Source organism: Phalacrocorax carbo, chromosome 3 (assembly GCF_963921805.1).
Source record: "Phalacrocorax carbo chromosome 3, bPhaCar2.1, whole genome shotgun sequence".
NCBI lineage: Eukaryota > Metazoa > Chordata > Aves > Suliformes > Phalacrocoracidae > Phalacrocorax > Phalacrocorax carbo.
Genome location: NC_087515.1, coordinates 36,671,783 through 36,812,521, shown reverse-complemented (window position 1 = coordinate 36,812,521; position 140,739 = coordinate 36,671,783). Strand labels below are relative to the sequence as shown.

Genomic DNA, 140,739 nt, shown 5'->3' with positions numbered 1-140,739 from the left:
GCGGGGGGCCCCGCGCCGCTGCCGCTCGGCGGGTACGGGGTGTGGCAGGAGTGGGCGACCCGCGACCCCGCCGGTTTCTGGGCGGAGGTGGCGCGGGGGGCGCTGCGGTGGGACAGCCCCTTCCACACGGCCTGCCGGGCCGGCCCGGCCGCCGGCGCCGCCCGCTGGTTCCTCGGCGGCCGCCTCAACGTCTCGGGTAAGGCGTCCCCTGGCCAGCTCCCGCCCTCGGGCCGAGGCTTCCAGCGGGGCAATTTGCGCCAGAGCCCCTCTTTGCGGGGAAAAACCCGGGGATTTCGGCGTTTTCTCGGAGGAAATCTGCCGGGCGTTGCGAAATGTTGGGAAGTGGGAGAAGATCCAAAGCCCGGGATAACTCGGGCTGAGCCTCTTGCCCTGGTGCCGCTTCGCTAGCGGCCGCCCGTCACTTCTGCGGAATCCCTGCCACAGCCCCGACATCTTTGGGTCCGCGTGCATGGGGTGAAGGGCAAGTGAAGGACCTCCGAAGGGCTGGGATGCGGCGTGCTTTGGATACGCTCCAGCAAAATTTGTTAAGAAAAATGCCTTGGCTGAAAGCTATCAAGCATTGGAACAGGCTGCCCAGGGAGGTGGTTGACTCACCATCCCTGGAGGTATTTAAAAGATGTATAAATGCAGGCCTTTGGGACGTGGTTTAGAGTTGGCAGTGTTAGGTTAACAGTTGGGTTTGATGATTTTAAAGGCCTCTTCCAACCTAAATGATTCTATGATTCTGTGAACCCTGGCACCATGCCGGCAGGGATGCCTTGACCTCGGCTGTGCTGCCATCAACCCGGCCGCCAGCTGCAAGGTGCTGCTTGGTCCATGATGGGCTCTGCAGTGCCGAGGCAAAGATGAACCAAAGGTGGGGGCAGTGTGAATCCCAGCCTTTTATGGGGAAGCTGCAGTCTCTTTTAGAGTCATAGAATTCTTAAGGTTGGAAAAGGCCTCTAGGATCATCAAGCCCAGCCACCAACCCAACACCACCATGTCTCCTAAACCATGCCCTGAAGTGCTGTGTCTATACTTTTTTTGAACACCTCCAGGATTTTCTCTCTTAAACAAGGAGCTGGGTCTTTTCCTCCAACTTCACTGCTTACAAGAAGGACGAGAAAAATTTACCATGATAGTCCTACCTACCTCTGAGTTTCTTCCTGCCCATATCTGCCTTGAAAGCTCTTCAGTGCTTTGGCCCTGCTTCATTTAGTGGGAGTAAACCCCAGCCCCATCTAGGGTACAACTTAGTGGTGAAGTCTGTTAACAGGGCCATTTGTTTCATAGCTTCATTTCCCAATCCTGAGAGAGTGCTCGAATCACCATACTGAGGTTCATTAGTGCAGGAACTGTAGCGTTTCTGGCCACCTTTTTTCACAGCAGAAGAGCAAACCCTCCTCCGGTCTTGCAGAGAACACAGGGATGTATCTCCTCACAAGAGATGATTCCCAGCAGTGGATCCCAGGTTGATGGAGGTGTGTGTACAGACCTGCTTCTAGCACCCAGCAGTCAGAGGGATTTTAGCCAGACCTCTGTTTTCATTGACTGCTGTTGAAATGAAGGTCTTGGCTGACCACAGAGACTTTCAGGGATCCGTTTCTTTCCTCCGTAGAGTGGGATCCACACCTTCTGGATCCCACGTGGGTCGGGTGTCTGAAATCCAGGTATTGCTGGGCTTGATTTTAGATCATGTCTTGGGTCTGGTTCTTCTCCAGACACTAAATGCTGCTTAGTTTTCTTTGCATAGATGAAAAAAAAAAAATCATAGACCATTGAAACAGTTGCACAGAATTAAACAGTTATGCTATTGCTGGTTTTCTTCTTTTAAAGCACAGTGAAGATGGTACGTGGCCAGAGCTGAGCAGCTGGTTTTCTGCTAGGAGGCTCTGGTTTTGTCCCTTGATCTCTTGATTTGAACTGGTTGCAGAAATATGGCAACAGTTCAGGTCCCGGATCCAGAGTATTCTGTGTGCTTGTCTCCCAACACAGCTGGATCGTGGGCAACTGAGTCATCTGCTGCTTTTTGTTTGGGGAGACCTTGTGATAGAATTTGGGGGACCTGTGAGCTTCAGTACTTCTGTGTTTATTGCACTATAACTCCTGGCTAGAAAAATACCCCGACAAACTACTGCATTTCCAAGGCACCCGTTCTCAGGAACATGTCTTACCGAAATGAATTGTTTCCAAGCGTTGTTGAGGAGGCAAGGAAACATATGGAGAAACCATTAGGGTATAGCAGTAAGGGGAAGGTCACTAAATTCTATTTTGTAAATGAGCAAAAGGCTCTTGTAGGATTAAGATAAAGGAAGGAAATAATAAGCATTTTGCCTGGGTTCACCTGCCGGTTCTTACTGAGCAAAGAACTAAAGCTCTCACTTGACTCAGCTGGGGCTTGCTGCAACAGAAATTCCCTCTGAAGTCTAGTACAGCTGCTCACGAGTAAGAAATGCTGCTGGGGCAATGAATCGCTGTTAATGTGATTTACTGGTAGTGTGGTGCTATTGTACGTGAGGGTGTTGCTGCGATGGGCTTGGAGGTGCGAGTTGCTAAGGGTCGCGGACTAAGCCACAGCAGATTCAATTACCTGTGGACAGACAGAGGAAACCAGTGTATAACTGCTTAAAGCATTCTCCATTAGCGTTTTTGTCCTCCCCTATTGTATTAGGGTGACCTCAGAAATGGCTTTATCTCTTTTATTTTTATAGTATTGTTTTAGGAATTTGCATTAAAAATTAAAAGCCTTTAAATGGTTGAAGAGTGCATTTTCATATTTTTGAGATTGGCAGTTTTTCTTGTAATGAAATATGCTGAATTTTGAGGGATTTCTCTCTCTGTGCACCTTTAGGGGTACATTCCCACCATCTGTGTGGTGGTGTAAATCTGCTGTGATCATAGAACAGCAGAAGCCAACTCCTGGGCTGCAGGTTACTTAAACTTCACAAATTGTGACAGCAATAGGCAGCTTTCATTGCACTTAATTTATCTGGAAAAATTAAATCCTTCCCCACCAGTATTAATGTTTCCAGGAAATATGATCTGAAACTCAGTATTTTTTTACAGCTTTTCTCTGGGTTATACAGCAGTGTGCCTGACTGGGTTTTAATAATAGTGAAATAAAGTATCTTCCTTTGGAAGATTATAATGAAATAAATAAGCGTAGTTTAGGATTGGAATTCATACCTTGCAAGGTTAATCTCTAACCATCAGGCAAGATGCTGCTGAACATGGAGGCAGGTTTCTGGGGTGGATTCTGTCTAAGCTTCTTTTGGGGAGGTGCTCTCCCTAAGTCCACTTGAGCATCTCATGTAGTTGTTGGGGTTTCCTCTACCTCTAGTTGCTGGGGGGAGAGATGAACCTTCAGAAAGTATTTTTATACCTTCAAGTTTTAGGAGGTATAGCACACAGCTTGTGACTTGTTAATCTTTCCCAGATGTCTGGTAATGTGTAGATGTCTGTACTCTGTGAGTGTACCCTATATACTAAAGTTTCAGATATTTTCAGTTAGCTGAGATTCAGCTTTTCCATTATACCCTGGAATAAAAATGTTTCACATGAGCTTTAATTAGAAAATTCAAACGATGCAGTGCTAAAAATGCAAGCTGGGGAAGACAGTCTGTCAGATCTATGTAGTGAAATCCTGCCCCGGGGAGCAAAAACATCAAAAGAGTGTCTTGTCTTTGTGCTACTGGGAGCATGGGAGAGATTTGGGCTGGTTTAACCTTAGCCGGTGGAGCTAAGCTGAGCTGAATCACCCGAGGCCTCTCATGGGGACGCCATTCTTAAGAGAGCTGTAGCAATTAAGTATAGTATTTGCAGTATTTGCATACTGCAGATATGGCAAACAGCAGCTTTACCAGTGCTACACTGCTATCACTGTAAAGGACATCTTCCCAGTGTTACAAATGAGTGTGTGGCTAGCTGGCTAATAAATGATGTTTCATCCTATGCTTGCTTGCTGTTATACTTGACCAAGCTAGGTTTCCAGAGCACGTTGCTCTCAGGCTTTGGTTTTTTACCCCTGTTTTTTTCACCTCTGTTTTTGTTTTGTGTTTTTTTTGGTTTTTTTTTTTTTTTTACAGTAAATTGCTTGGATAAACATGTTGAAAAGTCTCCGAACAGAGTGGCTTTGATTTGGGAGAGAGATGAGCCTGGCACTGCAGTGCATGTCACATACAGGTATGGCACCTTCTCACAATGCTTTGTGATGCCTGGCAATGTGGTGGGGCAGGGAGAAGAGCTGCTGCTCTGAAATCAGACCTCTGTGAAACTGCTTTCTTCCAAGGTACTCCAGCGCGTAAGACATGCAGCTGCAGAACTGTGCCTAGGTTGTGGTGTCATCATGAGATAGCTCCTGAAAAACAGAGGCATGTTTCTGCCGAAAAATTATATTTTTCCCTTGGCTTCTACATGGAGAGGGCTCCCTGATCTCAGACACCTGTATAATAAACATATTACAGGGTGAGAGGTACAGTGGATGTAAGTTAGTGACAGCTACAGAAAATTTCAGATTCAGATCTGGCATCATCTTCTGGTTATGGCATTAATCAAGCCTGCCTGTACACTCCCTCTCTCTAAGTAGGGGCTTTCAGAAGAGAAAAGCTTGTTTTTTCTCCCTGGCTTATGTTCCCATCTGCCAGTTTTCTTTTTGCTCTTTAGAGTGTTCATGGGAAAATTTCTGTGAGCAGCTTTTGGTTTCAGTACAGCAGCGAAAGTCCTGGTGTAAACAACATCTTGTGTTGATGGTCAATAGCCAGATACCGAGTCCTGGCTGGAAGGGATTTGAAGCCTCCTCTGTTCCTCTTCCCCATCCTCAGTGCAGTTTAGAGCAACCTTGGGGTGCTCTGAGTGATGCCAACTTGTAATTGCTGCTATAGATTGCCATATTCTAACAAACCCTACAGTTTTCGAGCATATTTCTCTTCTCCCTGCTCTGTGCCCTCATTTAGGAGATAGGGCTGCCTGCAAAAATGCCTTTTACATTGTCTGTCTCTCTAGTAAGAGTTAAAGGTTTCCCAGACTTGTATATTCCTCAGTATGTATTTTAGGGAGCCAGATGTTTTATCTACTGGATCAGAAGGCAGAGGAGACGTAGGAAGTCCTGGCATCTGACTCTTTTATAAAATGTTTTCTTTAGCTTGTTAATAGTTGGGATTCCTGGAGCTTCTTGAGCCTGAATAGGTTCTGGTGGTCGGGTTCTCACCTCCAGCACTTATCAAAGCTCCTGAAAATAATATTCATTGGAGTGAAGAAGCTGGTCAGCAGGGAGGAGTGGGTGTACTAATAGTTTTGAGATGTTAGTGCTCCGTGGAACAGAAGTAGTCTGATATAAAGCTGTGGAAGGAGTGGATTGGTTTTAATCTTGGTATCATTATTTGATGGGCTGTGTAGGTGTGTTATGATGTAAATGTGTTGTAACCAACTGGGTAGCTTGGCTAAATGCTTTGAGTTTTGCTTTCGCCACTCTGGTGGTAGAAAAGGAGAAGGTATCAAAAGTTTCTCCCAGAGTTTGGGGTGGTGTATGTACTTCTACTAGTCTCTTCATGCCCCAACTGTGAAAAGGGGGGTAGGTCAGAGGTGAGAATTGTCCTCTGAATAACCCGAGGAGGAGATCACCCATCAGATAGTGCAGCTTTATTCAAGGCAACTCTAGCCTCCCCCTTAGGCTGTGCTACTTGAAATGTACTGAGCTGCTCCAGACCCTAAACAATCTTCTTGGGATCTCTGGAGAAATAAGGAGGCCTTTCTGAATAGCAGCAGAACTGCTTTTTTTTTTCTTTTCCATGACAAAATGTGTTTGGAGGAAAGTGTATTTTCAGCCTGTGGATTTGCTGTGGCTTGAAGTAAGTAACCCACATCTGAAAACTGAATCTGTATTTGTGCAGCCTTGCAAAGATACAGCAGCTAGCAACCAGGAAGAAGACCATCCAAGTGAAAGACTAGTTGGCAACCTCTATTTTCAAACTTCTGCTTGTATTTGAGAGCCATGTTCCTGTTTCTGCTTGTTACTCTTGGTGAGATGTGACTGCGTTCGAGTGACAGTTTGTCAAGAGGCCTTTGGTCCTACGATGTGGTAAAACTGGTCACTTGGTTCTCTGCTTATATCATTAAGTCAGGAATAGCTTTGTTGAAAACTAATATTATATGGGTGTGTACTCAAGGACAGAATCAAAAGTTTTGCCTTTTCTGTGATCTTTGGACACCATTTTTAAAGGTTTTAAATGGGGCAGTAAGGTTTTCCAAGGGGTGTTGGCACTGACCTCCCTTTGAGGCTGAGTTTAGTTGAAAACTTTCTGCAGTAGTGTCTTGTTTTAGCTAGAAGTTTTGTGACAGAAAGCATATCAGAAAAAGAAGTGGCTCAGAAGCTGTATGCTGGTTGGTTAATCTGCCGAGAGCCTTCTGTAGCAGGGTGATCTCTGCATGCCAGCCTCAGTGTGAAGAGGGAATGAGAGGGACGCTGGATATCAGGAGGACACAAACTCTGCTGTCTGTGGCAGAGGAGATGTGCCTATTTCCTTAGCATCTGAATTTGCTGTTAATGGCACAGCAGTCTTGAAGTCATGCGCTAGGAAGGTAAAGACTTTAATTTGGCCATTGCCTCATGGACCAGCTTTGGGGAAGGTCCTGGAATCTCATCTGGGAGGTGTCCAGGGCTTATGTGCAGAGAAGTACAAGGCGCCCGTTTGTTGCAGAGCTTGCTGCTATGAACTTCTTATAGACAAGCCCTGGATGGCACAAGGAAAGACGGCTGCTGGTGTGGGTGCTCTCCCATCTCCTCTGGAGAGCTGTCAGGGGCAAGAAAGCAGCTGAGTGCTGGCCCTGTTCCCATCACATCCTGCAAAGGAAGCAGGAGGCTGTGCAGGAAAAGGGCTGGAACAGGCTTCCTCCTTCCCAAGGAAGGGGAAAACCTCGGTCAGTGGGGACTCCTCCATGCATTAGCAACAAAATGCAGCTGCATTGGAAAGTGCTGTCCCAGCTTGCTCATCCTTGGGAGAAATAAGAACCTCTGTTTGCCTCTTCTGCCCTGCTACCTGCCTAACTTGCAGCTATGCAAAGAGCTGATGGGGCTGTGCCAGAAGTCAGTCTACATCCCTATGTATGCTTGTCAGCAAGGTGGGTTGTGTTTATGCAACTAAGTTCAAGTGCTCTGTGCTAGGAGGGGAAATCAAACATCACGCTGGCAAAGACACACAAAGCCATGGGTGAAACATTTTAGTTTTGCTTGAACGATGGTTGCTGCCCTTACAAACTCATTTGTGATGATCTTTTTCACTGCTGAGTTTTGTACTGTGTCTCCAGCTGGTGCAATTCAGCCTTTTGGGAAAAAAAGTCCCCTGGCCCCTCTTGTGCTTTTTTATCCCTCTGGGTTTCATTTTTATCAGCTAGAAATTAAAAATATCTCCACTTTTGAATGAGAAGGCAGGAGACTTGTTTTTTTACTGCTTTGTGACAGCAGGGCACACAACCCTCCTGAGATTTGGTGGCTGCAGTCAGAAAAGCAGGGACAGATCATGCCAATCTATTGTCAAGAGGTTTGGCTCTCTGGAGGCTGAACCACCATAAAACCATTGATAGGGCACTGGCGAAGTAGCAGTTAACGGTTAACAGTCAACCATTGGAATAATTACAGTCAACCATTGGAATAATCTCCCCAGGGAAGTGGTTGACTTGGTCACGTTGGACACCTTTAAGAGTCGTCTGGACAGGGTGCTGGGCCATCTTGTTTAGACTCTGCTCTTCCCAGAAAGGTTGGACTAGATGACCCCTGAGGTCCCTTCCAGCCTGTGATTCTGTGATTCTGTGAGTGTGCTGCTGTGAGCAGCCAGCTGAATTTATAGGCTGAAGGGTCTAACCCGCTGGGGATGTTTTGTCCTGCTCTGTGGATGTTGTCAGGGTCCCAGAGCTTTGAAACCTTGCAAAGGACTTCCCCAACATGTTGCTGAGCATGGGTTTTAAAAGGCACTGTATTATCAACTGCCTTATATAAGCAGGCAGAGTTGGCTGGGTTGTAGCCTCTATAAGCTCAGCAACAGGGAATGTTAAAGACAGCAGCTAAAGCTATGTCAGACCTCCCCCTGTCCGACATTGGGTTATTTATTCTCTCTGGCATTCCCTTGTTTACCACTGCCTCTACAATTTCGCCACTTGTGAGCCAGTGTTTCTTAGCACTGCAAAATTCTGTGAATGTTGCCAAAGGGAGCTGTGTGAAGAACTGGGCAGCAGTACATGTTAGCTAACCTGTTTTTGCAATGGGTTGCAGGCTGGGTCTCAGCGAAAGGGTTTTAATTTACAAAGGAACTCGCTCCAGTGCAGAAAATGATGTGGGCAGAGGGAAAGTTCAAAATGCAAAATACAAAGTAGGGAGAGGAAGGCTGAAGCTGAGGGGCCAGAAATAGGGCCCTAGGTAGCTTTTCGTAAGGTCCTAGGTAGGTGGGAGAGAAGTGGTTGGACATCTTCGTTAGCCACATCACAGTTATGCTTTTAACAAGCCAACAGATAGTGGTTCCTCAGTCTGAGCTGAAATGGCTGAAATTGTATTAGAGATCACAGTGAAGACTGCAGCTGGAAGCCATGGGGACACTTATCAGGCTGTGCAATGTGGAAGGTGTTCCTCATTGACAGCAAACTCTTTTCCTTCTTTCTAGTGTTGAAGTTGCCAGTAAATCTTGTCCAGGCTTTCCCCATCCAAGGCAGCTCAGGCACTTTTCACTTTCTCACCTGAAAAAGGTCACATGGGGTTTTCCTTGCCTTGGGCTCAGGATGTCTGCAGACAAGTCCAGAAGACTGGACAATACTGCTCAGCTTAGCAATTAAACCTACAGCCAAAAAGCCCCATGTTGAGCTTTGTATTTTTCAGTTATTCTCACTAAAGTGAGGGAAATAGAGGGTTAAACTGAGGCACTGCCATGGAAGCTGCAGTGAGGGGTGAAGAGGTTTGTGCTTTATGTTTGTGGCCAGAACATTGACCCAGGAAGAAGGGGTAGGTGTAGAGGCATACTGTGTGCCAGGTGACTTGAACCGACATCTCAAACAACAGTGCCCATGGCGCTGTTATCGTAAGATAGAGGCAGGCTTTGAACTCTGCTGCTCCACGGTAATTAATGTAGAGCAATGGCTAGGAGGTGAGATATGAGGGTGTGGGCTGAGAGGTGCCCAGACCTGTGGGTTTTGGTTTTTTTTTTTTCCACTAACTTGTTTGGGGTGTTTGACCTTAATTTTCAAGTAGTTTCAGCCTGATCCAAACTACAGTTCCCAGGAAATAAACTGGTCACTGCAAGAAATACTCAACACAGCTATAGTGCTTGAGACAACACAGAACATGGCTTGTGCCGAGCCTCCTAAACAGGCATTGTCAAAGCCCATATAGGGCACTGAATATATCAGGAAAATGTGTAGAAATGCTTTGCAAAAGGTTGTTTCCCAAAGAGCGCTTTGATGCGATTTTTTTGGATGTAAAAAGAACTGGCTTCATTTGGAAAGCTGCAGGCTGTCTTGCTGCGGCAAAATATAGCATCAGACTTCTTGGAAGAATGTTTCCCTGAAATGTGCCAGAGAAATGCCATGTGTTGATGCTGGGTTTTACAGGAGTCGTTGTTCCAGACACTGGGCAATGGGCTTTTGAAACACAGGCACCACTGTATCTGGGGAGGGATCTGGGAGAAATACGGTCTGGTAGTTTCTGAACAGTGATGTTGTAAAGATGGGGAGAGACGTGCTGCATCTGTTAGATTAAACAGAAGTACTGGCCTGAACAGTGCCAGCATATGCTCCAGCTCTTGTCGCCCCATGCCTGTTCTCGTCACACCACGTCCTGTGCCTTCACTTCTCAAGGCCTCTTATCACACCAGGCCTGTATTTCTTTATACTACCTCATTATGTTAAGGTTGTAAACCATGATGGTAGCATAAAAAGATAAAGAAGCATAAAAAGATATTAGCTGTGGTTACCTGGTCAATTAGAAGAATTGCTTTTGCAGCTAAACCAGGTGTAACAAGGCTTGCAGGTAGGTCAGGAAGAACTCAGACAGAGCAAATACCACAAGCTGCGTTCCCAAGACCTTGCAAACTTGGTACAAAGCCTGTGGCATGTTGCTTGCCACAGCGGTACTGTGCTACAGGGCTGCAGGGAGACAACAGGAGCAGACTGCTCTGTCTCTGAAAGGAGATGACAGAAATCAGCAGGCTGTGGGTCAGGAGAGCAAAACCAAGAGCAGCTCTGCGACAGGGTGGTCATTACGAATGTGGAGGGGGGGGATTTTTGTGCAACCCAGCCTCTCCCTGCTCACCTTTCTACTGGCACAGGCAGAGAGCTGGCTCTCCACAGGGGTCTTGTGTATGGTATTTAAAGCCTGTCAGTGTGTGACCTGCACCCTGAGCAGGCATGTCAATGGGGTAAGATGGTGCTTCCCTCTGGTTTTGCAGGTGCAGGGTTGGGATGGGTAAATTCATGTGAAATCCGTGTTCACCAGCTATCTACCCACACACCTGCAGTACAATGAATGGGTTGGACTTGTCTGCATTTTCAGTTGAAAGATAACATTTTCTGAAAGCAAGTCCAGAATCTCCTCCGTGTGTCATAGTTTTTCACCTTCCCTGCCTATGTTCATTAATACACCTACCATCTCCCTGGCTTGCTTTGTTTTAAAAGAACATACTATATATACTCTTCTTTCTCCTGTGCAAATGGCCTCCCCTCCTGGGTCTAACTGGTTGCTGCTTCCCCATTTCTCAGCTCCACCCTGATACTTTACCCACCAGAATGGCATTCTGCTGCCTGGTTTCCTCTCAGTTCTTAGGATCTGCTTTTGCAGATGATCTGCAGACTGTTGCACCATGAACTGACTTAGCAGTTTCTCAGCTGTCTCTGTGCAGCGGTGCTGGACGCTTCCTTTTGTTGAGGCACATTTCCTCCTGCAGTGGCTCTGCTGAGATCCTCTTGTTTGCCTGGCTTGCACGCAGGGAGCCAGGTGCCCTGGGACCCTCTGTGTGCCCTGTGGCTTTGTCCGTCTCTGGTGGTTGTCCTGCCTGCCTCTGCTGAGCGTACTGCCCGGCTCCGCGCTGTCTGCTTGGGCAGCTGCACTGAAATCCTTTGGAGTGCAGACAGGTGGCAATGCTGCGAGGATCACTTCGAGTTTTGCCTTTCTCTGTCTTCCTGTGGCTTGCAGAAGCAGTGCACATCTGCTCCGAGCCTCTGGCTGCCCTCTGTCCTTCACTGCCAATGGCGGAGCCCTTTCAGGATAGATGTTTTCACTCTAAGCCTTTGCTTCCTCTACCCTTCCTCTGCAACTCCTGTTTCAGTGCAGGCAGAAGCTAAGTGAAGATGCCTTCTTTTGTGCTGTCTCACCAGCTCCAGGGTGACAGAATCTAGCTCTGTTCAGCATCTGATGTAGGTTTTCAGGAAATGTGCTTTGCTACCAACACACCTCCTGGGTGTGGAGGGGAGGCAGATCCTCCCCTGTGCGCAGCCCACTGGCGTTTGATGGCATTGCCTCTGTGCCGAGGGTGGGGCAGTGCTGGGCTTGAGGCCAGGATTGCTCTTGCCTCTCCTGACCTTGTGTGGTGGAGGGACCTCAACGCCAAGCTTGGCAGCAGTAGCAGGTGGGGAGGGTAATGGCCATGGTTTCCTCCTGTTCAGTTCAGTTAGGTCTGTCCCACCCAGTTCTGTCTGTCAGAGACCCTGCAGGGTGCTCGTTCCACCCTGAGACTTAACCCCTAGGCTAAGTACTGAAAATGTGCAACTTGCTGGCATGTACTAATTGCTTGCCTGTTAGACAGCAAAATGTGTGTGAAGGAGTGAGGGAGTCAATGGAAGGATTCCTGACACAGTATTTCTGCTAACTCCCTTTCTTGAGCTGGAGGGGAAGCCTAAGTTGCTGCTACAGGAGCCAGAAGACACACCTGATGCACAGGGATTTGTGGGTTTCTTTGCTGGAGTTCTTGGATTCACTTCCTCTTTGCCTTTGTGTCTGTTCCCCCATGTGCTGCTCTGCCAAGGGACCTCCAAGGCTCTCCTATCTTGGGCTTTCAGAGCACAAAGGAGACTGCAAAGTGAATAGATCCAGGGTAAAGACTCCGTCCTTATTGTCTGTCAGCTTGTTTACATGCTGTCATGAAGGAAATGTTAAACTGGAGTTAATCATAAAAGACCAATGAGAGCGTCTGCCATCAGGGTCATTGAGTCCTGAAAAAGAAAGCGAACCACAGAGTTGCTCAGAAAGGATGCCCTGGCCAGAGCTCTCCTGGTGTTTCTGTTCAGGAGAAAGAGGCTGCAGCTGTGAAAGCACTTGGGTATTTTCCATCGCATATAAGTGTTTTTTTATTTTGTTTCCTCACAACTGCCTGCCTGGGGCTTGTTTCACTTCCTGTGCTCTGCAGTTGAGCAGCTTAGTTTTGTTTTGTCTCTTTAATCTTTATTCACATTGAGATTTTTCTCTAATACAGCATCAGATGAATTCTGGACCAGGGAATGTGACGCTGGACAAGGCACAAAAACAAACATTGGGTGGGAATTCATTACAGCACAGAGTCGCTCTATTCATGAACTTAGTAAAAGTAAGGAAAATAGTACATCTAACAGGCTGTGCACTGCTGTAGGTAGCAGGAACATGCATGGTCATGAAGTCCTTGGGAAGAGGTGTTGAAGTTGTGCTTTAGAGTTTACGCTGATCTCGGGCTGTAAGGGATTAGGAGGAAATTCAGTCTGGGGTAAAGCTGCTACGTATCTGCTTTCTGCAGGGTTGTGGTCTCTCTGCAGTGGCAGCCATTGCCAGCTGCTGCCAGAGAGCAGGCACTGAGCATGTCTGGCCACCTCTCTGAGTCCCTGTGCTTCAGGAGTGGTCTGTTTACTTAATGTTGCAGGAATAGTCTTAAAATAAATAACACAAAGTGCTGTGGCTGGGATTCGAGGCTTATTTCCTTATCTTCAAAAACATAGCAAGGAAGTGGTATCCCTCCAGCCGTCACTGTATCTGTCTTTATACTTTCTCTATGGCTGTGTTGCTTCACTGCCCTCACAGTGCAGATGGAGTTTTATCTTAAAGAAGTACGATGCAAAGTTATTCTCAGCCCATGGTTTTGTTATGACGTTTCCAAAGTGGAGCACTTGGGCTTTGCCTGTTTCCAACTTGCTTTGGTTTAACAAAAGAAACAACATTTTTTGACAGATCAGAAACAACGTTTCATTTTATTTTCAGCTTAGCCAGCAGCTGAAAACTGATTTTGTTTTGTTTGTCACAGCTATGGCCAGTTCTGTGAGATAAGGATATGTTGGTAGATTCTTGCTTTACAACTTATTATGGTATGCAGACCCCCAAAATTCATTTGTTTGTTAGCAGTTTTTGGAATCCCTGGTGGTGTAGCTTATAGACCACTAAGCATTCACAGAGGACAGGCTGAAGATGAGTGTGCTAGGGAGTAGAAGACACTTCTCCCCTCTGGGCCTCAGTACTCAGCGAGTTCCTGAACCCAGAAGACAATTTTCATTCCTGGTGGAGTCTGCGAGTCTTCTCTAAGCTGATGGTTGGCACCAGTAAAGCAGAAGGCTCTGCTGCCCCCCATGAGGGTCACCTCCTCATTTGGCGTGAGACCACTCCTCACCTGACACAGTTACCTGTCTTCTTGGAGCCCTTTCACTGTAGGCACACAGAGCTGTTCAATTCATGACACCATCTTGGTCCCAGGCATGCCTGCAATTGTGTTATCCCCCATGTGGGCATCAGAAAAAGTGAATGTGCAAGTCCTTGCCCACAAACTGCTTTTTTGTTCCTTAGAGGAATGTTTTTGCTATTAAGTCAGCACGTTTCAAGGGCAGGCCCTGTGAAAAGAGCCTTTGTTCCTGTTCTCAGTGTTCCCATGTTTCTCTGTGTGAGAGCGGCTGCAGTTTTACTCCGGTGAGAGCCGTGTGTCCATTCTGTGAGGCTGTTGCACTCTGCCGTGCGACAAGGTGAAGTGACAGTAGAGGAATTTGGGCTGAAGGTGATCTGGCTTTGATCTGAGTCTTGTAAAATCTGCCACTCACACAAGTATCTGGGGACTTAATTTCGATTCTCCTTTTCTTCCTTATGCATGCAAATATGTTGTTTACCCTTGCAATTTAAAGAGAAACTACTAGTTGTGAAGCACTTCCAGCAGTTCCTGAACAGAAACACTGCTGGGAGTCTTTAGACAACGGCTTCCATTTTGTCTTGTGTTTATCCCACGCATGTTCCCAGTAGCTTCTGACTGAGCCTTGTCAGTATAAAAGACATCAAGGATGGCTAAAATGGGCACCAGCTTCTGGATGTAGAGGACAGCCACTGGCTTGCTGGCTGCTCTACCCAAGCCAGAGCCCAGCAGCTCTGGGCAGCGCCTGCAGCTCTCACTTGCTTGTCCTTCTGCAGTGAGCATGGCTCTCTGCCCCCCTTTTCTTCTCTTCCCAGTGGCAGGAGCATTCTGGCTCTCACCACACCCCAAGCCACTCTTCTTTAAGATGCAAGAGCTGGCGTGCCCTATAATGCTGAGAGGATAAGGTCCAGAGGTGATCGTGATGCCTCGCTCAGTTCAAGTTCATCCTTTTTTTGCTCCCCCATGTAAAACAGGTTGCGCAGTCACATGACAATGTTGCTTCTGTGCCACAGGGAACTTCTGGATCTGACTTGCCGTCTTGCCAACACCCTGAAGAAATATGGGATACAGAAAGGGGACAAGGTGGCCATCTATATGTCCGTGTCTCCCTTGTCTGTGGCAGCCATGCTGGCTTGCACCAGGATTGGTGCTGTTCACACTGTGGTCTTCGCTGGATTCAGTGCAGAGTCCTTAGCTGGGAGGATCATGGACTGTAAGTAGATGCAGACCAGGGAACAAACACCTCTGGACAGTGCTCCAAGACAGATCCCAATTCTGTGTTTTCTTGGCAGAAAGAGAAATGGTTCATTCTCAGCTGGCGGGACAGTTCACTCTCCTTTGCAAAGTACTGTGAAGAGCCTTTTCCCAAGTGGCAGACGCAGTATCCTCTGGCTTTAAAATATTTTATAAATTGCTTAACATTCAGTCTGCACTGGGTTACTGCCAGACAGCAGTCAGGCTGGAGGCAAAACTAGAGCTTAGGAACGGGGCCTGATTTGTTCTTTCACAGTATAATTGCAGTGTTTCTTTGATACTCCTGCACAGTGCTAATTCTGCAATCTCAATCGTGATACTGTGATTTATGTATAGCACTGGAGGTATTGGCAGCCTGCCCCCGCTTTGTTAGCCATTTTACCAACAGATAGAGCTGATCTTAGCCCAGAGCACTTGTAGTATGATTAGGTAAAAAGTAATGCTAAAAATACCAGCAGAAGAACAAAATAGCAAGTGGCTCATGTCCTAGCAGTCACATCAGTTTCTTTATGGCTAGTGTGAGGGAGTAAGTCTTACAGCAATTTTCATGCTTATTTTCTGTTTTTGTAGAGTTAATCTATGGAGTGCAAGTACACATTATAGTTAACCTTCAGTTTTGGCCACTTGTGTGTAGGTGATGGGCTAAAGAGCCATTTCGCTGCAGCCACAGCTCTGTAATAACATAATATGGTACCATTTGAAGTGCTCTGCCAGAGTCCTGCTGTGCGCTGTGGCTTCCAGGAGGTTTCCCTTCAAGCTATGGATGAGTTTCAGAAGGCTGCAGGTGTCTCAGAGCAGGGTAACGCCTCTGAGAGGCTGCTGAGTTTGGTGCCATTCACTTCAGTTTGCAATGGACACTTATATGCAACCCCAGGGAGACGATGAGAGGGGCAAAGGTGCTTGTTCACTAGAGTTGCAGGAAGTCTTGCACTGGTTTCAGTGTGTAAGCTGTTAGGCTAAAGCAGCAGTATTCACTATAACACAGGTGACTGGGAAGAAACTGTTCTGCATGTCAGCTTTGCTAGGCAGGAATGGAGGCATTTAAATTGCAGTGAGTGATACTTAGGCTAGATGTTGGGAAAGACTTTCTCATGCTCATGATAGGCATTGGAGTCGACTGGTGGGGAGAGGGTAAAATAGCTACCATTGGAGTGTTTTATGAAGATTGGACTGACAGCTGTCAGAAATGGTTTAGCTGGAGTGGACCCTGCCTTGGGGTGGGGAAGAGGGACTAGGTAACCTATGGAAGTTCCAGCTACCCCTAGTCTCTGTGGGTCTCAGGTTTTAAAGTGTTTTCATCAGTGACACTGACTGATTTTGATTGATAGAAATTCTGAGTATTTGTCACACGTGTTGTCCTATACCTCATCCCCAAATGTAATGAAAGCAAGGTGCACATACTAGCCTGGGAGACAGGCTGGTATGTCTGCTAATTCTTTCTCTTTTTAGCTGGATGCAAAGCAGTTATCACCTACAACCAGGGAGTCAGGGGAGGCCGAATCATACAGCTGAAGGCAACTGTGGATGAAGCTGTTAAGAACTGTCCAAGCATCGAACACGTCTTTGTGGCTCAGAGGACAGATAACAACGTCCAGATGGGTGACCGTGATATTCCCCTTGAGGAGGTATGTTGGTATTCGTAAACCTTGCCTGTTTCCCCTGATGTTTCTTGAAGTATGTGATGTTTACTGTGCTGGGGGACAGAAATATGGTGCACTAATTTAGGGACCAGCTAACACAGCCATTTCTGAGAGACCCAATGCAAGGCTGTTCAGAACACGTGCCTGAGAGTCTTGCTGAATGTGTACATCATCCACACTCTGGTATTTGGTTTTGGGCTTTGACCTGCTGTAGCCTACACTGGGAATCAGCAGCCAAGGAAGATCAGGCAGTCTCCGTACTTCCCTTGCGTATGTGTGCTGAGCTAAAAGCCTACAAAGCAGCTGCTGCACTGCAGCTTGGCGCTCTAGTTTAGCTGCACCAGACCTACCAGCTATGACTGGCTTTTATGCTGCCTCTGGAGCAGGTTTTCCATGTGTGCTGCTCTTCCTGTGCTGCCACAGTACCCTGGTGGGCTAATGGATACAGCTTTGTTGCAGTGACAGCATCTGTGTAGGTCCCTGCAGTCACCTAGCTCTGCAGATGCCCACTGGCACGCTGGATAACTCCTTTTAGGTCTGAGTGTTGGCTAGATCATCTTTCTCTCCATCTGTGCTTTTGGACTTGAGTAGTGCAGATGAAAAGGAGATGCCTCTTACGGCATCTGGATCTTCATCCACAAATGGATTGCCTGTATTTACAGTCTGCTAGGATTGTGAGTGGAAGCAGCTCAATCTATGTCTGATTCATCTCAGCATGCTGCTCTTTTTTAGTAGTCTTGCAAACAGTGCTGAGATTTAAGGAATGAATGTTTCCTGAGACCCAGTGTGCACTGATAACCATGGCTGTCGCTGTTGTACTGTGTTCAGACACTCTCTTATAGTTTGTCATATGCACTCTTAGACTGGACAGTGTTGAAAGGCAGTGCAGAAATAATCAAGTTCCTGGAGAGGCTTAAATAGCCTATGGACAGGTCATGGTTACCCCATGATGGGAGGGACAGTGATGGCTTGGGAATATTTAGGACCTGTGCTTCCAGGGGAAAAAAACAGCTGTCATTTTAATGTGTTTAACTCGTACACAGGGGACTGCAGCCTAATGCAGAAGTAGTTTTATCAGTTTGCTGGCAGCAGTAAACAAACTACTCATTGTAATAATGCCTGGAAATCACCCCTCTGCAGCCAAGATAATTACTCTGTAGTCCTGTGCTGGTCACATGAGATAGGAGCAACTACTAGAGTAAGTTAAAAAGAGAAGGCAGGTCTTGGTCCTTCTTACTCCACAAAGTGCGTTCTGACTGTTTTCCTTAGTCTGCAAACAGCCTGAGGTGCTTTGGTGGTCCAAGAGATGAGCTCAGCCCATTGTTAGTCTGAAACATAACAAGAAGTAAACCATTAACTCTGTTAACTCTATCATGACTGATCTTTACAGCAGTTGTGCTTTCCAGCTCTTGCACCATGGCTTTCTGCAAAATTTAAGCTCATGTTGTAATGGAGGACTCCATCTTAGTTTGAAAAACTGGCAAGTCAGGCTGAATTGGCAGTGCTGAAATATTACTATAAATACCTGAGATGAGCCGGAGTGCTGTAACTCTGAGGCTGAGAATTACATCCGACCCTGTCAACTCTACATATTTTATTAAGCTTGTTTGTCAGACAGTTTAAAACAACTTGGACCTGCCATCGGTAGCGTTCACTTGTAAGAACAGTGTGTTTTCAGTGTATACTTGGCAGTACCTAGAAATTCCTTCAAAGAGCCACGTAATAACCCTTGCAGGAATCATTATTCATCTAGGACAGTAGAGAGCTTGAGAGAAGCAGGCCAGTGGTGCTTTTTTTTACAGCCATATGTTGAGCATCTGGAACACACAGTGATTATTGTGAGTTTGTACATGGATAAGAAAAATTTTTAACCTTGTCCTGAAAAATCTCAGTCTGGGCAGACAAGCCCTCTGATGTTACAAGTTTTAGTGACCACAAGCATCTCTTTCAAAGAACATTATTTCCCCTTCCCCTGCTGTCTGGGCACACAAGCTGGACCAAAAGTTTGCTCTGACCTAGCAGGGCATTGCATCCTTCCCTGCCATGGTTCTGACCGTAGGGGTGAGGAGAGGCTCTCACCCACCTGGCGAAACAGTAGAGTATGAGGAAAGTGATGGAGGCAGGAGAGTAAAGCACTCTCCTTCTCATGGGTAGAAGCAATTAGAATTTCAGGATCAAATGGACAGGACAGTAACCCACTGATGGGGCCAGGGAAGGGAGATGAATGCCCAGTTTAACTGTAGCATTGCAGTTTTAAAAGGAGAAGGAAGGTCCCACACAGTATCTAGTCAGCCTTGCTGCTGCTGTCAAGCGTGGTTCATGTTTGCAGTCACACTTTGGTTTTCTACCAGCAGCTTGCAAAGCCTTGAAATGTAAGCCATGAGCTACCATTTTTCTGCTGAAATGTTATTTTATCTGGACAACTCCCCTTGACTTCTGCGCCTAGCAGAGGTATTGGTGGAAAGGCTAGGTGCTATGCATCCACAGGAACCTTTCCGCTAGGTAAGCACATATAACTATGATACATTCGTGGACGTTTGTGAGGGGGCAACACCAACGGCGGTTCTTGTCTCTGGATGCTGCTGACAGGCTTACAGATGGAGTACTGGTTAGCTCCATATAGCCAAAGTCTTTTTGTCGTTACCGCTTTTTTTTTTTTCCTTAGGAGATGGCCAAGGCAGCTTCCATATGCACTCCAGAGAGCATGGACAGCGAAGACATGCTTTTCATTCTGTATACCTCGGGCAGCACTGGGAAACCGAAAGGAATTGTTCACACCCAGGCTGGATACCTGCTGTACTCTGCTCTCACACACAAGGTAACTCGGCTGCATCTGCTGGAAAGGGTTCACTTACCTTCTGACAGTACTAATGAGAGGGACTTGGACTGGTGAGGGGAGCTGTATTCTGCGTTCGCTGCCCAATTGGCATATTGGGTGTATACAAACTGAAAAATCTCTGAGAACATGTAATTGATCTTGAGAATTTGTTCCTCGGTTACATAGTGCTATGCAAACCAGAGCCTAGAGTTACGAAAGGAAGGAAACTGCGGTGCTGCTACTTTTGCATTTAAAATGTGATAGTGTTGCAGGCCAGAATTTGTGGACATTAAAGTGATGCAGCTGAGGAGATTCTGGTAAGTATCTTACTGGCATTGGTAATGTGGGTATTGCTGTAGTATTTTGCAGTGGGATGCTGGCCTTTTTTATTTCAGAGAGGATCTGGACTCTTAACCTCTTTGCATACCACTTGTTGTCTGAAGATGAAAAATTATGTTCATGTTCTGCTGTTGCTCCTTTGTGCTGCTTTTCTGTGTGATCTAGGCTAAATGTTTTAACCTCCTTTCTCATGAAAAAAAAAAAAGTCAAGGCACTGCTCCTTGAAGCTTCTGGTCTGAGCTCTGCATATGGAAAGGTAACAGTGAAATGTGGAGAGGACTGTGCTGAAAGATCTCCATCTGGCTTTCATGGTATCACCCTGTTTGTAATCACACACAGTTCAGGCAGAGGTTTTCTTTCTTTAGGCTGACACAGTTGAATTTTTAGAAGATTTGAATGTGCAAGTGTCAGACTTTTCTGCATGAAGGGTATTCGTTACGTCAGCTTTTCTAAGTGACAGCATAATCTCCAAGGCATCTTTTTCTTTCTTAGTGCAGAAGGTAGATTCTGCACCCTGGTACAGACATGCAGGCGGGCACTGTGTGCAGCTGCAGTCCCTTTAGAGGTACTTCAGAGCCTGAAAGGTAAAGGCACTTGCAAAACTAAGGTGAGAATTGGCTCTCCTAGGCAGAGGGATCAGCTGACCTGTGTGGCCTCTGTGGTCTTTGCACATTCATACGTGACACTCTAGTCACACACTCATGGGGTTTTCTTTTAGTTCTGATCCACTTTCTTTCATTTAAGACATAAAGCTGACTCAGCCTTATAAGTCAGGACTTCTTCACTGTATGGTAGAGGAGTTAGGTTTACAGTGGGAAGCATTTTCCATAACTAAGATGAGAGGATGATTTCTCCAAGATTTTTATCTTGAATTTGATGAGGGAGAGGCGGGCATCTGGAAAGCAATACACTGAGAGAGAAGCTGCGCAGCTAAGAACATTTCTCAGGAAATGTTTCATGGGCATATATCAGTTTCTTCTGATTTCTCATGGAAACCTATTTATATTTGTGAGGGGTCTGAGCCTCTGAGGCCCCTGAAGTTCACGGTAAACTCTCCCACGTGAACTGCCTGGAGTAGGCAACCTTAGGCATCCAGGACTCTGGGCTTTGATTGTAAGCTTTGTTGCTCCAGTCTTAGCAGTGGCTGGTACCCATGCTCCCTGTGTTTGCAAAAGCAGTCAGGAGCCCGGAAGCCTTGGTATTGGTGCCTCTGACTTGCTTCCTCACCCTGGACTTGCCTTTGTGTTGCTGTTTCCTACGTGCCTGGCTCCACTCGCACTGTGCGCTCTCTTGCTCCCACTTGGATGTCCAGTCCAGCACCTTACCTTTCAGCTCTTTGCACCTGCAAACAGAAAGTCAGCTGGCCTTACATTTATCTTTGCAGTATGTATTTGACTACCAGCAAGGGGATGTTTTTGGCTGTGTGGCTGACATTGGCTGGATCACGGGACATAGCTATGTTGTGTATGGACCACTCTGCAATGGAGCCACCTCAGTTCTGTTTGAAAGCACTCCAGTGTACCCTGACCCAGGTGAGGAAGTGGTGGGCAAAGGTTTGCCTAGACATGGCAGTCTCACAAAGGAGATTTAGAAACTTGTCCGGTGTGACATGCCTGCTCAGGGTAGGTAAGCTCCATTTCTTTGGAACACGTGTCTGCAACATTCAGGAACATTTGTGCATCCAGGGTGAAAAAAAAAAAAAGTTGCCATTGGTCTTGCTTTGTACTCAAAGTAGTCACAGCTTTAGGTTTGGGTGTTAACCTTCCTGCTGAGCGTTTGCGGTGGTACGTCAGTGCTAGACAGATAAAAAGCCTGTTTGTGATCTTGCAGGTCGTTACTGGGAAGTGGTACAACGGTTGAAAATTAATCAGTTTTATGGAGCACCTACGGCCATACGCTTGCTGCTGAATTATGGAGAAGAGTGGGTGAAGAAATATGACAGATCTTCCTTGAAGACCTTGGGATCAGGTAAGGGGCATGTAATCTTTTGAAAAAGACAGGGGGTTCTAGCTGGTGAAATGAAGGTACCAGAGGAGCTCGGCTAACCAGATGGGATGTGGTTAAAAGTAGATTATAAAGCAGGCTCCCTGTCTGGCTTTTCAGATATTTTCTCAGCAGAAGGAGAAACAAACTGAAGTTGGGGTTGTTGAACCTTAGTGTGATTGCCTGTTTCCTAGCTTATTTTGCAGGGTTGCATTCTGTCCTAAAAAGATTTATCCAGTGGTAAATGACATAACTTTGAATTTTACTGGCTTAGGAGACCCAAGCAGCATTTTCCTGCATTATTTAGGATTCTAGAGGTTCTTATACATGACCTGCACTGATGAGTTACTTTCAGTGATATTTATTGCTTGCCATTTGGTCTTTCTGGAAAAGTCAGTCCTCAGTTACATGAGTGCATCAGAGTCCTTTGCACATCCCAGCAAAAACGCTGTAAGCGTTCTGCTCGAAGATCATGCACTCAGCATGTTGTGCACTAAAAGGAAGAATGAACTGTCTGCAACCCCCTGAGTCACAGGCTGCTTCCTTTCTTATTTTGGTCTAGTGGGAGAGCCCATCAACCATGAAGCTTGGCAGTGGTTCTACCACGTGGTGGGAGAAGGGCGCTGCACCCTTGTGGACACGTGGTGGCAGACAGGTAAAAGGCATCCTTTGGGGAGCGTGGAGGGTCCTGACCCTTGACAGGTTGCTGGTGGGTAGAGAATGAATGCATTTCAATTCGATCCAATGAGTCTGTCAAAAAACCCTCCTGGTGTTTTGATCAGCTTTTGAAAGTCACTGGGGAGTCTCAGCACATAATAGCAGTGTAATAGTGTACAAAAGCAATGTTGTGGTTTTTTTTCCTTTCTTCCTTTTCCCCTCTAAATGTTCTTTCATATTTTGAATGCTGGAAAATCTCAATTGGTTCTAGAAACAGGAGGCAGAGATTGAATTTCTGGGCAAAGCTGGGAGCAGGCGGCTTGAATTGGAAACTTAATTTTCAATTCTTTATCCAACTGTACTTAACCTTGATACGGTCTTATCATAAAAAGGCCTTTATAGCACCGTACAGCCACAATCTGCACTTAAGTATGCTGTGTTTCCGTTCCTGGGAATGATCAGGAGGGGAGGATGAAAAACTGAGCTGTGCAGTCAAAGGCACCTAGTGCAACTGCTCTGGCCGATCAGAAGGGAGTGAGTAGAGGCTCACTGGCTGTGCCTCAGGTGGGTAGGGGGCAGTGGCTGTCACCCAGTAGGGCTGCCTGGGAGCAGCTTCTCCCAGAAGTAGTATGCTGTAGTTGTCTTCGCCCTGGACCTTTGAAGCTTCAAAAAGGAGTGCGTTTCTGTTTTGGCAACATGCTTGGCCCAGCTGTGTGTATCAGTTAAGGCATGTTTTACATTTACAACCTGCTGGACAGAGTGACTGGCTTTCATAGATCCCTGTCCAGTTGGAGCAGAGCTGGTCCCTGCCTCCTGCCCTCCCTGGCCAGCAGCAGGGGCAGGCCACAGCATTGCACTCTGGCTGGGGCTGTGGTGCCTGGTGGGGCCCTGTGCTTGAAGGAGTCCTGCAGCTCCTTCCCAGCCACCTCAGCATCTGGTCCACTCTTTTGAACATTCAAGAGTTGCTAGAGGCATCTTGCAGTATGTCCTTAAGATGTGAACCACACAGTTTGCCATGGAGCTATGGACTTAAAGGACACGGTACAGCTGCTGGCATTCTGCCTCTTCTGAAAAAAACCTGTCCCTACTCTTAAATTTCTAGCGGCCATTGGGCAGAATATTCATTCCTTTTCCAGTCAAGCTGCTCCTGATTTCATCCTTATTCCTGCTAGCAGGCTCTCTCTTCAGGATCCCTGTGGCCCATCTCAATGTGATGAACTAGGTTCTGGCACACAACCAAGTTCAATTTAATCCAGACCAGACTTGCAGACTCTTTTTATTTTCAGATTTGAAATAAAACAACCTCAGAATTCAGAGCAACAATGTTAACTACTGTCTACTTCAATCACTGATCTCTTGAACTGTCTGGGTTCTCACATGCTGAGCAGAAGGAAGGCTGACTGGCTAAGTGCTATATGCTTTCCTTGTCACTGCTCTGAAATAAAACACCATGGAGAAGCAGTTGATTACTGTACAGTGATGGAGCTGAGAAGAATCTTTTTTTGCTCTAACACTTTTTTTTGTTTTCGTCTGTCTGCAGTTAGCTGGTGCATGCAGTGCACATACAGTGTCTCCTGTTTCGTCTGAAGTATAGGGTTAGATCTTATATTAAACCGTATTTCTCCTGGGTTTTTGGAGCAACAACTGTCAGGTTAAAGAACATTTGCTGGACAGTTTGTAAGTGCAGAGTGCTTGATCTGACCTTGAACTAGGCAGACGTTTGCAGGTAAACAGTTACCAGCTCCTAGAAGCATAATATAATGATAAATATTCATGAAATTGGTTTTGTTAGAAAGGAGATTCAATCTTTCTCCACACTGGATGCTTCCAATAAGGAGGAAGCCAAATTAATCTTGGAAACATTATATAGGGCATTTGAATTTAAAGGGAGTGTGGAAAGAGATCATAGAAACAGTTTGATGGATGCTGGTTGTGGTCCTGCAGTGTCACCTCTCGTAGACAATTTCAACATAGCTTGTTAATTGTAGTGTTGTATGCAGTGTTCTCTACGGTATGTTGCTCTGCAAAGCAGAAATGCGTTGCCAGCTAATAAAGCCTGGTAGGTATAAAGTTCAGCAAATGGTGATTTAAGAATCCACTTGAAAGTCTTTGGATGAGCAAATGAGTGAGATAGCAATTACAAGAAGCAATTTAAGTAGTGTGGTATGTGCAGATGAGAGAGATGGAAAGTTCCTGTGGCTTGTACTGTTAAAATATTAGGTACTGCTGTGCTGTGATTGACACTAATAGCATCAAAGCTGTGTTTGAGTTTCAGGTGTAGTTCACAGTGCAGAAGAGACAGTAGGTATTTTTACTTTTTTCATTGGTTTTATAAAAAAGTACAGCTGTTATATGCAGCTGTGAACAAAAGCCGGTTTGAAAGACATCTCTGGATAGGCCCTGGAAGCTTTTGTTGTTGGCATCATCTTACAGAAATTTAGACTGGGCTGGTGTTTCTGAGATGGATTCCCCCTGAAGTAGTCAGTCCAATCTATCTGTGGTGGTGAAGGCAACGGTGGCAGAGTACATGCTCCACCCTGCTGCCAGAGGTGATTTACCTATGGCAGAGGGGAGCTGGTTGCGATGCATCACCCTCCCTGCTCAGACTCTGCTGTCTTTACTTAAAGTCTGGGTGGATTTGCACAATGGTGACGGCATGGGCACAGATAACGTGGAAGTAAGCTTTTATTCTGCCAGCTCTGCCTCTAAAGAGACAGACTTCATAAGGGCAGGGTAGAGCCTAGAAGCCTTGCTAGCTGTCATCTGGCAGTGGCTAAAATAGGTACTTTTAAACTAGTTTAAAACAGGTCTTTACCATGCAAATAACTTTTAAAGCACCCTTGCCACCATGCAGCTCCTTCTGGAATGTGACTTTGCTGCCTTATTTGTAGCTGGCTGCAGTATGTGTAGGATGTGGCAAAACCCATGTTGAAACATAGCTTCCAGTGCTGTATTCAAAACGAGTACTGGCTTAGGAAGAGCAACCATCAGTTTAATCAAGCTCCCTGCTCTGATGCAGATTTTGTCTGTGCATATAGAGAACAGTAGGTGTCTGGGGTGCTTTGTTATTTTTCTGAAAAAATTCAACACGACCCTTTCAAAATAAACAGAAACACGTGAAGTAGATGCGTGCCCATCAATGAAATGTGGAATAATTTTATGTGTAAGCCACGTGTGAAACTATTTTCTGCAGGTCTGAAGCTTAGGGTTCCTCAAAAAGACCCTTCCTCATAGCTATGTCAGGGCAGCTGGATGCAAATTCAGGGTCAAATTCAGCCTTTCCAACCCCTGGTTTCAGTTTTCACAACCTCAGCAAAGCTGTTAGAGGAATGCACTCTCAAGGTGGCAGAACATACCTTTATTCATAAAGTGTATTTCTAAAAGCCTAATACCCCTTTGTTTTTGTTGCTCTGTTGTGTTTCTGAATTAGTTTTAGATTAGAAAAGATCTGATTAAGGTTGGAATCTGATTTAATGTTCCTCCCAGCAGGAATGAAAAAGGATGATTAAAAGGTTCAATTTTGAAGAGAAGATAAGCTCAACCTGCCTGTAAGGGGTGGGCTAACCTCATACTCTGTAATAATAGTAATTCAGAATCATGAAGTGCTTTTCATGCTAACCTTAGACAGCTGTAGAAACAGCACCGGGAGATAAATCTCCTGATGTGCTTATACTTTCCCTGGAAAATCACTTCTAAGGTAGGAAATGGGGCTGGTGAGTACTGTCCCTGCCACCAGGCAGCCCTGTTAGTGTGAGAAGGGCCTGCAAGGGTGTAAGTGCACGTTAGAGTTGTATTTGTTGCTGGTTGGTAGCTGGAGGAATGTTTTTTTCTGTGAGCTGACTTAGGGAAACTGTAAGGGTTATTCATGTGTGTGTACTCATGTGTATGTATTTGTGGGCTGAATCATTGGGGTCTTTACTGTTCCAAATTGAATTGCCATGGATGGGACTGTGGGAAGGCTCTTGAATGCACAGATCGTGGCTGCAGGGTCCATGGGCTGTCTGTCCGGTGCCAAGCCAGCCGAGGTAGCCCATGTACTGCTCTCCTCTGAGCCTCTGAAGAGCTAAGCCTGACATCACTGATCCTGATGCTCTGGGGCATGGGGAGCTGCTCTTACCCTGAGGTGGCTGCTTGGTCACACTCTGTGGTTTGTCACTGATGTACACAGGGGACAGCAATCTTTGCAGCTAGCACTGAATGATGCATCATGCAAAAAGGGAGTAGGAGCAGCTCTTGATCCAAGCTCACCAAGGCGGGGACCTGCCTGCAGCTCCCTCTTCTCTACCTGCTGCAGTGTCCCCTGTAGATAGAACAGGCCTTAGTGGTGTCATCCTGCCTACCAGACATTTTTCTATGTTTAGGCGTTTCTTATATTCACAAAGAGCTCTTGGTTTATCAGGTCTGTGCTGCTTTCAGATAGCTGTGCTACTTGGTGTTGTGTAGTTCCTTCCTAGTGGCGTTTTATTGCAAGGTGGCTTGGCTATTATCTTCTTTAACTAAGAAGAGCTGGCATTTGCTTTCATCCAGCATTGGATGGACCCCAAAGATTTTGTTTTTCATTATTCTTCCAGAAACTGGTGGCATCTGCATTGCCCCACGGCCTTCAGAGGAGAAAGCTGAGATCGTTCCGGCTATGGCTATGAGACCTTTCTTTGGGATTGTGCCTGTGCTGATGGATGAGAATGTGAGTTGAGGCTGTGCTGGGTGCCCGACAGAGAAGCTGCTGTGTGTTTCTGCCTTAACCACCTTTCTGATGGCAGAGGAACAGGATCTGGAAGGATGTTTGTTTCTCCGCTAAAATGGTAGAATAGATGAGCAATTTATGTATTGAACATATCTCAAATGTCCATAGAGATTGCCAACGAGGCATTGCAAGCTGTCTGCAAATCTCTAGAGTGTGTGCATTTTCAGCACCACTTTTATAGCCTTTTACCACTTCTGATTAAGAGCTGCTGCCTCCATTTATGAGAGTAGTCAGAAGTCACACAGCTCCTGGGAACCCAGGGCTGAACAGTTGGAGCAGTGCATGGAACATCCAGTCACATGGCAAGACTGGAGCAGCCAACCGGACTGGTGGAGTTTTCCAAGGGAAATGAAAGGCATGAGGCCCTGTGACTGTGCATTTCTGTGAGAAGACTGGTGCTGATGTGTGAAGCTGTGCCAGGTGCTCCCCACCTGCACTCTAGTACCCTGTTGAACAGTAAAGCGTGTAATCTCCTCCATATGCAGTTTGGTAAGGGAATGTTGCAGTTAACAAAAGTGAAAGTGGAAGGCAGGGGTCCAGGCATTTCCCTGTCAGCCTCACCCCAGACATCCTCTGGCTGCTCGGCACATCTTTGCTGTCATCTTTGCTGTCATTGCCCTCCGGAGAATCACAGCACTCACTTTTCTTTTAGTCTTACAACTATGTTCTCTGCTGTGCTGCTGGCCTTAAGGGGTGAGGAAGGCATGATATAGACAGTGCGTAGTAGCTCCATGAGTGAATTAATTTCTCCACCTGTGGCCCTCTGCTGGCAGGCTGCAGTGAGCAACAGGGTGACTCTTGTCAGATCAATGACACAGAAGCACTTACTTATTCCTATTTTGCTCACCTGATCATTCTTCCTGTGCTTGACCCTGCAGGGAAAGGTTATAGAGGGCAATGATGTGTCTGGTGCACTCTGCATTGCCCAGCCATGGCCTGGCATGGCAAGAACAATCTATGGAGATGACCAGCGATTTGTTGATGCCTATTTCAAAACCTACCCAGGTAAGGAAAGTGCCAAGGGAAGGCAGTTTGCACTGCAGTATAAGCACACTGAATATTTCCAGCAGCACTTTGTGATATTTCTGTACTAGCCAGATCTTGATTCCTTGGGGTCGTGTGTCACGTGTTGCAAGAGTGCACTAATGGTCTTAGATAGTGTTGACCTTTCTAGCTGTCAAAAGGGAACGTGTTTTTTAGAAAATTTTAATGCCCAAATTTTAAAATCCAAATATGTTTTCTCTTGGGCCATGTTGGGTGATGAAGTACCTGCTCCACCACTTGAATTGCACCACTATCACAGGCTGAGTTACATGCTTCACTTTTAAAAACATGGTCAAGTTGTGTCTGGCAAGTAATTAGAAGTGGCAGGGAAACATTTTTTGTAGGATATTAGACAATTGGGAGCAACTGAAAGGTATTTGAAAGCTACAAGGTAGACAAGAATTAGAGACAATCCTGTAAGTTGTACAAAAAGTGTTGGTAAATAAGAATGGGAAACTGGTAGAAGAAATTGAATGAGCCCACAGTCCCTTATTACTCACTACATGTTCGCATCTGAAATCTTGCTGGTATTTAGTTGATAGTTGTTTAAGTGATTTGGAAGGGCAGGAGGCGTGACTGAAAGTCCATGAATTGACCAATAATGGGTCCTGGCAAGAACCATCTCAGATTTCGCAGCACTAGCTGCCTGCTGCTGCTCAGAAGTGCCAGAGGAACAATTCAGATGCAGAATCTGTGGCATCAGATGTGACCTCAGTGACACTGGAGTTTCCTGGGACCACTGGGTCTTTTTCAGTTTCCATCATAAGTTTTAGACTCTCCAAACACCATGCTTATCATGGGTGTTTGCTTTTTTCTAGCTAATCTGATAGCAGTGTTTCTGCCATGCTCATATGCTACAGAGGGACTGTTATCTGGGATCTGAATCTTTGTTATCCAGAGAGAAAATGACTTTTCATCAGTCCCAGTGTAAGTGATTAAAAAAACTGGCAGTGTTCCCATGTACAGAACATAATAGAACTGCTCCCTTTCGGCTGAACAGTTTTAGTTTTCCATGAGCACTGAGGTGTAGCTAGCAGCAGACTGAAGTTTGACCAATAGCCTATGGCATGATGGCAGGTGGCATTTGAAGTGGTTTTGTCTTAGAACTGCATGCACCAGGCCTGAGCATGTAGTTGCAGTGCAGCTGTAGGCATGTAAAGCCTAGCGAGATCAGAGAGCCCCTCTTGGTTTTGTAAATCCCAGAAAGTATCACAGTGTTGTGTTGCCAGACTTGTTTTTACTACAGGGGACATCAGCCACTGTTTGCTGCTAATTGCCTACAGTAATTTTGCCCATCTTGGAAAAGATCTGACCTCCACTGTCTTGGTGCTGCTCAGGGACTTACTAGGAGCCAGCACAGCCCAGGTAGAGCAGGAGGGTTGGGGATGGCAGAAGCAAGTGGGAAATGGTGTGTGTGGCAGGTCATGCAGCTGTAAGCTTAGGAGTCCCTGTGAGCTGCCTGATCTATGCTACCCTACTCACCATCCTAGAGTAGTCTGTTCTGCATGAGACCCCAAAGCATAGGGTGGCATGCTTCCTGCTGCTGACCACCCACGTGTCTTTGCTGTAGGTTACTACTTCACAGGGGATGGTGCTTACAGGACTAAGGAAGGCTATTACCAGATTACAGGACGCATAGATGACGTCATTAACATCAGCGGACACAGGCTCGGGACGGCAGAGATAGAAGATGCAATGGTAAGTTCTGAGCAGGTAGAGGTCCTTTGACAGGGTGTATCTGTGGGGCAGAGTGGCCCCTTAAAAGAAGCTTTATGAATTTCAACAAGCACAGGGTCTGTTGCCTTCAAACCACTGCCCCTGCATACACACAGCAGCTTGACACATAATGAATAGCAAATGTGCAAAAGGAAACAGCACCCTTATTAAGGAGATGATGAATGGGCAAGTGAGAGAGCAGTCACACCTTGGGCAGTCAAACTGTCAGAGATGTGTTTCTTGTCAGTGATGTTGTACTGTTGCAGTTGTAATTTTTGATGCTGGTGGAGTCTCCATAAGGGGTTGTCTCTCCTGTTTGCTCTTTTCCTCTGCTAACGCCTAACCTCTCCTTCCCAAATCTGTGGTTCTTGCTCGTCTGAACTAGCTGTGTACGCCTGAGAATTCAGCAGTGTTAAATATGAAGCAACATTGATTCATGTCAGCTGCAAAGCTAGCCTGTCATTTTGAGAGAAAATAATATTTGCTCAGGGAATTGAAAAAAAGATGTCCTCAGAGCATTTATCTTCAAAGCTTGACCTGAATATTTATTTCTATATTATGTGCCTTGCCTGCAAATGGCGCTTAAATGTAACATTTGATAAACCTGCGCTGTGTTCAGAAGGCACACAACATCCTACTGTCTCCTCTGTGAGTAAATTTTTTGTCTGTGTGGGTTTCTGATCATAGATACAGGATCCAGTTCCTCTCCTACTCTGTGTATGTGTATGCATGTGTATACGCAAATATATTTATATGCTTAGATTGCTTTGTGAGGTTTTCTTTCATATTTTAATCTAATTTAAGAAAGCATAATCCAGATTTTGGTGTGGGATTCAGATATGCGATTTCCTCTGGTCTGTACACAAAATGTCTTTGTACTGCAGAAGAATGTTAAATTAAACTCTGAAGTGTGACACAATAAATCACTGTTGTGTAGCATAATAATAAAAATATGCATTCAGCAAAACAACCCTTCTCCCCTTCTGGGAAGACGAAAAGGCCTGATTCTTTCTGCCTTCTGGTGTGCTTTGGGCACTTATAAACACCAGTCAAATGTGGACTGTGATGTTGGCAGCTTCACATTTGCTCTGCTGGTGACAGTTCCCTGTGGCACAGAGCGATGCAGGACTGGTTTTGCTTGTGATTTGGCCACGGCCAGTCACCACTTGGGACCGTTGCCATGCACACACAAGAGCCCAAAGAAAGAGAAAGCAGGTTTTGAGCTGGTGCAAATTTGGCTTAGTGTGCAGTGGGCGTAGCAGTGTATGTAAGAGTACTTATTTTTGTATTTAAAAGCATGGTCAATCCAGTGAATAAATGCTGCTCCCAGAGATGGGGCCATGGCTGTGGCCACCAGCTGACTGTGTGGTAGGAAGGCAGCATCCAGTTTTCCTGTTGCGCTTTCAGCAGGATCTGCGAAGGGGAGGGTGAGATATGGCAAGGTGTTTTGTTCCTAAAGCAACAGGCGCAAACTCTGCAGGGCTTGAAGCAGTTGTTACGCTCTGTGTGTTTTTGTTTCATATTTTGTGAAGGCTGATCATCCTGAGGTCCCTGAGACAGCTGTGATTGGATATCCACACAAGATCAAAGGAGAAGGTATGTGAAAAGCACTGTCCTGGTATGATACCTACATACACTTTCCTTAATTTCTAACCTGGGCTCCATGTTAGGAGGTGTCTAGGGAACTGGAGGGCAGTTATCCTTAGGTTGACTTGTGTTGCAGCCCCAAGAGGCAGAGGCAGCCATGAAAATAACTGCATGTTCCTAAGCTGGGTGCAGGTATTACTCCCCTAAACTGTTTTCACACATAGTGTTTACATATATGGTAGAGCTTCCTTAAAAAGGATTGTGCTCAGACCCGTCCTTCGAACAGACTGGGAATAGCTGATTTGCATTGGCCAGCTTTTGATCCCACTGTCACTTTGGTAATTTATGTTGAGTTGTCATTGTCACTGAGATCAGTCTGGTCCACAGATGCCAAGACAAGGCTCGGCCATCATTTCAGGGATGGAGTCTGACTCTCTTTTGTAAACAAGATCTATGGTTTTCTTGGCAGTCCCTAGATTGCTCGTAGGAATGATTTGAAACCTGCTTTGGCATTTGAATGAGCATCCCTGGTCTTGCCCGCCAGGATGTAATAGGAGGTATGTGGCTTCTGCTCATTTGTCTTCCAGGTGCCTTTGCTTTCATAGTGCTAAATGAGCGGACAGCTCATATAGACCGTGTCAAAGAAGAGCTCAAAACCATAGTGGCTTCCAAGATAGCAAAATATGCTGTGCCTGACCACATTCTGGTAAGTGGGAGACTGTAACTGGGACCAGGAGCAGGAGTGGTCACATTGAGCAAGCCTCACCTTCCTGCCTGCAGTGCTGCTGTTGTCCCTGTCTGGCAGGACGAAGAAGCAGAAAAGCAGAACTAGCTGGGGAGGGTAGGGGAGGGCATGTGCTCATTCTCCGTGCCTGAGGATCAGCAGTGACCCAAGAGTGGCTCGGATATTACAGCTGGTTCAACCTGCAGAGCAGCTTCTTGGTGGGGCATGTTTTAGAGCTACCCTTGAGGCTGCTCCATTTGGGCCAAGTGCTGAACAGTACTTTAAATGGGAAGCACAGAGAGTGTTGAGAGCACCAGGCTTGGCAAGAGCTCTGGCAAAGGGGAACTCTAGGCCCACTCTGTTCCTCAAGAAGCACTTGATGTCCCTCTTCACTGTGCAGCATCATCACTGCTCTTGCCCTCAGCTAGCCCCTTGCTGAAGCAACATAGCGCTGCTCTCTGTGGCCCTGTGCAATGGATCAGATAAACACCCACTGAACTGTAGAGAAACACCACAACCTTCAGTGTCACTGTGGGGCAGAGTGACACTTTCCACTGCCCAGCTATTTTGCATTGATAATTAGCATCAGCTCCAGATCCCAGAGCACTGGCTGTCTCTATTGCGTTACTCGGACAGCTGTTCAGCCTGTCCCTGGGAGTACTGATGAACTCCAGGTGCTGCTTCAAACCTGCTCACCTTTCAGCAGCTCCCTTTGTGTGTTTTGGGAGAGTGCACAAAGCTGCCCCATAGCTGCTCCCCAGGGCCTGTCTGCATCCATTTCACTCTCTGCTTGGAGACAGTGACCAGACCACCTCTTTGAGGGGCTCTGCTTTAGGCACATGCAGGGAAGGGGGACACAAAGACGCAGGTTACAGAATACAACAGGAGCAGGCAAGGGTGGCTTATTCAACCTGGAACAGCCCAAGACATCCTCAGTGGATTGGAGTTGCTCCAGAGCTTCCAGGTTTGCAAGGAAACACCTCTGTTTCCCTGCGTTCTGGGGTAGTCCTGTGGAGAAGTGCTACAACTCTTTCCTTCTGTATTAGTTAATGCTTTGGAGTTTCATAGCCTATTGGCCTGATCATGCAGCAAAATGCGAGACCTGCTAGCATCTCTGGTGCCCGAGAACTCTTTACCAGGCTCAAAGCCTGGTAGTCTGCTGCTGAGTCCTTTGCAGGAAGCATAGCCAAGACATTTAACATACTTATGGTTATGAAGGAAGGTGTGTAAGCTGACAGATATAATCAGGCAGAGAGAAGCATCAGCAGACAGAAGTTATTCCTTGAGGAGGCCCCTGTAGTTGGTGTGCAGTATTGCATACTTTATATTCCTGTCCTGTAAAGGGGAATATGAATGTCTGTTCTGGTAATGTGTTGATCTGTGTCATCATCCTGCCTGAGTTTTCAAGTGTAACTAACTTTATAGTTCAATAGTTAACAGCTTATTCAGGACCTGATTCTCCAAAGTGCTGTGTGTCCTGTAGCACCCAGCCTGAAGATACACAGCAATGAGTAAATGGGGAACAAAGTCCACTTAGGTAAGAATAAGATTTATAGCACAAGGAATTGATGCTAGTGACACTCCTTTCCTTGGGTGTAAACCAATGTGCTCAATGGTTTAGTATTTCCCAGGAGCCTCAGAGCAGCTGTGGCCATGAGACAGTGTGCTGGGCTTAGGACAGTTCAGCCAATTTTCCTTGTGGTTCCCAGCAGGACAGGTTCAAATATGGGTGTGCCTTTCCTTTCTTTGCAGGTGGTGAAACGTCTTCCTAAAACCCGATCTGGGAAGATCATGAGAAGGCTGCTGAGGAAAGTAGTCACTGAACAATCAAACATGGGAGACGTCACCACGCTTGATGATCCAAGTGTCGTCAAGGAGATACTGGATGCTTACCAGAAATACAAGAAGACTTCCTCATAGCGGGCAGCTCTGGAACCATTCTCTGGAACTGCAGAAGGTCTCAAATAAGCAGGCAAATGACATAGTTCTCTCTTGGTGTTTTGTTTAAAAACTCTGTTTCCCCTGTAGGGAAACAAGATTTTCCACTCCACAACATATTTTGAGATGCACAGAGCTAGGAGCAATCTGCAGTTTTGCACAGTCAGTGAGCTCCCTTTCATTGCTTTTAGGGCTGATGTAGAGCAGCCATTGGTGGTTTGAAATGTCATCAGCTATGATGAAGTTTAATACTAGCTGAAGCAAGATGCAGATGTTAATGTTTTTCATTTTAATGCTTCTGTACAGGGAAATGTTTTTATACAATACTTTTGCTGTTTTGAAAGAAACCCTGGTATACACTTCGTAAATTTTTTGTTCAGCTTGGATGTCCAAGTTCAAGTAGCTGTATTTCACTGCAACTGTGGTGCCTTTTCAGCAATGCTGGGTATTCTTGTAGATGATTCACATGTATTATTAGGGAAATAAGAAGGACATTGCTAGTCTGATAATTCTTTCTTGTGTTTACCCAGTCATTACCCTTCAACTTTCCTCATAAGGATTTGTTCCTACCACTATATGTCCTGGGAGTTGCCAGAGATGGTGAGCCTGTCACCCTTCATGTCCCACCCAGGCAACCCAGCACTAAGCACTTCCACATGCACAACTGAGCCGCAAAGCCTGCTGCTGGGCTCCCTACATGTCCTCAATGCATTGCCAGTTGCATAGGAGGGGTCTGGTCCCATGTGTTTTTATTCTGCCTTGAGAAACTGAGATTACCAACAGGGTTTTTAAAGTAACTGTCCTCTTCCTCATTGGTGATGACAGCTGATCAGTGTTGTCCATGGTGGTTCACTTCTGCATAGTAGGAGTGGTGGTCTACAACTGGTAGATCTTTGTTGCCAGTTGGTGATTTGTGTAGGTGCCTTTGTTTCTTGAAGTCACTACGAAAGGGATGATGTTTGCTTGCCATCTGTTGGCAGAGCATTGGGAAACAAAATCCTGAAGTGCTCAAGAGAGGTTTGAAGCTGAGAGATGTGCTGGAGGGTTCATTGTGACTTGCTGGGCTGTGTGATTTCTGGCCAAGGAATGGTTATTTTAGCCCACTCCCAAATGGCCTCTAATCTTGTTTGCTCCAACAAAGACAGGCACCTACCTGGAGGTAGGTTGGTTCTCCTGTCAGAAGTTATGACTTAATGCTTATCGTTTCAAGTTGGGCCCTACCACATCTGCCCCTTCCGCATGCTGCCGTGCTGATTTTCCAAAGAGTTAAATGACAAGTGGGTAACTGCAAATTGCTTAATTCGCCAAGAAGAAGGAAGTGCCTCTTAGATGCCTTCTGGAAAATGATGCTAGCATTCCAGACCAGCAACCTCAGAATAGCAGGGAACAATAGCCTTTGTCTTTCATCTGCTTTCAAAATTGCAGCTAATACATTCAGTGTTTTATTTCTGGACTCGTTTTATGATGAACACATTTTGATTGAAGGACTCTTTATATTTGGGCTGTTCAGAAGAATTTGCTAGTAGATCTCCTGTCCTGTACTGTGCCACTGAAGGTCATGGAAAAGCCTGTAGGTGTCGAATGCCTTTGAGACTTCTGCCACTGCTAAATTTGCTTGAAGCTGGCTGCGGGGTTCAGAGTGGTTGGATGGGCCACGAGCATGCCAGGAAGGCACAGTAGGGGACTCCCTCCCCTTTCCCTTGGTGCAAAAGCTCAAGGTATACGCCAGTGTAGCATGGTCAGTGCTGCTTCTGGGAGCATGTACCACAAGGGCTCAGGCATAGCTGCTTCATCTTAACCTGCCTAAGCCAAGTGACTGCTAACCAGCGTTCCAGTGCTGTGGCTGGGGTCATTCCACCAAACCTTGCAGTTCTGCATCTGGCTTTCTCAGATGACAGTCTGCTTAGTTTCATGGAGCTGTGTGCTTTGGCCCACCAAGCCCCTGAGTAACTGGCAGAATTGCCATTTTTTTTGCCGTAGTTTTACAGGGGTTACTTATTGCTGAATTTAACTGGAGCAGCACTGGCTTTTCCAGTAGGAATATGTACTAGAAAGACAGTCTGTGCACCTAACTGGAGGCAGGAAAGGCAGGGAGGAAATGGCTAGATGATCCTGCAGGACTGGGAGAGGAGTGGTGAGTTTTTTGGCCAGCAGAGATTCTGGTACCAAATGGGGAAGCAGGCTGCTTGCAGTATGGTGTGTTCTCAAAAGACAGGCATGTTGTCTTAGATCCCAGAGTTCCTCTGAGGACACTAGCTTGATTTGCTGGTTTTTTGGTTTTTTTTTTTAGTTTGTTTGTTTTATTAAAATTTATTTTAAACCTCTCTAGGGACTGGGTAATACAGTGGGGAATATCAGACTGCAATCCATTTTTACTTAAGGTAAGTAGACACCCTGTGGACTTTGTGGGAAGGTTTGATAGAGTTGACAGGATATTAGTATTTTAGGAGACAGCCACTACATATATCCTCTGATGCCATTGCAAAAAAAACCCCAAACAAACAAACAAAAACCCCAAAAAATAAACCAAGCCCCCCCCCCCAAACCCAACAACCTTTCCTTAACTGATTTTCAGGTGGGAAGCAGCCAGGAGTTAATGCTTTTGACAGAAAAAGTAGACTCCCTTGTTCAAACTACTTGTCTCCACGCAGTCTGAAATACACCGTGGAGGAAGAAAAATTACTTGAACAGTATTACACACTTTCCCTTTAGTCAAGAAAGCATTTCCTATATTAGGGATATAGAATTTCCTTGTCCTGTTGACCTGAAATTTCCATGCTAAGGTGTGACCCAGTGGTCACAGACACATGGTCCAATTAATCTGAACTGTCTCACGAAGACTAGCTATGTGAGGAGCAGTGTGCTTTTGTGCATTGAGACCTTCGTCATACTCTTCTCAGGGAAAATGGGAGATAGGCACACTCCCTCACCTGCATCCCTGTTGTCTCAACCTGCATGGGCTTAGGGACCACAGCTGCCAGGGAGGTTACAGAATGACCAGGTAGCTGCAGCACCCCAAAAAATTCACAGCCATGCCAGCTATGATGTGGACAGACTAGTTACAAACAAGCCTCACACTGTGAACTTCTGAAGCCTTACAAGCACCTTTGCTAAAATCGTGTCACCAGCATGTGCAAGACAGAGTGCTACATGCCTGCCATCCAGTACCATGATAGCCACTCTGCTTCTTCCTTGCACGTTTCCACAGCTGAGCTGTGGTCCTTGGTATGTCCATTTGCTCAGAGGCCCCCTCAGGATATTCAAAGAGATCACGTGGTGCTGTTGTGCTGCCCACATGGAGTTCTGCAGTGGGCACAGCTCCTGCTGGGCAGCCTCAGCCCCCACCTCTCCTGGTGTACCAGCATCAGCTCTTGGAGCTAATATCCCATGCACAGTTCATCTAATAGCATCCTGAGGCTGGTAGAAACAGCTCGGCAGGGCTTGGAACTGATGCTTCTTACAAAAAGAATACTGTGCTTCACTGGGTAGGCTACTCATAGAAAGCTTTGCCAAACATGACATTTTCCAGCCAGAGAAGTCCCCCTTTCTTCTTTTTCCCCATGATCTCTGCTAACTGCAAGTAGTTGCATCTTCAGTGATGAGCTGCGTTTTCCATTTTCGTTATTCCCTGGACACCACGAACAACCACACTGGTGCGTGGCGACAGAGCTTTCTGCACTGCCTCGCATGCAGCATTCTTACCCCCCCACCCAGCCTGTGGTTCAGGGAGGGGCTCAGCCTGCAGAACTGGCACTCATGTCCTCAGTTCCTGAGACGCTGGGAAGGAGGTTGCTTGTGAAAAACCGTGGCCCTGCAGTCTTAAGAGCTGATCTTCACTAAGTAGTGAAAGTGGTAATGATATATGGAATACTTTACAGTGGGGTCATGGGGCAAACTTGGGGGTTATTGCTTCATTTAGAAAAGTGGAACTGTTGAATTCTAAATGTTTGTGTGTCCTTGAGTAACATGTGGGTAATTTGCCAGATTGCCTTTACAGCTTCATTAAAAAAGATCCAGAGTACTTTTACCTGCTGCAATTTGTTGCAAAGGGCAAACGTGCTTGCTTTTTTTCCCCACTTGGTTTTGCCAGTGAGACCTGGTCATGGTCCCTTTTGCCCCACTGGAGACACAGGCCATGATTTTCTTAATTTTAGGAAGGGAAAGTCTGTTTTTCTAGAGATGAGGTGTGTGTGTAAAGTCTAATGTTAAGCCTTTAATGTCATTTTGTTTTCTTGTAATCATGCTTTAGACACATTTATTGTCCTTGACTGAAACCAGCTTCTTCAATGATCTCTGCATTCATATTTTCATTAAAGAAAATACATTTCTATGTGTGATGGGTTGGCTTTGCTTTATAGTTGTCTGGCCCTCTGTCCCCTAAAGGGTCCCAGACTTTTTCAGTTCTTTGGACTTAGCTTCTGCCTGTCCTGATTACTTTAGTTTGCCTGTATAGGACAAAGAAGGGCAAAGGAGTTTGAGATCAGGATGAGTCATCCTGTGGCCCAAATTGCTGATTTGCTTTGCTGCTTTTCTCTATAAGGAGTAGCTCATAGGAAATGAGTTGCTGCTAGAAAACTGCCGCAGAAAAACAACTCAAAAAGTTGAAGAACTAGCATTTGTATGTCAGTAAGCTGCATGTCTCCTGTAAATCACAAGGTCCCACAGCTCTACACTCATTTTCCCTGTGTGATGCAAACAGAACAATTAGTGGGAACAATTACTTACCATTAGTTGATATGGACGGTTCAGCTACTCGTGTTGTGCATAGCGTGCACAAGTAGAAAAGGAGTAAAAATGGGATGTGTGTGGGGAACATGAGAGAGCATTGTGTAGAAAGTGGGTGTGTAGCCATCCTAGAGCCAAGCAGATGAGAAGAAAAGTCCTAGAGCCAAGCAGATGAGAAGAAATTTGTTTCCGGGTGCCATGGATCGTTTGTAAGTGTCAGGAACACATTCTCTGCAGGGTGCCTTGGCTATTAAGAAGTGAGGAAGATTATGTTTCACCCTTTACATACCACGTGGATGACACTATAGTTGTAATGCAGGGGTGGACAGCAAATACCCTCATTAGCCACTCCAGCAGCTGCTTCTGGAAAGGTTCCAAAGCCACTTTCACTCTGGCAACCTTCTGGCAAGTGTCTCTGACAAGTCACGGAAAGGGCTAGAGAGAACGGCAGGTGCCCATCTCCTCACTTTGTGTTTTGCTACTGCAGCTTCCCTGATTTATTTACAGAGAATTTATTGGTAAAATGGAGATGCTTTTCCAGCCTAGCACAGTTATATTCAGGGGCTGTCTCTGTGGCCAGTTAAAGTCACAGAAACTTATTTCAGCAGCAAGTTTCTGTTTTTAAACTGAGGAGGAACAGATGATTCTTTTTCAGCTTGAAAACAGACAATTCTGGACAGGGACTTGTCTGCTGGCTGAGTCTAGAGGTGCAGTGTGTTTTTCATGGCAGTGAGCCTAGCCCTGCTTTGTCCTGGGTAGAAGGATTTGGGGATGTAACTGCCTTTTGGGGTGGAAATGGCTATGCAAAATTACCAGCCTACAACCATTGGTAATGAATGATCTGCCACAGCAGCTTTTCCAGTCTTGCTTCTATTCTTCTGTAGCTGGTATGTATCTGCCTGGACTCCCTGTGTCTGCAGTGACAAAGCTCACTTTGGCTTTTGGGTGTGTTGAAGCCGGGAGGGTGGAAACCTAGCATTTTTTAGTGCTCATCCGGCACTGCAGAAGACTCAATTAAGTGTTGTTTTCTACCTGTTGGACCTTGGGGATGCTGTTTTAGTCTTCTGTGCCTCAGCCCTCTACACCCCCAGGAATGACAGCAGCCTCACAGCAGAGCTGGGAGAATTTGTGGAATACTACTCAAAAGGCCCTGGGGTGAGATGGTTGTTCAGGAAAGCGGGTGACTTTAGGGAACAGTGCTGCTAAGCTCTCTTGCAGCTGCTGGGCCTGTTGCCTGAATTCAACCCAAACAGAAAAAAGGCCTACCCCCCACCTCCCTTTACTGGCCACAGCTCCTCCCTGTGGAAAACCCACACGTTTTGTTACATGATGCCAAACAGCCTTTCCCATTCCTTCGGAATTCTTTGTTCCAGCCCTTGCCTATTGAGCTGCACTTGCTAAATGCTATTTTTTGGTCTGATCTTGGCCCTGGCACCCAGTGTCCTTCCTGTAATGCCGCTGCCCCTGAGCAAGGCAAAGAAGCCAGGAAGAAATCTCAGCACGTTGTGTTACCCAAAAGGCCAAGACAGGAGCAAAAGGTGATGTTCTGGGAGCCTGTACGCTGACAAAGACAGGGGAGCAGGTGTCACCCCTTGCATCTGGATTAAGCCATACCCTGGGTACCAAAGTCGTTGAGGGGGACAGGCAGCTCTGCCAGCTCCAACCCCCGTCACTGGCTCCCGGAGCCGGGGAGGGATTAGCCCTCCGCGCCCCAGAGTCCCCCGGTGGCCCTCTGCCTCCCCGCCGTCCCACAGGAGACCATTACCCCCTCCCTCCCTCCGTTCCCCCCTCGCGGTTTCCTGGCGCCATCTTGCGGGCGCTGGGACTCGGGCTCGCCGCGCCCGGGGGAGGGACGCCTGCAGCCCCGGCCCTGCCCACAGAGGTCCCCGGCCGCCCGGGAGGCAGCGGTGGAGCTCGCTGAGATCCCCGTGGCGGCAGGGTAGCTGTTATTCCGCCCTGCCCGCCGGCGGGGCCGGACCCAGCAGCGGCGAACGTACAGGAACGGCCGCCTACTCTGGCCCGCCGCGGCGCGGGGACGACTGCCGCCTGACGAGGGTGGGGGCGGGGCCGCGGGGGTGTGTGAGAGGGCGGGGCGGGCGGCGGGAGCGCCGGTGGCACTGGTACCGGCAGCATGAATGAGGCGGAGGGTCTGCGGCAGCGCCGGTCCGTCCGTTCGCAGGTCATCACCGAGGACAGCCCGGCGCAGGAGGCCAAGGAGGGCAGGTGGGGACCTCCTCGGCCCCACGGGGGAGGGGGGCCTTCCGTGACCGTGGGGGCGGGGCAGGCCTAGGCTGAGGGGAGAGGAGGGCCGGGACGTGACAGGGGAAGCTGAGGGCCCGGGTCCGGCCGGTGCGTGGTGGTGCTCGGCCGGACTCGGGGAAAGGGCTGGGTCTGGCCGGGGAGCCCAGGCGGAGGGTTCGCGGTGGGCGGGCTGGGGGGCCCGGCCTGACCCGGGGCTGTAAGGCGGTGATTAGGCCCGGCCTGCGGGAAATGTGCTGGGCGCGGAGAGGCTCCGTTCGGCCTGACCTGACCCGGCTCCGCAGCGGGTGCTTCTCTCCCCAGTGCTCCTGCTTCTGCTGGAGGTGGCTGACGGAGGGAGGAGGGTTTTGGGCAGGGCCTGCACACCTGCTTCTGCCAAACTGCAGGAAGAGTTCTTAACCAAAAAAAAAAAGGTTAAATTCGTGGCTATTTTTTAAAATGGGTCTGTTTGAGCACTTTTGCTGGTCAAGAAATAACAATTATCCCATTGCAGCTTGCGCAGATTTATTGTGAGCGTGATTAAGTCCTGTATAACTCTGGTTAGTCTGCTTATATTTGGCAATAGTTTACAGAGTAATCCTCGGTTCAAAGACTAGTCTATACGTGTCTGAGATACAATAACCTTATAAACAGTCCATTTGTTTGTGGCTAAGTTAAAGAAGGTTCCATTTACAATTTTCTGTTTAGGAATTTTATAAAAAATTGGCTTCAGTGTAACTAAAGGCAATAGCTGCAATAAGAAAGTGGTGGTGTTTGCTTTGCCTTCCGCTGAATGAAGTAGTTGATCACTTATAATACTTCGGTTCACCATCTGTTGTGTCTCTTCCAGTTTGAGTACCTTGCAGATTCTTATCTCTGCCCTTCAGGGTCATCAGAATGAAAGACTGTATATGGTGGCTTGCATGCGTAGCCCCTGTTTTTGAAGGAGAGCATCGGCATCTCTCAGCTTGAGAGGCTGCTCTTCCTGGCTTCAGCCGCTCTTGGTAACTTTGCTCAAATGAGTTTAATTTCTAGGGCTCCAGCAACGATCCAGAGTATCCACAGGTCCTGTTTTCATGAGGCTGTCCTGCATGAAACCAGTTGAAGAAATTCTGGAGTCTGCCCTTTTTCTGGCTGGGAGCCATGGCAGAAACTCTTGATTGCAGTTACTTTTCCCTCTGGCCACCCAACAGCTCTTTTGCCAAGAGGATGAGGCAGCCTCGACTCCTGGCTATGGTGGCCTACAGTATCGTCTTGCCAGCCCACTGTCTGTCTTCAAGAGTTTGTGCAATGGCTTCTCTTTTTAGTTCTTAGTGGCAACTAAATTGTTGTTATTACAGCTGGAGTCCTGGTAAGTTGAATTACTGAGATTTGTGGCTGGTGTCCATGTAGGATTAGTTATGAGAGACACAATTAGCTAAGGATTTCTGTTTTGCTTATCAGTGTTGGTGAACCTGAACCATTACTTCAGTGGTTCTTTCCAGTAACCAGTCAGTAACTTACAGTTGTTGGTATTCTATATTGGATGAGTTTTATTTGTTTATTTTTATAAGGATGCTGAGCAGCTGATGTTTTAATTTTTTTTTTTAAAAGTTTTGGGGTTTTATTTAAATTCTTGTGGTTTCAGCAGTGTCTAAAGTAGTTCTTGCAGTTTGCAGGCTTGAAGTGTGAGTTTGTCACCTCAATATTCCTGCCTTTTTCCTTCATTGGCAGTTCCTTGCAAGTTTGAATGAGGATCAGAAATATGACCTTTACTTAAATCATGCTTTCAGGAGCTTTAATTAAGTTGGCTTTGGCAGATGCGTTCCCATCCATCTTTAGCTGCTTCCTTTTGTGTGAGCTGTTCTCGGATGTCACAAAGATGCTTGGGTGTCTGCTGATAGTACTTTTAATCTTAAAGTATTGAGCCTTCATCTTCTGAAGGACAGTGGAAGGAGAAGGCTGACAGCTGAAGTCTTTGTCTTTGTGTGAACTTGGGGATTGCCTTGTATCTCTACCACCTACTCTCAATTCCAAATCCAAGGGGAAACAGATTGGGAGGTTGTTGCTTCCTCGAGACATCTACTGTTAGAGCAGGAAGTGCTGAGTTCTTATAATTAATTACAAGGGCAGTCTGGCTCTTGGAAAGTATGAAGAGGTGTAAGTGCAGATGAGAAAGCTTGTTCTGAAGCATTTTCACAGCCTGGTCCAGCTCAGATGGAGACAAGCTTAGTGCTGTAACACTGCTGAAGTTCATGATGGGAATGCTGTGCTCTTGAGTGCAAGCGACAAAATTTATTTTTCACTATATCTGAGAGCAGGAGTAATTGGGCATGCTGGTGGAAAGGAGTTAGGCTGAGGTGGTGAGTGCCTGGGGGGAGCTGGGGAAAGTTTGATGACCAACAGCAGCAATGCTAACGCTTCTTGGAGTGGGCTGAACTGACTTTGAGCTAGCAGCAGCAGCAGCTCTTGTGGCAGGCTGTCAGCGTTGTTGTAGCAGTCACCTTGGCACAGCCTGGTGATTTGCACAGTGGCTTGTGATGGCCTGTTGGGTACTGTGCAGAGCTGGGGAAACTGGGGCAGGCCTGCATCCTAACCGTCTACACCTGTTGCCAGAAGAGAGGGGCTGGGAGCAGTTGTACCATCAGGAAAGAGCTGTGATGGATTATGAATATTCTGACTTCTGTACATTGTGCATGCAAGCGGTGAGCAAATCCATGCCTAGTTTTGTACTTGCTGTTCCAGCTGATAATCCCAGAGGTTACCTTGATGCTGATACCAGTACTGCAAGTACATGTCTCTTGGTTGTGCTTTGGCTTGAGTTTCAAACCAATGTTCACGAAGTTACACAAGCTTTTATTTAACTCCCTCTAACGTTTGTTGTTTTAGTTGAACTTTTCATACAGAATTTGTGCTGGGATGAAAACCATTGCCAAAACTGAAGATCAAGTTAAAGAAACCCCAATGAAACAACATCACCTTCCCTCCATTTCTTGTGGGTTTTTTGTTGGTTGTTTGTTTGTGTTTTTTCTTGTTGTGTTTTTTGGTGTTTTTTTTTTTTGTCAGCTGTAACCTGTAGCATGCATGAAATCTGTACATGAAAGTACTTTGCCTCAAATGATGCTAGTATGCTGAGACTGGATAAATATCCCTTTCTATTATCCTAAAGGGTTCAAAATGGACCTTAAAGGTCATTCAGGATGGTGGTTGGGCAAAAGTATTTCTGGTTCCTTTTGTGAAGAAAATAGACCGTGAAAGAATTTTTAAAGACTATTGTATCTTAAAACAGCTTAACATGTTAATCCTATTTCCTGTCTGGTTTTGGCAGTACTTACAGCAGCAAGGTGTTCCGTGTTACCTTCTTGACTTTGGCTGCATCTCTAACTGTGCCCCTGCTTGGAGTAACTGTTCTACTGGATTGTCCTATAGACCCTCAGCCTATAAGGTAAATTGTTGCTTTTTTTTTTTTGAAAGAAACATTATTGAAGCATAACTTCTAGTATGTGTTGTGTTGTTTTTTGGGGGGATTTTTTTAGCAAACAAGAGTCAACCGTGTAAAGTGGTTCTAACTGGATTAAGAAACTGGGGAGTGATTATCCATTCCCACAGCTTACTTTGCATACTCAGTCTGTTTCTGAGCCGTCTTGTGCAGTTGTGTGTCACTACTGATCATTGAAGAAGCTGAATTACTTTCTTTGATCATTAATCTAGAAAGTGACTTTCTGCTGTCCAAGCTGTCAGTGGAGCTTGTGATTACTTAGGTGCACTCTTGCCTTCTGTGAAACAAGAACTGCATTTTCACTAAGGACCAAGCTGTACCTCTGCTATTATAGTTCTGTCAAAGAGAGACTGTTTATCTGAGGATGGAAATTGAAATGAATAACCTGACTGGGTTGATTTGGTGCTTTGTACAAGTGGAACCATATGGGGATGTTATATTTAAATACAGATCTCAGAAAGCTATGCAGCTAGGTGACTTCTGCCCTGTCTGAATTTATAAACAACTGAATCGAGGTCTGCATCAAATGTGTAGTTTGAGAAGACGTGACCTGTGTTGGGAGAAGTGCGCGAAACACACTGACTGGTAGCATAGGGTGGAGTCATGCTGTTTAGTGCTCCTGGCATTTTGAAGTAAGTGAAAATGCTCAGTCTGCTAAATATTTATGATCAACTTGATAATTCATTAACAAAAAGGAACAATACTGTAAATATCTCTAGAGGCGAAAGAAACAATGTGGTAGGGTAGTACTTACAAGTCTTGCCAATGGGCTATTAGACATAAGCTGCCTCATTGCAAAGCATAATGAAATGCTTTCTGCTGTGGTTGGGTTTAATAAAACCCAGTTCCCTGAAGTACATTGCAACTGAACAGTAATTCTGAAAGCCAACAGAATATGTCTGTAATGCTTTTCCTATTATATAGTCCTGGTCTAATTCTAGTCCAGTGTAACAGTATTCTGCATGCTTACATTTCTTACTTAAAATCCCTTTTGCAAGACTATTCGTCCTGCCCAAATCACTGGCTTATATTGCTATATGTTCTTAATTAGCTTCTTAGCTTCATTGCCAGAAGTGGTTCCAGTTGTACAATAGATAGGATGATTCTGTGTGATGTTTATGAAATGTTTTGAAAAAGCCCAAGGAGGTAGGTGCTGCCTGATTCAATCCCTTCAGTAAAAGAACATGTAGAAATTGCATTTGCTAATAGTGATATTATCCCTGTAAGCCACTGGAAATGATGAGGAATAAGAGGGGGGGTGAAAAAGCCAGGTGTGATCTGTGAAACACCATGTCAAATTCCTGCAACTCTGGTTTATTTCAAGTTCTTTCCCTGTGAGCCTGTCTTGGATAACAGTGATCCCAGGGAGGATTTTCTGCTTGCAAACACAACTGTCCAAAGCTCCCAGCAAATTAATTCCTTATCTGAAGCCTGTTATCCTCATCTGAAACTCTCTAATGCTTGGAAGAAGGGACAGAAAACAAATTTATTTTAGCACTGTGAAGACATGTCTGCTGTAAATCTTCTGTGGACAGGAGCTAGTAATTCAGTTGGCTTTGCTACTGCAGTAATACATACTTAAAGAAAAGTTTGCTGCCTGTTAGCAGACAGATAAAAGTATGTATTTTTCTCTCCTTTTGAATTATTTGTGTTCTGAACCTGTTTTTGTCAATTTTCATACCTTTTATAGTTTGCAATTTCAGTTGACATTTTCCCCCCAGTCACTGAAGCTCTAGAAATTGTAATGATTTTCACCATATGAGTAGCAGAGTTGCAATGTGGTTGATGACAAATAGGTTCTGGATCCTGTGAAACTGGGCAAGTTTTGGAGTCAAACCTCATTTTTTTAAGATTCTACAGGTGGAAGGTGTTTGCTTATGGCCATATAAGGAGTTATTTAAAAAAAAAAATTTTGAAAAATTATTTCAAAACCTGGCCTAGGGAGCTTTAGCATATTCATGTGAATGAACACCTAATAGGCTTACCACCCTGGGCATGTATGCAGCTTTCAGTAATAACTTGAAATCCTTAACTCATTGAGACTGAGGTGGCTTATGTGTGTGGTTTTTAAGAACCTAAGAAGCTGAAACATGTTTGTCAGCACAGTTAAGGCTGGTTTTGAAGCACAGTGCTTTGGGGCCTGGTATTTAAGTTGAAGCTGTGTAGGCATCTTACTGCTTCCCTCCTCCACGTTTCTGTAAATGGTTAGAACTCCAGTTGGCTTGAACCTGGCTATTTAAGTGAATAAGGGCTTGCAAGACTGGATCTTATTTTGTCATTTTGACGTTCAGTTCAATACCCTTTAAGTTTATGTGCAACTTAATCCTCTGGGTTGGTCTTTCTCTGTGGGAATGCATTCAAGTCATGAACAAGAATCTGTGTTTCAATATGGTATGAAAGCATGTGTGCTGTAGTGCTCAATCTACCAGCACACTTTTTTCCCTAGCTGTATGCTAATTAGTAATGAATCCCCCCTGCCCCGTGAAAATGCAATACAGTGTCAGATCTCGCTGTATTGGAGTGTTGGAGGACAGCAAGTTGACCATGAACCAGCACCGTGCCCTTGTGGCCAATAAGGCCAATGGTATCCTGGGTGCATAAAAAGGAGTGTGGCCAGCAGGTTGTCGGAGGTTATCCTCCCCCTCTACTCTGCTCTAGTGAGACCATATTTGGATTACGGCGTCCAGTTTCGGTCCACCCAGATTAAGAAGGACAGGGAACTGCTTGAGCAAGTCCAGCAGAGCGAGAGCTACCAAGATGATCAGGGGACTGGAGCATCTCTCTTATGAGGAAAGGCTGAGAGATTTGGGTTTGTTCAGCCTGGAGAAGAGAAGACTGAGGTGGGATCTTATCAATACCTATAAATATCTAAAGGGTAGGTGTCAAGAGGATGGGACTGGCCTCTTTTCAGTGGTGCCCAACGACAGGGCAAGGGGCAATGGGAACAAGTTGGAACACAGGAAGTTCCAGCTAAGCATGAGAAAAAACTTCTTTCCTGTGAGGGTGACAGAGCAGTGGAACAGGCTGCCCAGGGAGGCTGTGGAGTCTCCTTCCCTGGAGACATTCAAAACCCACCTGGACACGTTCCTGTGCCCCCTGCTCTGGGTGTGCCTGCTCAAGCAGGGGGGTTGGACAAGATGATCTCCAGAGGTCCCTTCCAACCCCTGCCATTCTGTGATTCTGTAAAATGCCAGGCTTTTAAATTGAAAAATCTTTTTGCTTAGGTATTTGCATATATCTGCTTAGGAAAAATTCTGGTACAAACGACTCATTCAGCTGAGTAAGAAAGCAGTTATTCTTTTCTGTTGTGGCAATGCAGAAATGCTTTGCCTTTGTGTAAGATAGATGAATTGGAAACGTGTTGTTGGACTTGAAGCTGTATAGATTTCCAGATACGTCTTAGGAATACATAAATGCAACTTTTCTTATCATCAGAACCAGAAAATTATGGTCCTTGATGAACAAGAGTCAGTTTTTCAGCTTGTCGGCTGTGTTTTCTTTTTTGAAATATGCTGTATGTAAAGCATAGGACAGGTTTGCAGGAGTTGGTGAACTAGAAAAACAATGATCCAATACGTCAATAAACAGCGTTTGCAGATTTGTACAAAGGACCATAAGGCTGTGTTCTGTTTTGCAGTTTGAAGGAACCTCCACTCCTGACAGGTGCGCTAGAGCCCAATATCAAGTTACGCAAAGCTGAGCGGTTATGGGAAAATCAGCTGGTCGGACCAGAGTCCATTGTCAATATTGGGGGTAAGCACTGACAGTATATGTTTTTAAAGAAGGGTCTTTGAATGTTGCTGTATTGATAAGGGTTTGTTCAGCCATATAGTTCTTAGATAACAAACTCTGGAAGTTATTTTGAATATCCAGGTATTTATTTTTTTTTAATAAAAAAATGTGTTATGCAGCAAAACCTGGCGGCTATATACTGTTTTTCTCCTCTTTCCCCAGTATAAATTAAGTTTTGTTGCCAGATTAAAAATCCCTGTCTTCCAGGATTGAAAGTCAGCAATGTACTCAGGGGAGACTTATGTTTGGAGGAAGTGGTCCCATTTTTAATTTGTCTAACTCTTAACTGGGAATTAGTATTTACAAGGTACTACCTGCTCTCTTAATGCTCATTGACTCTGAGGAGCTGAGATTTGTGATGTTAATTTTTGCTTATATGTTTACATTTTAGTGCTGTTACATGCATTACAGGTGCCATCCTATATCTCTCTCTTACCACACAATGCGTTCTCCCCAAACCACAAACCTCTTAATGAGGTGACTAGGCTTGTAATAGCAGGACACCCACTTAGTAGGAAACCAGCTTTGTGCAGGGGTTGTTTCCTGTGCCTCCTGAAGGGGGTTAAAGCTAGAAACTACTCCTGACATATGAGTTCTTGACTGTTTCAGTGTGAAAAGGAAAGGGTGTGGGAGTTGCAAGCAAGGCCCTTACTGAAACATCCTTCAGTACAAGAGGTGCTCAGTAGCCATATAACTTATTTTCCTTCTGCTATATCTTCTAATAAACTAATAAAATATTATTAAAAATTATTTTACCCAGCAAGAAACTACTCTAAGTTCCTTCCTCAGACTATGCTTATTCTGCCCATCTCTGTTAACAATGTGCTAAAGTGATTACCTGAAGCCACTGGCTCTTTTCTGTTACCTAGTTCCGTCAGTCTCATTGGAAACTCTTTAAGGAAACCTTCCTGCAAGGGACAACTGACCTATGGGTGAAATAATCAACCTGATTGGGAATAAGTTTTGTATGAATAAATGTTGAAGTATTCTTATTCCCTTTTAAAAGTGTAATTAGCAAACTTAAATCTTCAGTTGAACTGGAGATGGAAAAGTCCAAGCAATGGGCTCTACTAATCCAATGGTCTTTCATTTAATTTGGTTGTGTGGAAGAGTTTGTGTGTTGTTTGTGTTCAGTGAATCTGTCTTATGCTATCACATGGCTTAGCATGCATACAGTAATTTGGCAAAGGTTTTGGTTTGGGTGGTTGTTCAATTGCTATAGTTTTTGGAAGTCTTCTCCAGAACAGATACAATATGAGCGTTGGCAGGTGTCTGGCAGCCCATGCGGACTGTATCAGAATGAGAAGGTTTATCTAGTCAGTCTCTCACTGAAGAGCGGCAAGATGGATGCAGGGCCTGATCACCTTTTATGATATAGAAATTTGTTCAGAGGGATCAATCCAGTGACTAGCCATTAAGTTATGTCCACCTTTAACCAAGGATTTGGACCACTTACAGGTGAAAAGCTTTGTATCCCATATTCATAACTCCTAAGGCTTAAATCCTTCCTCTTCCTTTTGAGTTGGAAGAAATCTAACCAAATACTTTTTATTTGCCTTCATCTTTCCCCTTCCCTCTTTATTCTTTTGTTATGTCTGAAGAAGGCTGTTACTTCATTGTAACTTAAACATCAACTCTACTTCATGCTAGTAGAAGGATCATGTAGAAGGATGTTCACCACTACAGTTTTGTGATCAATCTAATCACACCAGTTGTTTTTGCAGATGTGCTATTTACTGGGACAGCTGATGGGAAGATTATCAAAATTGAAGATGGGGAAATACAAACAATAGCTAGAATTGGCCACGGTCCTTGTGGTGAGTGACAGCTCCTGAACATAATGTACCCGAAAATGTCTGGGTCAGGGCTTGTGTTCATTAAACTGGTATTCTGTCTGGATTGCTCATGCAAGTGCATATGTTCCTCTGTAGCATTTTTTAACAGAAATATTAATATATTTGTACGAGTGGAATATGTATATAAGCCCTGGAAGGAAGAGCAGAACAAAGGGCCAAATGGATGGGAATGGGTGCTCTTGATAACAAAGAACACTGTTCCCAGCAGTAAAATTTAGGAATGCGGGTTTTTTATGTCATAACTACAAGGCCTGCAGTCTTGTAATGCTGATCATGGGTGACTTGTCAGTAGAAGATCCTGTATCTTAACACCAGGATGAAGATGAGGTTGAAGTGCATCACAAACATTCCTTTTCCTGTTAGTCCATCTAGAAAAAGCATGTATCCTAAACAAGAAAAAAATGGGCAGCAACCTGGCCTAATATTTATGGAAGCTGAAGTTGGCAAGATTGAGGTGAAGGGCCATAAAAAACTGAGGACTCCTAAACAAGTGTGAGTGAATGAACTCTGAGATAATGTGTGAGTTGAAAAGATCAACTTATTTAGAGGTTTTTGAAAATAAATATCACCTTCCCCATCTACAAAATTTTGCCTTGCATGTCATGTACTAATTCCCCTTCCTCTGTTTGTAAGTACAGCAGGGGGTTGTGGTGGCTGCACCTGCTTTAGCAGAGATCTTCCATTGGTCATGATATTTCTGTCTTCTCACCACTGAATTGCAGTTATGTCTTGTTGAATTCCACACCTCTTTCTGAACCACTTATTTGATTCATTTAATGAGATTTCTGGAACTGAGTGAGAAAAACTGGTAGTAGCTTGTTTATTAACAGAACCAATTCAATGGGGAAGTTTAACATTGGCCATCTCAGTACTGCCTGAGTTGGGGAGGGAAGTGGAAAGGCTGTAGCTGACTACCTTCTCCAGAAGTTTCTTTTACTCATCTTTCAAACTGCAGATATTCTGAAGTTCTTAGTTCTTCAGGACTCAAGTAGAAATCTTTCAGATTTGCAGTATTCCCCTTCTTCCTCACTTAGAAGTCTTCAGTGTCTGTGTCTTGAGAAACCAGCTCTTTCATGACAGTGTTGGAGCTTTCCAGAAAAAGAAAGTTCCAATATGTGCATGTAATTTTTTTTTTTTTTTTTAGAAAAGAAAAAGAAACCTGTAGTAAAACTGATTCTTTCTGAGAAGTGTTTAATTAAATCCAATTTTCTTACATTCAGCCCTACTCGGGGCAGCTCTTAGCTATCTACTAGCCTGGCAAATTATGAGATTCTCTCTAGACTGGTGAAAACATGGGGATATCTGTTTCACTCACACCTAGGAAAGTAAGAATCATTTCTTTAATGGATGTGTGTGGTGCTGGCCATAGAGTTTCATTAAGTTACAGTTTGACCTATGTAGGTAGCCTGAATGCCTTGTATTTATTTCTATTGGGAAAAACATTTAAAAATTGTTTCCTAAGGAACTCCTGAAGATGAGCCAACATGTGGAAGACCACTTGGCATCAGAGTGGGGCCAAATAACACCCTTTTTGTGGCAGATGCTTATTATGGACTCTATGAAGTTAATCCTGGTACAGGTATGACTTTTCTGCTCAAAACTTATCTTCCACTGACAAATCTGGGCTTCATTTGCAGTTTTGCCAGACACTGGAGGCAAAACGATGCTTGCCTTCTTTGTAAAGTGGGTTTGGAGCTGTCTGGATGAAATATGCTGTGTGATATTTATTTTCTTGTAGCAATCACTTCCTCTCTATATCTGTCTGTCTGGATCAGAATTAACAGTGTCTTATCTTCTGCTTTTGGTTGTCAAAATTGGTACCTCAGGATCCATGAATAAAGCTCTGTGTAATTGGTTCTGTTTTCATTATGGGGGAAAAATATTGCTGTTACATAAACTTTTTGTCATGTTTGCTGTACTTCTGTTTCTGCCTTGATCTCGCTGTATGGTAGTGAAGAGCTCTTAACTTCCTTGTAACCCCAATCTGTAGAAAGTGAAGAGAAATGTATTTTGTTGTGGCTGAAGACCAAGTGGCTTGTCCCTGCTGGGAAAGGCACTTCTGCATCGTGCCCTTTTTTATGTGTCTCTGAGCCCGATCTCAGCTTTAGCAGCTGTGCTCTCAGAAGGCGATAGTTGCTTTTGTGTGGGGTTGATTTTCTCACAGTTTATACTTCCAGACTGGCTTCAGGTGGGGAGAAGGAGGCTAGCCAACTGCTAGGTGAGGTGTAACCATAGGGCTCAGACTGTGTGGATCTGGGAGGTTTTGATCAAGGTCTCCCCTTTTGATGGCAGACAGCTGCCATATTAGCTCAGTCATGACAAAAACAAGCAAACAAACCAACCCAAACCCTGTGCCAAAGATTACTTCAATAGATTTTGATTCATTTTAGATATTTGACCTTAATAATTTGCCTGGTAATACGTGGCAGAGCTGACTGCAGCAGAGCATGTTAGTGAACCTGCTGATGTTTTAATGTTTAGAAAGTATTACTTTCTGTTCCTACAGATTTATGGGGAAAGAGGGACTGGTGACTGGTTTGCCTGCATCTTTCTACAAGGCTGGGACCTGAGTTTGCACTTGGTTTTATATGAGCTTCAGAAACATGAAAAGTCTGGCACTTATCAATATGGAACATCATCTACTCTTCTGGTTTTTTTTCTCCTGGTCATTTATGTTCGGTCTTGAGTTGTTACATTACAACCCATAACCTTATTACTTAACAGAGGCAGGAATGGAAAAAATGTGAAGTGCCTGCTAATTTCATGTTAGTACTTAACTAATTTCCATGGCAGGACATACAAAAACTTGTCTTCTGTGTCTTTTCGGTTTTTTTTTTCTTCTTTTTGTAACCAGGTGATACAAAAATGCTTGTGTCAAACAAAGCACTAATTGAAGGTCAGAAGTTGTCATTTCTGAATGATCTTACAGTGACCCGGGATGGGAGGAAAATCTATTTCACTGAGTCCAGTAGCAAATGGCAAAGACGAGACTACTTACTCTTGCTAATGGAAGGCACAGATGATGGGCGGCAAGTATCTCTTCCCCAAGCCATTTAACTTATTGTAAGCTCAGCTTCCTTGGTCTTCAAGTTTTTTCTCTTTATAAACCACTGTGCAAACACTGCACTGCCCAGGAGAGGGTGAGAGGATGTGTGGATGTTGCTAATGAGACATGCAGCAAAATAAATTAGATTATTCTTTTTCCTTCAAGAAGACTTGCATGGAACGTCTATTTTAAAAAGGAAGGTGTTAGCATTAAGTTCAGCCTAAACCCTTCATGAATGCTGCCAGTTTCAAGTGGCTTAGTATTTCTTCTGTGTTCATAAAAAGCCAAAAATGCTTCCTGGCTGTTCTGCCTTTTTAACTTAGGTGAAATGCATGTAAGAGAAGATTGAATGCCTGGAGGATGAAACCAAGGTGAATAAATATTTGTCTTCACTCAAAACCATAATATGATGCTTTCTTTTTAGCCTGCTTGAATATGACACAGTAACAAAAGAAGTGAAAGTCTTAATGAAGGGGTTGAGGTTTCCCAATGGTGTCCAGCTCTCTCCTGCAGAAGACTTTGTTCTGGTGCAGGAGACAACCATGGCTAGAATCAGGAGGTGGGTATGACTTTGCTGAAATTATTACCTCTCTCTGTTTAGAGATTGTTTCAATAACTGAGTTGAATGACAAAAGAAACCCTACACTCTATTCGTGTTTAGATATCAATGGCAAAGAAGGTGACCTTCCTCAATGCTTAATTTTTTCTTTCACTGTAAATATCTGGACTGCATAGTCTTTCCGTCAGTGGCTCCTTGAGCATAACAGAGTAAGCTGACGTGGCTGTGCTGTACTTCCCCATACCAAAATAAGGAAAAAAAGATTAGGGTTTTTTAAAGTGAATTACTTTTGGGACTTTTATTTATTACTTAGACTGCTTGAGTTAAGATGTCCTAATCCTACTATTGTAACTTTCAGGTATTATGTGTCTGGGCTGATGAAGGGTGGAGCAGATATGTTTGTTGAGAATATGCCTGGTCTTCCAGATAATATCAGATTAAGCAGCTCTGGAGGATATTGGGTAGCTATGTCAGCTGTCCGGCCTAATCCTGGATTTTCTTTGTTGGATTTCTTGTCTGAAAAACCATGGATTAAAAGGATGATATTTAAGGTAAAAAAAAATTATCACCTTTAGTATAGGAATGGAAGTGAGAAATGTTTTTCCTCTTCCTTCCTCTTCATAGGCAGATCTTTAAATGTGTGCTTATGTTCTTCGCTGCTTTTTCCAAGGACTATGGAATGGTTTTGACTGTATAAGTGTCTGAGATCTAATTGTGGAGAGCAAAATATTCTGTTGTTAATTTTCTTTTTTTCTTTTCTTTTAGTTGCTGAGTCAGGAAACCGTGACGAAGTTGGTGCCCAAATATAGCCTTATTGTTGAACTTAGTGAGACAGGATCCTACAGAAGAAGCTTTCATGATCCCAATGGGGTAACGGTAGCTTACGTTAGTGAAGCACATGAGCACAATGGATATCTTTACCTGGGCTCCTTCCGGTCTCCGTTTATTTGCAGACTTAATCTTCAGCATGTTTAACTGTCCATCCATGAGGAAGTGCCACTGCCCTATTAATACTCCAGAAGTTCAAAGGAAGCATGTGGTTGAGGTGGTGCGTGACCAAGGACAAGAAGTGGAAGACAGCCTGTTAACATGAAGTAGCGCCATACTGTTGCCATAGGACAATGTACAGCTTGCTGTACCTGTCTTCTTCCGTGGTTTGACTGCCCTTGCTATGAAGTTACATGCATAATTATTAATAACTGAGGAGTATGGTGGGGCATCTTCCTATAGTTATGTGCTCCTTAAAGAAAATCCACTGCTTTTCCATGTCCAGCCCTGTTTGGAGTCGTCTTAGATAGACATCATCTGTCACCTTTAATGCAACCGTATGTCTTCTTACGCTGGAAGGATGTGTGATGTATGGAATTTAATTGTGTATAATTTGGATTGAAGAGGATGTCTTGCATGTGTTTATTTTCATTTTAGAACCTCCTGTTTAGGAGTGATTACAGTGCATGTTCTAATATCATACCATGGTGCTGTGGTAGAGGCAGCAACATCCAGAACATGCCTAGAAATCTAGTTACACCATTTGGGTTTCTTCAATACAGCCTGTGTAATCAACATCAGACACTACAATTAACCATTAATCAACATGATGAATCAAATTTTATCATTATCAGTGGATTCCTGTGTTTCTTATAGCATTGTAGTCAGATGATGAATGAAAGTTGCATTTTCTATGCAATTAAAGACTAGTTCCAGCAGGTTTAAAAAGGGTCACTTGTAGTATTTCTTCTGTGTTCACTGTAAGTCTCCTGTTCATTATGTAAGTGGCTGATCCTGAGAAATATGGGAGGGAAGAGGGCCAGCTGCAGGAATCTTCTTCAGCATTCTTTTTATGGAGAACTGGTAAAGGTTTTGGGGAAGGTTGGTGTCTGAAGATGGATGTGGATTGAAAGGGCCCCTGTAAAATCTAGTAATAGCGGATGAGGAAGGGTTTAGTGGAAAATCTTGGAATGTGGTGGTAGCTCATGGGTGCTTTCTGGCATCTCCAGAGGAAATGGTTTACTTCCCCTGTTAACAGATACTCTGCTTGGTAAACCCAGAGAATGCTTTTCTGTCAGCTACTACAATGGAAAGGCTGTACTGTTACATTTTAAATAAGAGATTTTGCATCTTGAAGAACTAAAGGGGTTACTTCAAAAGCTGTGTGATTTAGTGGATTGATTTGTGCCCTGGGATTGAAGATTTCGCTGCTCTCTCTTTTTCTGCCACTGGGTGATAGTCAAACATAAACTTCCGCTATTCCTCAATTTCCTCACCTTTGAAAAGGAAATAATCAAGATTTTCTTGGTACATAATGAAAAGCACCAGAGAAGGGAAACCTGATCTTAAAAATGTCATCTGCTTTCACTGGCCTTCTGCGCTTGTCTTTATTAATGGGGGATATGCAAATGAAAGTGACAATTTTCTGTCAGTGCTTCTGTCACCTTGTTCTATGTTACTACTAGGCTGCCGCAGTCCTGTAGTAGCAAGTAGCTGATGGTTGCTGGATTAGGCTGACTTGTGTACAGGCCTGGGGCTGCTAGCCGTTTTGCTTGACCTGGTGGTTACTGGGTTTGGGAGGGAGCTCAGTAAGAGGCAAAAGAAGCCTAGTGGATGAGTTGCTGCAGGCTCTGACCTTTCGTCCAGCTGAGCCCTATATAGCCCTTAAAGAGCCCTTAATAGTTTGTGGACAGAGATGGAGTGATACTGTGGTAAGTCTGAAAGGCTGAAGAGGTATGACCTGCCTGGGGCGGGGGACAGACTTCTTGCTGTGGGAACTCTGAAGAAAGGCTGAGAATGGGACATGCTTGCAACATCTCTTTCTTCGGAAATGCAGCACAGGGCAGGCTGTTTAAAGAGTAGCTGGTTAGCGTTGCTCTGCCAGCCCTTGCAGCTATTTGTCCCATTCTGGTAGGATATGAAAGTTGAACCTGATGGTATCTTAAATTGGCATTGTAAAAGCAAATTTGTTGTGGGGCTTGTTTCTTGCTGGTGCTCTGGTAGCCTTGGGGCAAGCACAGCTTTGCTTGTTGTTGCATAGTTACCTCTAGTGATTCATTTGCCAAAGTATCTATCTGAATAACTTGTGCTGTCTTTTGTAGTGAAGTAGACCGTGGCTGTTTTGGCATGCCAAATCTGGTGGCTTTTGTGTGACTAATTCCCTTTTAAGACACTGTCTCTGGAATTAGGAAGTGGGGAAGACAGGAAGTTGTAGTGCTGCTGATGCTCAAGAGGGATAAGACGTATGAAGAGTTGTCTCTGGGGAGTTTTTTGGTTCTGATCCTTTTCCTATTCTTCCACCCTCTAACTCTTTCCTGGCCACTGCTGGAGACTAGCTTAATACACTGATGATCCTGTGTTCCCACCAGAAAGTTCTTGAGTCTTTTTTAGTTCTCTCAGAGCTCTGTAGCAAGTACAGCAGACACAGAGGTCATGTGAATAACTTGCTTTTCTTGGGGAAGGGGAAAAGAAAATGCCAAATATGAGTGGTATCTACCAGAGTGTGGCTTTGTCTGGTGTGACTTTTGAGTGGACCAGTCCAAACTGTTAGATAGCGGCCAGGCGTAAGTATCTCGGGGGCAGGCGCAAGAAGACTCGAAATGATTAATTATGGCAGAACTGAAGCCCAGAAGCAGCTTCCCCTAACCTGAAGATAGGTAATACCCTTATTCAGTGGGGCTGTTGCCTTCTGAGCTCTTCTCTTACTCCTAGGCTAGTAGGGAGAGTTGTTCGGCCAAGTCCCACTGTCAGGAAAGGAGGCTGGGCACCATGAAGATATTGGAGCTGCCTGCAGAGGAGTCTTCCTATGGGGAGCAATTTGCCTACAAAATCCGGCAAGTCAGTGGTGAAGGCTAGTGCTGTAGCACAGAGGAAGCTGAGCTGATACCTTGGTCATGGTGAAGGCTGATGTCTTGCCCTGCCTGTTGCGTCCGTCCTGGGCAATAGAAATTTTTCATTGTTCTTAACGGTGCTTTGTTGGAAAGTAGCTGAATAGCTGTCAGTCTAAATGAGTTTGTCTAAAGGTTAAGCCTTTGGACAGAGTGTGCAGTTCTTCTCAATTTAAATTCTCAGAATGAATAAAGCCTGTCAGTCCAGCCTCCGCAAATAGAGTTCACCAGGTACAGGTCCAGTCAGTCAGCCATTCCCTTAAAAAAAAAAAAAAAAAAAAAAGACCACTGAAGTCCGTAAAGCACCCAGTGTAAACTGTGGTAGGTGGCACAACTTAATATAATTCTAAGCAACAAACCTTGCATTGTGACAGACTGCTTAACCAGGTCATTGGTATTTAATTTGTCATAAGAACCTTAACGCTTCATTTTAGCTGGAGCTTTATGGACATAAATATGGGTCAGTCTTTTTCTCAGAGTGAGGTGATCTGGCTGACTCCTGTGTCCTGAAATTTGTCTGCAAGGTTTTTCAGTGCTGTGCTTGGCCCTGCAAGTTAGAGCTCAGCCTGAAGCAGAGTGGGATAGTGGCATGTGAGGCACCAAGGTCTAGGGAAAGTCAGTATGCTTGACGCTTCCTGGTGAGAGAGATGACTCACCCAAGACTACTGATGCCTCCATGGCCCCTAAAATTGAAAGGAGGCCAATTACTGTCTTGATGGCTGCAACACTGCAGGGTGGAACTACACTACCAGGCAGAGGTGTCACTATGCAGTTTAAGGACCTTATGACAGGTATCTGAATGCAGGATCTGCATGCTTCCAGTCCAAAGAGATGCAAAGTTTGCAGAGGCTGAAAAAGTGCCTTTCCTGAGCTTAGATGGTGTTGGCTCCCATTCCTGGTGCTGTGCTGGATCCTGACAGTCCATCCTTTATATGCAGAAGTGGGGTGGTCTGCTGTAGAACCCAGATGAAACAGGTTGACTGACACAGTTCTTTCATTACTAAGCATAGGGGATGCTTAAGAACAGTGTTTTTATAGAAGCTCAGATGCTTTTAATGGTTCTTCAAATGCAAACTTCCCAGAGTAATTGGGAACTAACAAACTGGCATAAAGTCCTCTGGGTGCTCCTGTGAAGACTGCTTTTACCGGCTCGTTCTGCTTCCACAGAAGTGTGAGTCAATGGCATGTTACGGTTTCAGATGGGTGGAACACATCTGCCTTGAGGAGTGGGAAAGCTGGAACAAGTCAGGCTTGGAAAAAAACAGCTTTGTCTTTTCACTTGATGGTATCAGTACAGGAACATGACACCTTTGCACCTCTGAGGCTGGCTCTTCTCTAGTGTGGAGGCGTTGCCCACGCTAAAGAAGCAAGAGCATTTACAGCAGTATCCAAAGATCCTGTCAGGGCAAGATTGTTTTCTGGTGGCAGGAGAAAGGGGCTGTGGCTCCCTAAGAAAGGAGGAAACCCTCTGTGCACAACTCCCAGAAGAGCCTGAGGGTGCTTCCTTGTGCCTTACCAAAACTTCTTTTGGGACAGCCTTTGGGATGTGGAATTGGAGAACAGTGCCAGGTCTCCTGAAGGGCTTGGGGAAATCTTTGCTTTAGTCTAAAGCCCTGCAGTAAAACAGCCTAAAGAAAAGGAACTGAGCTGGAGTACACCACAGCTGTGCATTTTAAAGGTATGTTTTGTTTTGCCTTGTTGGCTGAACAGATGTTTCTGCAGGGCACAAATATCAAGAAGGTATTGCTGAAGCTATTTAAAATGCTATTCCACAGCTAATTGCCCTGTCCCTTCTCTGGAGCAAACTTTTCCTGTAGTAGAGCTACTGGAAGGCAACTCATGTATGCTCCTGACACTTACATGCGACGTTAGTATCTCAGCATAAAGATCTGATGAAAGTGATTGCAAAACCTTGGCATAAATTCGATTCCTTTAAATCTGGGTCTGCTTTGTGGCAGTAACCTTTGCAGATGAGATAATGACCTCCTAAGCAGGAGGGTCTGTCTGCTAAGTGATCACAACAGAGATCTGATGATGCTGACACTTGAACCTTCTCATCTAGCTCACTTAAAAAACAAAGTGCTGTAAACGAATAAGCACATGGGGCAGCTCATTTTGCTGCTCTGCTTGAGGTAGGGACCGAAAAATTTAGCAGTAAGTGATTGTAGTTGGCCACACATTTTTTTTTCCTCCCAGCCAGAAGCCGTCTTGTTATCTAGCTGCTGCCAGTTAAACCTTGTCTTGGTTCTGTGCAGCTGCATGCATGACTCCCAGAGCTGTCAGTGGGTCCTGGAAGTCAGTCAGGTTGTGAAATTGGGTGCAACTGGTATAGAAAGGCCTTCCAGTTCCTTAACATGGAGCTGCTGATGTGAAGAGAATGCTAAGTCCATCAGTCACCAGTGCTTTATATTTTGGTTACAGGCAGTTTGTTTCCTAGGCAATTTAAAAAGTAGGAGTGTGAGAGGAAATATTCGCATAGCAAAGTTTTTGAGCAAATGCAGATCTCCGTCTGAGGATCACTGGGCACTGTGAAGCTCTGGTGAAACGCAGGCTAGCTGGGTTTGAGTAGCACTGTGTGGATGGAGGTCCCCTTAGTGTGCAGCCAGTCCCTCCACGTGGCAGACTGTTAGGGAACTCTTGTTCAGCTGAGGCTAAGTATCTTCATAAGCAGATAAGCCAAGAAAGTATGTCATGCACCAAGCCCAGTGCTTCCAGCATACTGGAGAGAGATCTGAAGCTGAAGGCAGCTGCTCCTTCAGCTTGTTTGTAGCACCCATACCTCTGAAGCACCAGCTTTGGTTGTCCCAGAAGCTCTTAATGTCTATGCTGGGATTGTTCCTTTTTATCCAGCATCCAGGGCTGGCAGGAACAACTTTGCCTTCTCTCCTTATGCCCTAAATCTTTACTAGAACTATTTCTTTTTATCTAATTGCCTTTGTACCCTGGAATAAATGTGTTGCGGTTTAGCTCCAGTCAGCAACCAAGCACCACACAGCTGCTCGCTCGCTCCCCCCTGCTGGGGCAGGGGAGAGAATCAGAAGAGTAAAAGCAAAAAAACTCATGGGTTGAGATAAAGACAGTTTAATAGGTAAAGCAAAAGCTGCGCATGCAAGCTAAGCAAAACAAGAAATTCATTCACTCCTTTCCATGGGCAGGCAGGTGTTCAGCTGTCTCCAGGAAAGCAGGGCTCCATCAAGAATTAACAGTTACTTGGGAAGACAAATGCCATCACTCCAAATATCCCTCCTTCCCCCCCTCCTTCCCCCCCTCCTTCCCCCCCTCCTTCCCCCCCTCCTTCCCCCCCTCCTTCCCCCCCTCCTTTATATACTGGGCATGACATAATATGGTATGGAATATCCCTTTGGTTAGTTGGGGTCAGCTGTGCCGGCTGTGTCCCCTCCGAGCTTGTGCACCTGGCAGAGCACGGGGACCTGAAAAAGTCCTTGACTAGTGTAAGCGCTATTTAGCAACAACTAAAACATCTCCACATTATCACCGCTGTTTTTAGCACAAATCCAAAACATAACCCCATACTAGCTACTCTGAAGAAAATTAACTCTATCACAGCCAAAACCAGGACAAGATGTCAGAGCCTCAGCAAGCTCTGCAAGGGTATGGACTCCCTAGAATGTATAGGTGAACAGTTAACCTTGTTGTAAATGCCAGCAAAGATGCAGAGGGCAGAGACATTGACTTCTGACTGCTGCATGTCATTGCGATTAAATGCATCTTCCTCCTGATAAAAGACTCTTTAATTGCCCAAATCCTTCCTGCACAAAGTGCTCTGGGGTGGTACAAAGAACTCAGTTGACTTTATCTCTGCTCCTTTCTTTGGTGCTTGTGACAACTGTTACCTGGGGGGATGATGGATGCTGCTATTCCAGTGTGCCTGCCTTATTGTAATGTTACAATAAGCACTTTGCTGCAGGTGTAAACATATGGCTAATCTGCCTTTCTCAGAAGGTGCTTGTCTCCTTTCCCACTGTGGTGGTTTCAGTGAGCTCATCTGTGGTGCAGTAAATGCTGGCAACAGTTTTATGTAAAACATGCTTCAAAACAAGCCAGTTTGGATAGAGAGGTCCGAACATCTGGATGCATTTTCCTTGAGAAAACAGCAAGAGCATGTTGGGTTTGTTAGCCTGCGTGACGCCAGGTTCACCTGGCTTTAACTTTTATTTCTCTGACAAATGGGGAACTGACTCTGTGAGGAGACTGAGATGAAGCTCTTTATGCAGGGGGCTTGAAGGGTCACGCATAGGAGACTGCTCTGTGGTGTGCTTACTACCCGCAGGAGTCTCTGCACGGACCTAAGCTGATTGCATGCTGCCTTCTTGCCCCCACTGTGGCACGTGGAAAGGCTGATGACATCTGTTACTGAGCACCAGGCTGCCCTGCTGGCTGAAGGAAGAAATGTGGATCTGTCTGGCCCGTTCTGGGCCCAGGCTGTCTGGAGCTGATGGCCTGGTTGGAAGCCCTTGGTATTGTGTGAATCACCCAGATGAAGTTGAAGAGGGATTGAGGCCATTGCTAATCCCTTTGAGGTTTGGAGAGCAGGTCCTCCTGGCTCCTCTTGCCCTCTTACAAACTTAGCTGTGGCTTGGCTTTCCTGCTTTGTGGACAACTTGAGCCACCATAGTTGGCTTTGTTTTTCCTTGTCTTTGGCATCAGGCTGTCAATGGTGGTTTGTGTGATGGATAAATGTAGCACCATGTTATGTCCATCTATGGTCCTTCTGAAGGTTTCTTTTGAGCTTTTCTTCTTTTTCAGCTAAGAGACCACTACCCCCAAAGATAAGATGCAGCACAGCTGTCTCTCTGGCAGTGGATGCTGAATTTGAACTGCTGCTGGGCCACCTGCTCATCACAAGTGATGTTTCTGAAGCAGAACTTGAGACTTGCTCAGCCTGCAAAGGTTTGCTTAGGGATTACTTGGTGCAGAGACCTCAGCTGTGCTGTTTATAGATCCATCTGCCTTAAGATCCCTGGACCTTGGCCTGGAGCCCTTTGCTGGCCTTTCTGAGTGAATGGTTGTTAAAAGGCTGAAAGTGCAGGTGTCACTGCTAATAGGAGCTGCAATATTGCTGCAGAAAGGGCAACAACTATCAGAAGAGAAGGGGTGTTTGTGGAAAGAAAGTGTTCTTCATAGCTTAGGTCAGGGCCCTATCCGTATATAATTGCTGATCTGTGTATGACTGACTTTATTGCTGTATTAAGGGAGCAGTTACCCAAATCCTTCCAAATGAGGGCCTTAGTCCAGCATAAGCAACAATCTGCCCATGCATGAAGAGTGAAAGCTGAAGGAATGGCACCTAGAGAAGTCCATCATTCTACTAAACTTGAGTATAAGCTGTCGTCAACCACAGAGTGAATGTTTTATATTAACCTGAATGAAAGTACATTGTTTAACCTTAGCAAAAATATGCTTTGGGAATATGATTGGGTTTATTCATCTTGGCATTTGCAATCATTGCCTTTCATAGTATAGATTAGGTTTTGATCAAAGTAGAAGCACTAGTTAGACTGTATAATTTCAGGGCTGTGGGTGTGTTTCAAAACAGCCTTATCCATACTCTCATCTTGAAAAAACAACACTACCTCATACATTCCTGACAGATATGTCTAACCTTTTCTCTAAGACTGGAAACTCCTAAGACTTTGTGTGTGTGTGTCTCTGTGTGTGTGTGTATGTGTCCCCAGGCAAAATATCCCACTGTTGTAAAGCTTTCCTTAGCAATCACATGTGCTGTGGTTTAGCCTTGTTTACATCATAGCTGTATAAAGATTCATCACAGAATAAAGCAAGTCCAACAGAGCTTCCTGGGTGTGTTCACACTGCTTGGAAATTCAGCCAGAGGGTGGTTGGCTCTCTACGGAATGAATGGCAACATGGTGTCATCTGCAGTTTAGTTTTGGAAAAACAGATACACAACTGGATAGCAATAAATTCAGTCGAGGCAGGTCTTTGTCACTCAGATTTTTGAGCATCTTTCTAAGGGAGAAAAACAACCATGTGCTTTGAGAGAAGAGCTCTGTAGCGATTCTGTACAGCTGTTTCCTACTCCAGTTTCGGACTCAACAGGCAAGGAAAAGCTCATGGTGGTAGATCCACTGTTAGTCAGGCTCTCATGGAGAAAGGTGAGTCAGTGACAGGCAGCAGTGGGGACATATGCTTTATGTAACCAAGGTGTTATCCAGACCTCAAAATAGCATTTCAGCATCTGCAAATAAAAAGCAAATTGGTGAAGAAGTTCAGGTGGCTGCTGGTTGTTCTCAGCATTGTGGGCCATGATGGGGTAGGAGAGAACAGCATCTTCTTGTCTGCCCCTTTTATCCTGGGAAAAGTACTGGTTGCTAAGTAATCACATCTTAGTGGGAAAGCCCCTGTAAGGATTTCCCCCACCCAGGAAATCTCTGTTTAGCTCACACTCTATTTCTGCAAAATTTCACTCATTTATCCAGGAATGTGGGCTAGATGGCTGCATCTGGTTCAACTCCTTGCAGACAGGAGCTGGTCCTGGACGCATGAGAGGTACTATGTTGCTTATACTGATAACCCTGCCTCACCCCAGTGGGCTCTGCAAAGGCTTGTACATCTGTGGGGACGTGGCAGAGCTGGTCTGAAGGTGGCTACACAGCTAGAGATGGCAAAGAATTCTCTGCAGTTACTGCGTACCCCGAAGGAACTGGACACACACCTGTTGCAGTTTTTTTTCCCTCTGGAAGTGACAGTTGTCCAGGCTGGAGTGCTCCTTCTTCTCACACACGGTGCGTCCAATTTCCACATGGAGCATGTACTTCAGCCCTCTGACAATCTAGGGGAAGGAGTTTCCTTCTTTGAAGTAAGGGCAGGGGAAAGGGATGCCAAAATTTTGGCTAGGAATCAAATTCTTCAAATGCGGTGTGGATAGAAGCATGCTATGTTGAATTACTGGGGGTGGTGGTGGGTATGGAGCAAGAACCCCACCTATGGAGCAGTAGAAGGACATGCTGTTTATCTTGAGGCATGCGTAGCAGTCCTGAGGAGGATCAGGGCTCCCATGGTGCTCTGTAGGAGGGTCAATTAGTAAATGGTTTGGAGGACCACAAGAAGTCTGGGCTTTTCTTACCTGTACCATGGCTTTGTTTATTTGTGATTCCTTAAACAGAAAGAGGTCATTGGAACTGTTGTTGTATCTGTAAACCCCAAAGCGAGCTGCCTTGCGAACACCAGGATTGTCGGTGTTCATTGGGACAGGAAAGCCAGGTTTCATGGTTGAATTAGGTGGTGGTACATATGTATCTGAAACAACACAAAACATGAGTGCAAAACACATCAGGTGCCTGAAATAGTGGGAGCTTCAGCCCTCTGAAACAACGCTAAACCTTCTTACTTGTCCCATGCACTTATGCTTCAGAAGGACTCTGCTCATACCCATTACAAAGTAATTTTCCTTTATATATTTGAAATAGTGAAACAATCCTGAGGAATGAAGTGTCAGAAAAAGATGCTGATAGAAGTGGTGGCAGCGCTCAAACTGACTTGGAAGAAGCCTGGGTATCATTAATATTATTTAGAACATCTCTGGTACAACTGCCAGCTCATAGAAGGCCCAGTTTTGAATCTAGTTATAAAGCTAGATCATGTTGCTCAGAGTGCAGTATAATTTTGATAACTTATCATTGTCTGGCAGACCCCTGCTGCACTAAGTTGGCATGACAAGTTTAACTTGCAGACATAAGTCTTTTCCACCCTCCATTAATCATTTGGTGGCATCTTGAGGTTTTTATTTTAGGGGGATTTAGGTGGTGATAAATGTGGGGGGAAGATACCTCCTCCCTTGTCAGCATGTAGAAGGAGGGTATCCCTGTTCTCCAGCTCCGCAGGGAAGGGTCTAGGGCAGAATTTGGGCTAGCTGCTCACTGTCCTGGAGAATGGGATGCTTTGGATACTGAAGTGCTGTTACCCTGACTCAAATGCCAAGGACCATCTTATTATCAGAGCTGAGAAGCGGAGGAGCAAGGTGTGTAGGAAATGGGGGGGGGGGGGCAGTGGCACCCCCACAAACTTTCAAGTTTGATCACTTCTTTTCACACAGCCCTTTTTACTATATATTCTTACTTGGTTGTGTAGCAAATTTCCTTGTACCCTGCTTGTTTTTTTCAATAATTTAAAACAAGCTCAAAGCTTTAATATCAGTATTTCCTCCCCTTTACACCTGTCTTCCCCTCCATTTTCCCTGTTCTGAAATACAAACAAGAGGAAGAAATGATCAACCTGCACAAGCTGCTGTGCAGCCACTGCTGATGCCAAGACCTGCCAGTGCAGGAGGTGGCCCTTGGACTTCACGCTCTGTGTGTATGTGTGTGTGTAGGCAGTCAGCCTGAGTGTGCATGTGCCCACAAACATGCATACAGAGCTTGTACTAAATTTGCTGTGAAAGTTAAACTTTTTATCACCTCTAGCTTTTTTTCATTAACAGCCAAGCACAGAGCATAGACTGTGTAAGCCAGTTTCTACTAAGAAACTCAAGAGTAGAAGAGAGAAGGATAACCAGGTGACCCAGAGTCTATTTAAAAAAAAAACCAACCAGCATTACATGCCTTCATTGGCACAGGAGGCTGCAAAAATTCAGCTTTCATGTTGCTTACATGTGTCCTAGTTACACTAGTACATCCTCCCCCACAGGTGGTAATGGCTGTACCCACTTGTAACACTGCTTGGGGATTAGAGTGTTGACGTGCAAAGGACAAACCCAGTTCCACACCCCTCCTCAACCCAAGGATGTCCAAATTCATGTCTTTTCCTGGCTGATACACCAGCTACCTTAATGACCCCCATGTTTTCTTGCAGGTGGGAGCTGAGAGACCCAGGCCATGTGTCTGAGAGGAGTGGAGGTTCTGCAAGTGGCTTTGTGTCTGGTGTGGAGGTGACAAGCTTTCCTGTCCCATGGTCTCTGATGTATATTGGGACTGGGTGTGCAGCCAGTGCTGAGCAACCTGGCAGGTTTTTTCACATAACAGCTCAGAATCCACTTGTAGGTCCTGAGACTATTCTCTATGAGATGATATTTTCCTACTGTAGCAAGGGTGGGATTCAAGAGCCACAGAGACTCATGACCATGCAGCCTAGGACTGAAGGTATTTCTCAGGCAGCATTTCTTATCCAGTGGTCAGCTCATAGGCAACACTTTCCAAAGCATCTGTTTGTCCTCTTGTGCTGAACAGGGACTCTGCCAGGGAGTAAAGGTGGTTGGATCCGCAGGTGATTCAAAAGGGCTGTTGCAGGATCTGCCTGAAGTCAGATAGGAAGTTTGGGGCAGAGCAGCACCTTGTTTTGGGCCTTGCCCATAAGGCCACCTGTCATCTTCCTCAGGGATGCCATGCCTTCTCCTGTACCATCAATACCAACTCAATAGCTTATAGGCACAAGCTTTTTCCTGGGCTCACCTAGCAACTGAGACAGGGTGCCAGGCTGAGAGCAGGTCACTGGCTTGGGCTCATCTGGCTGCTTTTCAGTACCTTGCTTGAATCTATGCTGTTATGCCTGTTGGAAAGTCAGATGCGGCAGTGGTGGGGACATTGACAGCAGATACTGTCCTTTGTAGTAGGAGATAACCGCAGGCTTTTTCAATTTTAGTACAAAGTTCCCCTGTGGCTTGATAGCCCTCAACACTTCTTGAGTCATGATGACGTCTATTTTAGGCACGGGGTGGCAGGTTGAATGAGGCTGGCTGAAGTCACACTGTGTGTCTGGGAAGAAAACGATGAAATGTGTTCCTCAAAGCAAGAGGCAGAGTTTGAAGTTCCCTTGTTCCTGACTCCGGTACCTGGTAGGTCCAGTAGTGTCACACGTGGCAAGGCCTCTGAAATGCGACATCTGGACAGGTAGGCTCACAGTCTAGCAAGCTGGACCATATGTTGTAGACGGGTAGCAGGCTGGTAATATACCATGTGTTGTAGACAGATGGTAGGCAAGTACATTTTTGCCGCAGCTTTCACCAAGGCGTACTGGGCATTTCACCTCCTTCACCCATTGCATTTTGGGGTTGAGAATGAGTCATACCAGAGCGAAGTGAATATAAAACCTACTGAGCCCTTGTGGGAGAACTTTACCCCCCTGTTTTCCTCTGACGACCCAGATTCCTTAAGGTTAGGATTTTGTTTTTCTTGATGTGCTTTGATTCTCATTCAAGGTGGTCACTGTATGGCACACACACTAGTTGGAAATCACTTTTGCTGTTTGGAATAGTTCCCACCACTGTATTTTCAACACCCAGATATTCTGTGGTGTGAGGCACCTGTAGTTCTGAATTTCTCCACTGCAACCTTTCCTAACAGCTTCTTCCCTAGCTTGGCCCTTGAGGGCCATTACCTTAAAAAGTTGAATATGTGTAAGGTGACGGCCTGACTCCAAGAGCAAAGCAGAATGGCTCAGAGGGTCAGATAACAGTGCAGGGCTCTAGGCACACTAGTACTGGTGAAACACTTGTCCAGGCCTGGGTGGGAGCAGAGGCATTGCATGACCTGGCAGGGCACCTACAATACTCAGAGGCCCTGAGGAAGTGATCTCACAACCTGGGAAAACAGCTCTTACCGCTCTACAGGGAGATGCTTAGGGTCAGAGCATTTGTATTTTAAACCCCACCCTTGCTTCTGGGTTTGGAAATGTGAATTGAGAAGGAGCAAAATGTGGCTGCCCTCCTCTTCCTTCTGTTGGATGGCAGTCGGGCAGACTCTTTTCTCGCTCTGAGTTAACAGGCAACTGCCCGTTATTAAGCAAGCAAGTGCTGTTCTTGCAGAGGTGAGTTGAATGTTGTATTAAGAGGCTGTCTCTTGTGCTTTCCTCATGGTGGAATAATTTGGGGGCCCTGTTTCTGCAGTATGAGAGCACAATCCTCTGGATATTCTCTCCCAGCCTGCAGTGAAGCAAACAGGCAGATTGCAACAGGTTGGGTTTTTTTGTTGTTTGTTTGTTTTAAATGGCGTGCTTTCAAAACCTCCTCCCCATTACTAAGCAAGGCTTAGGCTTTATCTTTACATTTAAGACGCAGCAAAGTTCCTGCATGCTTCTGCAACCCCCAAAGGAAACCACAGCTGAAACAAAAAGCTACTGGCTAACCAAACACCATCCCTGAGTGCATTAGTACTTTCTGTGTATGGGAGTCAAAGTAAAACTGAAGTAGAGCTAAAACCTTCAGAGAGAAAACACTCCTGTCTGCAGCTCCCATTCTAAAGATTTAAGGCCAGCTGCAATCAAGAGAGTTTCCTTGCTCAGCAAAGAAAGAAATGATACAGAGTAATGTTTCATTAAAGTCAGCTAATCGGCACTCAAGTGCCCATCTGTAGTTAGCATTCAAATTGTTACCCACAGTCTTTAGATTTAATAATCAAGGTCATGCAGAGTTTAAACACTGACAAATAAGCTAAAACCAAAAGTTGACTTTAAAATCCTTAGATGATGTCCCTGGATAACATGGTTCACTACAAGGGGAGAAAGTCTTTTAAGCAGTTGGATTTTCAGCTGCAGTCTGAACCCTGCAGTGCTGAGCCAGCATGGGCAGCAGTTGGAGAAGGGCTGTTATTTATCAGTGCAGTAGAAAGCAGCACTCACAGGGCCTAAAGCACAAGCAAAACAGAAATTATTTTCCACTCTTACCATCTGAGGTCCTGATGAAGCCCCAGAATGCTAACCAGCAAAGTGCGGCAAAGCTGCAGGTGAAGTTCACTGCCATTCTCCAACAGTTCAGAAGAAAAGCCCGCCAGTGAGAGGAGTGGTGACCCTGCTTCCTGCAGGCGAAGATGTACCTCTTCGAGTGCTCTTATTGGCTGGGAGGAAAGAAAAAAATCACCCTAAAACCCCCTGAATCATCACAGCTCTGATGCAGGCTTTGTCTCCTGCTGATGACCGCACATCTCAAAGCACCACCACAAAACTCTGGCTTGGTGATAGCAGCGCCAGTCCTGCAATCAGACAGGGACTTTTGCTACGTGATCCTTAGGGGCTGTGCAAAAGCATGGGCAGACATGTGTGATGTAACACTTGGAAGTGGTGTGGGGGTGAGAAAGCGCGTGACTGTTACGCTCAAGATTCATGTGGAAATTTAATCCCTAAGAAATGGGCAGCAAGCCCTGGCAATGTAGTGCTTGACTTATGTATGGGTGTCTGCGTGGGGAGAAGCCTGACAGAGAAGATGGGCCTAGAGTCTTGCTTCCCCTGACGTGGAGATGTGGGGTTTGAGTGAGGGAGACAAGTTTTAGGGGTACGTCCCTGAGGGGCTGTGTCAAGCAGAGCCAGTAGGAAGAGGCTTTTGGTTTTGGTGGCAGAGAACACTTTGCCCCATATTTACAAAAGGTGTTTTGGCAACAGGAAAGGGCTGCATTAGGCTCAGAGGAGGTGAGGTTTTTCGCTAGGTGCTCTCCAGAGAGCAAAATAAACATGAGCAGAGGGGTAGCTTGGTTCTCTGTGGCATGTTTGGGTTTGGATTCCCCAGGGTCAGTGCTTGGTTTCCAGAGAGGTCATCTCCTGGCAGCGTTGGTCCATGCTGAGCGGCTTTCAAGTCTGGGAAAATGAGCTGGTTGCCAGATGTGACGCGCCTGGGACCACCAGCTGTCAGATTCAGGAGACTGGGAGATGAACTGAAGGGCTGGGTGTGGTGGACTGCATGTGTGCGTTTTTTCAGGTGAGCAGGAAAATAGTGGTTGCCTTTAACTTGCCCCAGCAATGAACTGTGCTCCTTTCTGAGCAAAGACATCTTATTGCCCAAAGGAAAGTCCTAATGTAGGCCAGTGTAGGTGGTACATAAGAAGCTGGAGGAAAATAATGTTAGTGTTTTCTTGTAGGAAGGGATTAAGTAAATCCTCTATTGAAACATCCCATGAAGAAGGAATGGGGCAAGCATGGTGAGTCACATTTATCCTCAGTCCTACTTGCATAGAGCTTCTGAATCACCCCAAAGCCTGTGGAAAATGTTGAGAGAGTGTGAGAGGGGCTCTCCTGGTTTTCTTCACACAGTGACCTGTCCCTCATCTGTGGCCCTCACTCCTCTGCATGGCTGAATTAGTATCTTCAGCCCTCCCTTTCTCATCAAGAACTGTGCTCTATAGTTCTACCCGCAACATGCAAGAAGGGGGGTGGTCGGGTGGTTGGGACCTTCGTCACTGGATCCCAACGCATCTCCTGTGTGTTGCAAGAGCCTGTTTGTCACCCTGCCACACTGTGCACCAGAGAGGTGTTCAGGCTTCCTGCAGGACCTGCATCTCTGCTTTCCTTGCTTCCTGGTGAGCTCAGAGTCTTTTGAGTCGAAAGGGGCTCAGTGTGAGGGTCTGCTCAGGGATTTGAGGGGATCTTTCTAGAGCATAGTTTTTTTCCTTGCTTAAAACAAGTGGTATGGGACACCACTAGTAGCCCTTTGACAAGATTTGGTGTGGGTGGGGACGATGACTAATAAAGACAGAGAGTGCTGAGATGCAACTCCAGCACCCACAGCCCTTCTCCCAGCCGGCTCTGTGCAAGGCCACCTTGCTTTACTCTTTGCACTAGAGGGCACCAGAAGGTAATTCGCTGTGCTGGAGCCCAAGCTTGCCTGGTCCAGGCACCCACAGAGCATCTCGAGCAGCCGCTGCTGCATTACATCTGACCTGAGTGCTGAGGAGATTGGGGTGCCCTTGTGTGGAGCTCCTTCCTCTGCACAGAAACCAAAGGCAAGTGCAAACCTCACACAGAGCAGAGTTGTCCCCAGTGGAGTAGGGACAGACCCCAGGGGCAGTGGCCCTGTTTCACTGGGCCAAAACTAGTTTCCAAAACTAGCAATGCCCTGGGCTCTCTTCTTGCCTGGAAGGTTGCCTGTGGCTTTGACAGATCACCTCTTGGGTGTCTGATGGTTGGTGGCCCAGAGCAGAGGAGAGTGTGCTCTGGCTGTCAGGGCGCCCTTGCTCGTGATCTGATGCAAATGTGGCTTGATCTGCTGTGGTAACATCTGTGCTGCCACAGACTTTGTCCTGGGGAGCTCAGGACATGCTCTAAAACCTGCTCTTTCCTGAAGAGCACTGTTTTACTGTTAACAGGGTTTATAATGCCAAACAGTGACTTAAAGAAAGCAGCCTGTGTCTGCAGAGGGCACATTTTTCCTGCCTTCTTCCCTCTCCCCTTCTTTCCATAAAATTGCTTATTTATAGCTCTTCCAGATCAACTTTTCCTAATGACCCTTTTATGACTCTGCTGAGGAAGTTTCTCCAGTTCTTTTCTTTTAGGAAGTAACAGAGTACCCACTAGTAAGCAGTAGTATTAAAAGGGCTAGGTATTATTATGTGAAAAAAAAAAAAACAACCCCCCCCAAAAAAAACCCCAAACCAAACCCAAACCCACCAAAAACCTCCCCCTCCCAATAACTGAAAAACAACAGCTAACTCCAAGCCCACAATATGCAAATACGTGTGATTTTTCTCTGGGAATTTTTGTGCCCTGAAGGAACTTGTGACTGGAGACTGGGCCAGGTGTTCTTTTGCCATGTTTCATTCCAAGCAGGTGCCATGTCCTGGGCCACTGCTCTGTGCCCCAAATCCCAGTGTCTGCAGGAGTGGAACAGTGTGGATGTCTCATCTGACATCCAACCCAGGAAAAGGAGGCAGATCCTCTTCTTGTTGAAGCTCCCTCAAGGTCACTGATGGGAATTTTGCCCACTTTCCCTGGAACGCACATGTAGTCCACCTCCTCCAGCCCAGCATAGGGCATGGTAGGACACTCCACGGCGTGGTTTCTACTCCCTAAATTTCCCACTCTGTGGCTGTTCCTGTGTGAGCAGAAATCCTGAGCAGGGAGAAGATGACAGTAAGAGGGCAAGGAAAGGCTTGCTGGTTATCCCAGGGTAAACAGAGCATTTGCTTTAAGCAAATAGCTAGCCCTGGCCCACTCTACGTGAAGCCTGTGATCTTTCTATATTAAGCTGGGTTAAATAGATCTTAAAAGACTTGCATGCCTGAAGAACCCTTGTGTTTGTTTTTGTGCAAGTAGGGGATGTTCATTGCAAATTTTGGGAGACCAAGTGCACTTTCTTTTCTGCAAGGAAGTTTGCAGAGTCCATTCATTCTCCCACTGTTGTGCTGGGTTATTAGAGGCTTGGAAATAGCCTGCAACTGTGTGGGGGGGATTTTTTGGATTAAAATAAGAAACCCCCAACTTCTATTATCCATAAATCAAAGATGTAATCATCTCCTTCTTTTCCACTGAAGAAGCAAAACCACAGTACCTGAATTTCAATTTTCATGACATTTGGTGCATGAGGCTGACTTTTACAGCATCGCTTTTTACTTTTGTAATTCAGGGCACAGCTTTGGCCACAGAGCAGAACCCAGTAGTTGCCACCATGGCTTCCTGGAATAATGCCAGTGGGGTCTGCAAGGGGTCATGTTGGAATTACACTCCTGTAAATGCAATCACCGTCTAGCCTTGCACCCACAATATTTCATTTGCCCTTCACAGACCAATGGGGGACTGTAAGAAAAATTAATCTCATTATTAACTTTTGCAGGGGCTTGGAGGATGACTGGAGTGTGTTTGAATTGTGCTTTCAAAAGTTTTAATTAAGACACATTTACCAGTATCAACAGTTGTTTTTTTTCCTTTAATCTTTTTTACATTTTCCAGGCCTTCATCTGATCCCCAGAGCAGCTACTTTAGTTGGCTTTGCTTTAATGAAGGATCTGAGCAAGAGGATGCTTTTTTGTCTCTTAGCTGGAAGAGGGGAATCACCACAATTCAGCTTTTGGTAGACTAGCATGTGGGAAAATGTGTGTTACTTTGGCAGACTTTAAGCCTTAAAAGTGAAAGAGGTGGGCATGATGATTCTCATGGAACTCCCCCAGGACTCACAGGATTAACTTCTTCCACACTGGAGACCTGCACTTTGCAGATGCTGAAATATGTCGAAGTGCAGAGAAAGGACAGCCCAATGAAGGACCAGGGTGAATAATTCAGGTGAGGACTCAGCTGCTCCTTTGCTGTCCTATAGCAGGAACACGCCACCAGCCTGTCTTTCGTAAGTGAAAAACCACACAGCTCATATAGCAGCAGCTTTAAAGTACAGGGTCATCTGGGCAAGCCACAGGGTACTGATAAGCATACATGTGGCTGAGAAAGTTTGGTCAGGCACAAGGGATGGAGGAGAACGGCTCAGAGCACATAACCCTATGTAGGATTAAAGCAGCAGTGATGGCTATAATAAGGATTATGTGTCTGTGCACTTGGCAGCAATAGGATGTAGATGAGAAATTGGGGTTTGACAATGTAGGTTGTCTCCTTATGCTCCCTTGTCTCTTCTGCCAGGTGCTCTGTAGCTCACCAACATCCCACCTGGGCCTCCACTGCAGAAGTTGCTCAGATTTTTCAAAGGGATCAAGGCTCATGCAGTTGCATCTGTTTTTCTACTGGCAACAACATTTGAACTGATGAATTTCAATCAAATATGAAAGTGGGCTGGAAGGCTTGAGGATAATCTGTTTACCATACATTTCTAGAGGAGAGAGGAGACCCAAATGAATGGCTGGGCTGAGGGGAGGGAGAGAACAACTGTGGCATTATCTAGTCTATCTGCCAGCAGCACTGTCAGCTGGTACGCAGAGAATGCCTACAGATTGTACTATGGGGTATTTATAAGGGATGAGTGTACGTAAAGACTCCCTCCATATTTTACCTTGGGGTTGTTCTATTCATTTTGAGATGAGCAAACCTCCTATCCCCTCCCTCTCCATCCGAAGATTTGAAGTAGGTCACTTCCAGGGCAAGCCTGCTCCTCTCTTACAACCACTGCAATGAGAAAGGAGACACACATTTCACTAAGATCCTGGTGCTGTTCCCACTGCAGCATCCAAGGTTTGCTACTTGAATTTAAAATCAGCTAGAGCATGATTACTTCAGTAAGAACAAATCCTCCATTTCTAACAGGAACATGATATACAGATGCCCAGAGCAAAGGTCCCTTTAGCCCTGAACCTTCTCCTGGAGCACAGCCTGGAGGAGGGAGTATGGTGTCCTAAGCTACCCTGAAAGTATTTCAAATACAGTTAATCAGCTTGTTCTCAATCCCATTTGGGGACCACGTTTTCACTGGGAACTACTGATCAGGAGATGCTGGTGACCGTGCAGATGTCCCCTGCCTCAGTTTCCCCACTGAGGTTTTCTATATTTTGCATGTTTTGCTAATGGTCTTCTCTGGTCAGGACTGTGTACAGCACCTGTCACCAGCTAGATCCTACTTTGTGATAGAGCCACTTGGCAAGATCATAACATAAGAGAGGTAATGCTGAACCACTAGCAGTTTAGCTCTTGCCACTGTGGAACCCTACTTTCTGAAATGACTGTCCATGTGCCGTGCCTTCTCTCTCCACTCAGCACCATGCCAGGGGGTAACAGAGTGTAGTCAGCCAACTGTGCACGCCCCTGCAAACCTGTTAGCAAATGAATTAAGAATTGAGAGGTGATGGGAGAAGCGTGGGCCAGCTGGGGGCCTGTCTGAAGGAGACCCATCTAGTTAAACAGATCTTTTTCTTACCACATTGGAAAGTGCCTGGGCAGAGCCATAGCCTTAGGCAGACACTTAATCTTGCTAATTGCTTGTGTTTCAGTAGTGCTGGAGGTCCCTGCCGTGGAGTAGGGTCTATTGCGCAAGTGGCCCACGGAAAACACCCACTAAATGAACCTGTGAATTCCTGTTAGACACCAGCTACCACAGTGGGTAATTAAAAGTAGTTAGCAAGTCTCTAGTTCGCTGGTGTGAACGCTCACAGCTGCTGGTGACAGCTGCTTTTCCTCCCCTTGCGTCACCCTGGAGGAAGCGGGCCATTGTTCCTCTGTCTCAGCAGCGGAGTGGGGAGGTTGTGTGCTGACAGATGAGCTCTACAGGGGTTGGTAACGCTGGAAAAAAAGGGGAAACATGGTCTGCTTGGTTTTTGCATCCAGGTGCATCTGCGTGGGAATGCACACAAGCACAAATGCAGATTCAATGTGTCTTGCCCCTAAACCTATGCTAAGGCAGTGGCTGAGGGAGGTTCTGAAAGCCCCTTCTTGTCCTCTAGGGGTACGGTGCAAGGGTTGCTTCAGATGATTTGGTATTTCTCTTCTTCCCAGATATCTTGCAAATGAATCCATCCTATGTTCACCCAGCCTGCACTGGACCTGAGGAAATGATGCAGCATGTTTTGGGGACTCGGGACCTGTTGGTCCTTTGTCCAGGCCTTTGCTGAGTTCCCTGCTCTGTTTGCACTCACTTTCCATCTGCTGGCACCCTTACTGCCCACCTCATATTTAACAGTTTTCTCTAGACAGGGCAGATACTATTGACAAGAGAACAGCGTGCTCTGGTTTAAGAACAGTGTGTCGGGAAGTGATGTTGAAACACAGGGTCCCTGTGCTCTGTCGTCTGCCCCACTCAGAAACATGCTTGGCAAGAACAATTGCTCTTAGAGCAGAGGGGTTCACCAAAGCCAGGATGTGCTGCACTCACTCTACACCTTTTTAAATAAGATGATCACTTCTCTTTTGTGGGGAAAATTGACTGACTTCATGATTCTGGATACACTGAAAATATTTGCCATGGTGTCCTGTGGGAAAGGAAGGAGACAGGGAGGAAGCTGCAGGGGGTCAGAGCTGCTAAAAAGCCATTCAGTGGCCAAAGTAGGGGTCACAGTGAGAGGCTGTCTCAGGCTGCCAGCTGTCAAGTACTGCTTTTCAGACAAACGCTGTTTTCTATATTCATGTTCAGCCTTGGAGCAAGCCATGAAAAAGCAAGTCCAAGACAGAGCGAGGCGTATTGGTACTGCAATGTAAGCCTGTGTCTGCAATGCAGCATGTGCTGCAGGTTTCCCAGTATGAAGGAAGACAAATCTCTGCTCTCTAGCTGTGTTTAAAAATCCCATCCACAACTCCATGGAGCTTCTCTGTCTGACAGGTACCCAGGTACTCAACACTGCTAAGACTTGGATCTGACAGTCGCCGCCTCTGCTGTTCTGTGTTCCCTTTCACCACCACCGCTAGCTCTTACCTGGTGCTTCAGATCCGTGAGGAGCAACCATAAGCTGATTTGAGGTGGGGCTGAGCTATGATTTCACATGCAGGTAGCAACACCACCATGTGCAAAATGCTCCTGGTCTAGAAGGATGGTGTCGGAGATGCTGTCCCACAGAGAACAGAAAATTGGTGTGTCCTGAATATAATTTAAACCAAGCAGAGTATAGTCCGTTACCTCGATACCCTAGGCAGAGGGACAGCTTTGCGCTGTCCCTCTCCCTTGAGAGGTACAGTGTGGGTGCCCAGGCTCAGGGCAGCAAATGAAGTCCCTTTCCCTTCCTAGCAGCTCTGCATCTCCCTGCAGTTTGGGCAGTGGCAAAAAAAAGCCACACTACCACCCAAGGCCCGTAAAGCAAGTGTTATCTACTAAAAATCCATCACTGAAAAATGTGATTAAGCCAGTTCTATAGCAACAAAAGTGAAGAATCAATCAGGGCTTAATTATCTTTCCTGAATGCAAAAAGAGCAATTCTTTTTTGCAATTTTACAGCAATTCGTATCCCTGCCCTTCCACTACCCCAAATGCATTTTCCTGCATTCAGCTTCTTTCCCTTGAACAGCAGATAATCAGCTTAACAGAGAAAAGCTTGTCCTTACAACACAACAGAGCTGTAGTGGAGGGAAATCTGCCTTGAGAGGGGAAAAAAAAAGAAGAAAGCGTGGCTCACTTACATAGCGAAACTGTTGGTGTTAGGAGAGCCTGGGGGGCATGTGTGAATTAACATTAACATCTTTCCCTGGGAAAGAGCATTGTGGGGCTCCTGATACAGCCTCTGCTGTCCACTGTCTATAGAAGCAGGAGGTAGAGAAGAGTTTGAGGAAGTTTTTGATCATTGGCACTAAGCTAAAGCTTCAAGGCCCTTTTCTGCAGAAAACAGGGTGTTCTTAAAAACATCTCCACCTGGGAAGCCAGTTACGAATGGCACTTGCTTCGTTAGTGCCTGTGAAGCAAACCAGGTAAGTAACAATGTTGGGATAGCTGTGTTTAAGTTTCATAAAAGAATCCAGAAATTGCACTGGCCTCCATGCTTCAGGGCACCGTGTAAGCTGAGCAGTAGTGGTCAGCAAACAATGTGATGCTTAGTTACCCCATGTCTGGGTCCTATGGGATTTCTGCACTTACCTTGGAAGAAGCAAGTGCTGCTTGCTATTGTAGACTGGCAGAATGAATTTAGCCATGCTGGAGACACTGGTTGGGAATTTTCTGTGTAAAGTGTTATTTTGCAATGGCAAGATATGTTCCTGTGAAATAAGCTCTTTCAGGTACCTTAAACATCTTTTTTTCTGTTTTCTACCAGAAATATAAAATTAGAGAAAACCAGAGTGCTTTTGATTGTGCTGCCATTAAATGGGGCTGCTGCAGTGCATCAAGGGAGCTGTGATAAGATATGCTGTGTGCAGGCTAGCAGAGAAAAAGCAGCCCAGGTGGGAAGGGGTAAAGCTGCGTATTAACTTTGATCTCCCTCTGGGGCCGTCCCAGTTTCCCTGCTCACCTAGTGGTACCTCATTTTGCAGTGTGTGCCCGGGTGCAGCCAAGCTCCATTGCTTCCTCCCAGGCCCATGGCCAGAGCCCCTGCTCTGGCTCAAGGATGTCTTTTCTGTACAAGACCAATGTGGTGGGAATCTGTGTGTCAGTGGTGGGTATGTTGCCCTATGGTCCTTCAAACTGGCTTTTCTGGGCTGTGTCTGAGGGTGAAAGGTGCTAAAAAGTGAGGAGTCATCTCTGGCAATGGGAGCAAAGCTGCAGGAGGGGAACACACCTCCTTGAAGCTCATGCTCTCCAACCTCCTAAGCAGCTGTGGTGATCAGGTCTTCCCGTACCTTTTTCTTTCTTCTGACTGCTGACCTTTCTGAGACAGTGGGATGTCAGGTTTAGAGAGTTTCAGCAGACATCAGTGAGCGGCTTTGTCAAAACCAGCTTTTCCCCGCAGAACATAATTACTTTGTCACAACCTGCCTGAGAAGACCTATTGCCAGGATGAGTAATGCAATGAGGCAAAATGAGGTGGAGACCCTGCAGAGTTTCTGTGCGAGATGGAAAGAGCTGGAGAATTTCAAGTGAATGCTGAGGTGAGAGAAAAATCCCCTGGATACTCAGGGAGGTTGCTCTTCGCCTTCCTGCTGCTGGGCAGCCCAGCATCTCCACCCCAGGGTGTAAAGGAAGAGATGGAGACAACAGCCATGGGATGATTCCACCAGCCAGCAGTTTCTCTTGGTGTTATGCCAGTGGTTTGGCCCCCGTCTCTTTCTCACCATGCTTGTGCCAGCAGTGCTTAGCTGACAGAAGGGGTGGATGGGCAGCGAGTGGGACTTACACTGCCCAGAGGGAACTCAGGGTCAGGGTAACATCATGGCTTTGGCTGCTGGTACTGAAGATAAGCGGTGAGGGGAGTGTCAGCCAGGTTTGAGGCACTGAACTCACGTTGTCTCATGATGCAATCAGCACCCCCTTAGGTGAAAGGGCCCTGAGCTGAAGATCCTGAGGGAGGAAGGGACGACTTCATCATGAATGCCCTGTGAAGGTGAGGGACAGCAGAGATGATAAGGGATCTGCCCCTAGCAGGGCAGCAAGGTGCAGCTACCAATATGTCCGGAAATACCTTGGAGAAAACAAGCACACTTGGAGATTTACAGGGTAGATTTACAAGCTTTAAGGAGGCTTAGGCAAGAGTAGCTTTAGCCTGTGGAAATATAAAGGTCTTTTGCATACGTACCCTCATCCTGCAGGGATGGCTTTGCCTAATGAGAGCCGTCGTCAGTTAACTCGAACACATGCTCTCTTGTCAAGGGCTGCATACTTTTAGGAACACATCATTCAGAAAGCCAAGGAACCAAGACATTTGCATGAAAACTAAGGGAAGCAGTTGTGTCACTGAAGAGCTGGGAACATTTATCTTTTTTCCCCTGTGTGAATTCATTTTTCCTTGTAAAACAGCAGTGTAAGAAGTAAAAGGTGGAGCAGAGATGAACTCAGGGTCAGTAAATTGCACTCCTGCTGGGTTGAGGGTTCAGGACGCTGTGGACAGGGGTCCCTCTTGGAGTTGATAAAAGGTGACATGTGATGACCTTGGTGCAGGCAGAGGTTGGCACAGAAGGCTAGATCCTTTTGGGATTCAGCCAGAAGCAAAGGAGTTAATTTCTCTCCCTCTAGACTCCCAGGCATGGAAAGGAAACTGCATCGTTAACAAAAGTACTCAGTACCGAGCCAAATGTGAACCTCCTGTTGACACAAATGCAGTTTCAATCTCAGAGGTTCCTTTAGATCTAATTAGCATCAAATGGTAGATCATCTCCAATAGCTTGGTGTGTCTGCCTGACCTCAGCTCTGGGATCACACTGCTAAACTCTGCAGACCTGCAAGAAAGCCTGAGTCAGTAACTAGGAGGGCTTTCTCTTCATTTACAGGGCCTGTGACCTATAAGTCAGCACCTATTTAATTCTGTTTTATTGTCTGTCTTCTGTAGATCAGTTTAAATGGGAGAGGCAACTGACTACTGAAAGCGAGTTCATGAAGAGCTCGTGTGTGAATAGAAAGTCTTTTTGCTTTGTTTTTGATTTGTTCCATTTTCTTATGCAGAAAGCCAGCTATTAATGAGGAGCTTTTGGGAATTGAGCAGCCAGCTGTCCAACTAGTGGGATGCTTTATGTGTCAGTCCTATCACACACAAAACCCTGTCCAGAGGCCCTAGCTCAGTTATTAGCAGTTGCAGGCAGCGCGAACACATCAACAACTGCTGATTGCCCTGACACCAGATTAGGCTTGAAAACCTTCTCCCAATCAATATCCAGGCAGTATATAAATGTCTATGTGACAGTGTGTCAGGGATATCTCTTGGGCTGGCATAAATGTGTGCTGGGGGATGGCAGTAAACCCTATCCCTGACTCAGAAGGGGGGAAGACAAGCCACTTAGGTTGGGAAGACTGACAGTGAGCCTGTCCTCCTGAGTCAGGGAGGGCAGAGCTACAGGTTACTGTCACCAGCAAGGGCTAAGCAAGAAAAAAAGGGACCTAGGGAAATAGAGAGGCTGGGCAAACACTGACTCCAGTTAGGAGTAATTATAAACCTGGTGGGTGTTGGATTTCCCCGGAAGGGTGGCACTAGGGCCAGCCTGACCCTGGAGTGAGGCGGGGCATGCCCTGACAGGCAGCAAGTGCTGCCCATGTGGTCTGACTGCTAGAAAAAAGCAGGAGGAAAGGCAGTTGTCCACACTCAGCTGGGAAACCAAACCAGGACTAATTGTGTCTGAAAGCAATGCCTGCACCAGTGCTCTGAGCAAACAGGATGAATGTCTTCCATGCCCATGTCTCCTGCCTGCTCTTTCTCCCCTAGGAAATTCAGAGCCAGGGGCTCTCCCCAGCTTCCCCTCTTTCCAAGTCTCTGATTCTTCAGAGAGTGGAGGTGTGAGCTGTTCCACTGCAGCAGAGCAGGGTAAGCAGGGATGGTTTTGTATGCAAGGAGTTTTGCATGCAGAGGATCAGATTGCACGAAGCCCAGCTGCAAAATAACCTTGAGAAAATCTGCATGAAGCTCTGAGTAGGAATGGGGGAGCATGCTGGTTTAGAGAAGAAATTGGAGGTTGGATCTACAGGGCAGAGAGGATGTCACTGCTGGAGGAAGAACTGGAGCATATCTCGGGGCCTTCTGAGCTTGGTGTTCTTGGGAGGAGGCCAGCTCTCCTAAAAATGCCTTGCTGGATGACTGGAGAGCAGCGAGGGAAAGGTTACAGAAATGCTGTGTCCGGTAAGTGTGTATGTCTGGCACTCCTGCAAAAAGGGCCTGAAAGGTTTGGTGTGCAAAGTTGGCTATGGAAGGGGGAGCAGTGGAGCTGCGTGTTGTCTGTCTCAGCAGGATTTGGCCATTTGGCCTTGCCATGGCTCTGCAGCCTCATCTCCTACCCCTCCAAGGGGTCTGGCTGCCGTGCTTAAGGTCAGGTGTGGTCTGGTGCTGCTGCAACCTGAGGTCAGACTGGGAAAGCAAGTAGGATGTAAGAAAGAGCCATGTGAGAAAGAACAGTGAGGAGCCTTGTTGGCATCTCCTGTCCTTGGCTGTGGACCTGCATAAAGTCAGGTCCTTGACTCCAGTCTTTGCCTGACCTGTGCTGTAGGTATGCCTGTGCCTGGCCCTGTACCTTGCTGATCTTTGTGTTGTTTTGCTGATGTGGCTTCCCAGCTTGACCATCAGTCTGCCTCTTCATCACGTACCTGATTGGGAATCACTAGACTGTGCCGTTACCTTGGGTAATGTCACTGGACCTGCTCTACTCTCTGTGTTCAGGCACTGTGGGACTGCACCCTGGTTGGTGAGAACACTGCCCTGTCTTGCTGTCACTCTGGGGTCCAAGATCCCCTTCCCTCAGGGAACAGTCCCACTCTTGCTGCTCCCTGACACAGGCTGTGGGGACACCATAAAAGCCCATGCAAGCAAGTCTCTAATAGTGCTTTCCATCCTCCTGGGCCTGCAGGATGTGGTCAACAGGTCTTTCTGACAGTCTTTGGAAAGTCAGAGAGGTTGAATGTGGATACAGTTTGTGCAGATAAGCCCATAGGGAAGGAAATCTGGAGCCTGCAATACCACTGCAGGTTGAATCAACGTGGCATGGTGTTCCTAGCAAGCATTTTTCACTTGCCGCGTGTGTTGGTCCTTGCCTGTAAGAACATCCTGATCATGCTGCTGCAGACCCTGGCCTCAAACCCCACTTCAGCACAGTATGATGGGGAGTACTCTAAACAGGGTCTGAAGCTGTCCAGTCCAGGAAGAGCTAGAGATAGCTGGGTTTATAGAGATGTCAGGGTAGGAAGATGGCTTGAAGCACTTTTGGGGAAAGCAGGTTAAGCTGGTGTGTAGGTTGCCTAAGTCAAATATAGACTTCTCATTAGGTACGTGAAAAAGTTGTCATACCTTTCCAGTTCCAGAGCCCCACAGTCCTTGAAGAAAGCCTTTCTTCAAGGCTCTGGCTGTGTACAAGATGTCAGAACAAAGCCCCCCAGTGCAGGACCTTAGTGCTGTTGTGGTTGGAGAAGCATGAATGTTTCCCCAGCTGGACACGTCATGTCCTGCCTGTGGGAGGACAAGATGTACAGTTCTGCCCGGGGGTTTGGAGGGAAAATACTAGACTACCCAAGCACTGTTGCATCACCTTCAGCTGCATCCATATGGAAATACAGGCTGCCTTCATGGAAACCATGGTTCTCACGTGCCTTCTGTATCAGCTGAACAGACTCGTGTTCAAAACACATGTAAGTCTCTCCCTCTTAAAAAACCCAACCCAACCCAAACCCACAAAACTCTCTGAGAAGGCCAGTAGGGGACTTTCAGGCCATCCCACTGTGGTCCCATTGCAACCATGGAAGATGTTCCCTTACGGATGATTCCTATACAACTCACAGTAAAGAATAGGCACTTTTAGAGAAATAACAGGCTGATTACAAAGCATATTCTTGTGGTTAATTTGTATTCCATATGGCCTTTTTTGCCCTAGTCCTTGCCAAATGGGAGCTAGATATTTTCCTGGAGCTAAAGGAGAACTACAGGAGCAGGAGGAGCAGGGCCGGGACTGGACCCCCACTGTGTTGTGATGCATGAATAAGACTGCAAGCCTATATACTATGTCAAAAAGAAGTCTGATTAAATAACTGGTCAGGGAGAGGAGGTTTTAGAGGGTTTCTTGATAGGAAAAGATGTCATACCCAGTGTCTGGAAACTGAAGTCAGCAAAGATCAACCTGGAAATACAATGTAGATTTTTAAGAATGAGAGTAATCGGCCATTGAGAGAGATTGCCAAGGGACTGGGTTCTTCCTCACTGTGAATCTTCAAATTAAGTGGACATGTTTTTAACAACTAGCAGGCACCATGGCAGGACAATTTTGGGACTTCATGCAAGGGCATTTTATATAAGGGGACTGAGCGATCTGTGTGGATGTATGGGGAGTGCTGCATCATTTCAGGGGTGCTCCTAGGACAGACCCCATCTTGGGTTGGGTATATCTGGAAGAGAAAGGACCAACAGGACCAAGAAAGTGAGGAAGCTGAGCAGCAGACATTTAACAAATCAACCGAAGACTTGCACACCACGCTCCCCCAGGGCCATAGCCCTGGATGTGCTGGGTGGGAGCAAGGGCAGAGGAGGCTGTCAGCAGAGTTAGCAGAGCAGTGTGACTAACGGGTTGTCCAGTTCCTCACCTGAACTCCACATTTCAGGAAAATAGATCTCGTTCTGGACAAAATGAAAACTTTTCCTGAACCTGCTGAGCAGTGGAGATAAAGTCATTTCCTACTTCCAGCTGGGGGCCTGAGCCAGAGTTTGCTAGATTCATTGAAAGTCAACATTATCTAGCAAATAGCCATTTGGCCATTGACCATTATGTGGCCATTGAATAGGGTGGGTAGACACAAGGTCAGTCAAAGGGGCAGATGTAAGATAATCTGTGCAATCTTTGTTTTTGGACAGTTCTTCATTTTTCAAGAACATCTTCATAGTGGAAGCTCTTTCAGAGTGTCTTTTGTAAACTATTGCACTGCCACTGCTAACCAGGAAACAATTCTCATTTTAGAGAAATATTTACCTCATATTTCCATAGTAGTCAGATGAGGTTTTCAAATTCAGAGATAACTTGTGGGAACTGTCATTTAAATTTTTCCAGCTTTTAGATGCTTTTTAAAAAATTTCTACAGTATTTTAGCAATGTTGTATTAAAAGAACACATGTGGTCTCAGAAGCTGGTATTATTAATCTGGAAATGGTCTGGGCTGTACATTGTGGGGGCAGCAGTAAAGGTGTAAGAGAGGTTTTACAGTAGGACAGTTGATTTTGCCTCCTGAAGTGGAGGGACCCATATGCCCCTGGAAGTACTTCTGGGCTTGGTAATCTTGTCCACCCTTCAAGGGCGTCCCACATGAATTATGCTCAACAGGCAAAGCAAAGTGCTTTGACCTGTGACAAGGCTTCGTAGCCAAAGCCTGGGTACGTCAGCGGAAAGAGCATCAGTAGATTTTTGATAAAGCCTGTTGGCTGTAGACCATAAAGTTTAACAGAAGGCAGCTCTCCAACGGGATCTTTCCCAGCCTGGTGTCCTCATTTAATGCGTAGTCATCTCTGATCTATTTGCATTGTACTGCTTGCTGAACTGCTTTGTTATCTGTACATGAGCTCTGTACTTAGAAGCACTCTTCACTTATGGCTTCAGATTTCAATTATTATTTGAACTTGGCTTTTTCCTGGCTACATCGTTAAAAAGAAAGAGTAGTTTCTTTGCCCACCTCTTCTCCTTAAACTTCTGTATTGCTGCATTTTATGCTGCACACATTCAGAGGATAATAAATTCAGTCAGTTTTGGTCTAAATGTAATTCCTTAGTAATTGCCATCTATTTATTTTTATTAGTAGCAATATCTTAGCTTTATGAATGCAAGATCTAGACTCTTCCGGCAGTGTCTTAGGGAAGGCTTGCTTAATAAAAGTAAAAAGCATTTGGGAAGGTTTAAATTAGACAACTGCAGAAAACTCTCTTTTTCGCCAAACATGGCAGAATTCATTCCCCAACAAGGCCATGAGGGGATGTAGGGGATGGAGAGCGGGATGGAGAGCAGGATGAAGCCCTTCTGTCTGGGAAGCTTTAGGACATCTCGTCAGCTGAATGACTCCTTAAAAAGCACAGCTAGAATCAGACTCAGGTCCCAAAAGGCTAAGCGTCATGGCTGTTTCAGCATTGTGAACACGCAGTGGCTCCAACCGAGTTTGTGACCTTCCCCTTCTCTTCCAATGCTGGGGGAGCCTTTGCATACCCACTGATGGCCTTTGGGGTGGGCTCTTAGTGATTTACAGTTTCCTGATTCAGACTAGGCATGGCACTGGGAACACTAGTTATTATTGTAATTTTTCCGTCCCTTTCACAGTTTTCTTTCTCATCTTTTTGATCTATCCACACTGAGAACAGTAAATCCCCAAAACCCACTCTGACCCACATGCACATGCAGCACAGAGCATCTTTTGATAGTCACATTGAGCAAACTTCAAGAGAAACTCTGGGTAATTTTCATCTCCATTTCATCATCAGATCATTAAAACGAGACAAGTAAAACATCTCAGAGTAAAAATGACAGACACAAAAGCAGGTCTTTAAATATTAGCAGCTTTAAAATTAATGTTTGATAAGATTCCATTCTGAATTTTGATTACTGGTGCCTTTTACAAAGTTCAGCTATAAGATCTGAATCTCTTATTGTCCGTTCCCAGGAAGATAAAACACAGTTATTGCTAGTGCAGTTTGGCTTCTATACCCTTAACAAAAATGTCTGTTCCTTGGTTGCCATATGCTACCAAAAGGGATAAGCTTTTAATTACCGATCAACAAAGTCCCTTCACATTTTTCATGGTAATAGACCTAAAAAAAGTTATTTTTACTCACTAGTTATATCGTGCCTCGTAAAATGTCAGTGGTTAGGTACATATTGGGGTCACTGAAATTCAGAGAGGTGGGTTTTTTTGCAAATCACATCCCCCCTCCCTCTGTCTAGAGAGACAGAGGTTCCCTGGCAGTGGTTTCTGCAGAGGGACACCCAGGATCCTGTGAGCCCCATGGGTTGTCTGGGTCTGTCACTTGTCCCATGCCAAAGCATGGGAACAGCACTAGCAATTTACCAGTGGGACTCTGCGTGAGTGTTTGTGTGTCAGTCCGTGCACAATATTCTATGTATGGTCTCTGCTGCTGGCAGGAATGCGTCCTGTAGGGTCCTTGCTTTTATTGCTGCCTCTGGCTCTGTCCAGGAAGCCATAAAGTGTAGCAGAATGTGAGAAATAGTTTAAGTCCTATGCTGCTCATAAACACTTAACCCTGCTTTTCAGGAGGAGTACTTAATCAAGGGGAGGAGAATATGAAGTCTCTTCCAACTCACCTGGGCCATAAAGGAGCCCTTTAGCAAGGGTAAAGTGGGGCACATAGAGAATTGCTGTTGTTTCCACTGGCTGAGAAACTGGCTTGTTATCGAACAAAGTGTTCCTTTTTAGGGTTAAGTATAAGTGGCGTGTTCACCTTGGTAAAGACCGGTGATAATTGTCTTTTGGCAGGAATGAGGACACATCATGATACCAAGCACCAATTCATCCCTATATACTATCGACCTCCTTATCTAAGCTTTTGTCACCCTTGGCTTTTCTAATGATTGCCCTTAGCCAACTCTGTCTCATTAGGATGGTGGGTCTAAAAACACAGTTCCTGGAACAGAAGGGGACCACAGCCCCAGTGATGTGGCTGATGCCTGTTCCAGTGCTTATTTGTGAAGCCTTGCCCTGAGCATCCTGCTATCGCTAGCGGAGAGGGGGTGTGTGCCTCCAGACTCATGCTTTTCCTGTGGCTTTTTCTTGAAAGGTACCTGCCTTTCTGTCCCTGGAGAGAGCATGGAAAAGTAAACCAGCTTCCTGACTCACATCTTGAGCATCTCCAGCTTTCACATTGCATTTGGAAGTCTCATTGGTACGGTATGGGTGACACAGAGCTATTCATTTAGACATTCCTGGGGTAAACCAAGTGCTAGGATGCACGAAGGCAACACCCCAGAGGGGTGTGAAAGAGGATGGACAGGAAATGTTCAGATTGGAGCTGAGTATGGAGACACTGCTGCAAACACAGTAGTCTGTTTAGATGGGGATGGGTCTCTGACCCTGCAGACCTTCAGCTCAGCAAGCAATTCTGGGTCATTGCTCTGCACTAATTAAATTTAGCTGGGAAACTTCTGGGGGTGTTTCAGTGCACATGGGTGCTGCTCCGTTGGGGCAGTCGTGAAGGAGCACTGCTTTGTCAGAGCCTTAGGCTGCACGTGGCTGGATGAACATCAGCATCAGGGAATCAGAAATTGCTTCCATTAGCAACTTAATGGTTCTGCATCTGCAGATGACAAATGCACTGCTTCTGATGATGGAGGGCATGCTGACACAGTTCTGGGAAGTTAAATACAGGCAGATTCAGCACTGGGATCAGAGGTTGTTTCACAGAGAGGCGCAAATCCTGTTATCTTTATAAGTTACCTTCCGGAAAGACGGTAGCTTGCATGCATGAGCCTGTTTGGGGCTTTACTCAGCTTTTGGGGACTTTCCTGCATGAGCAGACCCCAAGGTTTCATTTGGGCTGTAAGCAAGTCAAATGTTATTGGAGGTGCAGAAGCAGAAGTGGGTATCAGACTGTGCCTGCAGCAAGCTGTGTGGAGAGGAAATGGCCGTGAATAAAAACATCAGCATCTGGCCCAAAGAGACTCCCTTGCAGCCAGCAGGCTGACAGCAGGGAAGTCCAGGGGGACAATGGTGGTTAGTTTGACTCATTGATTGTGGCAGGCAGCTGATCTAAATTCAGCTGCAGTGCAAAGCCCCGGGCAAAGGAAGTGTGAGAGCCATGAATGCTAGAAAAATAAACAGCATCATTTGGGGTTAAGAAGGTACAGGGAGTGTGCTGGACATGGGCTGTAGGTGTTGAGAGCAATTTTCTGGAACAGGGAGAACGTACTGCCTCTGGGGTCCTCAAACAGTGATGTGAATGGTGACAACCAATCTGGGTCTTCTCCCTGAACTGGTTCATCTTGCTGTGCAAGGAGGGTCCTGGTCCTGCAATGGACTCTGGACAGGGACAGCAGCCTACCTATATGAGGCAACTTACAGGACTGGGACTCTGTCCTGAGTTTTATTCTAATGCACGTACCTACTTTGATGATGTGGCTTTACATACTGTCTGTGCCTGGGCAGAGGACACTCAGAAGGTCTCATCAGGGAAAGAGTTTCCTTGAGCTTGTCCTACATCAACGATACTGAACTCTTTGCACTGGCCATGGGGTTTGTGTCTGTTTTTTTTCAAGGATTCTGTGCATTCTCCAAAGAGATTAAGCCAAAGCATGGGTCCGAAATGTCACTGCTGAGAAGAAGCTATATTTTTTAGTGCTTACATTAAATCAATCAGTCTATTGTGGCACAAGAAAGAACTGACTTACAGTCCTTCTGCATGTTACACAGCATACAGTCTTTGGCTAAAGAAGCTGATGGCTGTAGCTTACAGACAACAAATCAACAGGGTCTTTTCCAAAAGCTGCTGAAAGCAAAGCCTCTTTAATAGGAGGCTCCAGGTAACTGGGACTGTCAGGAAGAAGTTGGTTTTAAATATCAAACATGCAGGGCCACTCTCATCCAGGAGAGACCCCGGATGGTCCCAGATGCCCTGCACCCACCATGCACTGTCACCTCAGCTGGGGAGAACACACTGGGTGCTTGGTGAATATGTCCTAAGATAAAGTCACGTGCATACCTTGAGGGGGAGAGGCCGACTCACCTCTTCTTTCCTCAGTTTCCCTGCTGTGAAATGGCAATCCTCTCCTGCTGACTTCAGCCCAGCAGCATATGCTAGATCACGCTGAGGAAAAGACGAGGTGCTTCCCTGCACCCTGCCATTTGCTGGGATTTTGTCTGCATCAGTGCCTCAAGTTGCAGCTTCCCTCATCATCAGCAGTCATGCAGGGAGCAGGCAGCCCCATGCTCAGTGCTGCTGCAGTTACTCCCTGTTGCAATAATGTTGTGTTTGCTCTCTGAAGTGGCAAACGGTTCCTGACCCAGGCTGTTAGACTCCCATAATAGCATGGCTAATAACCAACAAAGCTTTTGCACTTCTTTGCAGCCCGTTTCACAGGCCATCTGGTGAGCCTGGCTATAGGTTTGAAGGCAGGTGGAGAGTAGACATAACTTTAAAGGTGACTTGCAAAAATCACATGCTGCCACAAAAGATACTGAGAACATCTCTTAGTGAATAGCTGCCTCGGGAAAAAAAAAAAAACAACAAACCAAACCAACAACCAAGAAAAACAACAACAGCAGCAACAAAAAATCCAAAAGAAGAAAAGCCCCTGACCCCTGTTCTGGACTTGCAAAGGTTCTTTGTGGTTGCTTCTGTAGCAAAACAAGAATGAACTCCATGCTACCAAGGTAGGCTGCAAATGGGTGGTAGGGAGCTAAGCAAACAGTGGGGAAATAATATGGCATGGATCTAAGCCATCTACTACTATTTTGCTATTGCTAGGAGGTGACAGGACAACCCAAATGCCAGGCTCTGCAAAGGGTATGCCTGCTGAGGGTTATATCCCTTTCATAGCTCTCTGACTGTGCTTGCTCAGCAAGAGGCAGAGGTGGCAACAATTTATGCCATTAACTGGAAGCCTGGGATCCATGTGCACAGCATGTCCTCCTGTCAACTGTGGCTGAATTTCAAGCAGTTAAATCTGATGGATGCGGGAAACAGCAGGCTGTACTGTGAGGTTGGAAAAGGAAGACGAGCTGTTGGACTGGTGGATGAACTGCAGTTTATTGTCAGGACAGCATTTGGGACTTTTGCCCACCCCAAGCATGTCTTTGGGGTTCACGTTATCCATGGTCTCTACTGAGGTCAAGGCAGCTTTTCTGGAGGGCTGTGCTTGCCGACCCATGGATACCCATGGGCCATGAAGCTAGGGATGTCCTGAGATGGTTGTCACTTTTGGGAATGAGGGCAGGAGGGAGAGAAATGCTTCTTCTGCTTGGCACACTGTGTCTGTTTGGGTGACAGAGACAGATGGTGCCCAGCAAGTTGAAAGCCACCACTTTTGCCTTTGCTCAGCCTGTCTACAACCACCTCTTGAATCCCAGATTGCACAGTGTCTTGCACCAGCATCTGCAATGGGGGACTCCAGCCAAAATCGTGGTACTGGTCAGAAAGATTGTGCTGCAGGGAAAAAGTGGAGCGTCCTAGGAATAATGAGCTGTACCATTCACTGACTGTGGGATTGTGAACTCTGCTCCTTGTGGGTGATGGCACAGGAAAATATGCCTTGGCCTTCTGGAGGAGCAGGTGAGGTGGGTGGATGTGGGTGTCCATCACTGCCCAGGGTACCTCTGCCCTGCAACTTTGGCAGGAAGGCAAGCTGGGCCACAGAGCAGCTGAGGGCTTGATGCCCAGATGCTGTCAAGGTTATTGAAGGCACACCAGTTTGCTCCAGAGCCTGCTCCATGGTTTCAGTGGGGCTACACTGATTTACGGTGACACAGGAACACACCTGCTGCCCTTGGTGGTGCTGGGAAGTTCTCTGGTGGCCATCCACACCCGCTGTCTCCCAGCTTGACTGAGACAAGAAACTCCCAGACTGCTGTAGGCACAGAGACCACATAGGCAGAGTAATAAATGAAATGGTACAAGGTAATGCTTCCAGGCACTCCCCCATCACTGTTACTATTACATTTTTAACATTCCGAATATGGTCTTTGACCAAGGCCAGCCTAGTGCTTAATCCTCAGTCATGAGCCTGGTGACGGAAAAAAAGGGGGAAGAAGATTATCATGGGTCTCATGGAAGGAGCAAACCTGTGATGGGACATTTCAGGATGCTTGTGGGACTGTGTAAAGTGTATTATCAGATGTTTAAAGGGGATTGTAAGAACATCCAAAACATCATGGGATGTTTAAGGGAAGGGCCAGAGGCAGGGAAAGGAGGGATCAAAGCAAACTGGTGAGGAACAAGTATGGGAGAATGGGTAGGAGAGCGGATAAAAGGGTCCAGCTGCGTGTAAGCAGGCTGCTGATGAGTGTGCTTTTCTCTCTGGGTCCTGTGCCTGTACTTCAGCTTAGCCTGGTCTCATATTAAACCTGATTTCATAGCCTTTTTATTTCTTTCGCTCTGTCTCAGTGCATGTGAATATGTTTATGTTTCACTGGAAAACTTCAAGCTGAACTGGTTGGTGAGTAGAAGACCAGAATGTGAAAGCCCAAGGCTGGACACAGGGTAAGTGTGACTCATGATCTTGGTACGGAGTCTGGGTGGAGTAAATGCTGAGGTTGGAGGTTTCTGCTGATGGATGTGTGCCTGTGGATGAGGAGAGTGAGGCTCTCTGTGTGTCTACCAGTGACCTTCAGTCCTGATCAGCTGGAGGGGAAGGGGGGAACAAGTGGGGCTGCTTATGTTGTTTGTGTTCATGAGAGTACTGCTGATGTTTTTGTGAGGGCCAGTAAAGGCACTGTTCTTTGTCCGTGTTGGTCTGTGTGGCCAGTTGCTTGCAGTTTGTGTGCATCTGCATCTCTGGGACATATGCTTTGCAGTGTGGAGACAGCCACAAATTGGAAAAGTGGCAAACAGACTGGTGAGGAGAAACTCCTTGGGCCTTCACACCCACCGGATTCAGCTTCTCCTAACACGATGCTTTTTAGAATCAGCTCTGGAAAATACTGTTCCCACTAGGGGAATGTATTTCACCCTGATACCATAATGGCTTTCATGGAGGATATGTTGCAAGAACTGCACATTTCTGCAGAACAGCCATTTCCAAGGTGGAGTCAGCAACTTGCTGTAGTTATGGGACAAGGTAACAAGTACAGCTGACCTGGGGAACCAGACTAAACATGGACCATTGTCCTGGTTTTGGCTGGAATAAAGTTAATTTTCCTCTTAGTAGCTGGAGTTATAGTGCCGTGTTTTGGATTTAGTATGAGAATAATGTTGATAACACACTGATGTTTTAGTTGTTGCTAAGTAGTGCTTACACTAGTCAAGGACTTTTCAGCTTCCTGTGCTCTGCCAGGTGCACAACAAGCTGAGAGGGAGTGTAGCCGGGACAGCTGACCCAGACTGCCCAAAGGGGTATTCCATACCATATGATGTCATGATCAGTGTATAAGCTGAGGGGAGTTGGCTGGTGGGGCAGCAATCGCTGCTCGGGATGGGCTGGGCATAGGTTGGCGGGTGGTGAGCAACTGTATCGTGCATTACTTGCTTTGTATTTTATTACTACTACTACTACTTTCCTTTATTCTATTTAAATTATTAAACTGTTCTTATCTCAACTCACAAGTTTTCTCACTTTTACTCTTCTGATTCTCTTCTCCCATCCCATGGTGGGAGGGGACTGAGTGAGCGGCTGTGTGGTGCTTAGCTGCCAGCTGGGGTTAAACCATGACAACCATTTCCAATTAAAACTTTGAATGTGACTGGTAACCTACAAAAATTAGGAAGACTTCATCCAAAAATCTTGGGAACCGCAGTCTAGCACGATATCTTCCAAACCTAATATTTGTGCTCATATTCATCTTCTGCGCATGCTGTATACCTGGTGTTTGATGGTGCATGTCTCAGGAAGGCAATGTTTTGCATTATCAACACTGAAATAAGTGGCCCACATACGTTCGTTCTTGTAATGTAATTGTAAATGGATTTTGCTTCTAAAACACCATGACAATGATTTCCTACAAAGTGACAGCCTTCTCTCATTACCTAGATTCATTTGTTGTCTGATGAATTTTAATAGCACAGATCTGAAATCTGATGACTAAACCCCACCCCAAAAAGAAAAAAAGAAGTTCAGAGCTGTGTCACATTCTTAACAGAGCTTCAAAAAAAAGCATGACAAGCAGTGTTCAGGAAGAAATACATGCTATTGGAAGTCTGATGGCAGGAAGTCTCAAACAAAAGGAAAATTTGAAGAAGGAGAGAGAGGGGAGCGAAATGTTGGATGGCAGAGAGATGAGCATCAAACAGGCAGGCACAGTGTCCCTACCAAGAAAGAGCAGATGTATCTGTGTCCAAATGTCCTTTGCTCTGACTTTATCCCCTGCCTGTGTTGTGCCTGAAAGTGATGTTTCTTATATTTGGGTCTTCACCCTCCTGGCTCCAAAGGGTCAGCATCACTTCCCGAAGTTATGGAATAACCAGAGTCATTTAATGCACAGGATTTTCCAGTGTGTCTTATGTGCCACACAGAGCTAGATTACCACCAGGATGGATCTGACTTACAAACTTAACAGATGCTGCTTCTGAAATTCTGGGATGGATTACAAGCCCCTTGTAATAAACACAGGAGAAGGAAGGATGGAGCATATGTACAGAACAGGCCAAGGAAATATATGGTGGAGGAAAAAACAGGACATTGGGCAGGAATACTAGGGTAAAGCTTATCTGCTGTGTTTTAGGATTTCTATAATAGCCCAGTTGTCTGGGTCCTCTGGGCTCATTCCCCTAAATGTGGCAGCTGGGAAACTACATTCTCACTGTGAGTCTTTCAGGATGCAAGCTGTGCTGCTCCATCAGAGTGATGGCTGCTACTTTAACAGCCGCATTAACCCATTCACAGGATGAAAGATCAGTGCCATTTGCAGCAGTGATTGTCTACCCTCTCTGGGGTTACTGCTGAGGTGGGGGTGTCAGGCAGATGCCTGCGTGGCAGTGCTGGTAGAGAGCCTGCTCTTCTGTAGCTGGGCATCCTGCTGGGGACGTGGGCAACCACACATGTCCTCTTCTGCCTGCTGGGAAACTTGCAGCCCTCTTCCTCAATGGCTCAGTGACTGACTGCAATTGAGGATCATTCATTTTGGGTTCCTTTGCAGGCAGCTGTGCAATCCCAGTTCTGTAGGGGTGTTGTCTGCATGGAGCAGCAGCAGCAAGGCTGAGTGGAGAGGGCAGACCAGACCTTCCTCTGGACGAATGAGTCCATATCATTTGTCCCAGACTGTGCAGTTGTCTCAATGCAGCACTACCCTACTGCTTGTGGTTGGGACCAGAAGGGTGACTGGCACAGTGTCATGCTTTTAGCTGGGATAGAGTTAATCAACAGACAGGAAGGTTATGGGGTCACTAATGGGTGCTATCACAACCTCCACACACACTCTGTTGCCCATGAGGCTGGGTCTTAACCCATCTGGGAAGTGCTTCCCTTGGCTAGTGGATGGTAAGTCAACACTGGCCTCATGTCACTCCTTCTCCAATGAGCAGATGGGTAAAGGTTGTGCAGACCCTTTGAATCAGGCAGTAGGGGTGGTAGTGATGGGGAGATCAGGGTGCATCTTTGCCGAGGAGTAGGTATAGACAGAGAGAGAAAACTGTGACCTGCTGCAGAGTTGGTCTCTCTGGGAAAGCACAGAGCATCAAGGATTGAAAGGCTCAGCACCGCAGTACCAGTGTCTGAATACTTCACATGGACATCTCACACGAGGCTTTTGGGCTCATGCCAAATGCTCTTGAAGTATTTTTACTAACTGGGTGTCGCGAAGGTTTATCAATGTGAACTAGTCAGATATTGTACTTCAACAGAATTTATTTCAGTTCAGCACTCCAATGAACATCAGTTAATCACAGGTTCAGGATGCCAGGTGGGAACTATCACTGCACAGCTGACTTAAGAATTCTTAAGGTTTTTAGAATGAGGATCCAAAATGTGCAATCACTCATCTAAGAAGATGAGGGCTCTCAACCTCAAGGAGTTACCTTAGGTGGTGTCCTGACCAGAGGGGAGAGTCCCCGTCTGCAGACCTGCTCCGCCGAGGAGGACTGACTCGGTAGGCCCCCCTGGCAGGGCTCCGTTTATACCCTGCTTGAATCTGACCTGTGGTCATATATGTCACAGCCGTTTCCTATTACCTGCAGGCTCTGTCTGTCAGCAGCTGTGCACATGACAGCAGTCATGGCAAGGCGGCAAGGGCGTGAAAGTAAGGTTGCGAAAAGCAGCAGTGGCTGCTCTGCTTTGGGAAGCCCTGGTCTCTAGAAGGGTGGGTTGCACCTGCCACACTGGGTTGCAGAGTAAGAAAGGTTATGTGCATGGAGAATTTATAGCTAAATGAAAAGCCAGCATTGAGAGTTGTGTTTAAGTGGTTTCCAAGACCCAGAAAGCTGTGCAATGTCCTTAGGCTGTGTCTGCCTTTATTTAAGTGGGAAATTTTTTGGGATCCCTGGGAGAGAGTGAGCTCATGTGACAGCAAATGAAAAATGTGAGGCCTGAAGAAGTGCCCTTAAGTTAACTTCAAGTTGGAGGAGACCCAAATTCGGTGCAAAGGCTGTTGTGAGTCATGCTGCAGGCAGCCTTGCTGCCATGCACTGAGAAAGGCATCTGGGGCTTACTTCATGGCTGGCTGCTTTTTCAGGTGACTCCCCCCATCCTCTGCTCCCCTCACCCTGTGAGTTGGCTCAGAGGAGGTGAAAGGTGACAGCTTTTGTTCATTTTAAAGTAATTTTGAACAGATCAGGACAAAAAGCTAACTGTGAAAGAAAAGTGAAAGAAGTCTTAGGTGGTGGGTATTATGAGCATACAGGCAAAAATGGCAGTGGTGGGGTGAAGCAGGGAATAATATCAGCAGCTGAATCTTTCATGGGTTTCTTGCTGAGACCCTGTACTGGCAGGTCAGCAAAGTCTGTGGTCCTGTGCTAGTTATGACCAAATTCATATTTACTGGGCTGCGCTAGTTTTACAACTGGATACTGCAGCTGGATTCAAGGAACTAACAGTGCAAGATGTGATTTCCCTCCTTCAGTATTTAAGGCTATTTTCAGATAAGTGACGTTGTTAGCTGATCTTCATGCATTTAAGAGCCTATGTCTGACCATCTGTCTCTAATTAGTCCCTTCAGCCCTGCAGTTTTCTCTCTTTGAAGTTCTCACACTTCCTTTTTGATACATTAAAAATAAAAGGAACCTCAAAACACCCTCAAAGTATCATTTGCCCTATTCAAAGCAGGATAACTTCACCCCTTTGGGAAGAGGTGGGACAAGTGAGGTGAATTTTTTCCCAGTCTTCCTTCTCTTAAGAACCATTATTTTTTGTCTCTAAGCTGTAAAAGTTGGCTAAGATAGTACTGTGACAGAGGCTCTGGTCAAGGCACAAGATCAGGACTCAGGAGATATAGGCTCACTCTCACCTCTGCAGAATGACTCCTACCTGGTCACTGCATAACGACATGTGTATCATTACTTTCTTCTGCTTCTAGTGCTGTCAGGAGCTGAGCAAACATAAATGGGCTCTGCAAACTCTTCACTCCCTCCTGGGAGTGTGACTGCCTGTTCTCAAGAGCAACTCCAATATGGTGCAGCTTCAACCTGGGATCATGCTGTTGGGACAACATCCTTGGTCTAGCAGTTATATTAAAGCTCAGGTTGTTTGCCTTGGCCTTTCCTTGAGCTGTGCTGTAGGTATGCCTATGGATGGTACTGTACCTTGCTGATCCTGACTTCATTGTGTTGACTTCACTTCCCTGCTTGACCTTGAACGTCTCTTATCACTACAGATGTGTCTAGTGATTACTGGTGTCCATGGTTGCTCTCACTGGGCCTGCTCTGCTCTCTTCATTCAGGTATTGTGGGACTCTCCTCGTTGTTAAAAAAGGATATTGAGGAAAGGGAGCTCTTGTGGACCAGGTCTTGTCTTCCTGACAATGGCTAGAAGAAATGAGGTGCACAAACAGTTGTTTCTCTTGGAAGGTCCTTCTCAGCTTCTGGCAGTTAGGGTAGGACCTGTTGAGGCTGAAGGTACAGCTGTACCAGGGAGGCATTCATGAGCCTATCTTCTCCCAGCATAGTGAGTACTGTAGACCTTTGTGTGCTAAAAAACTCTGAGTAATTCCCCTTCGCTGCCTCTCTCATGAATTCAAAGGTCATCTGTCCATCTTGGTTCATTTTTTCAGGGGCAGATTCCCTGCCAATGTACGTGAGGTGGAATTACTGCCATTTTGTGTGTGTGTTTGTGTGTTAGGCTAGCAGTTCAGTCTAAACAGCAAATATTGCATCATTGTTTTTCACTGAACCCCAAATCTTAAAAGCTTTCCTTAAAATATCCACCTGTGTTAAGCTCCTGGATCTGAACTGGGGGTTGGTGGTTTTGTTCTTTTTGGTCTATTTTGTCCAAAAGTCATTAGGTGAAAGAAATTTAGTTGAATGCCTCTGGAGAAGGATTTGTTAGCTGACTCCTCTGCTTCGTTATTGACAAGAAGAGTTAGTTTTACTGTAACATGCTTCATGCACAATAGGAATTAGGTACATACTGTACACATAAAAGCCAAAGTAACAAAGAACAACCTTTAAATAACTCTTACAGTCCATTAGCCAGACAATAACACCTGTTGCGTAAAGGATACACTTACAGAGATCTCTCAGAAAACCTCACAAAAAAATGACTTCTGAAAACTCTCTGTAAAATTGTTGGCATGTGTGTGATTTGTGTAACTAATAGACAGCATTGTTTGCACATGGCACGGTCATTAAGAATGATGTGTTCAGCCTTACCTTTGGATCCTGTAGGAACACTCTCTGAGATTCTGATCAAATTAATTGAACACATCCTGTCCTTCATCATTTGCAGAACTCTGTATGATATGATTAGGTTTGGATGGTTATTGAGTCCCCTGGAGTTCTCTCTCAGCAGATAGGGCATGTTCTTTAATTTTCTTCCTTTCCTAGAAGAAAGGAGTCAAAGAGAAGAAAAAGGCTATGAACAAGGGGAGAAAAGGAGGTTAAGGTTCACATATGCTGTATTTGGAGGGAAGCTAAGTCTTGTTTTCTGTGTACAGCCTTTCTCCTAGACAAATATGCATGAATTAGTGCTGATGGATCAGAGTGACAGAAGGCATCTCTGAAGACTATCTTGTCCAAGTCCCAAAACAGTGTCAGCTAGGGCAGGTTGCTCAGGGCCTGACCCATTAGCTCCTAGCTGACTCATCATCCATCCCAAGCAAAGCTTTATACATTCCTGCTTCTCTCTCATATAAAAGGCAACTCCCCATCCTTGCTGTTGTGGTCAGTTCTGCCTAAACAGCTGTAACCAACCATCACAGCCCTCCAGGCCTTTGAGCCTGGAGGCACCATGTGAGGCACCACATCTCCATGATCCAAATGAGCTCATAGCACTGTAATTGCACACGGACTTCTAATTCCTCCTATTTGTTCCCCATGCTGCATGGATTAGTGTTCAAGAACTTCAGAGAAGCATCCAGTCATGCTGATTTCAAAGAAGAATGTGTGAGAGCTTTTTCCATGGTGCTGTCCTGTAGGAACTTCCTTAACTGTGTGCATACTCTGGAGCTGAGCCCTCTTCAGCCCTGCACTGTTGATTATGAGGTCTTTCTTCTCCATATCACCCTGCAGGCTTTGCTGTCAACCTACTAGACCACTTCCTCACTTAGCTGCAGGTTGTCACTTCCTGCTCCCCCAGTCCTTCCTAGTTTAAAGCTCTCCTCACCAGCTTACCAACCTGTTGGCACAGATGCTTTTGTTCCACTTAGGTGGATGCTTAGGTTCCACTTAGGACCTCTTGAAGCAACCCTTGATCCTCAGAGAGGGTCCATGATTGTCATCTCTAGCTTTGCAAGAAGTGAAGGATGTACAGGATCAATCCACTCTTCCTCAAGGTTTTTTTTCCCTTCCCATTCCCTTTTAGAGGCAAGACTGAGGAGAATGCCACTTCAGCACCCATGTTCTTGGCCATCATCTCCAGATCTGTGTAGTATTGCTTTATACTTTCCAGGTCTCCAAAGGCAATTTTGTTGGTGCCCACATAGATGAGCAGAGGGGGATAATAGACTTCTGAGGCTTTTCTGGCCTTCAGACTATCATCAGTGTCCTGGATCCTACCAAATCTCCCTAGGCAGTGTCAGGCTGGCAGATGGACACCTCTATTCCACACAGGAGGGAGTCTCCTATTGCTGTTACTCATAATTTTCTCCTGCTGCGACCATGTGGTTTACGCGCAGTTGTCTCCAGTGCTGCTCTGAACGGAGCTCCTAGCCCCGCATCTGATACCATAGCACTAAATCTCTTCTGTAGTTGCTGATCTGCAGGTGGAGTAGCAGCCTTCCTCTTGGTGCCAGAAGTCACCAGCTTTCAGTCTTTTCTATCATGGGATTCTCCTTTTCCCAACCTAATGAGTACAGACTCTGAATGTTCCTCTGTCTGTGTAGTTGGGTGTTCAGGCTCTTGTAGGGTCTTGGAGAAGATCCTGTCCTCTTTTTCATAATCTCTAATGCTGTGCAGACTTTCCAACTCCTCCTGCAGCTCATCAACAAGCGCTCACTTTCTGCAGGCAAGAAGTCCATTTCCCCTGCCCCAGCTTCATTGAGGAGCCACCTGGACACTCACAAGTCTATGGAGCTAGATGGGATCCACCCAAAAGTACTGAGGGAGCTGGCAAAGGAGCTTGCCATCATTTATCAGCAGTCCTGGTTAACAGGGGAGGTCCCAGATGACTGGGGCAATATGACACCCATCTACAAGAAGGGCCAGAAGGAGGATCTGGGGAACTACAGGCCAGTCAGCCTGACCTCAGTGCTGGGGAAGATTATGGAGCATTTTATCTTGAGTGCGCTTATCAGGCATGTGCAGGACAACCAGGGGATCAGGCCCATCCAACATGGGTTCATGAAAGGCAGGTCCTGCTTCACCAACCTGATCTCCCTCTATGACCAGGTGACCTGCCTAGTGGATGATGGACAGGCTATGGATGTTGTTTATCTGGACTTTAGTAAAGCCTTTGACACTGTCTCCCACAGCACCTTCCTGGAGAAGCTGGCAGCTCATGGCTTGGACAGGTGTACTCTTTGCTGGGTGAATGGAGCTAAATCCAGTTGGCAGCTGTGTTCACCAAGCGGAACATGGGGTGTTCCCCAGGGCTCAGTGTTGGGGCCAGTCTTGTTTAACACCTTTATCAATGATCCGGATGAGGGGACTGAATGCACCCTCAGTAAGTTTGCAGACGACAGCAAATTGGGTAGGAGCGTTGATCTGCTCGAGGGTAGGAAGGCTCTGCAGAGGGATCTGGACAGGCTGGATTGATGGGCTGAGGTCACTTGTATGAGGTTTAACAAGGCCAGGTGCTGGGTCCTGCACTTGGGTCACAACAACCCCATGCAACACTACAGGCTTGGGGAAGAGCGGCTGGAAAGCTGCGTGGCAGAGAAGGACCTGGGGGTGCTGGTTGACAGCCAGCTGAACATGCGCCAGCAGTGTGCCCAGATGGCCAAGAAGGCCAACAGCATGCTGGCTTGCATCCTTGCTTGTGGCCAACAAGAGCAGGGAAGTGATGGTGCACTGGTGAGGCTACACCTGGAGTACTGAGTTCAGTTTTGGGCCCCTCAGTACAAGAAGGACGTTGAGGTGCTGGAGCAGGAAAAGGGCAACAAAGCTGGTGAAGGGTCTGGAGAGTAGGACTTATGAGGAGCAGCTGAGGGAACTGGGGTTGTTTAGCCTGGAGAAGAGGAGGCTGAGGGGAGACCTTATTGCTCTCTACAACTACCTGAAAGGAGGTTGCAGTGAGGCGGGTGTTGGTCTCTTCTCCCAAGTTACTAGCAATAAAATGAGAGGAAATGGCCTCAAGCTGCATCAGGGGAGGTTTAGCTTGGATACTAGGAAAAATGTCTTTACTGAAAGTGGTCAGGCATTAGAACAGGCTGCCCAGACAGGTGGTGGAGTCACCATCCCTGGAGGTGTCAAAAAAAAGGGTAGACACGGCACTTCAGGCCATGGTTTAGGAGGCCTGGGGTGTTGGGTTGATGTTTGGACTTGATGATCCTAGAGGTCTTTTCCAACCTTGATAATTCTATGATTCTATGTTTCTTTCTTGAGAGCTCAGTCTGTGCTGAGGCTTCTGATGTTCCAGGAGTAGTTGCTGCTGTTAGTGTTGGTCTGTGCCCTGTGGTGCATCACCACCAATGCTGAGCACACCTACACTGCCATCAGCTGAATTTCTGGCTCCCTTCTGTGTGCTCTTCTGTGTAAACTGGTGCATCTCTTTGCACCTTCTATTACAGCAGCACAGGCTGATTTTTTGTGCTGTGTGACACACTGCAAACTCCAAGTGGTGCAGATGAAAAGCCTTTCTTATTCCCAAGTTCAGGAGCATGAAAATTATGGATCAGGAGGAAGACTCAAAGGACATACCTGCAAAGTACAGGTTCATTCTCCCCAACTTCCTCCTGGCTGCACAGATACCTCTATATGGATACCTCTATATAAAAGCCCAGGCCTAGACGCTTATCTGGCATATAAAACCTTGGCCAGGGCTCATCAGGCCAAACATAGTATGGTTATAACCTGCTTCAGTGGCAAGGCACTAACTGCAGTAAGGCAGAGAACTGGAGTAGTTTTCTTCTTCCAGCATGCCTGGCTCCTAAAAGCATCACGTTTGATGACTCCTGTGCAAAAATGTAGGCAAGTGCAAAATCTGAGCTGATGTTTGATGAGGAAAGAAACATTCCCATCCAGAGCTGTGATGAAGAAAGAGGGAGGGGTTTCCCTGCTACATATGGGCTCATTCCTGGCTAGGGTGTGCTAAAATAACTTGGCTACTTGTTGAGCCTGTTTTACAGGTATCTCTGTTGTGGTGGGTCCCAATTAGAACAGCTTTCTTCATGTGCAAACATAGACCTTGCTGATACTAATGTGCACAGTGATGGCTGGATGAGTGAAGGCTACTACCCAAACACTAGGCTGGATGAATGCGTGGGAGCTGAGGACTGAGTAGGTCACGATGATCTCTGTGTGTGTTGTGGTGAGGAAGGAGAGAAGACAAAACTTGGCTGGGGAGAGAGGTGGAGGACAGGGAAGGAAGGATCCTTCTGGGAATAACTAGAGGAGAATGTCGACCATACTCTTTGTGCAGAGGACTGAATGGAAAAGTAGGCTTGGAATTAGCAGGTAATCCATTTTTTCTCTGAAGCACACTTTGAAGAGATAAGGTGTTGAGATACACTCTGTAAACAGATCAGCATCCAGGAAAATCTGGCTTATGCGTTTGCTTGCTCTTGCTAATACAACAACCTGAAAAACTCCGAAGATGGGTTTACTGCTTACTCCAAGAAAGTCAATAATATCAAGCTGGGAATAGCTTTGAGTCAGCCAGGGCTTAATGTAACATGGCATGTGTAAGATTTCCGAGCTTGATGGCATCTGCTCAGAGACACATTGGATCGCTGTAAGAATGTCAACAAATAGGCTTGAGAAGCTTGTGAAAATGAGGAGGGAAATAGATAGCTCCAGGGTGTAGGAAAATAATTTTTCTGTGTGATTGTTGTGTTCATGAGATTGGTTAGTCTGTTTTTTTAATCTGCTCCGTTCTCAGTGTCTCTGGGGAAGTGCCTGCAGGAGGAGACACACGAGCCCTTGAATTAAACTGAGAGAAATATGGCAATGAGTCTAGCAAGCTAATCAGACAAAAGAATAACTTCCACATAGTCTTTGGAGACATCACTTGTGAACCCTCAGAGAATTAGGGTTGGTGGGTTAGTGGGGGAAGAGCAGCTACTGGGCATTATAGCTAGTAGCTATAGGATCTCTTTAATGGAGCTCCCAATATAATCTGTGAGGTACCTAGTTTAAAAAAAAGATGTATCAAAAAATGTGAAATTTAAGCCCCAGGTGGTAAACGTAATAGGAATGTTCTTTGCTCCAAGAGTCAAGATAATTGTACTTTGAAAAATGATTTTGGTATAACGTTAATTTTGACCTTTCTGTGAAGCGTGACATAAACATGTTTAAAATGGATATTCATGCCCAAACCATTTCCATTATCAGCTAGAAAGATTTGGGTGTTAAGCTGTTTTAAATAAGCAATCTCTCTTGCTGTGCTGTTTTCATGCTATAATGGAGGTGTTTAACAGACTACACAGGTTTATCTTTTCTTCTGTGTAGAAAATAAAACTTTGCTGTTTTGCAACAGCTGATGCTTGAATATGTACAAAATGCTTTGTGTGTATACAGATTGCCTGTCACAATGTTTAGCTACTTTAAATTGTTGCTCAGTAAAGACTAATTTTTTTTTCCTGAACCCCTGTCCTACTGTCACCTGTTACAGGTGAAGAATATTTTATTCATGGTGATAAGGATTATTAATATACATCAGTTTCTGACTGCTGTCTTATTTCCCCCACCAACTACTTGAATGGCAGTGGCATGGAAGATGGGGCTAAAATGTTCAGGCAGCGCCAGGCAACATAAAAACACGCAATGTCCACAAGCTGAGGTGTGGGAGGTTGAGTCGGTTTCAGAAGTACCCCTGGGGCAGGTTGCTGGGTGCAAGGGGGTGGAGTCTCCTTCCTTGGAGGTTTTCAAGATTCTGCTGCACAAAGCTGTAACAGATACAGTCTAGTTTCAGTGCTAGTGCTGCTTTGAGAGAGATGATGGACTAGACACCTGCAGAGGTCCTTTGCAGCAATGCTTCTGTGAATATATGATCACATTATTCCTCTCCTCTGATCTTCTCCAGAGTTGGAGACCAGCTTCATTATCTCTACCTTGTGTAAGCATGAAAGCAAAGGCACAAATGTACGCCATATCCTGGACTCATCCTTCTCCATCGGCAGGTGCTCCTTGGTGATTCCTGCAGGGACGATTCGTGCCCAGTGTTCTCTAGAAGTCAAGGGTAAAAGACTTTTGCAGGAGTCTCAAAGCTGGAGCTCAGCATAGGTGTGTGTTTGAAGCCATGGTCCTCCACGGAGCCCGGGGGGTGGCTGCCTTGCTGTGTTGAGGGTAAGAAGGGGCCCATTTCCATAGTGCCTAACCCACAGTTGTGTGTAAGGTAAAAAGGCTAAGGAGAGACTGGGAGCCAGTGTAGTGCAAGGGGCAATTTTGGAAGTGTGGGAATGAATGAGCAAGGCTGTGAAACTCATCTGTATAGTATGTGGACTGCAGATCATAGGCTTACTGGGGTCAGATCCCAAGCCCATTGAGCTGAACAGCGTTAGCTCCTGGGAAAGCATCCCAGAAAAACATACTTGTCTACCACTTATTTGTAGCTCAATATTTCTTCCTTCATCATCATGTCTGTGAGTTACTTTGATGTGTGGCTGTCCTTGAAAGACAAGTGGAACAAACCAAACAGATGAAGATGAGGTTACATTGGTGGTACTGCTGGAAACCAGTGTTCTCTAGATCAGTGTAATGGTAATGCCACTTGGCAGTTTACCAAAGTCAGATTTTGCTTATTTTAGTTGCTCTCTGTTTCACTCCAAAGTAATTTTTTCAGTACTTGTGATGATGTGTCCAAAGAGAAATGTATAAGGTTGCTTTAAGGATTAGCCATTAGATCCAACTGTTTCAAGAGTGTAAGCCCTGGAAGTGGAGAAAATTTGATTGGTGCTCTCAGTGCCTGAGGCTAGCCTGGGTGATTTCTCAACTGTGAAGAGAACTTTTATTTGTGAATCCAAGGTATATATTTTTGAGAGAGCAACAAATCTGTAGTTTTTCCCACTGACTCTTGTTTCATTTATTTTTATGAAGTACTCTTGTCATGTGCACGGACCACTGAACGACTGAGTTTTACCTGAGGTTCAGTGAATGCATTAATTTTTAGTTTGTTATTCTCTTCTGCAGCTCAGTATTTGGTTGCATAGTGTGTTGTCAAAGCTGTAATTACCCAGAAATCCCCTTACACTGTCATCTCTTCCAGTTACTACATACCTGCAAAGAAGACTACACAACAAAAAAGAAAATTTGGAAGGTGCCTGAAATGCAACATGGGGTGGGGAAGGAGGAAAAAATACAGGGGATTTTTTTTGACACCCATATTTTAAAGATAGCTTTTTAACAGGCATGCTTTTATACTAATGCTCATGATAGAGTATATGCTGGAAAAACTGCTTCGGTGAAAAGGCTTAAAACCTAACCTGATTCTGTTGTCATACCCAGACACAGTAGCATGAGCTATGCTTGGTGTTTCACGAAGAAAGCTTGGATGAAAAGATTCTCGTTGCACTGTTGGGAGAGCTCCTTTTTTCATACTTCAGTTGTACAGTAAAAAAGGCCTTTTACAGAGTGGTGCAGGGCAGCATAGGGGTGCTGGAGAACAGGCTGCCAGTGCTGAATTTGTCAGCTGACACCTTTCTGGGTCTGGAGCAGAAGGGGAAGATTTGATGTAGGAAGGGATGATGGAAAGAACAGAGGCTGTGAGATATGAGATACCACAAGCAAAGCTAAGTAGCCCATCTGCTAGAGTCTGCCTACACCTTAGCTGGCACAGGCATGCAGAAATGAGTCTGGGGTGCTCAGAGATCCCAGACAAGGAGAAGCTGGCTGTGGTTCCTGTGCCTTGCTTTTGTTGTTGAAATGCCCTGTAGCAGGCTACACCCCAGTTTTCTTTGCTAAGCATGGTGTTACTGTTGTGGTACAGAGCAGGGTGGTTTCTAACACCACAGTGGTAGCACGTTGGGAGGCTCAGCAGGAGTTTCTATCTGTCACCTATTCGATGGGATCTGTCAGAGGGTAGAACTGCAAGTTCCTTTGTCCTGAAGGGCATGAGTTGACCTTTCCAGCAAGCTGGGCTCTGTTGACTTGGTGTGTCACAGGTGAAACACAGCAGGTTTGTAAGTCTAGACATGACCCTGCAGAGGACAAATTAATGAGTGCCTGGCCCTGGGCTCTTTGGGCAAATAGGGAGTGGAAAGACCCGTGAATGATTACTTCTACCCTGACTGCAAGGGGTATTCAAGCTTTTTGCAAATAGGCTGCAAAATAAAGAAACAGGTCAGTGGGTCCTTTTAGTAAACCTCTAAGTGTGCAGCACTGGCCCTTTGGCTGCTTGTGCCTTGGTCACCCAGATCAAGAGGCATGGGAGGGCAGTGGAGCTTCTGTCGTGGGCTGCATGTGTGGCTTGGACTTGTATGGCAGCCAGGGTGAGAGCATGTGTCCAGCTGTTAGGACAAAAAGGTACCTTGGACATAGGTCTCTACAAGACTTGGGTAATGTCCCAGGATTTCCTCACTGGGACAATCCCTTGAACAGGCTCTCTGGCAACATGGCAGGGGTTAAACTAATGAGGTTTATTAGCTTTTTACATTGCTACGGGGAGACAATAACTCTTTATAAAGTCTGTGCTGAAGTTGGCACTGGGAAAGGCTGACATTTAGCTTTCAAAAAAAGCTCATTTCAAGGAGTAATTCACTGTAGTGCTCTTCAGATTAATTTTAAAGCAAGTAATCTAAGGCGGCTGAGGAAAGTGGCGTTTCAGGCAGTCTAGAGACCAGGATGGCAGGGGATTGCAGTCCTGGAGGGTGGCTGGGGGTGCTAACCCCGGCACAGAGGGGATGACTTTCAGGAGTTGGTTTGTTTCTGGTACATTGGTTAAGTTATATGGGTGGGAGACAAATATGCTCTGGACTTTTAGAGCAGAAAATGTTTTTCTGCCTTATTAATGTGTCTGGCCCCATAACTACACAATCTGCAGAGGTGTTGTGTTTGTTTTTTTTTAAATTTCCAAAAGGCTGAATGGAAATAAAGAACAAATGACTCCTTCCTGTAGACCTTCCAGAAAGAGGCAGAGAGAGGCAGTGCTGTGTAGTCCTGGGTCCAGTTCTCTGCCAAGGGACCTGTTGAGTATTTCATGCCAGGAGTGCTCTCCCCTAAGAGAGTCACTGTTTCCTGCTTGCCCATGTTGCTAGCTGGCTGCTTTGTCATGGCTTGCATGACGCTTCTTACCTGGTAAAATAAAGGAAACTTTTAATATCTCCTGCTCTGGATAAGGGCATGTTTCTGGAGCCTGCTTTCTCCTCTGTAGTGGCCAGGGCTCCCTAAGTTGACCCGTGTGCAGGGACACTTATCAACATTATCTCTCCATGCAGGCTTCCCTTTGAGGTGCTGCCTGGTATGTGGGGGTACAAAAGGTTCTTGCACTTCTCCAGGAGTTACATTCAGATGTGCTAAAATCAACAGGCCACCTAGCATGTATGGACAAGCAGGACTTCTAGCAACAAGGAGAGGTTCCCTGAGTGAGTCACACTGATGAGCGGATCCTTACCTGAACTCTTCAGCCTCTGAGATTAACAGAGTTTCTAGACGTACAGAGTTAACTGGGACTGGATGTCCTGACCACTGGCAGACATGCTCCTCTGGATGGGCCAGCTGAGACCTCTGGGTTCTTACTTGGTCTCCATTCAAAATGTATCTTGCAGTTCCTGGGAGGAAATGCAGATTGCCTTCCCTTCCCCGTGCTGGGACACCAGCTGCCCAAACAGTGCCATAGGCACATCTAGCAGCATGGCCTCACCTATATACCCAATTTGAACCCTGTGTCACTGATTGTTCAAAATCCTCTCACCAGGGAATGGAAAGGAGACAGCCAGCAATGAAGATTTTTTTTGTTTTCTTGCAATGAGAATCTGCCAGCTGGGGAGGTGCTTTTGGCTCCCTTGATGCGAGTGAGTATGTGCAGAGAGATTTCAAGTTGAGATGGGGTGGTGTGGTTTAGATGGTGGAAACAGCAGTGCTCTGCAGCTTCTGCAGGAGAATGTCAGACATGCTTTGTGAGCACGTCTGTGCAAGCTGGTTTGGATGGGAAAGGGGAGAATCTAGCCCCACATCTTGCTGGGTGAATGGATCCAGGCAGTCTATGGAAATCTTTGTGTGAATATCAGTTGTGTTTGTCCAAGGGGGATCCTGGCAAGTTGTGTGTCTTGTTTTGTGAGGCCTGCATGTGGTAAGATCCTGGTTCCTGACAAATGCTGCCTCTGATAACCTGTGATGGTGAAAACAGGACCTTTATAGTGTAAAGTAACTGTTTTGCAAAAGCAAATGGTAGAAGCGTTGACATTATTTCTTCTTTGGCAAGCCTGCCTGTCTTTGGGAGCTATGGAGTCTCTGTGGGGTATATCACAGCTCCAAGCAGGGTGGCTGAGCAAAACCAGGAGCTGGAGTGTCCTTTGACTGCCCTTTGTCACTGTAATTGGGTGAAGGAGAGTGTTTAGTCAGGACTTTGCAGGCCAGGATAAAGAGAATCTGTAGAAGATGGTAGTCTTTTTTTGCTACTTGGATGCCTGGGTCCAGGGGTCAGCAGTCCCACATTAGGGCAGTCCAGAAGACAGTGACTGTCATTTTACACTTTTCATTCTGCGTGTCTTTCTGCATGTTACTCTGGAGGCTTACCAACTCCTGATGCCAAAAGGGAAAAAGTGCACTGGTCAAAGAGGGGAAGTGGTGTCTGCTGTGAAATGTGAGATATAACATCTATTAAACATTTGCACCCCACACCCCAAATCTTCCATTTTTTGAAAGGCCACCCTGCTCTTCCATGTGGTAGAATAGGGCAGGTTAACTGTGAAGGGACAAATCCCTTTTGCTCCGGCAGGTTTCTCAGATAGCAAATGATGTTCCAGCTGTGCAGGAACTAGGGCTGTGAGTGTGGTATGGGGGCGGGGGGGAGGAAGCGGGTGGCACCCAAATCCACCCAATCCTAGACCTGTTGTTATCCTCAGTGGGGAAGGAGTCTTTCTTCTGAGTACGACCAGTGTGAATCCTGTTGCCTTGTTGATTTGTTCCTGTAGGGTTTAGAGAAGTAAGTCCCTAATCCAACAGAGCTGTGTTTGTGCAAACTGTTTTAATTGCAGTATCTAGCTCTTCTGTACTTAAATACTCTGTTAGGATGGCTGCTTAGTGTGTACTTCTAGTGACCTTCACTTTAATTGTCTAATTGCTTGCAGTTCATTTAGGTGAGTCCAGTAGTGCCTGCTAGCTCTCATTAAAACTGGTTTCTTTCCAAATGTATTAAGTTTCTTCCTCTCACTTTTGTGCATAAGTACTATAAATATTTAGATGCTTGCTGAGGTATCCTAAAACATTGCTATGGAATGGATGGATTGAAGAGCTGATGTACTTCACTTCTTACTGCCCTAGGGGACTTGGGGTCAATTGTTTGCTATCTGCAGGCCCCTGACTTGTGATACTGGGCTTCAGCACTTCCCAGCATGGGTAACACGCTGTGTAGAGGGAGTTATCTAGGAGAAAGTGATCTGCTCATGTTGCACAGGGGACAGTCAGGGCAGGAGTGGCAGAAGCAAAGGGAGCAGAAAGAGGGGACGGCACTTTAGCAAAGTGAGTGGTACGCATCCCCTGGGCTGGGCTCTCCCAGAGCCAGCACTCCAAGGGACAGGGGAAGACAAGAAGAGATGTGGGTTGCTGGGAATTTCTGACCCTCTGCTCCAAACCTGAAGAAGGGTGCTGGTTCCAGCTGGCAGTTGGCAAGACACCAGCAGGAGTCCTTGCCACAAAGAGCGATGGCTCGCTGTGCCCACAAGTGCTTGCTGTGTGATCGGAGGTGTGTCCACTCTGCTACCCAGATGGGGAAATAGAGGAACAGAGAAGGGCTGTGACCTACCTTGTATCACCCAGAGGTGCAGTGGCAGAACTTAAGTGCATCCCCTTCTTTCTGAGGGTTTAGTTGCCTGGTTCAGAGTCAACTTAGGTATGGTGTAGACATTCAGCTTTTAAGAAAGCTTTTGGAGGAGGTGCTGCTAAGAAGGTTAGTGGGGACTCTTCCTGCCTTTGACTGCATTTGGTTTTTCATCTGTAGGTCTCACTGGGTCTGTCCTACCTGCCGTACTCGTGTATGTGGGACAGCACCCTTGTTGGTGAGGCTGGTGCCTCTGTTCAGAGATAATTCAGTAGTGATCTTGCTCAACTCCTGCTCCTGTTTACTCATGGAGCAGCCACCCTTGCTGTGCCCTGACACTGAGGCGGGTTTGGAAGAGACCCAGCCTTCCTTACTCCTGCTTTAGCTACCAAGACAAATCCTCTAGCAGCAAAGAGAGAACCTAGGAGTCCTGGTTCCCAGTGCTTTGATCTGTGCACCTTTCCTTATCATGTGAAACAGCCTGTGCCTTCACATCTCAGGGTCAGCCACAGCAGTGGGCAGTCCTGGTGCTCAGAGGGATTGGGCTGAGCAGGCAGTGCAGCATATTGAAGTGCTAACCTGATGGTGATGAAGCTCCTTTCACAAAGTCTCCCTGGAGGAAGACAAAGGTTCCCAGACATTCAGCTCTAGCACTACAGGACAGGAATATGATGCTTGGAAAGAGTCTTGCTGGGAATTGCCCTGCACTGTGTCCTCGTGTATGTGGTGGTGTGGGGAGAGGCTGAATGTGTTTGGAGAGTGTAGACTGCTCTGCAGGTGTTTCTGGGAATCAGATGTCTGTGGTTTTTTTTGTCTCAGTTCAGAAGGCAGAGCAGAACTTCACATAGGCTTGTTGGCTTCTGAAAAGTCTCACAGAATTTCGTAATGGTTGAGGTTGAAGGGTCCTCTGGAGCCATCCAGCCCTCTTGCTCAAGTAGGGTCACCTAGAGATGGTTCCATAGGACCTTGTCCCGGTGACTTTTGAATACCCCCAAGGATGGAGACTCAACAACCTCTCAGGGCAACCTGTGCCAGGGCTTGGCCACCCTCACAGTGAAGAAGTGTTTCCTGATGTTCAAATGTAACCTCCTGTATTTCATTTTGTGCCCATTGTCCCTTGTTCTGTCATTGGACACCACTGAGAATAGCCGGGCTCCGGCTTCTTTATACCCTCTCTGTCCTTGGAGATCTCCAGCACCCGTCTGGCAAGGCCATGATCCTGTCTGGACCCACTCTGAACTGGAGGTTGGACTAGAGACCTCCAGAGGCCCTTCCAAACCTTCATTTTCCTGTGATTTTATGGTGGAGCCTAAGGACTGTACCTTAAGGGTACTTCCTCAGGGACCAATGAGGGGGACCAAGCTACCACTCACCCAACAGCTGCAGCACTGAGTGGAAGAATACAATTATGGGCAATTTTGCCCAGGTTCCTCTTTAGTCAGAGCATACTTCTTTTTATAAGTAGTCTTTAACTTTGATTACTGCAAACACTCCAGTCAAAGGCACTCAGCAGGTACCTATGGCAACCCCTGAGATAAGTGGTCTAAAATATACCAGGTAAAATAATGAGGGAATAATAACATGGTTTTAGTTCAAATAAACTATTAAGTGTGACTAATGGTTTTACATTTAAAAATATTAATACACCATATTTCTGGGCTATAAATTAGTAATGGTTCGAGGCCCATTGTTCATCCCACTGATGTAGGTGGTCTCCAAAGAATACTGTTAATATATGCCTCCTGCATTTGTTAATCCAGCACTCAGCAGGAGAAAAAAAGTCTTGTAGCTCCACAAAATAAAACTGTTAAAGGGAGAAGGCGGGGGGGAGGGCTCAGGGAGGGAAGATTACCCATGCAGAGAGAGCTACAGCCCCTTCTCAGAGGCTGACCTAACTGATTTACTGTGACTTTCTCCTCAATACTTTTTTCCCCCCCAGACTGTTTCTATTGGATCCAAATCAAAACTCGCAATTAGCAGCTGGGTGATAAGTGCTATGCGTACTCAGGATAGGACAGTCATTACCCAAGGAAAGCTTATGATTTAAATAGTCTAGTGTATTTTCCTAACTTGTGGTGAGGAAAGGTGCAGCTGAGATTCTCTATTCCTGAGAAGCTGGTCTCCTGTGATTACTCCTCCAGCAGGACTGCTAGCCTGCTAGTGATGGGAGATTGCAAGAAAGTAGAACTGAAATTTGCTGGAGCTACTCATGCTGTCTATGGTGGGTAGTAAACCTTTAGACATCTTGATTTGCAGAATATACCCACAACAAAAATGGGATACCATCTTCCCTCTTACCCTCCTTTTCTCCATATAGGCTTCCTGTCTTCACCCTGTCCTGAGCAGAGCCTGTCCCTTCTAAATTTTCATTTGCCTTTTGGCTGTGGGTCACACAGAGGCAAATAGACCTGTCCTAATTCATCAGGGAAGAATTCATCCTTCAGACCTGGCAACTACCTCAAGGATTTTGGATCATAAATTCTGCAGCAATCCTTGCAGCCTATTTAGTTGGTTCACCTTGAAGTATCTAATACATAGAAGATTATTATGTTATTTTTTTCCAAAGTACTGTCATTATGAAGTGGACGTAGTAAACAAAAAGTGGTATATGTCCCTTTTTTTGGGTATCCTCCCTCATTTCTAGATAGTTACAGAAAACCCAGAAGGTTATAAACAAAGGGGCTTTGTTGAGTTAGCTTTTCTTGACAACAATAAAATACATATTTGAGTGTGTTTTAGGCCAATGGAGAGCATCATGTGAGGAAAAACATAGGTCTTCATGGAGTTGCTTTTCAAAATGGACTTCGTCATTGATTTTTGTTCTTCAGAGGCTCTTCCTGACCAATTTAAATTCCTCCTTCATGAGCTCTAATTACCTCTGTATGGTTGTTTTTGTCAGGTATTGCCTCTGAAAGAAGTTAGCTTTGTATCACAGCAACAGTGTCTTAAATAATGCAGTGTGCAGTGTTTAGTCAGCCATTACCTGGGGCAAGATTTTGCATGTAGGGAAGGGAGGAGAAGAAGCAGAAGATGGAAGCCCTTCATCCTCTTCCAGCAGTGGGTCCCAGTAGATGGGGGCAGGTACACTTCCAGCCCTCTGCACAACCCAGCAGCGTTTCCCGTTTGCCTGGTGGGCTCTCCTACCCTTTCCTGACTGCTGCATTTCACTAATCATCCTGCAGTGCTTTGGATCTGTTGCTGGTCAAGGAGGATTTGGACCTTCCTTCTCCCTATTAGTATTGTTCCTTGCTGTCTCTAAGGCATTTTGAGAAGCAGGCTTCCTTCCTCATAGAAGTCTGGTTTCTGTAAACAGGGTTGTATTGTATCATCCCCTGTTTTTGTTTCAGGGAAGGATGTTGTCTCATCAAAATCCAGCTTCCTATTAGCCTGTGTTAATAAACTCAGCACCTCCAAATTTCTTATGAAACCAGGGAAGCCTTGTGCTTTACCAGGACATAATTGTACTCATCAAAAATAGCAATCACTGTAAAATGCATGCTCGTGAGAGCATTCCTGTGCAATGGGCAATTATTTTCCAGCTCTGCCATGGCTTGTCACAATGCTTATCTGGGCTTGCACAAGCAACGTGCAAAACACATTGCGACAAACAAACAAATACCAAAACACAGAAAAAAAAAGGGTGCAGTGGGTGTTAAATAGCAAAAATCTCTTCCCCCAACACCAAAACAGAAATAAGGAAGAACTGTGCTAATGGTTTCTCAAGCAGACAATGGAGGAGAGAGGTGGCAGCTTGTATAGGCAAAGAGATGTGAAGGTGCACATTTTTGAGAGCCAGGGAGGAGTGAAGATGCAGGAGCATTGAGAGACAGGTTAAATTTCCTAGGCTGTAGGGCAGGATACTGCACAGAGACTGTCATTACACCATAAACTGACACTGCAAGAGAGACCAGTGGACTGATACCAGAGCTGCTTTGAGTGAAGGTAATGAGCCCTGCATGGGTGCCATGACTCTGCTCTGTGCTTTGTGCAGCAGGGAACATAAAAAGATAGTTGAAGGAATATTGCACGCTTCAACATCCTTACCTGTTAAAGCACAGCTTATGTGTGTCTGCTGCAGTATGCCATGCAAATGTTTATAAAATCCAACAGTTTATTACGCACACTGTTTAATATTAATTCTGTGCTATTGATTTTAAGTAATCCAAGTTCTGTTTAGAAGTAGGAAATAAAACAAGGTGAGAAAAAGTTTTGCGAAAATATGTGAAGAATCTGTATGCTGATGAAAATGTGAAATGTGGAGGATTTTTTTGCAGCTGCTGTCTGAATTGCCCCAAATAAATTAGCTATGGAATTGGCCATTGATCTTTCCCCACTTAATTAAAAAAGGGACTTAATCCATTTTGACTTCAAAACAATCCCAAATCAGAAAGCAGAAGATGGAGGGGGAGGAGTGGGAATGGCACATGGCAGTTGTGTTTTCAGAACTGCCACTTTCCCTAAGAATACTTTTGGGTTGTATAAACTTTTTTTTTTTTTGATGGAGGGAAGAGTATGAAAATAATTTCCTACCTGGCTCTTGTTGCTTCAGAGGAGAGGGACTACAGAGAGGGAGCTGGTCAATGTGCCTTATGGATGGCCACTCAAAAAGTGTATTGCCTTGCTGTGCCCCCAGGAGAAACTTCTTTGTCCTGCTCTTTATTGCCACTGTTTTCTTCTTCCTTGCCACACTGGTATTTCTATCTAGTTTTTCTTTCCTGTGCCCTGTGGTTGCCCCCTGCCCTCTTCCCACACTTCTTTCTGTCACCAGTCCCAGCAATGGTGATGAAGAGCAGAAACCAAACTGGGTGCAGTTGGCTGTGCCTCAGGGCGGCCTTTCACAGCAGCTGCAGAGCTTATCGTCTTGGTTATGTGCTTCCTCCACCCGGTGCATTACAGCTGGGACTGTACAGCTCAGTAGGTGGACAAAATGCCCTACATCATCTGTTGTACTTAAACCCTATCCTAATTCAAGTGACTGCTCCCCATATCCCAGCTTCATTTAAGCAAGGGCAAGGGAATGCTTTGTTAAGTGAAAGACTCAAGAGAGGCCACTTCTCAATCTTTCCGTAAGATGCCAATAAATAGACTGCCTCAGAAAATGTATTCTGGGATCCACGAGTAAGTGCTTTAATTTTGGGGTGGAGACACATATAAGAATGAGATTGATTCTCTGCTTCCAGTGCAAATTCCTTCGTAATTGAGCTGCTATTAGCAACTCCGGGGCGGTGCACTGTGTGTTTTTATGGACCAATAATAGGCATCTAGGGTGATTGGAGGCAATCAGCCTTCAGCCTAGAATTTTACAGAGCCCCAGATGTGTAAAATGATAGGCCACTGAAGTCTTCCCTTCTCAGACTTACAAATACCCCATACTTCAGGAAAGCAGGCCAGCTGCTAATTAACAGGGAACAGGCAGAAGACCTGTGGCCGTGATGTTGTGTGTGGCCTGGGCCACTGCCAGCTCAGTCAGAAGGGTTGTCCTGTTTGCTGTGGCCCACAGTGTCCAGCTGGGGTTAATTGTACCAGTTTGAGTGGTAGTGAATGGTATGAACCAAGTGGGACATGGTAGATGTGTCAGTGGTCTGGAAGTCCCTTGCAGCGGCAAGGGGGTTTTTATGTTCAAAATGTGTCAGTTTTGCCAGAGCAGGGCACAACCTGTCACAGAGGTGAGGCTTGTGGCCAATCTGGGAGCCTATGTAAACACATTTTCCAAACTAGCTTTCAGAGCTGGGTATTACCACTGAGCCTGCAGCGGAGGTGAGGCCTGTTGTGCAAGGGTATACTTGATTTCATTGCAATGCTCATAGGTCCTAGAGCACAGCCATGCAAAACAGTATTGAATTTGGAGGTGCTTTCTATGCTAAAAGCAGTGTTTGTGATCTGGCATTGCCCAGCATAAATCAGGACATCTTTTGCTGCTGCCTTTCTTCCGGTGCCCAGGAATGGGCCAAACACATCGCTGCCTTCTCTCTGTGTTTAGCAGCCATGGGTGCACACAAATCTGCACGTATGTGGGGAGCTCAGTGGTGGTGTTCAGAGTCACTGTCCAACAGTGCAAGTGGACAGCGTGTACAGCACCTTGGACAAGCAGGATTCTGGGCTGAATCAGGGCCCTAGTGCTGCTGCCCTGGTGCTTCTCAAAAAACCAAATGTGCTCCATTCTCTAGCAGGCAGTGAGCTTTTTGACTCTGAACCCATCTAGCAAATGGGAGAAATGATGGATGCTCATATAAAAAAGATTCAGCTGATGGAGGGAGCAGAATGGGGAGGCATTTAGTGTTTCTCAAGTGAGAAATAAGTAGGGAAAGAAGGAGCAAACTGTGCTTGAAAATAGATGCTGAAGTGTTTAAAGCTAGAGGAGAAACTCAAACCAAGGGATTCTCCATTTTGAAGTGCAATGAAGACAAATTTCCAATACTTTAATAAAGAGGAGTCTATTAACCATAGCCTGTGCTTAACAAGGGCAGTCAGTTGTGCTATAGAAGTGTGAGATGGATAACTTTGCAGTCTCTCCCTGAACTGGTATTGCATGGTGTTTTTAGATGCAGCACTAAGATATTCCTTTCCTGGCAGTGCTCTGCTTCATCCAGGAAAGGGCTTGCATCTCTGTTGCTTTATGCTTTCTTTTGCATTCCTAGCTGAAATCATGTTTTGGGTGTGACTGTGGGGATATCAGAACAAGCAGAGGTTCCCAGTGCAATCCATGCCTAGGAGATATGTGAGACGATGAAAGATGATGTGCTATGAAACCCTTACCTGGCTCAATGCTGGGCTTCTTTTGTGACATTTAAAGGTGTAGGGATTTCTGTGTGAAAAAACAGCTGCTGATTTAGAGGTATCAATACTATTAAGAGTCTGGTTAATTGTGAAAGCTCCTAAATGTGATCTTAGGCACGTTGGCCTGTACAGTGGTGACGACTGCGAGTTCTACTTTTTTGAATAGTTCTCTTTTCCTTTTTCCCTTTTTTTGTCTCTTGGCAAAAGTATTTGCTCAGTGTAGAAAAGTACCATTATCTGTGGCATATACTGTAGTTATTAAAGTCAAAATTTTGTTTGAGAGTGTTAGTTGCTGTGTTTCTCCCTGTGTAGCAAGGGAGATTTTGATTGTTTGGAAGAGAACTCTGGTTAGAAGGCAGCAAAGAAGTGCCTTTCAGCTGAAGAGCAGGAAAGGAGCAAAATGAAACCTGCACTGGTCTCTTTAAGACATAAAAATAAATGAAAGCATAAATCTGAGTTCATTATGGATCTGCAATAAATGTGGCAATAAATCAGAGGCCGCTGATAATGAAAGAGTAATGCATGTTTGCAATACAATCACCATATGATATTAAAAGATAAGTGCCCATTTACAAAGCAATGATGAAGCAGTTCTGGGTGTCTTGAAGATCACCTTGTAAAACTGCTAGGTGAAAGGAAAAGGTCCCTGGGTGAGATCCAAAGGAAGTGTCAGAGACACTGGAAAATGTGGAAGAAGGTGAACTGCCTTTGCTTGCCCAGCAAGGCTGGCGTGAGGAATGGGGAATCTGAGCTGATCTCCCCAAGTCACAGTTCCAAACCTGTCTTCAAGATGAAGGATCCTACCATGTGGGAAGGCCAATGGTTTGCTTGCAATGCTGCGAGATTGAAACTGTGCCTAAAAAGTACTGTGAAACCCTCATAAAGCATGTAGTAAATATAAACATCAGTTGTGATTGTGATAAGATGAAATGAAAGCAGTAACTAACAGCCAGGATTAACAACCAAAAATTTCGTGTTGCTCTATAAACCTTGGGCTAGGCAGTGAAGCAATGAACAAGGCTGCATAATTACAGCCATAAAAGTGCAAATGTTCTCAGCACACTCAGAGCAGAAGAGTCAAATGAATACTGCTGAGCTTGAGAAGCTGTTAATTTGTTTCATTTCTGTAAATTTCCATCCTGTAAGCTGTATCCTCTGCTGGTATCCTCACTTAGCTGAGATCCACTGTACGCAGTGGAGTTCTGGGGCCTTGCATCCAAGACAATGTCTGCTGCCACAATGAAAGCAGAAGTAACTGCAGTATTCATAGATCTTAAGGCTGTATGGGGTTATTACGAATCTGTATCTTGCCCTTGTATAATAATTCAAGGCTTGAAACTTTACCCAGCAATTTCTATATGTATCCCACAGCTCCTGATTTAGGTAGCCAGCTGGCTGTAGACCTTAGGTGATGGTGGCTCTACCGTGTCCTGAGGAAATTTGCCAAGTGATTAATTTACCTCATTGTTAGATATGTTCAGCTTTCAGTGTTGAACTGTATTTTGCTTTTTTTGTAGATGGAAGAATTCATACTTCTCAGTAACTTTTATAATCGACATTGAAATAATTTAATACAGGCAAGAGGTTTGGAATATATTTTTCTTTATAAGACATATTTTCCAGAATTCTGCTGGTCTTTTTTTGCTCTTTTTTTGAACTATTCTTTCTTCTTTAACGTCCATCTGGAAACATAGATACAGGATATGCTACAATCTAAAAGCACTGCTTTATTCATATTTGGTATTCCCTATGTCTGGACAAGAAATATTTTGCCTGAAGTTTTTGTAGCAGGATTTCTTTTTCTTTAATTTTGGATTTATTTCTTCTCTTCTATAGTCAGAAATTCATCTGAGGGCGGCCAAAGTTTTTGCTGAAAACTGTAATTCTGTGAAGACAAATATTTTGGTGAGCTCTTTGTTGTCCTCTATCGCGTTTCTGTTTCTGTCATGGCTTGCAAGACACTATCTATTAGAAAAGTGAAATATCTGGGTGATTGTTTTCCTTGTCTTGATCCATTAACTTTGCCGTCTGTCTTTGAGGTGAGCTGGCATATTACCAACCAAAGTAAATAGCTCATTAACAACCTTGACAACACTAACTAATGACCTTGGGTTCTTCTGGAGCAGATGGAGATTGAATTGCTGCATGTGATCACAGCACTAGTTGTTCCTGTCTCATTCCTTTGTGCTCTGGGACCCCATTTAGTGGTTAACAGTAACTAAGAGAGGTGGTCTGATCAAATAGGTCTTACATCTGGTTTTTCTTCTCCCTTATCTTCTCTGGTCACTAGGAGTGTTTGGCTTTGTATTAGATGTCATGTTGTGGCCTGATGATAGCGCCATAGAAGGTGTAGAACTGGAAAGTATTTCCAGTGTGATTGTATCCACTCCATGTTGAGCTCCATCTTATGTTCACCAGTCATCTTGAAAGGCTGATCCAGAAGAGCCTGCTATCAAGATGATCCATGAAACCATGGGGAGATCCTATGTTTAGTTTACAGCTCTGATCACACTGTGTTTCTTTCAAATTTCCTCAGTTTCCTCTTGTAAATATTAGGGATAGTATCTGTCTTCTCCTTGGTAATGAACTTAGAAATTAGAGGGTGGAAAAGGCTTTAGAAAGCATAGACTCTAATGCATATGCATGAGGAGCTGACAAGCATCCCTTGATCTGATTAGACATGTTTTGAGCAGATGGATGGGCTAGCAGACCTCTAGAGGTCCCTTCCAACCTAAATTGTTCTAAAATTCAATGAATATGAGTCATTTGAGGCTGTGTTGTTATTTTAACACATTTGCATGTTTTTATTCTGAGACTGGCAGTTGTATTTGCTAGATTCACTTAAGCAACTGGCCTGACATTTTTAATAGTTTCAACTTATTTTGTTCAAGTGCCTTAGCAAACCAATAAAGATCAATTTAAAAAACAAACAGATAAATTACAGAGTGGAGCCCTGCCCCATGCCAACTGATAAAAAGACCAAGGTGCTCAGTGCTGCTTGACCTGAACCAATACTGTCTCAAACACTGGAACAGAAGGAACCTTTGAGATCTAGGTTGGCCTCCCTTCTTTTCGACCTGGATCATTCAAATCCAGAGCCACTCTGCTTTATGCGGGTGTACCGGTTCAGGCTCCAGCCCTTGTTCTTTTTTATTGCTTCTCCTGAGAAGAGTGTGTTGGAAGCTGTTTGTTTGCCCCTGCCTTTTTGTTCCTCAGAGGCAGCCTGCAATCAGTCCTGTTTTAGATTGTGTTTGTATGCTAATTCTCTTCTTTCTTAAGTGAGGAAGGGAATGGTAGTTTTGTTCTTTCAGACAGCTAAGCAATGGTGCGTTAGCCTTGTCTACCAGCCTAACTCCCACCCAGCTGCTCACTGCCCACCAGTCCCAGCAGGATGAGGGAGAAAATAGGAAAAAAAACCCAAACTGGGAACAAGAAAGCTCATGGGTCAAGATAAAACCAGGGAGATTGCTTACCAGTTATGGTTGCTGGCAAAATAGTCTCAAATTTATGAAAATTCATTTGTTGCCACTTCTGACTTTTCTACCTCCCTCCCTTCCCCACCCTCCCCAGAGCAGTGCAGGGGGGATGGGGAATCGGGAGGGTTGTCATAACAGCTCTTCTGTGCCACTCATTCCTCCTCACGCTGCTCCTGTATGGGTCATGGGTTGCAATTCTTCAGGAAAAATCTGCTCCAGTGTGGGCTTCTCCATGGGCCACAGTTCCTCTCAGGAGAACCTTCTCCAGCATGGGGTCTCCACATGCTGCAGTTCCTTCAGGGGATATCTACCTGCTCTAATATGGGGTCCTCCATGGGCTGCAATGTGGATATCTGCTCCAGCGTGGTCCTCTTCATAGGGTGCAGGGAATACCTACTCCACCAAAGTCCTCTTCCTCTCCACAGGCTACAGTGGAATATCCATTCTGGTGCCTGGAGCACTCTGGAGGTGAGGCTGACCAGCCTTTAGTTCCCTGGATTCTTCTTGACTTTCTTGAAGATAAGAGTGACACTTGCTTTCTTCCAGTCCTCAGGAACCTCTTCTGATCACCATGATTGTTCAAAGATTATTGAGATTGACCACAAAATGACATCAGCCAGCCCCCTTGGCACTCACGGGTGCATACCATCAGGGCCCATGGTCTTATGTATATCCAGTTTGATTAAGTATTCCCTGACCAGATCCTTTTCCACCAAGGGCGTGTCTTCCTTGCTCCAGACTTTCCCCTTGGTCTCCAGGGTCTGCATTTCTGAAGCTGATCTTAACTAGTAAAGGCTGAAGCGAAGGCGGCATTCAGTACCTCACCCTTTTCTATGTCGTGTCACCAGATCCCCTGCCCCATTCAGCAACAAGCCCACATTTCCCCTCATCTTCCTTTTGCTATGTACACACTTACAGAAGTCCTTCTTGTTGCCTCTGACACCCCTTGCCAGGTTCAATTCCAGGTGGTATTTGGCTTTCCTAAACACATCTCTGCATGTGCATATTAGGAAAAATATATTCACTGCAAGAGTGGTCAGGCATTGGAACAGGCTGCCCAGAGAGGTGGTGGAGTCACCATTCCTGGAGGTACTTAAAAGGTGTGTAGACACAGCACTTCAGGGCATGGTTTAGGAAGCATGGTAGTGTTGGTTTGATGGTTGGACTTAATGACCCTAGAGGTCTTTTCCAACCTTAATGATTCTGTGTTTGGACAGTGTCCCTATATTCCTCCCACGTTACCAGTCCCTGCTTCCAACTTTTGGTATACTTCCTTTTCATGTTTGAGGTCAGGAGTTCCATGATTGTCCGTGCCGATCTCCTAGCATTTTTGCCTGACTTTCTGGTTGTCGGGATGGACAGCTCTTGAGCTTCAAGAACAGCAGTCAGCTTAAACAGTTCCCATACCTTGAGGTTTAAATTTCTAATATTTCTTCTTTTTTTGAGTCTGTCAGGTCAATCTTTCAAGTTGCTTGTTCACCATGGCAGTTAGGTTCTTACCTAGAATAACAGAAAAATATTATCTTGGACTTAGTGGACATGGGATTTAAAAAAAAAAAAACAACCCAGCAAATACAGATTTGGTCATGAGATGGCAGTCCTGTTTGTGGGGGGTAATTTATTCCATTTTGAAAAGCATTTTGTTTCAGTTTTGCTTTGATGGTCAAATTCAAGCTTATTTGGACTTACCCTGAACTTTAACAGGTCTATACCCATTTTGGTCAATTCAGGATGTAATCCTCAGTTCCTATACACTAATGCAGCATGTTGGTTGTGGATAGAGTACAGCATGAGGGGCATGCATCCTCCCTGTCTGGATTTCCTGGTTTGAACTTCTGTGCATTTTTCTTGAGAGCTTATTCAGGAGAAAGTGGTTCAATAATTTACGCGTGGATGAAGCTATCTATTTCTGGCAGGTTTGATCGCCTCTGCATCTCTTTTTTTTAGTGCTCAAGATCTACTACAAATTAGTTTCTCCAGGGAATATTTGCCTTAGCTTCACTCAGAAAACTTACTTGTTGAAAGAAATAAACTGTGTAAATAACCCTCCAGCTCAGGCACCCTGGCCAAGTACCTTATAGCATTTTTCTCTTAGAATTGAATTTGTTCTAGTGATTTAAAGTGCAGCATTTACACTGAGCTCAGAAGCCTCTGTGCTTCCTTTCATCACTGTCTTTATCAGGATCAAATGATCCCTTATGGGGTACAATGAGACTTCTCTGCATTATTAATAACAATTCAGACCTATAGAGATCCTATTTGTTTCTGGCAGGGGAAATCTATCTGCAATGGCTCAGGAGCCATTGTAGCCCTTTGTGCTTGTAGGTGAGCATCAGTCAGTTTTATACATGCCACAGTTTTGCACAGCCCCTGCGACCTCAGCCGGCTAAGAACAACACAAAAGGCAGAAATATATTTTTCAGCTTGGCTGAATCTGGAGCCTTCAGGAGGTGTTAGTGGGCCATTGCAGGGAAAAAGTCTGCAGTGCAGTCACTTTGAGTTGTACCTGATGTTCAGACAGTTAAAGACACTTAATTAGCACTCTGCTTTCTTTAGCTTCTATGAGCATCCTATAAATCACTTTCAAATTGGAAATTTGGGCTATTTCTCAGGCCAATTGATCAACAAACATCCAAGGAAGAATTGTGGGGTCTTTTCGCAAGTAATCATGCTCAATATCAATAACTGAAGTATGCAGGTTTTTTGGTATGTTCATTTATTCATGTTTAAAAAATGCAGTCTACTTGCAAGAGAAGCATACATTAAAAGGCTATTGGAATTCAGAGGCATTTGTCATGTTTTCAGGTTCTTTTTCTTTGAGATGTTGAAAAAAAAATCCCAGCCTGCAGGAGAGTCTACTGTTGCTGCCTGTTAAGTATACTAAACCATACTGTCATTTAAGGCTTTCAGGAATGATAGATTTCACAGGTATTGGTGGCTGAAAGAAGTAAAGAAAAAACAATTTCCTCTTGTTTTTCCCCTATTAAAATGTAATATGTTTACTTCCAATATGGCTCTAAAGGGCTTTTTAACGTGAATATTGTTGTCTAGATTTAAAACTGAGGGAGAAATGAGTAAAATAAGAGACCTGGGTTACAGTGATAGTTATGTTCAAAGTTTCCACGTTGTGATAATCAGAATTTTGAAAGTAGGGGACAACATCTAGTTTCAGTGTTGTGAGCAGTACATTTTAGGTTTCTGGGGAAAGATCTCTGCCATGTGTTTTAGAAGTGCATGGGTTGGCTATAGTGCAGCTGTTCGTTCTCATGAGAGTATGGAATTAAAAGAAAAATTTAATCCAAGCGATGCTTCAGGTTACAAGCATGCAGGCCTAGCATGCCACATTGCAGCACACAGCTGCCATTTCAACCCTGCTGACCCATATGCAGGAAAAACATCCTGGCCCTCTCCACAGACAACTTTTCCACACCATGTGATTTAGGATTAATTTCTGGCAGCTCCCAACCAGTCACCTTCTGACAGACAGCCCTGTTACCTTCCCAGTCCTGATGAAATTCCATCCTGAATCTTCCAGCCCTTGCATGCTGGGGCAAACTTCACTCGCCTTGGCCAGATGAAAGACTCAGTTGCATCCCAGTCTGAGAGACATGTGGACTGGCATAAGGCAACTGTTATCTTTCTAATGTTTTTTAATAAAGCCTCTTACTTGGTCTCCCACATAACGGAGAGAGATTTTCTACACATGCCCCAGTGTGATGAGTTCATTGTTCACCAACAATGAAGTCCTGATTATAACGAAGATGTGATGCCTGATACTTACTGTGGGGCAGTGACCGTGTTTGTTTCCACACATCCCACTGCAATTTAGCTGAGACAGTAACTGTTGTTGGTGTCTGCTGGAAAACACAGCCTGCATAAGTAAAGCACACTGCAGTGTGGGTGCTGGAGGGGGAAACGCAACAAAGATATGGATGGGTACCAGTTTGGTACCAAACAGACAGCTGATGAGGAAGGGCCAAACAAGAAAACTACCTGAAGAGCCTTGGTCGTCTTGATATTAAAAGAGCTGCCGTAACATGGGCACGGTCATCTTGGTGGTAAAGTTCCTCTGCTCTTTCACCTTTTTCGTTGGCAACTCTATGACAAGGAGGTTAATTCTCAGACATTTGAAGAAGAAGCCACTTGGCTATGTAGTGCCTGTTTTTTCTTTCATTTGCACTGGTTTTATTTCAACCTCATTTGGGCTGCTCCAAGTCATTTTGGTTTTTGGGGCCAGTTTGCAGCAGTAATTGCAATTGCAAGCTGCTGGAGAGCTTGTTCAGCTTTCTTTGCTGTGTATGTATGTGTTGCATCTGTTGAGCCCAAAAGGAGAACTGTACTGTTATTGCCATGCTGCCTTGCAGGTTCTTGGGGCAGCAGCTGGCCCAGCAGGAATGACACACAGACCAGGACTTTGGTGAGGTGAGCTCCAACCATGCATGGTAATGCTCTGAAAAATCATCCTGTCCTTTTAGGTGCACTGATAACCAACTTCTCTATCCATAAAGTGTCCCACTTCTGTAAAGAGGAGCACAGAAGTCATAATTTCCCTTATGTTGTCTCCTCTGGCAGGGCAAGGGTCCAGGAGTGGTATAGTGCATCCATGAGGTCTGCCCAGTGGAGTGGAAGATCCACCTCACACATGGGAACCCTAAAGGCTTGTTCTCTGTGGCAGTTGAAAAAGGAGAGAAGGCTGCTCCTCAAGTAGGGCCATCCATGTGGGAAGATGGATGTTTCCTCACAGCTGTGTTTTCATCTAGCAGAAAGAGGCAACAACATCCCAAACAACCAAAGCAGGCAGGCTCTGTGTCGGAAGGTGACCCAAGCACACACCATACTGCCTGCTCCGCAGCCCGTTCTGCTACCTGCAGCAAGAGGGTCCTTTTTCCACTCTCCTCATGGCCTTGAGGCAGGGAAAACACTTCCTGAAGGGCACATAGATATGAAGTGTGTGTTGGAGAAGTGAAGCCAAGAAGCTGGATGGCAGGATGGAGTGGGATGAGGGACATTTAACAATTTGCAGGGTTTAATCTTGTGATACTGTTGTGTGTCCTTGAGAAAGCTTCCTGCTTGCATTTTTAGCAAGGAGCTGCAGCTCTCTTAGTGAACGGCTATAGGTTGCTATTTTCCTTCTCTTTCCTTACTGTATTTCTTCTTTTATTTTAGTCGTCTTTCTTTTCGTTAAAAAAGCAACAGAAGCAAATAAACAACAAAATCTTCAAAGTGACTTAGTCTGGCAGTCTCAAGATAGCAAAGCTAAACTCACCTTGGTAAGCTCCACTCAGTTAAAAGATATAATTGGCAGCTTCTAGCTGCTTTTCTTAAGGAAAGTCTGCCCTTTTTGGTTTGTTAAGCACCTAAAATGCCTGGTTGAGATTACACCACTATCTTTTAATGATCCCAATAGAGGCTGATGGTACTTTTTCAAGGCATATACTGCCCGTCTTGTAATTGGTAGCAGGCAGTTGACATGCAAGTGTCTCATTTGGGGAAAATTGCAAATTAGAATGGTTATGATGCTGCAAATTATAGAGAGGTAGCACAGCCCATTATTCCCAGTCCTGCTTGTGTGACACAGTGCACTGCTGAGGCTTGAATATCACTGAGACACACTGAGCAATCTCCCCTACCTGCAGTGAGGAGCTGTGTGTGAGAGGCTGGGTCTGGTCTGCAGACTCCATATGGTCACAGGACTGTGTCAGCCCAGAGCAGCTGGGCTATGGGTGGACATGGCCTTTGCTCACCATCTTGGCTGTCCATCAGGAAGAAAGAGGAGTCCTTGAAGCTGAAGGACAATGCTCAGAAGAAACGAGAATGCGTAGGGGGAGGGGGAGGGCCTGCCACAAAACTCTCAGCAGCTCCAGCTGCCTGAGCCTCTCCGCTAATGCACTCTTCTCCCCAACTCCCAGCCCCTAGATAGTTTAGGTAGTGGTTTTCCCTCATTGTCTTTCACCTTTCCATGCTTTCTTGATCTCCAGAAGCCAGAAATGTGCCAGGACTGATCTACTTGTGACGGCCTGAAAAGTCACATGTGGTCTTTTGGTAGACAAGGATTATGTCTCTTTGCCAAATCCTCATGCTGGGAGGTCACATTCAGTCCTGTGGCCGTTGCAACTCCCATTTCAGGGTACAGTCCCTGTTTTCTCTGTTTCTCCTTGCTAGACACATGACTTTTTGCATATTCAAGCTGTATCTGTGTGAGCAGTCCCTACTCCCTCAGTAACCCAGGTGTCTTGGTATGGCAGCCTCATCCTCATCATTCTCTGCTGAGCCGCTGGCATTTATGTCACTTGGAAATTTTATCTGCATCAACTCCCAGAGCACAGCTGAAAGGAGCAAACCATTCTGGTCATAGTCCTGCTCCTTGTGCCACCTCACTAGAGCCACTCCTGTTTAATGCTGGTTTCCCCTGACTGGTTGCTGCTTGATATCTGTCAGGTAGGCAGTTCTTAATCTGTTTAGTTCATGCTTTATTGATGCTATGTAGTACAAATTTTTTAAAAACAAATGCTATTTGATACTAAGTCAAAAGCCCTCCAAAGATCTAAGCCTATTACATCTGGACAGTTCCCTTTATCAACTAAATTTGTAATCTCATCACAGAGCAAAATCAGGTTTGTTTGACAAGCCCTGTTTTCCACAAAAACAGGTTGGTTTGCCTTGTTGTATTCCCTCCTTTGATTCTTAAGAGAATGTGTCCTGTATGGGGATTTTTACAACATTGTCCTGGATTGATGTTACACATCCCTTTCACTCTGCTTGTCTTTTTGCAACATTGGCAAGTTGTTATTACCCTCCAAGACTGTTGGGTGGGCTGTGCTGCTCTGGGCAGACAGAAGTAGTAATTTCTCAGAAACCAGCCTCCCAGCTGTGCCTCAGAGCAGGGGAGCAAGGGATCCCATGGGAGGCGGTTTGAAGGGCAAAGGAGCTTAGGAAAGGTGACGGGTCCTGAAGGACAGCATCCTTCCAGCATCCCACAGGACACCTCCCACCAAGGCACTAGGAGGCAGTTGGCAGAGCAGGTAATTCTCTTTCTCTGCATCCCCTAGGCAGTAACCCCTTTATGACTGCCAGAGGTGGTTGCCTCCTGGCCCATGAACCTGATGGCTCTCTGTGACAGCCCTGGGAGGAACTGGAGCAGGGTATAATTCAGTGTTCCTTACCAACCACTCTTCTCCTGTGAGCTGGAGGCAACATTTTGTCACATAACCTACAAACTGACACTCAGAAAGACAAACAGGCGTGTCAGCATACTGGCTTAGCTAGTCAGGGGAATCATGATCTGACATGTTGTCATGCTTCATGCTCACCAAAAATGGAAAGGAACCAAAGTGAAACCAGTTCTTTTGTGGGAAGTGCAAGTTCAGAGATGTGTGTTTATAGCACCCAGGGCCTTTGGGCTGGGGGTAATGGGTGGTTACTGCAGTATAGACAACTCATGCGACTACTCTTCAGTTTATAGGTGTCCTTAGTCTCCTTGAGTGGGTGAACCAGAAAAACTCAGATGAAGGTGCTCACTTTGATGGGAACCAAGGCATTAAGTACAGCTTCTTGCCATCTTTTCCTTTGTTACCTGCTAAGAATAAAGCCAAGCCCAACACATTAGCAATGACAATGGGAAGCCATCCTTACAGATACCTTCTTCTAAGAGCTGTCAATAAAGATTACCTTTTGTAATGCCTCACAGGTAATCTGCTCCCTGCCTGCCTGCTGGATGATAAGACAGCACAGGGAAGATCACAGTGTGTTCAAAAGTAATACCTTGATCAATGCAGACTGCCCACTTGTCTGATGCAAGACAGATTTGATAAGCAGTATAGGGAGGCTTGGTGAGTCTACATATGCCTCTGTTACTGTGTAGACTTCTTTAACTTCACCTGTGACCATGTCTTTTTCCCCAGCTTTCCCTGGAAATCTCTTGTTAACCTGACCTATTCCAAAGTGCTGTTTTGTCCACTTGTGATGTTCTTCTTTTGGATTACTCCCCAAGCTACACAGAAAGCCAGTGTTGGGATAACACCTCCCAGGGCTGAGCAGAGAGGTTGCCTTCCTCATTGTACTGGCAGTGTTTAAAAAGATGAAGAAGGCTGATGTGCTAGAATCCGGCAGCTCAGATACTGATGCTAGGCACAGCTGCTTCAGTGGAGCAGCTTGTCACCCTCCTTATTGTCACTGCCTGCAGTCTCCAGTGACCAGGTATAATGGCTGCAGGGTGGATAGGTATGTCCATCTTTCAAGCAGGGGAGGGGAAAAGATGCTGTGGAGGAGGTGGAAATACACTCAAGAGACTGACCAAGGATGTCTGTCTCCCATAGATGAACTTTATACTCTGTGCAGGTCTTTTTGCCATATGGAGGTCAGTTTTTGCCCATCGTATTTACTGGACTGGTCTTCTGTGTTACAACCCTTTCTCATTGCCAGTGGACTGCCAAAATTTCCAGATATACAGCTTAGGGAAGGAGAAGAGCTCACAGTAAAGGATGCGTTAGAGGGCAACATTAGACATTAGAGTGCTGGAGACTGGGGCTGGTGTTCACGCTGGAGTCAAACACTTTTGCTATTCAACATCACATGTAGCTTGATAACGTAGGCTGAGTCGGACCTGAATGCTGAGGAGTCCCCTTCTAAGAGGTCCATCCAACTTACAGAGGTGGAAATATGTTAGATGGAGAGGGTCTGTCTCATACAGTGAGTGGCCTCAGCCATGCTGCTTGGAGGGATGAGAGAAGTTTGTGCCCCACAGCTGCCTCTTCTCACAGGTGAGGAGTGCTGTGTGGCTTATCCTACATCAGTCAGAGGCAGCTGGATGTGGTGTGATGGAGGTCAGCATAGAGTCCTCCCCAGTTTGATCTGTTCAGCAAACAGGAGATGTCACAAGGAGCTGAGAAGCAGCAAAGCTTCCCACAGGGTGTAGGGAGAGTCTGGAAGAGAGGAAAGGCACTTGGCTGTGGAGGACACCCTGTCTGCAGAGTGAAGCATAACCTGACTATGATGGATTGCTCTCCACCACTTAGGAATATGGCCTAAATTACTGTCAGGCAGTGTATAATGATGATGCTGAGCTCAGTTTTAGTGACCTGTATGCCATAATTTGGGCAGCAGCTGCCAAAAATAGAGGACACATGAGAGGAAAACATGCCACCAAGAAGAGCTGAAACTGGGTCAGCTGCCCCCGAGACACAAGGTGTTTGACCAGCTGTGCTCCCCTGCGGGAGGTGCACTGCCGTGGTTTGAAGCCACTACCTCAGCCCAGGGCTTTAAAACCCATTTTCATTCTTGTTTGTGGATATTACTGAAAATCACAGGTCAGCAGTGGCTCCCTGTTAACCCTGTCGTGTACCCATCTACATCCAGCTTTTTTCTCTGGCCTCATGGAGGGCTTGTGATCTCTCACCCAGCACAAATCTGCCCCATGGGAAGAGCAGAGCTGGAGGGAGAGGAACAGACTGATGTTTGTGGGTAACACCTCCAAAACCACCTGACTTCAACCTCAGAAGCCCTGTTCATTCGTCTTTTGGATACTGTAACTGCAACTTTAGGCACCTTCTCCAAGACTAATTTAGGTAATAGAGCTTCAGGTGAATTAAAATTCCGCGACTGACCTTGTTTTTTACAACTCTTTCCAAATCACTGGTCATCTATGTTGTCAAATGCTTCATGCCTGTCTTCAGCCAGCCTTGATGGCCAAGTACATCAGAGCCAGGTCACCACCACAGGGGACACAGCTTTTCCTCTTAGCCCACAGGCCTGCAGCAGCCAAGCTGTGTTTTGTGTTGATATCCACATCTATACAGATATCTAGATGTCTATAGTATTTGTACTGTATCTACCACCATGTGTGATCAGATCTGGAGACTGTCCTTGCTTGAGAACCTCCCTCTCCTCCCCCTCTATCTGCCACAGCTCTTTACACTGCTGCCAAAGCACAGTGGGTAACGTCTTCTTTCTTAAATGTTTTGTCTGCTTTAGTGACTCTGACACAGGGTCTGCTCCTTGCTGTGTTCATGTATGGCAGCTGTAACAACTAGGGTGAAAGCCTGGCAGGACTCCAGCTAGCATGTGTTACCAAAGTTATTCCCACCACCTCACCTGGTGCCCAAGCTAGCTCCATTTGGCCATTGTCTTCTCACAATATTTATCAGCCAAACATCCTTTTCATGTAGCTGGAACTTCTCACACAGGTCTCATTGGAGATGTAAAATTGGTATGAATTCCCTCTGAATGAGGCTTAGCTAATTTGCAGTGTCTCTTGGCATCAGAAAAGCATGGTTTCACCAATACAACCGCAGTTTGGCTTGTTTTCTTGGCAGCAATATTGAGAAACAAGAAAGTCTGAGTGACTTTGGAGTCTCTAGTTCCCAGGCTTCTGAGACTCACTAAAGCCTGGGGGTGTCTAAGTGTCAAAGGAGGCTACTACACACTTCTGGAAGTGCCTGCAAAATGTTTGCAGCCCAGCTGGGCACCTTATCCAGGTAGGCTTTTGAAGGACTTCTTATGACTCTAACGTGCTTATAAAATACTGCTGGGAAGGGAGCTGCACCTGTAAGTCCCCACAGCAATCAGAGAGCTGGTTGCTCTTCACTGCAGGAACAGAGGTGTCCTTGGGTGTTGTTTGAATCAGCCTCCTGTTGGGAAGGAGGCTTCAGTTTCAAACTTCGTATTTCTGAAAAGTGTACTTGCAGCTGGTGCCTTCAAGCCCTGTCTACAATGCTGGGGTATTAAATCCTTGGATTCATTACTACTATGCTTTTCCTGTCTGTTTAGAGGAAGATACGGTCTTTGCTAAACACACACACAGCACCAAGCACTCAGATCTTCGTGGGCGCTTCTGGCCACACCGCCCTCTTCTGGTCGAAGTTAACAGAGGGTTTTGCAGGTCTTCATGCAGTTTGAAGTTTTGCAACAAAATCATGGTGAACTGTATGATTTCATGTATCTAAACTTTGAAGATTTATCTAATAGAACAGAGTTACTTGGCAGCTTCAAGGTTTGGAGAAAGCATGTCGAAGTTAGGGAAATAAGTTATTTTGGCAGGCTGTTGAGAAGTATAAATTTTGGACCCATGGGGAATAATGGAACAACACATAGGTAAGGATGCAAAAACTCCTCTTTTTTTTTTTTAATTTAAAGGTTCCATAGAAGGCAACTTTGACAGTTCCTTTACCATACTCTGCTTATTTTCTTTGACATTTGCTGTTTGTTTATCTTCACTTCAGGCTTTATCCTCAATAACTTCATTTCCCTGTGTCTGCCTTTTTTCCTTTAAGACTCAAACCATGAAGGAATCAAGATAAAACCAAACCTCCTCATCTCAGAAACTTTCGCAGCCACGAATTTTGGAAAACATAACTCCTTAATACTCCTTTATAATTTTATAATAAAATTAAATAACATAACAAAAGAGTCCCATTTGTAGCTTGAAATTAAGTTAGAAAATTAAATGCCACTTTTTGGGCTAGGTTTTCAGCCAGTTTAAACTGCTCCATCAGAGTCAGAGATATGCTAATTAGCAGGAGCTAATAAAGCTGAAATGCTCTCTTTCTGCATAAAACCGTATAATACTCTTAGCTGATTTTTAAACTAACTTTGTATTTTTTGGTTTCATTGGCTAGAAATACATACATATATATGTACATATATACACAGAAAAAGAGGCTTTTTCAAGAGAATAAATTAATTTCTCTGTAGTCTTACTATACTCAAACAAAACCTGTGTATCCTAGGAGACAAGGAGATTGCTTCCTATGACTGGATTTTTACAAAACAGTATTCAGATGAATAGCCATTATTTTAAAGAGTAAAACCACTTAGCACAAGTGCATGCAAATAAAAAATGAGCATTTCAAAGTCCTCTGCAAGCGTGGGCTGATTTAGCTTTGGATTTGCAGCATCCAGGATATAAGGGTGCTCAGAAGGTACCTGCAGTTTTTGCCACAGAGCTGATGGCTGGAGACAGCTCTCCATGTGTCTGATACTAGATGGTTTACTCAAAATTCCCAGATCCCCACTATTATATAGCTGGTTTTAAGCTTCCTTATTTGTTTATTTTTCCTAAATAGTGATAACTTGGGATTCCTAAATGACCAGATCCAAACCCATAGGCAAAGTGATGTTTCTTATTTCTGTTAGATTGGCATGTGTTTCTCACAGGTGGGTGTGCATCAGAGCACCCATCTTTGGGTTTGGGGTTGACAGTATGAAGGTGAGCCACAAAAGGCAAGCAAGGGAGCTGAACCAGAGTGCAGTGGTTGCTATGCAGGGTTTTTCTCAGCAGGCCTGAGCTTGCTTTGGCCACGCTCAGCATGGCCTGATATGTGTTAGTGCCTCATCCAAATCGAGGCAACTGCATTTTGTGTTGGTGGCCAGAGTGTGAAACTGATACAAGACTCACTGAGGCTCTCTGGAGTCTTTAAAGGCACTGAGGTGCTTGTCCCAAGGTCAGGGTGCAGGCTGTGCCCTTGGTCCTACTCATCTCCGCTCCTTTTTTCCATCTATCTTCCTGTGAGCATGGCCCACAAAGCCTCCTCTTCCTCAGGCTGGAGGGTGGGAAGTACTACTTTGTCCTCCTCCCCAAATATGCTTCTCCCCACCTCAGTCTCACAGGAGGGAAGGCAGAGCAAGTGGACCCTGTTTGTCCTCCTTCCTGGGGTCAATGAGAGGTAGCAGGATCCCTTTCTGTATTGCTGTGCTTGAATGGCTCATGTAACCCAAGAACAGCAGGAAAAACCCAGGCCATGGGCTGTCTGGCTGAGTAGGACATATGACCATCTAAATACTGCTCAGTGGCAAATGGCTTTCCAGCTAAGTGTTTTTGTCCAAAAGAAAATAAATTGTGAAGAAACTTGTATTTAAAAAAAGAAACCTCTCAAAACCAAAGAAAACAAGGTATCATGGTTGATGCACACTTGCACGGAGCAAAGTATTTCTTGCCAGGCGCTTATATCCTACAGGTGTCATGGTCTGAGTTTGGCTATCCGAGCTCCATGCTGGTGCATTCAAAGCTTTCTTGCTGATGCAACTCACATCAGCAACAGTGGAAGAAATCAACAGCCACAAAAGAAGAAAGAAGAAACTGTATTCTGAAGAAAGGAACATGGTATAGAAGGAGGCAGGAGATGCTGATGTTTCAGGTCCTGCCTGTGTTTGAGCTTTCAAAATTCATAAGGACTCAGATGACACTCTACAAACAACGGTACATTTCCCTTCACTCAATTTTTAAATTCTCCAGAGGTAACAAATGTTGCAGACAGTTCTTGGTATTAGTTCTATTATACATGGTAAATGCATACCACACTCCCACACTCGTGCAGAAAAATGGAACAGTCAAAGCAGAATCTAGTTATACATTCCCAATATATCTACTGCTTAGTTCAATATGTTCATTACCTGGTATTGTTCCATAGCCTCTGTCATCAATAGACATGAACAGAGCAATAAAGGTAAATTGGTATTCATATGGTTATGTAGATTTGATATCTCTCTAAGCAAATTGTCAGTGGAAGTCCTCTGGAAGGGCTGAGTTTCCACATTTCTCAACCGACTGGGTGCAGATAGGGTCAGAGTACTGCAAAGGCTGCCCCATTTCCAGGAAAAGCTGGGAACCTGCTTTAGCTGTTGCACTGACTCACAGGTTTGGATCTAAAAAGTGTGGTTAGAAAAGAAGCCACTGACCTGCCCCATTCACTGTTCAGCCAGCTTGCCCCATGCATGGGTTTCAGTGCAAACCCAAGAAGAGCAGCCTTGCCCTAGGAGGTGTCACAGACTACCTGCAAACCAGTGTGCAAGAGGCTCCCACCCACACCGTAATGTGTTCAGCATCTTTGGTTCCACTGAGCCAGCCTGAGCAGCTCTCCCGGGCAATCCACACAGCTGGGAAGTCTCTTCTAGCCACTAGCCTTTGCTGCATTGCTGGACTTGAGCTGGGATGGAACAGAAGACCTAAATCTTGGGGAACCTCAAGTCTGGTGGGCTCCTGGAGAATAAACAATTAGCATGAGAGACTTGGTGCTTATAAAGAGCAGCACCTGGCTGGAGTTTAGTCATCAAAATTTTTTGCAAAGAGGTATATACTGAAGGAGCACCCAAATAGCTTGTTAGTGACACACGTGAGGAACTCCGGGAGAAGACAGCTGCCCCTGCCCAGTTTTGGCTGGAAAGTGTATGCGGGAATTGCGGGCTGGCTGGTGTTATGTGTTTCAAAGGTGGTATGTGGCCACAGCAACACCTTGATTGCATGGCAGAAGGTCATGTAGTAACTTTTGGTAGACTGCTGATAGGGGTGAGACAGACAAGCTGTTGGATGCATATTTGGCCTTTCCCAGGCCTAGAGCAGCAGCAGCAAGCTGTAAGCCAGGAGAGCTTGGGAACAATTGCTCTGAGTTTCTGCATCTCTGCAGTTTTGCCACCAGGAGCATCTCATTACACTTGTCTCATCCTGCCTCAGCATCCAGGGCCCGCCCCTGCCCCAAGCATCACTGAATGGACAGGCAGCCTTGTGCCTGGTACCTGTGCTAGGCTGGGAAGTGGCAGTAACTCCTGCACCTAGTCTTGGCCCAAATTTAGCCTCATGGGTATTACCTGCCTCTTGCAGGTTTTTTTTGCAAACTACAGCAGATGGGCAAGAAGCCTGGACTCTCAGGACTGGTGGTGATTGCTGCTCCTTCTTGTTTTAAAGGACCAAAGCCCAGAAGGTCAAAGGGCTCCTGAAAAAATCAGCTGGCTCAGGACTTAGCCAAATTTGGGCCACTTCTGCTGGGCAACCTGTATTCAGAAGCATATCTGTGGATCCATTGGCATAGCTCCCGCCTACCCTGCCTGCCTGCCATCTGTTGCCTAACTGTGCAGGGATGCTGCTGCACCCCCCATTTCTCATGGCTTTTCTTCAGGAACTGAAGACAAGGGGTGTCACAGGTTTGGAAATTCATGTCTCTGGAGGGATGTCTGACATGTGTCACTGTACCAGTGCTGCAGTGTTTGCTTTCCTCCCTGTTTAACTGAAGTTGAACAAGACAAGACAAGAGTATCAGCCCGATCCCAGGTTCTGGTGGCATCACAGGCTGGTACATGCCAAACTCATGTCAAAGTTCTGCAAATCCTGGTTGTGCATTTCAGTTTGCAGTGCTGGAGTAGGTTGTATTAGGCAATAGAGAGATCAAGGTTCCCTGGTGTTATTGGGAACTTTGGATACTTTCCAGGATGTTGAAAGGATCAAATGCCTTGTGGGGATGGTTGTGGGACAAAGGATGAAACCTGAATTACCTGAAATACAGTTATTGCTAGCCTCAGTGCAAGTGGACCGAGGAGCTGGTCCTGAAACCACCAATCCAGGACACAGAAAGCTTTTAGCAACTGTGGCTCTTCTGGAATAGACTGTGCCATGTGCATCCATGTCTATTAACAACCCTTCTCCTATAGCTGAAAAGGAGTTTGAGATCTTGCTTATGGCTAAAGGAGGATGGTGGCCTCAGACAGTGGCTGAGGCCTGGGGCTTTAATTACCTGTGCCGAGCTATGCCCACAGCGTGACAGAAGAAAGTCTTTCCCTGGGGAAGAGGCACCAGTGAGTGGTCAAGATGGAGGAAAACTTCACCATAGTTTTGGTTGTAGGTGGAAAGTTCTGGATCAGAGAGGAATTCTACATCTTCTGTACCACAGCACAGGTAACTGGCTGTGCAAGTGTTTTTCTTTGCTTAATTTTTCCTGGAAGAGTCTTAGGTTGGTCCCAAGTAGAGGCAGAATGTTAGACAAAGTTGCTCATTGAATGGGAATGATATAAAGAAATTGACTTGGCTATTAAAAGCCTGATTGGTCTAGAAGTTGAATTGTTTTTCTTTAGTGTTTGTGGTTTGTTTTTTGTTTTTTTAAGGAAGGGGATAAGGGGAGGGGCATGGATGATTTATCTTCTAGTTCCTAAAAAACGCATTGTAGCAGTCAAGACAGAATATGCATTTCTCCGGTACCTTTTTTTGAACATGGTGAATTCAAGCTGTTGATCAATAGTCCGCTAAGTTCAATAAACACCTTTGGTTTTTATCTGTTGACTCAAGAGCTAGATGCAAACTCCTGTCACTGGTGTTAGCACAATTAATGCACATAATCTGCTATCTACTATCTAATAACCTAGGCTATGTACTGTCTAATGATATATGCGAGAGTACAACCTGATGCGAAGTTACACATGACATAAGCACTATGAAGAAAAGTGATGTTCAAAGGAAAAGTAAGAAAGTATGAACAGCTTTTAATAGCTTGCAGGAGTAAAAAGGGGAAGTTCTGTATATATAATGCAAAAAAATAACATGGATTTTCTCCCTAAATTTCAGAAACTTCTGTCACAAGTTATGTCATATCAAAGTGCACATCTGCACCCCCTGTGCTGCACTCTTGTGGGTCCTGTTCACATTCAGTGATCAAGATGATGCAGCAGAGTGTATCCTCAGACAGCTAGCAGATGGCACAAAGCTGGGAGGAGAGGCTCATGCGGTGGAGGATTGTGCTGCCAACCAGAGGGACCTTAACAGGCTGGAGAAGTGGCTGAAAGGAACTTCTGCAGGTCAACAAGGGGAAGAGCAAAGTCCTGCACCTGGGGAGGATCAAGCCATTGAGGGGGCTTTCAGGGGCTTGATAGGAGCCCTCCTATGCTGGGGGACACCCAGCTGGAAAGCAGCTGTGCAGAAACTTGTACTCATGGTGGACCACAAGGTAACCAATTTGGAGCCAACAAAGTGCCCTTGGGGCAAAGAAGTTTAACTGCATCCCGGGCTGCAGTAGGGAAAAGCCCTGGCAGCAGATGGAGGGAGGTGGTCCTTCCCTTCTGCTGTGTCCTGCTCTGGGCTCCCCAGTGCAAGCCAGACATGACTAAAATCAGGACTGACTCCAGTGGATGGTGCCTTTCCTTATCTTATAGCAAGGTGGGATGGAAAGGTTTTCAGGCTCTCCCCGGGACAAGGAGAACAAGAGAAACAGAAAGAGAAAACAGGCCTGGGGAGAGGAGAGGGAAAGCTGCGCAGAACAGAAGAGGAGGAAGAGAGAAACCGATTCTGGGGATGGAGCACTGAAAAGATGCAGGAAGGTGCAGTGTGTCCGGAAGCCCAGGTGTGTACCAGGCTCTGCTGGCCATCCTCCCCAGCTCTGTACGCCGCCCTAAGCCAGTGCAACTCACTGGCAAGGGACTGCGAGGGATGGTGCTGCGCAGGGTTTGGAAAGGACTCCGTGGCAGCTCCTGCCGAGTTTTGCGTATCTCCTAGGAGCAGTGCCACGAGGTCAGGGTGAGGGTGAAGAGGCAGGCAGGGCGTGGTAGCCAGGAAGGGCTAAAGGTCCTTTTGTAGCTACCGTCAGCTGCAGCTCGCTGTCCCCTGCAGCCATTCTCCTTGCATACTGATTGTCAGGAAGTTTCTTCAGACCCCTCCACCAACTCTGGGCAATGGTAGAGATGAACTTCCACGCTGGGCGGTATAAATGTGTCAGCTGAGCCAAAAAGTTTGGAAGCGGCTCCAACAGCAGCTGGACTGCTGAGGCTTTCGTCCATCCCGATGTGATAGAGGGGTTTCCCGCACCATCACAGAGGAGGAAGGATGAGCGCTCTCACCGTCAGTAGGTAACTCTTTTGCTCATCGGTCGTTGTGCTTTAACCCTGGCTGGTGTCTGAGCACCACACACTGCCCGCCAGGGAGATGGTGGGGGAGAATCAGGAGGGTCAAATGGAGACAACTCATGGGTTCAGGTAAAGGCAGTTTTAAATGTAGAAGAAAAAAGAAGAAAACAACCCCAACAAACAAGAAAGAGAGAGGAAAATGAAACTCAAGAAAAACAAGCGATGGAAAGGAAAGCATGTTTCAGGACTTATTTTGCTCTGACTTCAAACTCTCCTGGCCTTCGTAGGCTCCTTGGGAGCAAGGAGCCAGATCTAGGGCAGTGCTCTGGCCACGGCTGTTGGAAGGCACATCCTCAGCCAAGCAACTGTTATCCTGCTTCTCCTGCAGGAGATGCTGGCTGTCCTGCAGCGGGAAGGGCCATCGACGGAGGGGATATTCCGCAGAGCTGCCAGCGGGCCGGAGCTTTGGAAGCTGCGGGAGGCCCTGGAACGCAGCGCACACGTCGACTTGGGAAGTCAGCCTGCGCTGCTGCTGGCCGTCCTCTTGAAGGTGAGTGCTTCTGACCTGCACTTGGAAGAGCTCCTGCCTGGTCTGAAGTGTTCAGAGGCTCAGCTGGAGGCCTTGGCGTTGCAGGACTTCCTCCGAAGCATCCCTGCCAAGCTCCTCGTGGCAGAGCTCTACGAGGACTGGATGGCAGCGATGCAGGAGGCCAGCAAGGAGGAGAAGATTGAAGAGCTGAAAGCATAAGTGTGGGCAGCAGCCTGCCTGTGCCTGTTGAGCAGGAGCCTGGACCGCTTGCTGAGAAGCCCTGGAAACCGGCGTAACAGAGCCGCTGGCTCCCGCCTGCCTTGGGCAAGGCTGGGGGATGGCTGTGGGCAACACGTGCTTCATGACCGTTGTGTTCCTGTCCCCGCAGGGTGGCTGAGAAGTTGCCTGCAGCCAACCTCCTCCTCCTGAAGCGGCTGCTGTCCCTCCTCCAGCACATTGGCCACAACGCAGCCACCAGCAGGATGAGCTGCAGCAACCTGGCCATCTGTGTTGGGCCAAACCTGCTGAGCCCACCCAATGAGGAGCTGCTCCCGCTGCAGGCCCTGCTGGCGGTGACTGAGAAGGTACGCTCTCTTGAGCAGCCAGCTGTGACCTCCCTGGCCCATCGGAGCTTGGCTGCTCAGAGGTCCCTGGCTGCCTCCTCTCTTGAGCAAATGAAGGTGGGGTGGCTGCCTGCAAGAGCAGCCCCACAGGCACAGCCTTCTGCGCAGAGGCAAGGCTCAGGAGTGGGAGAGGCCGCCTGGCCTCCTTTCAGGCAGCTGGCTTGAGGACAGGGGTGTCCTGTGTGCAGGTGAACGTGCTGGTGGAGTTCATGATTGACAACTGCAGGGAACTCTTTGGGGAGGAGACAACCGCCCTTTCCTGTCCAGCAGCCGAGGAGTCGCCAGTCCCCGCGGGGAGATCGAGAGGTAAGAGGAGGGACTGAGCCTGGGGCTTGGGACACCAGAAACTTCAGCATTGTTTCTGGCGGGGCTGGGCATCGAGCATTGTCCTCTGAGCCTCGCTTGTGCCGTCGCCTCTGTTTGGCCACTGCCTCTGGGGGCACGAACGGTTTGCTCTGCAAGAGGAGCTGAAGCCAGCAGACAGGGCATCCGAGGGCTGAAACCAGAAGTGGTGTAGGGCTTTGGGCGGGTTTTGCTTGAGCTGTTTTTTTCCTTCCAAGAAGTCACTTTGCTGCACATGCTTTTGCTTTCCAGAAGTGCCTTTGGAAGAGCCCAGCGTCCCTCCAGTCGCAGCAGGCACCGAGCATCAGGCAGCAGCCTTGTTGCATGTATGCCCCTCTCTGCTCGGTGTCCTCAGAGAGGCTGGGGGAGATATGGTGGGAGAGTCTGAAACAGGAGAGGTATGCCAGGTCCCCAAACGCTGTGACAGCATGCCTGGTGTAGTGGTGGAGTTTCTGATGGGGCCAAGTCACTGCTGTGCCTCTGGCTGGCAGTAGAGCTGGCGTGTGCCTGGGTTATTCCTCCACCCGCCAGGACAACACGTAGTAAGGAAAACTGTCAAGGCTGTTTCTCAAATGCACTAGGCGTGTGCTTAACCAAACACAATGCCTACAAAAAGACAGAAGGGAGAAGCTGTCAACTTCAGAGGGGTTTTGCCCAGGTCCTACTTTGTTTGGCAGAGCTTTATCAAGTCTGTTTGGAGGGGGAGGGGGGACTGCGCAAAATGTGGCTGATGCAAGCCAGCCAAAGGGATCTCCTCTGGAGAGCTAAGGTAGCAATTTGGCAAGCAGTCGCTTACTGCTCCAGGTCGTCTCTTGCCACCTGCTAACTCCGACCTTTCTGTCGTAGGCAGCTCCAGCTTTGCCTCCGACCACCCCTGAGAGTGCGGCAGAGTCCCTCGTACGCCCGGAAGAGCTGGCCAGCCTCGCCGAGCAAAGCAGGTAAGATGAGCTTGCTTTGGTTAAAATCAGGACTGACTCCAGTGGATGGTGCCTTTCCCTATCTAACAGCAAGGTGGGATGGAAAGGTTTTCAGGCTCTCCCCGGGACAAGGAGAACAAGAGAAACGGAAAGAGAAAACAGGCCTGGGGAGAGGAGAGGGAAAGCTGCGCAGAACAGAAGAGGAGGAAGAGAGAAGCCGATTCTGGGGATGGAGCACTGAAAAGATGCAGGAAGGTGCAGCGTGTCTGGAAGCCCAGGTGTGTACCAGGCTCTGCTGGCCATCCTCCCCAGCTCTGTACGCTGCCCTAAGCCAGTGCAACTCACTGGCAAGGGACGGCGGACGGCGAGGGATGGTGCCGCGCAGGGTTTGGAAAGGACTCCGTGGCAGCTCCCCAGTGGCTCCCCATCGAGCACTGCTGCGTGGCACAGGGGCACTGTGCATCTGCGCACACGCACAGGTCTCCAAGGGCATCACCCCTGGGGATAAGGTGCCAGAGCCATCCCATAGGCAATGCCAGCAACAGCTCTCTCTTCTGGGCCATGAACAACTGCTCGTAAACGGTGTTCCCCAAAGAAAGGGGAACCGACTCATGCCTGTTCCTGCCTTCATGGCTTTATCCGTGCTTTCTGACTATCGTTGTAGGTGCTGTTTTCCTGTTACTGGCTGATCCCCTGTGACTGCTGGGCGCCTCCTGCCCCCGCACCCTGCAGCTGATGTCTGCAATAAAATGATCTTTCCTCTCTTCTCATTCTGTCTGCCATGCCATATTCTGGACTGGGGAGATGGTGTTTGGTGAGGAATCCTAGGGGAGGAGTTTGGGATCATCCCTTGCCCCAGCATCCTTTCCAGTGGGCATCAGGGCTGAGTTCGGAGGCTTTAGGAGTCAAAGCACAGCACAAAAGTTTGGAAGTGGC

The 140,739-nt window shown here is 46.0% G+C and overlaps 4 protein-coding genes and 1 long non-coding RNA gene across 7 annotated transcripts in view; 4 read left to right on the top strand and 1 right to left on the bottom strand.

Moving 5' to 3' along the window:
• Positions 1-38,380, top strand: part of ACSS1 (acyl-CoA synthetase short chain family member 1) — a 38,518-nt gene extending 138 nt beyond the window's left edge. The window contains exons 1-14 of the mRNA XM_064446505.1: positions 1-196; positions 4,086-4,182; positions 14,618-14,817; positions 16,308-16,483; positions 19,164-19,316; positions 21,040-21,187; positions 21,486-21,623; positions 22,201-22,293; positions 26,867-26,979; positions 27,918-28,044; positions 29,654-29,781; positions 31,332-31,395; positions 31,974-32,092; positions 33,863-38,380. The exon at positions 1-196 is cut by the window's left edge and continues 138 nt beyond it. Of these exons, the coding sequence (XP_064302575.1) occupies positions 1-196; positions 4,086-4,182; positions 14,618-14,817; positions 16,308-16,483; positions 19,164-19,316; positions 21,040-21,187; positions 21,486-21,623; positions 22,201-22,293; positions 26,867-26,979; positions 27,918-28,044; positions 29,654-29,781; positions 31,332-31,395; positions 31,974-32,092; positions 33,863-34,030 (1,920 nt within the window). The 3' untranslated portion in view covers positions 34,031-38,380. The remainder of the gene's footprint in view (positions 197-4,085; positions 4,183-14,617; positions 14,818-16,307; positions 16,484-19,163; positions 19,317-21,039; positions 21,188-21,485; positions 21,624-22,200; positions 22,294-26,866; positions 26,980-27,917; positions 28,045-29,653; positions 29,782-31,331; positions 31,396-31,973; positions 32,093-33,862) is intronic.
• Positions 38,381-40,856: 2,476 nt separating this feature from the next.
• APMAP (adipocyte plasma membrane associated protein) lies at positions 40,857-55,448 on the top strand. 3 transcript variants are annotated; one of them, XM_064446507.1, is made up of 9 exons: positions 40,858-40,996; positions 44,319-44,435; positions 48,127-48,242; positions 50,006-50,098; positions 51,600-51,716; positions 52,992-53,166; positions 53,608-53,742; positions 54,101-54,293; positions 54,508-55,448. In XM_064446507.1, the coding sequence occupies exons 1-9, from the start codon at positions 40,905-40,907 to the stop codon at positions 54,715-54,717; spliced, it is 1,248 nt and encodes a 415-aa protein (XP_064302577.1). In that variant the 5' UTR covers positions 40,858-40,904; the 3' UTR covers positions 54,718-55,448. The 3 variants fall into 3 exon arrangements, with proteins under 3 accessions (XP_064302578.1, XP_064302577.1, XP_064302576.1); XM_064446506.1 differs by having other exon boundaries at positions 49,994-50,098; XM_064446508.1 differs by lacking the exon at positions 50,006-50,098 and having other exon boundaries at positions 40,857-40,996.
• A 5,502-nt stretch (positions 55,449-60,950) lies between these two features.
• CST7 (cystatin F) lies at positions 60,951-69,370 on the bottom strand. The gene is made up of 4 exons (XM_009508397.2): positions 69,252-69,370; positions 64,723-64,895; positions 64,312-64,428; positions 60,951-63,834 (listed from the first exon to the last, which is right to left on the bottom strand). Exons 1-4 carry the CDS (start codon positions 69,325-69,327, stop codon positions 63,757-63,759), a joined length of 444 nt encoding a protein of 147 aa, XP_009506692.1. The 5' UTR covers positions 69,328-69,370; the 3' UTR covers positions 60,951-63,756.
• Positions 69,371-80,841: 11,471 nt separating this feature from the next.
• On the top strand, positions 80,842-138,130 carry LOC135312839 (uncharacterized). Its single transcript, XR_010372461.1, has 3 exons — positions 80,842-81,397; positions 91,340-91,435; positions 137,781-138,130. It is a non-coding gene; the product is annotated as an uncharacterized LOC135312839 (long non-coding RNA).
• Positions 138,131-138,258: 128 nt separating this feature from the next.
• Positions 138,259-139,828, top strand: LOC135312380 (T-cell activation Rho GTPase-activating protein-like). Its single transcript, XM_064445459.1, has 5 exons — positions 138,259-138,275; positions 138,310-138,505; positions 138,733-138,850; positions 139,139-139,284; positions 139,733-139,828. Exons 1-5 carry the CDS (start codon positions 138,259-138,261, stop codon positions 139,826-139,828), a joined length of 573 nt encoding a protein of 190 aa, XP_064301529.1.
• Positions 139,829-140,739: the final 911 nt, after the last annotated feature.

Excerpts from the sequence above, each read along its gene's own strand:
- APMAP (XM_064446506.1), top strand. The coding sequence starts at position 40,905 with ATGAATGAGGCGGAGGGTCTGCGGCAGCGCCGGTCCGTCCGTTCGCAG. Across the intron at positions 50,099-51,599 it reads AATTGGCCACGGTCCTTGTG|GAACTCCTGAAGATGAGCCA; the intron begins GTGAGTGACAGC and ends TTGTTTCCTAAG. Across the intron at positions 51,717-52,991 it reads TGAAGTTAATCCTGGTACAG|GTGATACAAAAATGCTTGTG; the intron begins GTATGACTTTTC and ends TTTTGTAACCAG.
- CST7 (XM_009508397.2), bottom strand. The coding sequence starts at position 69,327 with ATGGCAGTGAACTTCACCTGCAGCTTTGCCGCACTTTGCTGGTTAGCA. Across the intron at positions 64,896-69,251 it reads CTTCATCAGGACCTCAGATG|ATACATATGTACCACCACCT; the intron begins GTAAGAGTGGAA and ends GTGTTGTTTCAG. Across the intron at positions 63,835-64,311 it reads GGGAAAAAAAACTGCAACAG|ATGCTGAAATGCTATTTTGA; the intron begins GTGTGTGTCCAG and ends TTTTATTTGCAG.
- LOC135312380 (XM_064445459.1), top strand. Across the intron at positions 138,506-138,732 it reads TGCTGGCGGTGACTGAGAAG|GTGAACGTGCTGGTGGAGTT; the intron begins GTACGCTCTCTT and ends TCCTGTGTGCAG. Across the intron at positions 138,851-139,138 it reads CCCCGCGGGGAGATCGAGAG|AAGTGCCTTTGGAAGAGCCC; the intron begins GTAAGAGGAGGG and ends TTTGCTTTCCAG.